The sequence below is a fragment of the Bos javanicus genome, chromosome 3, assembly GCF_032452875.1.
Source record: "Bos javanicus breed banteng chromosome 3, ARS-OSU_banteng_1.0, whole genome shotgun sequence".
In the NCBI taxonomy this organism is placed as follows: domain Eukaryota; kingdom Metazoa; phylum Chordata; class Mammalia; order Artiodactyla; family Bovidae; genus Bos; species Bos javanicus.
The window spans coordinates 22,725,462-22,869,092 of record NC_083870.1 but is presented as its reverse complement, the minus strand read 5'-3'; the positions used below and the strand labels follow the sequence as shown (position 1 = coordinate 22,869,092).

General features: G+C 42.9%; 3 protein-coding genes, 4 long non-coding RNA genes and 2 other non-coding genes across 13 annotated transcripts in view; 4 read left to right on the top strand and 5 right to left on the bottom strand.

Annotated features, from left to right (window-relative positions):
* LOC133242801 (neuroblastoma breakpoint family member 4-like) overlaps positions 1-23,168 on the top strand; it is a 27,517-nt gene extending 4,349 nt beyond the window's left edge. The window contains exons 4-14 of one of the 2 annotated variants that reach the window (XM_061409003.1): positions 875-926; positions 5,180-5,394; positions 6,605-6,656; positions 7,532-7,746; positions 8,695-8,746; positions 9,399-9,568; positions 10,607-10,658; positions 11,741-11,907; positions 15,540-15,767; positions 17,952-18,151; positions 22,046-23,168. In XM_061409003.1, coding sequence (XP_061264987.1) covers positions 875-926; positions 5,180-5,394; positions 6,605-6,656; positions 7,532-7,746; positions 8,695-8,746; positions 9,399-9,568; positions 10,607-10,658; positions 11,741-11,907; positions 15,540-15,767; positions 17,952-18,142 — 1,394 coding nt within the window. In that variant the 3' untranslated portion in view covers positions 18,143-18,151; positions 22,046-23,168. Of the gene's footprint in view, positions 1-874; positions 927-5,179; positions 5,395-6,604; positions 6,657-7,531; positions 7,747-8,694; positions 8,747-9,392; positions 9,569-10,606; positions 10,659-11,740; positions 11,908-15,539; positions 15,768-17,951; positions 18,152-22,045 lie in introns of both variants that reach the window. The other variant, XM_061408993.1, reaches the window with a different exon arrangement.
* A 2,133-nt stretch (positions 23,169-25,301) lies between these two features.
* LOC133242795 (uncharacterized) lies at positions 25,302-40,526 on the bottom strand. Of its 3 annotated transcripts, none has more exons than XR_009734896.1 (3): positions 40,105-40,526; positions 27,013-27,236; positions 25,302-25,854 (listed from the first exon to the last, which is right to left on the bottom strand). It is a non-coding gene; the product is annotated as an uncharacterized LOC133242795 (long non-coding RNA). The 3 variants fall into 3 exon arrangements; XR_009734898.1 differs by having other exon boundaries at positions 25,302-25,850; XR_009734897.1 differs by lacking the exon at positions 40,105-40,526 and adding an exon at positions 30,429-31,010.
* Positions 30,212-30,375, bottom strand: LOC133245480 (U1 spliceosomal RNA). Its single transcript, XR_009735736.1, has one exon. It is a non-coding gene; the product is annotated as a U1 spliceosomal RNA (small nuclear RNA).
* On the bottom strand, positions 30,946-31,017 carry TRNAS-GGA (transfer RNA serine (anticodon GGA)). The gene has a single exon. It is a non-coding gene; the product is annotated as a tRNA-Ser (tRNA).
* An 86-nt stretch (positions 40,527-40,612) lies between the features above and the next one.
* Positions 40,613-45,561, top strand: LOC133242791 (uncharacterized). The gene is made up of 3 exons (XR_009734895.1): positions 40,613-40,800; positions 42,620-43,039; positions 43,831-45,561. It is a non-coding gene; the product is annotated as an uncharacterized LOC133242791 (long non-coding RNA).
* A 10,292-nt stretch (positions 45,562-55,853) lies between these two features.
* Positions 55,854-78,199, top strand: LOC133245165 (neuroblastoma breakpoint family member 4-like). The gene is made up of 10 exons (XM_061413148.1): positions 55,854-55,905; positions 57,183-57,325; positions 59,234-59,391; positions 60,140-60,354; positions 61,417-61,468; positions 64,893-65,101; positions 66,051-66,102; positions 67,009-67,108; positions 75,590-75,920; positions 77,905-78,199. The coding sequence occupies exons 1-10, from the start codon at positions 55,854-55,856 to the stop codon at positions 77,973-77,975; spliced, it is 1,383 nt and encodes a 460-aa protein (XP_061269132.1). The 3' UTR covers positions 77,976-78,199.
* Positions 78,200-90,968: 12,769 nt separating this feature from the next.
* LOC133242782 (uncharacterized) lies at positions 90,969-91,665 on the bottom strand. The gene is made up of 2 exons (XR_009734892.1): positions 91,590-91,665; positions 90,969-91,400 (listed from the first exon to the last, which is right to left on the bottom strand). It is a non-coding gene; the product is annotated as an uncharacterized LOC133242782 (long non-coding RNA).
* A 414-nt stretch (positions 91,666-92,079) lies between these two features.
* On the top strand, positions 92,080-128,031 carry LOC133242785 (uncharacterized). 2 transcript variants are annotated; one of them, XR_009734894.1, is made up of 3 exons: positions 92,080-92,167; positions 96,232-96,613; positions 123,749-128,031. It is a non-coding gene; the product is annotated as an uncharacterized LOC133242785 (long non-coding RNA). The 2 variants fall into 2 exon arrangements; XR_009734893.1 differs by lacking the exon at positions 92,080-92,167 and having other exon boundaries at positions 95,468-96,613.
* On the bottom strand, positions 126,019-142,226 carry PRKAB2 (protein kinase AMP-activated non-catalytic subunit beta 2). The gene is made up of 8 exons (XM_061408933.1): positions 142,059-142,226; positions 141,613-141,795; positions 137,599-137,765; positions 136,674-136,767; positions 136,338-136,458; positions 133,195-133,328; positions 132,466-132,534; positions 126,019-130,571 (listed from the first exon to the last, which is right to left on the bottom strand). Exons 2-8 carry the CDS (start codon positions 141,766-141,768, stop codon positions 130,494-130,496), a joined length of 819 nt encoding a protein of 272 aa, XP_061264917.1. The 5' UTR covers positions 141,769-141,795; positions 142,059-142,226; the 3' UTR covers positions 126,019-130,493.
* Positions 142,227-143,631: the final 1,405 nt, after the last annotated feature.

Below are 143,631 nucleotides of genomic sequence, written 5' to 3'. Positions count from 1 at the left end.
CATGTCCCAACGGTCTGCTTCCTCCCTGATGGACCATGGCCACTGGGGCAGGAGGCAACATCCAGCCAGCATTAAGGCACAGAAAGGAGGAGGTGACAGGAGGCAGCTTGTTAGAGTCAATAGAGTCCTAGACAAAGCTTGAAGTTCCCAGGTTCCAAGCTGAGTGCTGTGTTCATAACTATGTGAGAATGATTACTTTTCCTTATGTTAGTAACTGTTCTCATCTGTAAAATGGATGAAATAATCTGTTGATGGTAGCTATAGTGATGAAATTTTGGAATATTTACAAATACACTGCAGAAAAAAGAAAGCCCTTCACTTTGTGGTGTTGGATAAGGTACTTGATAGAGTTGAACTTGGCATTGGGAAAATGGTTTAAAGTGGAGCACTCACTTTCCATAGAGAGACTTTCCCAGATAACACGCAAAAGCCACGTTGAGGAGCCAGGATGTTCCCAGATGGAGGAATGTGGACATGGTTGTTCTCCTTCGAGAAAGGAGGGCATCTTGTGGGACCTGGGAAGCTTTATAAAGGCTGTGTCTTTGGCAGAATTTGTGGCAGGATGGATGATACATTTGTAGAAGTGGAGATGGAAGATGGACAATGTGAGGTGATATAAGGAAGAAAAGACAATTTAAATGTTTGCCCAATTTCAAGCAGAGGGTGTCCTGAGGATGATCTACCAGTTTAGAAACAGACTGCCTGCTGGATCAGAAATCCATGCTTGGGCAGTTGTTTAAAGACAATGCATTAAAACTTCCATACAGTACTAACTCATACATAGATATTTATGACTCTGTGACCATATGAGTCCTGTGATTGTAGTGGGTGAGGTGACTAGAAGCTGACTGGACACTACTGATTTTGTTTGCAGAAATGTATGAAGATGAAGAGGATGAACAAGCACAAGAAAAACTAACCCCCAGGTAACAATTAACTATCAGTTCAGTTCAGTCACTCAGTCATGTCCGTACTCTTTGTGACCCCATGGACTACAGCACACCAGGCCTCCCTGTGCATCACCAACTCCCGGAGTTTACTCAAACTCATGTCCATCGAGTCGGTGATGCCATCCAGCCATCTCATCCTCTGTCGTCTCTTTCTCGTCCCTCCTTCAGTCTTTTGTAGCGTCAGGGTCTTTTCAAATGAGTCAGCTCTTTGCATCAGGTGGCCAAAGTATTGGAGTTTCAGCTTCAACATCAGTCCTTCCAATGACTATTCTGGACTGATTTCCTTTGGGATGGATTGATTGGATTTCCTTGCAGACCAAGGGACTCTCAAGAGTCTTCTCCAACACCACAGTTCAAAAGCATCAGTTCTTCGGTGCTCAGCTCTCTTTATAGTGCAACTCTCACATCCATACCTGACTACTGGAAAAACCATAGCCTTGATTACATGGAACTTTGTTGGCAAAGCAATGTCTCTACTTTTCAATATGTTGTCTAGTTTGGTCATAACTTTTCTTCCAAGGAGTGTCTTTTAATTTCATGGCTGCAGTCACCATCTGCAGTGATTTTGGAGCCCCCCATAATAAGTCTGGCACTGGTTCCACTGTCTCCCGATCTATTTGCCATGAAGTGATGGGACCAGATGCCATGGTCTTAGTTTTCTGAATGTTGACCTTTAGCCAACTTTTTCACTCTCCTCTTTGACTTTCATCAAGAGGCACTTCAGTTCTTCTTCACTTTCTGCCATAAGGGTGGTGTCATCTGCATATCTGAGGTTATTGATATTTCTCCTGGCAATCTTGATTCCAGCTTGTGCTTCGCCCAGCCCAGCGTTTCTCATGATGTACTCTGCATGTAAGTTAAAGAAGCAGGGTGACAATATACAGCCTTGACCTACTCCATTTCCTAAATGGAACTAGTCCATTCCATATCCAGTTCTCTAACTATTACTTCCTGACCTGCATACAGATTTTTCAAGAGGCAGGTCAGGTGGTCTGGTATTCCCATCTCTTTCAATATTTTCCACAGTTTGTGGTGATGCACACAAAGTCTTTGGCATAGTCAATAAAGCAGAAATAGATGTTTTTCTGGAACACTCTTCCTTTTTCCATGATCCAGCAGATGTTGGCAATTTGATCTCTGGCTCTGCTGCTTTTTCTAAATCCAGCTTGAACATCTGGAAGTTCACAGTTCATGTATAATTGCAGCCTGGCTTGGAGGATTTTGAGCATTTCTTTACTAGCGTGTGAGATGAGTGCAATTGTGGAATAGTTTGAGAATTCTTTGGCATTGCCTATCTTTGGGATTGGAATGAAAACTGACCTTTTCCAGTCCTGTGGCCACTGCTGAGTTTTCCAAAATGCTGGAATATTGAGTGCAGCACTTTCACAGAATTATCTTTTAGGATTTGAAAGAGCTCACCTGGAATTCCATCACCTCCACCAGCTTTGTTTATAGTGATGCTTCCTAAAACCCACTTGACTTCACATTCCTGGGTGTCTGGCTCTAGGTGGGTGATCACACCATCGTGGTTATCTGGATTGCAAAACTCTCTTTTGTACAGTTCTTCTGTGTATTCTTGCCACCTCTTCTTAATGTCTTCTGCTCTGTGAGGTCCATACCACTTCTGTCCTTTATTGAGCCCATCTTTGCATGAAATATTCCCTTCGTATCTCTCATTTTCTTGAAGAGATCTCTAGTCTTTCCCATTCTATTGTTTTCCTCTGTTTCTTTGCACTGATCACTGAGGAAGGCTTTCTTATCTCTCCTTGCTAGTCTTTGGAACTCTGCATTCAAATGGGAATATCTTTCCTTCTCTCCTTTGCTTTTCGCTTCTCATCTTTTCACAGTGATTTGTAATGCCTCCTCAGACAGCCATTTTGGTTTTTTGCATTTGTTTTTCTTGGGAATGGTGTTGATCCCTGTCTCCTGTACAATGTCACAAACCTCTGTCCACAGTTCATCAGGCACTCTATCAGATCTAGTCCCTTAAATCTGTTTCTCACTCCGCTGTATAATCATAAGTGATTTGATTTAGGTCATACCTGAATGATCAAGTGGTTTTCCCTACTTGCTTCAATTTCAGTCTGAATTTGGCAATAAGGAGTTCATGATCTGAGCCACAGTCAACTCCCGGTCTTCTTCTTGCTGACTGTATAGAACTTCTCCACCTTTGGCTGCAAAGAATATAATCAATCTGATTTTGGTGTTGACCATCTGGTGATGTCCATGTGTAGAGTCTTCTCTTGTGTTGTTGGAAGAGGGTGTTTGTTATGACCAGTGTGTTCTCTTGGCAAAACTCTATTAGCCTTTGCCCTGCTTCATTCTGTACTCCAAGGCCAAATTTGCCTATTACGCCAGGTGTTTCTTGACTTCCTACTTTTGCATTCCAGTCTCCTATAATGAAAAGGACATCTTTTATGGGTGTTAGTTCTAGAAGGTCTTGTAGGTCTTCCTAGAATTCTTCAACTCAGCTTCTTCAGTATTACTGGCTGGGGCATAGACTTGGATTCCAGGATATTGAATGGTTTGCCTTGGAAACGAACAGAGATCATTCCGTCATTTTTGAGACTGTATCCAAGTACTGCATTTCGGACTCTCTCGTTAACTCTGATGGCTACTTTGTTTCTTCTAAGGGATTCTTGCCCACAGTAGTAGATATAATAGTCATCTGAGTTAAATTCACCCATTGCAGTCCATTTTAGGTCGCTGACTCCTAAAATGTTGTTCACTCTTGCCACCTCCTGTTTGACCACTTCCAATTTGCCTTGAAACATGAAGCTAACAATGCAGCTTCCTATGCAATATTGCTCTTCACAGCATCAGACCTTGCTTCCCATCACCAGTCACATCCACAAGTGGGTGTTGTTTTTGCTTTGACTCCGTCTCTTCATTCTTTCTGGAGTTATTCCTCCACTGATCTCTAGGAGCATATTGGGCACCTACCCACCTGGGGAGTTCATCTTTCAGTGTCCTATCTTTTTGCCTTTCATACTGTTCATGGGGTTCTCAAGGCAAGAATGCTGAAGTGGTTTACCATTGCCTTCTGCAGTGGACCACATTTTTGTCAGAACTTCCACCATGACCCTACACGGCATGGCTCATAGTTTCATTGAGTTAGACAAGGCTGTGGACCATGTGATTAGATTGGGTAGTTTTCTGTGATTGTGGTTTTCCATCTGTCTTTCAGGAGCTGGTAATGTGTAGGGAAAATATGGACAGGGTCACACAAGAACAATAAGTACCTCAAGAGAGTCACATGCCGGAAGTGCTTATGGTGTAATTGACTTCACTCAACCCACATGGAAATGTCCCTGTAACTTGGTTGTCTGCTGTCTCTGTGCTACTTGTATGTGTGACCCAAGGCGAATGCAGCACCCTTAGGATTTCATATACACACAGAGAGCGTCTGTTCTCTTCTAAAGCAAGTCCAAGTGAGATAAATATTTGTACACAGTTGTCTTAGATCCTTGGAAGGAAGGTAACTAGCAACAGAATTAGTAAAGAAGCAACTAGAAAAATTAAACACCAGGACAACTGTCCCAAAAAAAAATTGGTAGTCTGTGACAATAGTAAGTGAAAGAGGCCTTGGAGGACTTTCAGTTCCTAAAGCGAAGGTAGTAACATCTCAGAGAGTCTATAAGCTTTAATATCTACATTCACTTCACTGTGCATACTCAGTTGCTCAGTTGTTTCTGAATCTTTGTGACGCCCACGGAGTGGAGCATGCCAGGCTCCTCTGTCCATTGCATTTTCCCATCGAGAATACTGGATGGAGATTGCCATTTCCTTCTCCAAGGGATCTTCCTGACCCACGGTTCGATGCCACATCTCTGCATTGGCACGCAGATTCTTCACCACTGAGCCACCGGGGAAGCCCTTATTCACTTGGCTACTTCATCTTAAATTCAACTAGGACCCGGGGGAAGCACTTGGTGTGGAAGTTCATTTGTGCTTCCTGTTCCTGAAAGGACCACCCTGGGATGGTTGAGTCTCCTTCCTCATCAGAGGTTTGTGGCCGGTATGTAGGGTACCTGCTTGTCCCCCTCTCCCATCCCCAGACAGACACACTCTGCTTCATATAAGAGAGGACAGTTCCTTCTCTCTTTAAGGGGCCTGCTCCTTTCCTCTCTGTGACCACTCCCCATGCCTCCTGTCAAAACCAACCAGAATGGCTTGGGGTCAGATCTTCTTCATTTAATTTTCTGTCATTCCTTTCCCATCTGACACAGCATGGAGCTGCAGGAGGTTGAAAAGAGGGAAGTGCCTGAAGAATCCAAGGATGAATGTGGTTTGATGCCTTCAAGTCTCCAAGGAAGTTCTGACAGCCACCAGCCTTACAGTGATGACAAATTTAAATTTAATGAACTGGAAGTAGACCTTGGTCAGGATGGAGCGTGTGGTTGCTCTCATGCTAAAGAAGATGAAATTCCAACCAAAATCTCAGGTAGCCCCCATATTATTTCTCCTCACAAGCTCTGTAGACCAAAGAAGGTCATCTCTGAGGACAGGTTGCATAGACACATCTCAGTTGAAACCAGGAAAAAGGGTCTATTCTGGAACACAGACATCAGGTGGGTCAGGGAGCTTGCATTCTTCTTTTTGCTCCGGGCTTGTCTCTGTCATCCTGACCCCAGTGTCAGGCATTTGACCCAGATCACTTGTGACAACTCTCAACCAACTCAGCTGGAAATCCACAAGAGGGGTCTGTCAGAACTAGTTTGGAGCCAGTGTGTTGTTCCCTGCAATGATCTAATTTTTGTAAATGTTCCTGGCCTCTCCACAAATGATGACAGACTTGCCTCTTTATAAGGAGAGGTGATTTCCAGGTTTTGTTTTACTGCTCTCAGCCCCAGTCTCCCTTTTCTCGATATTGGCAGGTCTTAGCTAAGATGTTATCTGACACCAAGACAGAGACAACTGTACCATTGCCTTGCTTGGATGTTTCCATGAAGCAAGGCTGGGCTCTGGCAGTTCCTCCAGCTTCAAATGCCATGGTTTCTGTGTAGCACCAAAGATTCCTTTTGATTGGAGGGTTCATACAATTCACTGGGCTTCCCTTCTGGCTCAGATGGGAAAGAGTCTGCTCGCAATGCAGGAGACCCAGGTTCAATCCCTGCATCATGAAGATCCTCTGGAGATGAGAATGGGACCCACTCTAGTATTCTTGTGTGGAAAATTCCATGGACAGAGGAGGCTGGTGGGCTGTAGTCCATGCGGTCACAAAGAGACAGACACTACTGAGTGGCTAACGCTTTCACAATTCCCCTGTCACTCTAGTCTCAAGTATAAATTCCTCTAAACCATCAACAACCACATAATCTGATGGGACTAAGCAGTACTATAGAAACAATCTAGAAAATAACTCAGCTCATTTTCTAGCATCTCTGTGGAAAATACATTTTTAAGTGCTTATACAGACTCAGAACAAAGGATGTTGGGAGAGATACCAGATCAAGCAGCAAATTTCCTCAATGGGTCTGGACGCAGTCCAGTCTAATTCTCATAAGACTTAAGTGTCCTAGAATATCTTTGCTAAAGAATTATGTTCTTACAATGAAAATATTAATGTCCTTGTTGTATATGTGTTTACTGAGTAGATACGTGTGAGGTCTGATTTGCTTATTATGACCTGCTGTCTCTGAATTTCCTACTAGACAATGAAAATGATCACAAGCAAGTGAGTGGACAAGAGCTCACATTTCCCAGGTAATTTGAAGATCTGTGGGCTGTGAATGTCAGTGGTGACAGCAGGAAACCTCAGATCAGAGAAAAATAGAAAGTACTCTGTGTAACTCTTTCATCTATTCATTTGACTGCAATTATCTCATTCACAGGGTTGTCATTTATGTTTCTCAAGTTTGTGCATTTCAGTTTTTTAATCCTTCAAGTTTAGCAGTGGACAGTGAGCTGACCCAGGTGGAATAACTAAACCTGGGATTCCCGTACTCATGAGTTTTCTCCTGAGTGGTTAAAGGAGGGGGAGATCCTATGGGTCTTACACTGGTTTGGCATCAGCCTGCTGCTAAATACTGTATTTCAAGGGAAGAAAATAGAACGATATTCATATTACAACAAAATATTGAAAAAATAGTTCTTGAAGGCAGAATGTCTAGTCTATAACTCCTTTTTCTCCAACTCTGAAAAACTGATTTTGAAGCTGTATTTGTGCAAATAAAAATTTTAATTGAATGGAAGAGTCCAAACTCAAACAAAACTTTAACTTCTTAAAAGCTGTGTTCACTTGGACACAGGATATCCAGATCAACACAATGTGTGCAGAAAAGTCTGAACCACTGTCCCGGTCCTCTGTGAGTGCTGGGGGTCAGGACGTCAGCGTGCAGGGAAAATCCGTCTCCTCCTTCAACCGCTGGTTGTGTGCCCAGTGCCCAGAGTACCTGCTGGCTCTCTCCCACCCCATGGCAGCCACCCTCCACTCCACATCAGGAGGAGTTACTTCCCTCCTTAAGGGGACTGCGCTTTTGCTTTCTGTGACCACTCCCAATGCCTGTCATCAAAATCAGCCAGATAGCGTGGGGTCGAATCCTCTCAACCTTCTGTCATCCCTTCTCCATCTGGTACAGCGTGAACCTGCAGGATGATGAAGAGAAGGTGGTGTTCCAGCAATCCCAGGATGAGTGTGTTTCAGTACCTTCAACTCTGCGGGAAGGTTCTGCCTGCAACCAGCCTTCCAGTGATGGGGAATTTGCATTTGATGAAGAGAATGTGGCGTCTGCCGTGGATGGAGCCTGTGGCTGCTCTCAAGCTGAAGAGGATGAAATTCCAACTGGTCTCCCAGGTAGTCTTCAATGTGTCTGCTAGTCTACTCTGGGAGAATTATCCCCTTTGATAGACCCTGGGCTTACATACTGAAGCCTGATTTGAACCAGACTCTATATCTGCATTTAAAATAAGACATTCTATGATCGAACTTTTCTAAGTTTCCTGTCATAGTGGTCCCTGTGGTAAACCACTCTGCCCAAGGCGGTCCTGCCAGACGCACGTGTACCTCGGCAGTCGTGGCACAGGAGGTGCCTCTCAGGCTTCCTAATTTTGAATGAACCTCTTATCTCACGTGAAATGCTTTAATTTTCATTTCTGGGTAATGTCCCTGAGTTCCTACACCTGTCCAAGGCTGTTGGCATTCTTGTTTATACCTTTGGAGATCTCACTACTTTGGTTCACTTCTATCAACCCATGGTCTCTCTCTTTTCCTTTGACTTACCTTGTTCGAAGTCTTCTGAAACCAGAAGGTAAGCCACACTGTCTTCTTTTGGTATGTTTCTCTGAGGTAAGGCAGGGCTGGAACTTCCAACCTGATGAATGGCCGCTGTTTGCAGCTTTGAGATTCATTTGACTTGATGGTGTGTGGGTTCCACTCCCATTATATCTCAGTGTGTAATCACTTATCCCATTAATAAACAACATTTCAGATGAAAAAAGCCTGAGTGTTATAGCAGGCTGTGGATGTAGCTAAGTTGTTCCCCAGGAACTGTGGGGAAAAGGATGTATTTAGCTGTTTGCACAGACTCAGGACCAGGATACTCTGCCAATGACATATCATATCAAGGACATTCATCCAATGGCTCAAGAAGGAAACCCAGTGCCTTCTTATGAGGCTCTTTCTAGGGCCTCCTGTATTATTTCTGTCTCAATAGCCTGTTACCACATTGTGAAGACAGACACAGGATTGGGCGTTTTTGAAAGGTATTTGCCTGATATAACTCTTCTTTTAATTTATTTGCAGAAAACCAGAATGATCACGATGACCTGAAAAGCCCAGAGGTGGTTGCCCCGAGGTAAGTTTGCATATCTGTGGGCTCCTATACAGTGATGACATCTGCAGACCTCTGATCCAGGGAAAAACAGAAAGTGCTGAATATATTGTGTCGTCACTTTTGCCCACCACTATTATCCTATTTCATAATGTCCTCTGCTTTCACTGTGGTACTTCTATTGTTTCCCATTTCTTATTTACTTGTCAAGTTTAAATCCCAAGTCCGTTGACCCAGGTGAACTAAGTCAGAGTGCTGTTTTTGCACTCAGTTTTTATATCAGGTGTGGTTTACAGAGTGAGATGCATATCTGCTTTCTGTTTGGTGTTAGCATGCTGGCATGCGTGCCATAGTGATGTCAATGCAATGTGAATGGAAGTGTGAGAGCCAGTGTTCTCTGTCCCTGTATGTGAGGCGTGACTGTACCATCAGAGGGAATTCAGTCTGTTCATCAGCCTGTTATTTGGCCAGAACACTGAGCACCTGCTGCTCTTTCTCTCTTCTGCCCTGTAAAACCTCGCTGTGTCTCACGCACAAAACAGAGTTTTCTCTCTCTAATGGATCAGACCCTTGACGTGCTTCACCACTCAAACATTCCATCGAAACCAGATAGGACTCTACAGTTTCTCCTCAGTCTTGGCTTAATCTTTTGCCCTCCCTCCCCGACCAGGTTCAGCAGACAGCTGCCACAGATGAGAGAGAATGGTGTCCCACGGGACTCTCTGGATGAATACTATCTGACTTACTCGGTTCTTCCTGACCTGTCAGACTCCTTCTGGCCTTATAGGAGCAATGCCATCTTCTCACCTGAGGACGTGGATGTCTCTTATGCCCGGGATGTAACCAGTGAGTATTTTCTTGTGATAGACCTCCACCTGGATGCCCAGGTAGACTCTGTATTCTTTGTACTCCTTGCCTCTGGGGTGCTGAGATTTGTCATCCCTGTTGGAAGCTCTGTAGACGTGATTTGAATCAGACTCTGTGGTAGAGTTTTAAGTACAGACATCAGGTGGGTCTGGGAGCTGTGCTGTCTTCTTCATTCAGGTGAAGCCTATGAGTCAGGCCCCAAGTTAGATCATGGACCCACGGCTGGTGCGACACACTGACTCACTTGTACGTGTGCAGGGGTCCGGAGATGACTGTATTTTTCCTGATTCCTATGCAATGTCTCCACTTGCCCACAATGCTCCCATTTCCATACCCAGTTGTCCCTTGAACTTCCGTGCCTTTCCAGAGATGCTCACAGCCATAATTATTTGTTGCTTCCCTGGTGTCAGTGCTGTCATCCCCAGGGTTTGTCTCCTCTAAATTGCTTGTCTTAGCAAGCCAATCATCTGGACCCCAGGATGCAAAGAGCCCTCCCATCACCTTGCTTGTATGTTTCCATGAAGCAAGCCAGAGCCCTGGCATTTTCCCACCCCATGAATGACTGAAGGTTCCATGTAACAACTAGGATTCATGTGATTTGAGGTTTTCTTCATTCCACTCATCATTCTGCTAAGGCAGTCAGTATATGATGAGAAAAGCCTGAGTATTACAGTATTCTGCCAGAATGCAGGTGGGCTATTCCCCAGACTCTGTGGGGAAGATAAATCTTTAACTTTTTACTCAGTCTTGGAAGAGAATACTGTGGTGAGGATATACCAGGGCAGGGAGATCTTGCCTGATGGGTCAGGAAAGCAAACCAAGGAGAGACTGAGATCCAATTTGAGGCATCTGGAATATCCTTCTTAAAAGCCTATCATCAAAAAAAAAAAAAAGCCTATCATCTCACTGCTGATATTGTTGTCCCTGTGGCAGAATACTGGACACTGGACACTGGATTATTAATTTACACAGTGAGATCTGCTAAGTGTTTCTCAACTTCTCTGAATTTATCCATAGAAAATCTTGCTGATCTTGAGGACGAGGAAGATCAAGACATCATCTCTTCTAGGTAACCATGGAGAAGCATGGGTCTAACATCAGTGGTGACACCTGGTCATCTCACATGCAGGGGAATCGGAAAGTGCTGAACATGCCTATTTCTTCCATTCAGACAACCACAAATTGTCCCTGTAACAAGGTTGTCTGTTTTCACCCTTTATGAATCCCTCTCAATTATAGTAAATTGCAGTCAGTTGCAGAGAAGGCAATGGCACCCCACTCCAGTACTCTTGCCTGGAAAATCCCATGGATGGAGAAGCCTGGTAGGCTGCAGTCCATGGAGTCGATAAAAGTCGCTCAGTCATGTACAACTTTTAGCGACTCCACCTTCACTTTTCATTTTCATACATTGGAGAAGGAAACAGCAACCCGCTCCAATGTTCTTGCCTGGAGAATCCCAGGAGGTGGAGCCTAATGGGCTGCCGTCTATGAGGTCGCACAAAGTTGGACGTGACTGAAGCGACTTGGCAGCAGCAGCAGCAGTCAGTTGAAGCAGGGCTACTGATCAGCCACAGGATTTCTTGTACTCCTCTGTTTTCTCCTTTTTATTAAAACCAGCATGTGATACTTATCTGCCTCTGCCACTCTGGGTTATGACCTTGGCAGGTATTTCACGGCACGGAAAGTAACTAGGAAAAACAGTCATGTCACATTGCATACTTGAAAAATTGGTCTTGCAAACGCAAGATATCTAGGAGTCTATTATGCTGCCAGTGCTGGTGTTCATTTGTATGCAGCATGTAAATTTCAACAAAACTTATGTTGTATTTGAAGTCACCTTGATGTTCTGAGGACGTGTGTGACATGACTATGTGTCCTGGGGTGGCTCATCTCCTTCCTTCTGAACTCATTTCGTCTCTGTGCTCAGAGCATCTCATGCTCACTGTCCCTCACTCTCTTTCCCTTTGCAAGCGCCTTCAGGCCCCAGATGGGAATTGTGGGTCAGGGGGATTGTTGTACCTCCCTCTAAGGGGACTCTCCATTTGTGTTTTGCAACCTGTCCCTTAACCCTCCCATCAAAACCAGCTATGGCTCCAGGTTGACTAATTCCTCTTGTTTAACCATGGGCTCTCCCAACCCCACAAATCTCAGTGTGGAGCAGCTGGTGGTAGAAGAGAATGAAGTCCAGCCGGACTCACTGGATGAATGTTATCTGGCTGCTTCTGTTGGCCATCATCTGGCAGGCTCCTGTCATCCTTATAGAAGTGCCTCCTTCCCAACAGAGAGAAGAGAAGTTTTCTTGGCTCTAGATGTAAACGGTGAGTACTCCCAGGCAGCTTCTTAGGCTCAGGTTGATTAGAACTATGTTCTCAGTTTTAATTTTTAGAAGGCATCACGAGCCTTTGCATTCTTCTTGCCCCAGACTGCCCTCTGTCACCTGAACTCATCTCATCAGCACAGCCTTGTGGTAGCAAATCAGACCAGAGAGGGCAAGTGGAGGGATAAGGGCAGAATCTCAGCTACCACTGTCTCACCTGCAGGAATTTGTGTAACAGAGCTCTTTTTATCAAGATAAGAATCCTTATAGTCATGAAATTTTGTTGCTAATTTTATTTCTTGAATAGTTTCTGGCAAGCTCTCTGACTTTGCATTCATGATTGCAGTCTGCTCCATATTTGTAATGCATGTTATACTGTCCCCAGCTCCCAATTCTTACCCCTGGGCTGCCTACCTCCCTCTGAAGCATTTAGATACGAGATCCTGAACATCAAATCTGCCTATGCCCTGTAATTTCCAGGAAGCCAAATATATGTCTCTGTTGTTCCATCCTCTAGAAATTCCCGTGTGTTTCATCCTTTATGCAGCAAAAAGGAGTCTTCCATGTGTGGGTTATAGTTTCAATGTTTTACACAATCTCAGTGGTATAATCTCATGGAAACTATCCATAAGCTGTGTATATGATAGGGGTATTGACCTAATTTATGAGCCAGGTCTCCTTGGGTAGCAGTTCATAGGGTGTGGAAATTAAAACCTAGTATGAATCCTTTGGGGCTATTTTTTTTACTTTTTCTTTAGGAGATGCATTTTTATTGTTAGGAATTTGACTCATAAGATCATCTTGATAAATGAGGAGAAACTCCATTATGTATCAGACTATATCTGACTTCTTTAAAAATGATATTGGGCATATAAATGCTGTCCGTCAGTCATTTGGTGCCTTTTCACATTGGAAGCAGTTTCTTTCTTATTTCCCATTCTTCCCTGAGGAGCAGAGAAGCAAAGGCTTTCTCAGGATCACAGTAGTTCACAAACCAGAAAGGGAACACACGGTTATTGTGTGCCTATTGTCTGCCAGGCTGCTTACTAAGCGAGCTCCAAGTGCACCACAACCCCTTCAGCCTCCCAGGCACCCTCTCAGGGAGCTGTGGTGCCTCATGGTGGAGCCCAGGGCACTGAGGCTCAGCGAGGTGCCTTCACTTGCCCCGGATTCCGGGCCACTGGCAGGTGGGACACTGACCTCTCCTGGGCCTGACTCCCTGGCTCTGGCTGTGTCCTCTCCTCTCAGCAGTTGGACCATCAGTGACTAAGAGAGGATGTTGCTCACCTTGTCCTTTTTGCCCTGAACCAAATCATTTGCAACTATCTTAATCTTCAACAGAAGTTGCCAGAGGGCTGCAGAGAACCCTGTGGTCCCTCACTCAGATCTGCCAGCTCCCAAACCCTCTGTGCACTCTGTCCCAGGACCAGAGCCCGTGGCTTCTGCAGCCCCTCCAGGTGGAGCCACAGCTCCTCAGGGCTCTCTGGGGAATCAGCCAGGATGAGAGTCCACGCCTCTCCCCACCTCCTGCCCCCAGGTCACCTGCTGTCATGACGGGTCCAGGTAGACTTTGAATTTGGCTGTGCTGAAGCCATTAAAAAACTGTGGTGCTCTATCTCAGAAGCACTGACAGCCGGGTGTGGGTTCCTGTGAAGAGGATGAGTGAGGCTCAGCCTTGTGTCTCAGATGTGTGTTTGTGATGTGTGTGATATGGCCCAGGCCTGGGAGTCCATTGTTCACAATGGGCCAGGGAAGGCCACATCCCCACAGATGGATTGAGATGAGTGAATAGAATATCTAATCTATGCAGGGATCCATCCTGTGTCTTGATTCTCATGATAACCCGAGGACAGTGTGGATAGCTATTATGCAGCCATGTGGGTGCAAGTCATCAGCTCTACCCCGTCCTCTCTGTACAAGGAGAAACCCTGCAGAAACAACACAAACACTTGATTCTTAAATTACAAGTTGATCTTCTATTGGAGGCTTTCCCCCACACTAACAATAATGGGCAGTATTGTTGATGTTTGATAAAATGTTTGGTTATTTTATATTCTGTCAATGCAGAGAATATTCAAAGCATAGCTTATAAAAACCCATTCTCAAGAAAGGACAAATAAAATTAGATGATGAAATTACACAATGATAATTAAAAACAATCCTAGACATTGATTCAAAATAATATTAGAGAATAAGAGGATACGTAGTTTTGACAGTTCTTTCAACCACCAAACGTTGTACAAGGATTTACCCTTCAGCCCAAATGAATTATCATAAAATCTGATTAAGTGTCCTAAAATATGATGATTAGTGATTAATGAACTTTGCCTAGTGAAATATGAAGGGCACACCAGACTGAGAGAAGTGCTTCTGGAGAAAGCCCTGGAAGCTCACAGAGGCTCCTGGTACAGGCCTGGGGTCAGAAGGGGGCCAGCCTGAGTCCTGGGAGGATTTGCAGTGGGAGTTGTGGGAAGTGATGTTGCAGAAGAAAGAGGGACTAGAAGACAGGAGCACTGGAAAGGCGGTGAGGAGGTTAGATTTGTGTAGCAGGGAAGGGAGGATGAATTTCCGTAAACTGAGGAGCATGTGATGAACCAGGATTGGGGGGTGATAAGACAGGTGAGCTTTGAGAGTGTGGAGAGGACTGAATCAGAGAAAGCAGTTAGAAGGAGGTTGGATGAATCTTTGATGAGAGTCAGACACAGATGCTCTCTGGAAGACTAAGAGATAACAGGTACATGAGAGACAGTTACAGAAACACACCTTGTGAGGGTGCGGATGCATAAGCAAGAGGTGAGAGGAGAGCCCCCCAGCAGTGTAGAGCAGCCCTGGGGGCCGTGACCTCACATGAGCCTGACCTGGACCAGATGAGGGTACTTCACGTCTTTGATTAGCCCATGTTCTGAGGATATGTACTCATTTCACAGTAGAAACATAAGCAGATTTCATTAGCAGCACTGTCCAGGCACCAGTGGAGGGACGTGTATTGAAGGAGTATACGTATATTATCTCTCTAAAGAGACACAAAGGTGTTCCCAATAGGGTCTCAGCCCTCTCCCCCACTAGTTCTAGTTGCTAATACCATCCATCCCCACTCTGCCCCATGTGGGAATAGAGTTTATTCTGTATATACATGTATGGGTGAGTGGAAGGGTAGACAAAATTTCAAGCAAGGAAGTTCAGAAGTGTCTGGAATGTACTGTATTTTCTCAGCTCAACTTCTAGTGGTACCTGAAGCCTTCAGGCCAAATGTCTCTCCCTGTTCTTTTATTCCTGTGGGTATATATTAACAACTCTTTCTCCCCCATGCCTAGAGGCCTGTCTAGAACCTTCTCTCTAGGCTACAAGACTAAGGCTAATAACAGAATAAGAGGCCTGACCCCCTGTGTCACCCAAACCCTCTAGACTCAAGTGGGTGATTTCTCATTTCAAGAAATTGCAGCCTAGCCCCTGCCTTCTCAGCACCCCAGTCACAGCCATAAATATGGCATCTTCTTCACACTGACGTCTGCCTTTGCTGTCTGGGGTATTGGGTGGTTTCACTCATGGGCTGGGACAGCAGAAATGGGAGTCTGGGAGGGCTTAGCAAGGAAAAGCTTCCACTGATCCTACTGAACCCTCTTTTACTTTCAGGGGACACCTGGGAGGACTGTCACCGGGGACCTGTGAGTTTCCCAGGGTCAGAGGTGCCAACTTCACAGGCACAGCTTCAGGAAAGCACCCATGTGACTGACTGTCTGCAGTGGCAGCTGGACCAGCATTTCGACTGTGGTGACAGCAAAGCCATGCTTGGTCTTTCTTCCACCAACGGGGGCTTTACCTCCAACCCTGATTCTGGAAACCAAGGACCACTCTTTCTAGGTAAGAAAGAAAAGGGGATTAGGAAGCTCTGGTCCATGTGCTGGTCATCACAAAGCTGTGGGTGGAGGAGGCAGTGGTCTTCTCCCACGCCCACTGTCAGCCCAGTTGAAACCTGTGAGACTCTAACAGTGTCAGGTGATCAAGAGCCTGGGACTTAGGACCAGCTCAGCCTCAGGCCCTGGTTCGGAAAATTCTTGCTTGTTTAACTGAGCCAAGTTATTTATCTTCCTAGGTATTTGCTCTGTCCCTCATCTGAACTCTTGAAAAATTCTATCTCCTTTGCATATTGTTGGGAATCTTAAACAATATAATGTCCAGGGCATCTGATTCGCTACAATTTGTTTGATAACCACTATGAATATATAATATCTAAGTATTGTGTCTTTCTGGTGCTTTAACACTTACAAAACGATTGCACAATGGTTGTTTATGGTAGCATAAGCTTTATAGTCTCCACTTTTTCTAGACCCCATCTTCCCTGGCTTTCGGAGAAAGGTAGCTTGTCCAATATTTTCCTCTCCTTTCAACATCCGTCATCAAGGCAATTTACTCTGTTGGGTGCTCTCAGTAACAGTGTATTGGTGGTGGTTTAGTCACTAAGTCGTGTCCGACTCTTGTGACCCCATGGACTGTAGTCTGCCAGGCTCCTCTGTCCATGGGATTCTCCAGGCAAGAATACTGGAGAGGGTTGACATTTCCTTCTCCAGGGGATCTTCCCGACCCCGGAATCAAACCTGGATGTCCTGCCTTGCAGGCAGATTCAGCAAGAATAATTCAGCAACACTGTATTAGCAACATTCAATAGGGGTGTAAACACTGGCCCTGCAACTCAGTCCCATGTTTGCTTTTCATATCCAGTTTCTTTTCCTTATTTTTCCCTCATTTTAAAATAAAGGGCGACCCTCATTCTTGAAGTGCACCCATCAGTCTCTTTTATGACACTCCATTTAATTCATTCTTTCCACTCATCTCCATGTCAGTCTCCTCTGGGTCCACCTCTGTTCAAATTTCCTTAAAAGAGCTTCCAGACCCTCACATCCATTTCATCTGGGACGTATTCATCCTTACCCTCCATCGCTCTCCACATCCTCCACTGGAGCCTGGCGCTACCTGGCGCTCATCCCCCAGGCTGTGGCCTCATCTGAGGAATGAGGAGAGACCCACGTCCTCAGGTGGAGCTGAGATGAGAAGGAGCCCCCTTGTGGCAGCATGGAGAGTCTCAAGGAAAGTGCTCAGGGAGGGCAGGGATGCAGAGCCTGACAAGAGCCACTAGGTCTCGTGGTGTTTGTTGTCTTCTCTTCCCTCTCGTCTCTCCTTGTGCTTGGCCTCCCACATTCCCAGCCAGGACTGAACCCCACTGGCTCAGTCACTGTTTCCTGCTCACCTTCCATGGAGACCTGAGCAGGAATCCAGGCTTCACAGCAGATTTTGCAGCCAAGGCTAGTTTTAATGCCCTTTACTTTCACACCCCTTCACACTGTAACTCCCACCCGCCCCCCGGCATATCTCCTAGTTCCTGTCACCAAACAGAGTTTCTTGCTCATTCTTCTTATTTTTCTATTTTCTTTTCCAAAGTCAACTCATCAGGAAGCCAACAGAATGATCCATTCAATAGCTCGAATCCTTCATTCATTTATTCCATCACAAACACACTCACTTGTGAGGTTTCTTCCATTTTATCATATTGTCTATGCCTTATTTTAATTATGTATAATATCATATGTAGTGTGTTTACATTATATGAAGTGTATATTGATGCACATTTAAAAGTTTTCCAATTTAGACTTCCCCACTTCTTTTCTCTCATGAGGTTTTCCTTCAGCTTTGACTTTGCTTCATCTCTTCCCTCCCAACAGTACAAACTGCATCCTGTAGGTGTTTCTTGCCTCTGTCTTTTCTACCTAGGAATTTTTTGTTGTCATCCATTTCATTTTTCTTGCTCATTTATGGCATTTGGAAAGATGTTTGCCCTGTGGCACACTTAACAATACTGGGTAGTATAAGGAAAGTCAGCAAAAAAGAAAACACAAAAATATCTCCATGTCTTCACCTACCCATGGGCTTTCAGATGACCTTTCATGTTCCTGCACACTTTCTGTACCTGATGTCCTTCTTGGGTGGAGGAGTGAGTCTTTGTAAATCATGAATAACAATGGATCCTGTTGGCTGTGGTTTTATCTTCAGAGCTGGGTGCTTCCATCAGCATGAAGAACCCTCCCAAGCTGCAAGGTGAGGGCTCCACAGCGAGCACACATGAGCATCCAGTCTGCAACAGGATTAAGGGCTTAAGTGTCCTGAAACAGAAGAGCATCAGAAGAAAACTGCTGTTTGGCAAGTGGAGACTAGCCTGCAGATTCCCTGGCCTTCAAGCGTAGGGTACAGAGGTAATCCCATGCACTTCTTCCTTATGCTCTTGATCTGTTATGGCTCAATCTCCCACTAATTTTTCTCTTCCTCGTTTGTTCACTCAACAGCTGACACTACCTCTGTGTGGTCTTTCCTCTCTTTTGGGGGCTGCCACCCTGCAGGGCCCTTGATCTCAGTGTCGTGTTTCCACTCTGACCTCTACTGTTTCTTCACTGCTACCGTCCTCACATTCCCTCTGACCTTTTGTATTAGCCACAAGGAAGCCCAGATCCATGGTCCTCCTCATCAGAATAGCAGCATTTAAGCCTCTGAAAACGCTGGCCTTAAACCACACACATTCTCCGTCTCTTCACCTTACTTTCCCCACCCCTGCCTCCACGTCCACTGCCTCTTTCTTCCAGGATCACGTCATAAGGAATCACTCGCATGTGAGTTGGCTTCTGGAGAAATGAACCTAGGACGGCCCTTAACCCTCAGCTTTTCCACCTGAATAAGAAATGCCAGAACTGAAGGGAAAAGCCTTGATTACTAAAATAAAATAAGAACCTGGGTCATAGGTGAGCATGCTGGACTGGCCCGAGTCATGATTCCCCTCAGCCTCCGATAGGCGGAACTTTGCTAACGTGCAGGGGGCTTCCAGGACCTCACTGGAGCTGGCATTCGGTGGAGGGCAGTAAATGGCCCACTAAAGGATATCGGGGAAAAGGAGATACAGAAGCCAGGTTTTCAAAATACACAGAGCATGAGATGGACAGGCATTCAGACCTCTCCAGTTTTACTCACATTATTCCTTCTCCATATTAGTAAAAGCCCAGAAAAATGAACTGAGTTGAAATCTGAGGCCAGGGAATGTAGGACAGCATTATACTGAATTAACTTTGGGCCACATTTATGAAGACCCAGGGAGCTACACAAGAATACGAGATAATCATTGCTTCAGACAATCCAATTGAGAAGGCCAATTATTTATATGCGAGTAACAGAGAAAGACCAAAAAATTTTTAGGCCAGTGGAGAGACGTCCATATTGGACTAGAAGGAGGAAATAAAAAGAGTGGTGTGAAATAGTGTAGGTCTAGTGAGTAGTTCTAAATCATGCTATTGTAAAATGAAAACGGATTGAGTTTTGAGCTAACATGAATGCCTTAACCCAATCCATTGAAATTCTGATTTTAAAGTTCTGGGGATGAGGTTTGGATATCAGTATCTTTCAAAGCTCTGCTAATATGCATCAAGGATTAGAAGCACTGTGGGTCTGATAGGATATAAGTAACCAATATGGCAGTGGCCTATGAGTGGCTGCTTCCTAAAAAAGCTGAATATCAACAATTAAGGGAATTTGCATTCTTCTCTCAACAGAACTATTTGTACAGCCTGAAGAAGATAAAAGAGAAAAAAGGAGACGTAGATAGTTAAGTTAGATATATAATCTCTCTGTTTGGATTCAAATTTCTCACAATTTTCATAGTGCAAGATTTAAAAAAAAATTACATAGAACCCAAAGTATAAAATTGACCCTCCCCTTGCCATAAGAATAAAATTTAGTATTTCCTCTTCTGCTGTTAAAATGCAACTTGCAGTTAGCTATTCACTAAACATGTTTCACAGACTACTAACTGGCTCAGAACAGCAGGTTCAACAAATTTTTTTTCATTGAATATATTCTTTATGCAAAAACCCCATAATGAATATTAGGCCTTATCCTGCTATAGTTATCCTTTTACATACCCTTCTATCAGTTCAGTTAAATTGCTCAGTTGTGTCCAAATCTTTGCGACCCCATGGACTACAGCACGCCAGGCTTCTCTGTTCATCACCAACTCCCAGAGCTTGCTCACACTCACGTCCATTGAGTAGATGATGCCATCGAACCATCTCATCCTCTGTCGTCCCCTTCTCCTCCTGCCTTCAATGTTTCCCATCAGGGTCTTTTCTAAGGAGTCAGTTCTTCACATCAGGTGGCCAAAGTATTGAAGTTTCAGCTTCAGCATCAGTCCTTCCAATGAATATTCAGGACTGATTTCCTTTAGGATGGACTGGTTGGATCTCCTTGCACCCCAAGGGACTCAAGAGTCTTCTCTAACACCACAGTTCAAAAGCACCAATTCTTTGACACTAAGCTTTCTTTATGGTCCAACTCTCCCATCCATACATGACTACTGGAAAAACCATAACTTTGACTAGATGGACCTTTGTTGGCAAGTCACGTCTCTGCTTTTTAATATGCTGTCTCAGTTTATCATAACTTTTCTTCCAAGGAGTAAGTGTCTTTTAATTTCATGGCTGCAGTCACCATCTGCAGTGATTTTGGAGCCCAAGAAGATTAAATATCTCTCTGTTTCCATTGTTTCCTCATCTATTTGCCATGAAGCGATGGGACCGGATGCCATGATCTTCGTTTTTTTGAATGCATAGTTTTAAGCCACCCTTTCACTCTTCTCTCACTTTCATCAAGAGGCTCTTTAGTTCCTCTTTGTTTTCTGCTATAAGGGTGGTGTCATCTGCATATCTCAGGTTATTGATATTTCCCCTGGCAATCTTGATTCCAACTGTGCTTCATCCAGCCCAGCACTTCGCATGATGTACTCTGGATAAAATTAAATAATCGAGGTGAAAATATAAAGCCTTGACATATTCCTTTCTCAATTTGGAACCCGTCTGTGTTCCATGTCCAGTTCTAATGATGCTTCTTGACCTGCATACAGGTTTCTCAGGAGGCAGGTAAGGTGGTCTGGTATTCCCATCTCTTTAAGAATTTTCCATAGTTTGTTGTGATCCACACAGTCAAAGGCTTTGGCCTAGTCAAGAAAGCAGACGTAGATGTTTTTCTATGTTTTTCTATACACTAGCATAAAATATTAGGAGAGACTCTTTCTTTGAGAAAAGTTTGAGGAAAAGGTGATGAAAATTCAGTATAACTAAACTGAATGCTCTTTCACTTCAGAGTTTTATTTGTGTAGATGTCAAGGATATTCCTAGAAATGCCTTAAGGTAGATCCAGCATGAAATGAAATCACCTTCATAGCATTTTGGTGTCCATGGGATGCGAATGGCTTGAGACACAGTTACACTCCCTGCTCTCTTTTTGCTAATTTTATTTTGAGTTTCCCCCCTTTCCATTCATTCCTCAGTCTCTTTGGAGCAGGATTTCCCTGGAAAGCCTTATTCCTGTCCATGAGGATGACCAAACAGCCTCTATTAACTGTTGACTCCTCCAGATTGGAGATTTCCTCTTCTCCTCTCCCTTCCTGCAAATGTATAGGAAGGACCTTGTGGCCTGGGTTGTCAGTAACAAGTCATGTGGTTTTGGATAGTCCTTAGATCCTTGAAAACATAGCTCCTCCTCTGTGAATTATGGAACTGGACTTGGATTCGTTCTGAGGTCCCTATGGGTGCTCACAATCCAGGACTCTCTGGTAGCCTGCTTCTCCTCCTCAGAAGGCAGGATGAAGAGGTAGAAGAGGGTGTCTTTCTCAGTTGAGGGTCCTCTGCTCCCATAGCAGTCTGTTTCTAACTGTGTATGAGGGATGCTCGGCATGTCCATCCCTGAACATGTGGGAAAGTGTACAGATGAAGGGGATTCAGGGGTGAAATGACTGTTGAGGATTGAGTGGTGGGGGTCCATTTAAGGCTCAGAAGCAGCTTTGAGCTGAGATATCACCAAGCAAGGTGGGGTGAGGACTGGGGTCCTTAGATGCTGCACCACAGGCTGGATGAAAGTTTAGGGAGCTATTCCTTCTAACTCATGGATCTCACTTTTCTCTCCAGCCAGCCTGTGGCTCTCCCTTCAGCTCGTCCTGTCAACAGGAGCTCTGTCTGCCCCTGGCCCCAGTCACCATGTGGCCATCCCTCCAGGCTCAGCAGGACCTAACAAACACTCACGTTTCTTCTCTCTCTCTCTGTCTTTCACAGATACCAATTATTTTAGGAACTAAGAAAAGATATTGTCAAGTTGAGAAACCACACTATAAAATTCCCTTTTCCATTTGATGAAAAACAAAATCTACAACAGCAACTCAATTTAAACCTCAGCAACACTGGAGGGATCCTTTCCTGAGAATGAACATCCCAACCAACAACCACTCTCCACACCCCAAGGGACAGAATTGATGGGAGTAATCCCAGCATCAGCCTCGGAATGTAATCCTCAGTAAGGTGATCAATGCTTTGATGGACACAGAGTTTGGAAAGACCTTAACTCTTGCTCCTCTAAATATCCATCCTCCACACACCAGCATGGGAACAACTGCAAGAAGACAACATATCAACCCGGTCACTCTTTGCCACCAGATGGACTGTGCTCAAAGCATTTACTATGCATTGTTCTCGCTGAAAGTGTTCATCCTGTGTTTAATGTTGAGGTAGATATCAGATAACTGCAGAATTTAGACCTTTGAACCAGACAACTGGCCTGTCTTTCTTCAAACAGTCGATGTTTGCACCAAAAAGACAACAGAAAGGAGAAGAGATGTTTTAGGTCCCAAAGAACTAAGAAGATTGTGTTACTTTATTTCTTTAGTCCTTCGGAACCTCAAACATCTCCTCTCCTTCCTGTAGTTGTCTTTGATGGTCGTGACATTGACTTCTTTGCAGAGGATAGGTCAGTTGTCTACTCAAAGGTCTACATTTCGCAGTTGTCTGATCACTTCCTCATGATTAATTCGGGTGAACCCTTTTTGCCAAGAACACCGTCTAGTGCCTGTTGTGAGCTTCCTAGTGCAGCCTGTGGAGGCTGAGCGTCCACTTCACCTGTCACCACTATTATTATTCCAGCATTGAACACTGTTATGCAGAGGCTTGTAAGATCCGTTCACTGAAAAGACAGGTTTTTGTGTCTGTAATGAGTAATTTGATTAGTGGTATTTTGAGAGTGTATGAATATTGTATTATAGGATGCTCTTTCTGTAAAAATTTTACCGTCCTTTATTGATCCCTGATGTGTGTCAGATATCATATCTGTGGTATTGCCAGCTTTGTGCTGTGGAAAAGACAATCCCTACCCCTAACATATTATTAAAAATGTTTTTGAGTTTCACTGTGGACTCATGCTTTTTTAAAATTCACTGTTATATTCCATTATTTTCTTACATTTATTTTTAATTGGAGGCTAACTGCTTTACAATGTAGTGTTGGTTTCTGCCATACAGCAGTGGGAATCAAACATAAGAATAAATATGTCCCCTCCTTCTTGAACCTCCTTCCCACCTCTCCCCCATCCACAATCCATTATTAACATGATTGATTTTATTAATATCAATACTCTTGTTCTCATGTGCCATGCTGTGATTAGTTGCTCAGTTGTGTCTGACTCTTTGCAACCCCATGGACTGTAGCCCGCCAGGCTCCTGTGTCCATGGGGATTCTCCAGGCAAGAGTACTGGAATGGGTTGCCATGGTCTACTTCAGGGGATTTTTCCAACCCAGGGATCGAACCCAGGTGTCCACCATTGCAGGCAGATTCCACCAGGGAAGCCCAAGAATACTAGAGTGGGTATCCTATCCCTTCTCCAGGGAATCCTAGAAAACCAGGAATTGATCCGGGCTCTCCTGAATCGCAGGCAGATTTTTTACCAGCTGAGCTACCAGGGAAGCCCCTTTGTTTCTCCTGTTCAGTTTTGTATCTTAAACTCCTCTCACATCTTTTCATCTATATTTACCATTTGTAATAGATTGTATCTTCTGTGTTTCTTTCTCTCTTATTTTATTTTCTTTATGTATGCATATTTGTGGGTGTGTGTCTTTTGCTTGGTATTTTGGAAGGCCTGCTGCTGCTAAGTCACTTTAGTCGTGTCCGACTCTGTGCGACCCCATAGACGCCAGCCCACCAATCCCCCGTCCCTAGGATTCTCCAGGCAAGAATACTGAAGTGGGTTGCCATTTCCTTCTCCAACGCATGAAACTGAAAGTGAAGTCACTCAGTCGTGTCTGACCTGGATAGGTAGTTACTGCACTAAAATTTTTGACACGTTAGTCCTTTAGTATTTTGTCATATTTCTAATATTTGAAGTATATGTTTTAAATGTTATCTGTCAACTTCAACTTTTTACTACTGTGATGCTTGAGGACATTATTCTACTGTTTTTTTCTGTGTTTACCTACCTTATAGTATTATTACCTTATGGTATTATTTCAACCCAATCAAATGTATACCCTTTATATACTATATTTTTCCTACCTTTTTTTGTTTATGTGCTAACTGGTAGGGTAGAGGTAGGAGCTGGAGGAGGGGCCCACTGGGTCCTTTCGACCCCCTAGTGGCAAAGGATGGCTGTCCCACTCTGGGAGTACCAGCAGCCTCCCTGAAGAAGTTTGAGGGTGTACCTAGGCTGCCCCCAGAGCAGGGCCCACGACACAGTGGCTTACATCTACAATCACATATATTCAGTGATGACCAGATGTACGAAACTCATAGTTTCCAGTCAATTCTTGATGAGCAGAGTTCATCTTTAAAGATTTCTCATGATGGACTGAGGACTCCTTAAGTTTGATATATTTAATACTTGTTTTCTGTTGCTTTGATACAGTACAGATACCTTGGCTAAATATAAAGAACTTGTCCACAATGAGTTCTATTGATTTTTTTTTAAATAATATCTTACTTTGTATGTCCTGCTGAGATGTAGAATGTAAATTGATTTTTCTTCACTGAGGGCAAAGGGTGGTCTGGAGCTTCAGGACATTTTTTCTTCTTCAAAAAAAGTCTTTCAGCTCTACTAGGATAGGTCTTAGTACTGACCATTCCAGGTCTACTTCCCCTAGGTCTCTATGACTTTCTCTCTGATCCTTTCTCACTATCTTTTGTTCATTTCTATTCTGTTTGATGCTTTCATTTGTAATGCAGTGCCCCTTATAAGTTGGGATAAATATGTTCTCTATTCAGCCTTTTTTTTTTTTCAAAGAGTTTTCTTTACCTTCAATTTTTTTAAGTCTCTGCCAGTTCCAATTTCTCATTTCTCCTTTCCTGTCTACTTCTATCTCGTGTTCCATATTTCTTACGTAAAATATTGAAGTTTTCTCCATGTGCATGTATCTACAAATGCTTTGTTCAGAACAATTCAAAATATGGATGCCATTTTACATTTCCCAATTTTTTTTTATTAATTTTGAGGCAATCTTTTCACTTGCTGAAATTTTTGACTCTCATTTTACACTTTTTTCTTCTGTCACCTTGGAAGAAATGTCTGCTATATAGTTTTCATCTTCACATGACTAGATTTACCTGAATGAGAAACAGTTGTTCCAGTTCAGAAGGGATTAGTGCTTTGAGTGGCCTAGTTGATTTCTTTGTTTTAGTTCTGTCTTGTCCAGTTATTCTAGCAGAGCTAAGGCTTGGGGGAAAGGCTTGGTGTGTCTCTTGATTTGGGGATTCTATTTCTTCCGGTAGGACCTTTAATTTCTGCCAGTGGCACCATTCTTTTTTCATCACCACAAGTGTCCAAAGGATGCTCCCTTCAGCTCGGTCTCACACCCGATCCCAGTAATTGTGCCTCCTCAAGATTGCCACCCTCGGTCCTCTGCACTGTCGAACCCCTTCCTATCAATTCCCTAGTCACCAGAGCTAGAGCCAATCATGTCTCAGACACCCTCTGAGTTTATCCACATGCTCTTTCTGTGAGTTACTTTACCTGAGTTCTGTCTGGAGTACTCTCTCCCTGATGCGCTCTCCTCTATATGCAGGGTCTTTGTTGATCCCTCTGCTGCTGTGTGGCTCCCAGACCTAGCTGAATACAAACCAAGTCACACCCACAGTGTTCTCTGGTCCCTGGTTGTTTGGGGCAGGGTTTTGAATGGTGTCCTTGACTCTCTCTGTTAGTCCCTAGCCCTCAGAATTGTATGTTGAGAGATTCAGCTGCTATTATTCTAGGTGGACCTGTGTTCTCCTATTATTCTTTTTCAAATCCAAAATTTCGGTAGTACACACAAGTAGACAACAGAACACTCCCACCTTTGTCAGGCATGGTCTACAATTACCAGCTTATGGTTGAACTTGTCTTACTATATCCATGCACTTACCTTTTCCTATTTTTTTAAAGGAAATCTCAGACATCATGTTTCATCTATAATTATGTCAGCATGTTTCCCCTCAATGAGAACTCTTTTTGAAAGTATTATCATCATGCCATTATAATCATAAATTAATTCAAAATTTTTAATATCATAAAAGACTATTCAAAAATTCCATGTTTAAAAATGCAGCATTTTTTTCAGCTTATTTGATCACATAGGCTTTTAAAATTAATTTATTTGTTTATGGCTGCCCCGGGTCTTTATGGCTTGGTGCAGGGCTTCTCCAGCTATGGAGAGGGGGAGCTCCTCTCTTGCCGTTTGCTGGTTTCTTGGGCTTCAGTAGTTGCTGCCCATGCGCTCAGTTGTTGCGGCTTGTGGGCTTAGGAGCCCCACACCATGTGGGATCTTCCTGGACCAGGGATCAAACCTGTGTCCTCTGCATTGCTAGGCAAATTCTTAACCAGGGAAGCCCCGCTCCCCCTCCTCCATTATTGTTTCTAAGTTAGTATTCTTTTTTGGATCCAAATGGAATCCACAAACTGGAATCACTAAGATAATGCATTTAAGTCTCTTACATATATGCTACTGCTGCTACGTCGCTTCAGTCGTGTCCGACTCTACACCACCCCAGAGACGGCAGCCCACCAGGCTCCCCCATCCCTGGGATTCTCCAGGCAAGAACACTGGAGTGGGTTGCCATTTCCTTCTCCAATGTATGAAAGTGAAAAGTCAAAGTGAAGTTGCTCAGTCGTGTCTGACTCTTAGCAACCCCATGGACTGCAGCCTACCAGGCTCCTCTGTCCATGGGATTTTCCAGGCGAGAGTACTGGAGTGGTTTGCCATCGCCTTCTCTGTCTTACACGTATGCTTACCTTCAATTTCTTCTTTCCTTTCTTCCTTGCTCTCTCTCTCACTCGCTCTCCATCTCTCTTGGTCTATTGCTGTCCTTTTTTTCCCTTTAAATCATTCATTTGTTGAAGAAACTGAGTTGGTTTTTCTGTAGCATTCCCACAGTCTAAACTGTATACTAGGGTGTACTTTAATAAGTGTTTCTGTCCTTCACACTTCCCTCTTGGTGGTAGAATAGACAGCAGTGCTGTAATGTAATGAAAATGCAAGTCACACACGTAGTTTAAAATTCTCCAGTAACCACATTGACAACTAAAAAGTATAAGAGCACAATAATGCAAATATAATCTTCTACATAGCTGATAATGCTATATATACCTTAAAGGAAATATGGGGCTTCCCAAGAACTCGCCTGCCAATTCAGGAGACACAAGAAATGCAAATTCGATCCCTGAGTCAAGAAGATCCTCTGGAATAGAAAATGGCAACCCACTCCAGTATTCTAGCCTGGGAAATCCCATGGACAGAGGAGCCCGGTGGGATATGATCCATGGACCCAAAAGAGTTGGATAAAACTGAGTAACTGAGCATACACACAAAAGAAATATAATTCTACCAATGTTTAAAAGTTGTGTTTAATAGAAAAATATTGTGCATGTCTCCAACTTTTAAGGTTACAGTCACATGAATTATAAATGAGAATCCAGGTCCTCAGTGCTACTGCTAAGTGCTAAGTTGCTTCAGTCGTGTCCGACTCTGTGCGACCCCATAGACGGCAGCCCACCAGGCTCCCCGTCCCTGGGATTCTCCAGGCAAGAACACTGGAGTGGGTTGCCATTTCCTTCTCCAATGCATGAAAGTGAAAAATGAAAGTGAAATCGCTCAGTCGTGTCCGACCCTCAGCGACCCCATGGACTGCAGCCCACGAGGCTCCTTCATCCATGGGATTTTCGAGGCGAGAGTACTGGAGTGGGGTGCCATTGCCTTCTCTGGTGGTGCCAGCTAGTATACTCTTATATATACTCTGCAATGTATATTTTATATTATATATATATGTATATATATAATATAAAATATATTATAAATATATTTATATAAATATTTATATACATATAGATTTATTTATATGTATATAAATATATAAATATATATTATATATAATATATATATAATAGCCCCCTACCCTATATTATATATAATATACATTATATATATATATAAATATAAATGTATATATATATAAATAATATAAAAATATATATACTCTGCAATGTACAGCTCAAAATAATATCCTTTTCAGTTTCCCAACTGAGAAATGAACATTGAACTACAGCACCCCCTGGCTTACATAGCAATTCAGATCCCTCACCCTAGGGTCAAGTTGGCCCACAGACATTTAAGACAAACCTTTACTAGGCATCAACTGCATGGCAAGCCCTGTGTCAGACCCTGTGGATACAAATGGACTACATATAGCTTGCACCCTCCAGGGATTCCTATCAAGTCAAGTGAGACACACCCAGAAGCTGTGTTGGTTTAAAGAGAACCAAGCTCTAATGGAGGGTGTGGACATGGAGACCAGTGGACGCTGTGGGGCAAGATGTTTTCACAAGATCAGGAAACAACTTACCTCACCTCCCTTCAGGGAACCCTACCCTGATGCCATCTTGAGCTCCCTTGCCTGGTCTCAGTGCCAAGATTTCCTTTGGTCCTTCCTCCCATTGAAATGTCTGTGTCTTCCTTCCTGGTCCCAGTGTATGCTCCCAGATGGCTGCCTAGCTAATCTCAGAGCCTCATTCAAAGTCAAGGGTTAATGACTCCTGAATTTTAACAAGAGTTTTCAGTGCTGTAAATCAGGGATCCCAAGCATGAACAGCAGAGGGTCAGGCAGATAATGTCAGTATACTAAGCAGGCCTGTATTTGCACGTTAAATATGCAGGAATATTCTTTATTCCCACAAAGAGATACTCTCACCTTTTTTTTTTTTCTTTTTCCTAAACCACATTGTTTTCTGGAGCTGCCTTTCCCTTTTCACTTTTAATAAAGATCAAATACAGATAAATATTTCTCTACCAGGAGAAGAATGACAGTGCAACATGGTGATAAATGCTAACAGTCACGTGGAAATCTAAGGGGACTGGTGATTTAGGCAGTCTCAGAAACAAACTCTGAGAGTAAGATCTGATGCAATTAATTTATTTGGAAGGTGATCCTTGGGAAACATTGGGGAGCTGGAAACCAGGACATGGAAAGGAACGCAGCCTCTCAATAAAGGTACATTATGGAGTGAATTATAATATATAAATAAATAATTTATATAATATAAATAAAGGTACATTATGGAGTGAGAGGGAGGCCTGGCGTGCTGCGATTCATGGGGTCACAAGGAGTTGGACATGACTGAGCGACTGATCTGATCTGATGGAGTGAATTACCACTGTGGGTAGCTGGGATTCACACTCTGGGAGCAAGTGTAAAAGGTACCTTTCAGCTATCACATCTGAGGACTAGGGACCTGGGGTCTTTATACCTCAGCTTTTATCATTGGTTGGTTAGGAGCTGTTGAGGGTAGTAGACTTTTAATTCTCTCACCATTCTGGCTGAGCAGGCTCCAGTGGGGCAGAGAAAGTCCTCAGGCAAAGGAACATGGGTTCTGGGGATTGGAGTCAGTCCTACTACTTTGTAACTATTCAACAGCCATATGTCTAGTGGTCCCTGTTTTGGACCTGTAGATACAGACACTGATGAGATTCACACTTGTAATCCTGGCAAGATTACTTCAGAGGATGAGATGGTTGGATGGCATCACTGACTCAACGGACTTGAGTTTCACTAAACGCTGGGAGTTGGTGATGGACAGAGAGGCCTGGCATGCTGCAGTCCTCGGGGTCTACAGAGTCAACACAATGAACTGAACTAGCTACTATAGTATATATATATAAAACAACGCATAGCCTCTATGTACAATACAAAAACATAAAAAGTTAATAGCTTGAGGGAGCAATGTATTCACTACTCAGCTGAACTTATTTTTTAATCGTGTTTACTTTTTGCAATCTCATGGACTGACCAGGCTCTTTCATCCATGGGGTTCGCCATTTTTTTCTCCAGGAAATCTTTCCGAGAGCTTCCTGCGTTGCAAGATATTTCAAACCGCCTGAGCAGCCAGGGAAATCCCACATTACAGTAGAAAGTAGTTTTATTGTTGAAACCATAGACACCAGGGGAAAGCGCGCATGCAGTCCTCCACTACCACAAATTATGCAGTCGAGTTTCCCGCATTTGGGGAAATCACAGAGGTCAACACACCCGCAGTGCAATGGGTGAGCCTCGCCCTGGGAGAACCACCTTCGTGATCACAGTATCTCCCCTGCCAGGTAAGTATGAAGTAATTCTGCCCGCCGCCCATACAGCCTTAGACACATTCACTGTACGCACAGGCTCACTTTGCTATTGCCACCATCTCTTCCACCACCGACCGCACCCCATCGTTTCCTGCGCCTCTCGGGCACTCCTAACAACTCTTCTGATAAAATCCAAACAGTATCTCGGGAAAAACTTCCACAACCGGCAAAATGGCAGGCCAGGAACTGGTGGCCGGGAACTGTACCACTTCCGCTGCAAAATTTACATAAGCCACGCCCTGTCCCATGCCCCTCATCTCCTCTCTGACCCCAGGCCGGCTGCTGGAAGAGAAGTGACGTCATGATTCCGGACAGCTTAGGGAGCCCAGGAATCAGTGGAAGCAAACCGTTTATTCTTTAGGTGAGATGTGGGGGAATTTAGCCAGCTTCCTTGCATTCTTAACCTTTATTCTAGGTTAAGAAACTGAAGTCGCTCAGTCGTGTCCGACTCTTTGCGACCCCATGGCCTGTAGCCTATCAGGCTCTTCCGTCCATGGGATTTTCCAGGCAAGAGTGCTGGAGTGGATTGCCATTTCCTTCTCCAGGGGATCTTCCCAACCCAGGAATCGAACCTGGGTCTCCTGCATTCCAGGCAGACGCTTTACCGTCTGAGCCACCAGGGCCACCCTTGTACTGGGTTACATGCTGAGAATAGTAATTCTGCGGTCCTCTGTTATGCTGATCCAATTTTGTTTTAAGAAGTAATAAGTTGTAAAACAATGAATGTAAATATATATTTGTAGGAACAAAATAAACCATAAGTATGTGTTCTGTATGTAGACATATAGATTCAGGGTGCTAACTTAAAAAAAAAAAAAAAGCACAGCGTCAGAGTTGTGAGTTCAAGTATTATTTGGGGCAAAATGAGGAGCTCAGGAGGCAACATTTCAGATAGCTCTGAGAACTTGCTCCGCAAAGGTAGGGGTGAAGGTCAGTGTATGTGAAGGGAGAGTATGTGCATTCAAGTGCAGATTCTTTGCAGGTTACTGCTAGTCATGAGGATTACATGTCACCATGAAGGATTTTAGTGCTTTTCTAGGTACTAGGAGATATTCAGGTCATAAAATCGGGTCCTGAAAATACATCATTATCTGAAGACTTGTTCTGCCAGTTTTTCCCAGAGTACAGAGTGGGCTCATTTCTGCTCTCCACCCTGAACTCCTTTCAGGGGGTGTTGAAAATCAGCGGCCACAGCCTTTAATCCTTGTAAAGATAGATGGCAAGTGCCAGTTTGTAGTTGACAAGAGTTATATCTCAAAGTTCTACATGGTGTATTTTCTGTGCACCTTCTTACTTCATCCTCATGGTCTCCCAGGTACCATGTTTAAAAGTGAAGTCGCTCAGTCGTGTCCGACTCTGTGACACCATGGACTGTAGCCTACCAGGCTTCTCCATCCATGGGATTCTCCAGGCAACAATACTGAAGTGAGTTACCATTTCCTTCTCCAGAGGATCTTCCCGACCCAGGGATCAAACCCGGGTCTCCTGCATTAAGGCAGACACCTTAACCTCTGAGCCACCAGGGAAGTCCTTTTTCTCACCATACAGAATACAAAAGTTGAAGATTCTGAAGAAGCTGATGACCAAAATAAGGGATAGAAAGATGATGTGTTTGCTTGAAGAATGAGGTTTGTATGTTTTTTCTTACTAGATAAGACTGGGTTAGACCTGAGGGCCGGGAATGGGGAGGCTAGAGAAGGCAACCAGCTTGCTTTTCAGACCAGAGACCAAGGAGTGGAGGAACTTGATCCTTGAAGTGCATTTGGCTTAAGAGGGAAGGTGACTAGCCTGGAGGGAAAATCTTGAACTCAGCACCCAGTTAACTTTCAGGAAAACCTGTCCTTTCTTGGAACAGCTGACACTACTCGTCCTGCACACTGACTTTAAATATTCTTTATCCACTGCTGTCCACTGTAGGAGTTTCCTATTGCTCCTATAACCTGTTACTACACACTTTGTGGCTTAAAACAACACACGTTTATTATTTTATGACTCTGGAGTTCAGAAGTCCAAGATGCATCTCCCTGGGCCAAAATCAAAGTGACAGTTGGGTTGTGGTGATTCTTCCTGGAGATGCTAAGAGAGAATCTCTTTCTTTGCCTTGTCCAGCCTCTAGAAGATGCCCACATTCTACTCACATAGGCCCCTGTCATCTTCAAAGATAATTACAGCTGATCAAGTTATTCTCACAACACATTATTCTGACACAAACTTTCCTTCTGTCTGTATGAACTTTGTGATTCCATGGGGTCTCCATCTCAGTTCAGTTCAGTCACTCAGTCCTGTCTGACTCTTTGTGACCCCATGTCACAGCACATGGAGGCAGCACACCAGGCCTCCCTGTCCATCACCAACTCCCAGAGTCCACCCAAATCCATGTCCATTGTGTCGGTGATGCCATCCAACCATCTCATTCTCTGCCGTCCCCTTCTCCTCTGGCCCTCAATCTTTCCCAGCATCAGAGTATTTTCAAATGAGTCAGCTCTCTGCATCAGGTGGCCAAAGTATTGGAGTTTCAGCTTCAACATCAGTCCCTCCAATGAACACCCAGGACTGATCTCCTTTAGGATGGACTGGTTGGATCTCCTTGCAGTCCAAGGGACTCTCAAGAGTCTTCTCCAACACCACAGTTCAAAAGCATCAATTCTTCGGCACTCAGCTTTATTTATAGTCCAACTCTCACATCTATACGTGACCACTGGAAAAACCATAGCCCTGACTAGATGGACCTTTGTTGACAAAGTAATGTCTCTGCTTTTTAATATGCTATCTAGGTTGGTCATAACTTTCCTTCCAAGGAGCAAGCGTCTTTTAATTTCATGGCTGCAATCACCATCTGCAGTGATTTTGGAGCCCAGAAAAATAAAATCAGCCACTGTTGCCCCATCTGTTTGCCATGAAGTGATGGGACTGGATGCCATTATCTTAGTTTTCTGAATGTCAAGCTTTAAGCCAACTTTTTCACTCTCCTCTTTCACTTTCATCAAGAGGCTCTTTAGTTCTTCTTCACTTTCTGCCATAAGGGTGGTGTCATTGCATATCTGAGGTTATTGATATATCTCCCCACAATCTTGATTCTAGCTTTGGCTTCCTCCAGCCCAGCATTTCTCATGATGTACTCTGCATATAAGTTAAATAAGCAGGGTGACAATATACAGCCTTGACATACTCCTTTTCCTATTTGGAACCAGTCTGTTGTTCCATGTCCAGTTCCAACTGTTGCTTCCTAACCTGTATACAGATTTCTCAAGAGGCAGATCAGGTGGTCTGGTATTCCCATCTCTTTCAGAATGTTCCACAGTTTATTGTGTGCCGCGATCCAGCCTCAGCAGAGTCCAGGGATACCCTCAGGATGAATGGCATCAGCGAAAGATGACACGGGGAGACCAAGCTTAGGTGAAACGGGGTCTGCAGCTTTATTTTCAAAAGGAGCTTTTATACGCTGAGTTACACATTTCCAGAAGTGAAAGATGCAGAGTCATGCAGAGTCAGCTCAACATTCCATCAGTTTTGACCTTTATCGAAACCAGGATGTTTTCTGCATACCTTTCCATTTACAAGGGTCTTATGTTATGTACGTTATCTTCTGACCCGGAGGCCTGTTGACATTTTATGACCCTTTTCTGATAAAGGTTGGTCAACCAGAGAACTTATTTTCCTTTAAAGTGTTTTTTCTTTATTTTTCCAATCTGTGTCACCCCCAGAAAGTACTAAATAAAGTTACATTCTTATGGAGCAAAGGTGCAGTGGGTTACAAAAAGAAAGAACTTATTAACTCAAAGGTCTTACGTTGCTAATGCCAAGGCTACTACTTGTTTTTCCTACATTCCAACTATATTAACTAATGCACTCCCAGGCACACAATAGATAAGGGATATGGAAGCTTGGCAGCGAGCATTGGCTCAACAGTGGGACCCTTCACCAGTACTGTTCTAATAATTTTGCACCCCTCGAAGGGCTCTATGCCCATTAGGACTTTTAGAATGCTTAAGCTTCCCATGCCTTTCATGGTTGGGATGTTGTGAACAATCATGTGCGTTAGTTGCAAGAGTGTGGATAAACCTGTCAAGCAAGCTAAAATGCCAATAGAGGGGTTTGAATTGAAATACTCCTTTCGTGCCCAGGAGACTTATTAACTAGAGCCCTAAGTTGATTTTCTTCAGAGAAAAGTGGTCGGGGACAGACGCCTGTTAATGTCAAAAGAGTTGGTGAAAGGCATAATATAGGTAACAATAGACAGACAGATTTTGGTTTCAGGGTAGATGCTCGAGCAGGTCCAGGGAGTCCCTCGAGTCCTGATCCGCCTTGCCTGTCAGGTCTCCTCCTCATGACCTTGTCATGGGTGGGGTCTCCTGTGCTGGCTCCTGGCAATTATGATCCACACAGTCAAAGGCTTTGGCATAATCAGTAAAGCAGAAATAGATGTTTTTCTGGAACTCTCTTGCTTTTTCAATGATCCAGGGATGTTGGCAATTTGATCTCTGTTCCTCTGCCTTTTCTAAAACCAGCTTGAACATCTGGAAGTTCACGGTTCACATATTGCTGAAGCCTGGCTTGGAGAATTTTAAGCATTGCTCTATTAGCGTGTGAGATGAGTGCAATTGTGCAGTAGTTCGAGCATTCTTTGGCATTACCTTTCTCTGGGATTGGAATGAAAATTGACCTTTTCCAGGCCTGTGGCCATTGCTGAGTTTTCCAAATGTGCTGGCATATTGAGTGCAGCACTTTCACAGCATCATCTGTTAGGATTTGAAATAGCTCAACCAGAATTCCATCACCTCCATGAACTTTGTTCGTAGTGATGCTTCCTAAGGCCCATCTGACTTCTCCTTAATTTAATCACACCCACAAATTCTCTTTTTCCATGTCAAGTAACATAATCACAAACTCCAGGGACCCAGATGTGGGCATCTTTGGGGAAGCATTAGTCTATCACAGCCAGTCTCCCCAGTGAACACATTTCTGCAAGCATATCAGTCAGTGGTGGCTGCTCCATTCTGAAAGTGATCCAGGTGAAAGCAAGTCAGTCCACTGCTTCTGACGGTCAGCCAGTCAACAGCTGGGCCCCGTATTGAGGCATCTGAGTCAGAGAGAGAAAAGGAAAATGCCTGTGGGGAGACGAATCTGAGGACCCAGGCTGGGCAGTTCCCAGGAATCAGAGTTGAGAGCTGCAAATGTCTTCATGGGGGGAGGAGGCTGGCGAGGGTGTTAGGAGCTGCGTATATCTGTTTCCCTCCCCCATCCCCCACAAATTCATATCTTGGACGCTATTCCCCAGTGAAGCTGTATTTGGGGAAGGAACTTTGAAGGATGTAATTAAATTTAAATGAGAGCATAGCCTTGGGGCACTGATCTGATAGGATGTTTCAGTTTCAGTTGTCGCTCAGTTGTGTCTGACTCTTTGTGACCCCATGGACTGCAGCACGTCAGGCCTCCCTGTCCTTCACCAACTCCCAGAGTCTACCCAAACTTATGTCCATTGAGTCGGTGATGCCATCCAACCATCTCATCCTCTGTCATCCCCTTCTACGCCTGTCCTCAGTCTTCCCCAGCATCCGGGTCTTTTCAAATGAATCAGCTGTTTGCATCAGGTGGCCAAAGTATTGGAGTTTCAGCTTCAGCATCAGTCCTTCCAATGAACACCCAGGACTGATCTCTTTAGGATGGACTGGTTGGATCTCCTCACAGTCCAAGGGACTCTAAAGAGTCTTATCCAACACCACAGTTCAAAAGCATCTATTCTTAAGCACTCAGTTCAGTTCAGTTCAGTCGCTCAGTCGTGTCCAATTCTTTGCAACCCCATGAATCACAGCATGCCAGGTCTCCCTGTCCATCACCAACCCCTGGAGTTCACTCAGACTCACATCCATCGAGTCAGTGATTCCATCCAGCCATCTCATCCTCTGTCGTCCCCTTCTCCTTTTGGCCCAGCTTTCTTTATAGTCCAACTCTCACATCCATACATGACTACTGGAAAAACCATAGCCTTGACTAGATGGACCTTTGTTGACAAGGTAATGTCTCTGCTTTTCAATATACTGTCTAGGTTGGTCATAGCTTTCCTTCCAAGGAGTAAGCATCTGTTAATTTCATGGCTGTAGTCAAGGTTTTAGAAAAGGCAGAGGAAACAGATCAAATTGCCAACATCCGCTGGATCATCGAGAGCAAGAGAATTCCAGAAAAACATCTATTTCTAATTTATTGACTATGCCAAAACCTTTCACTGTGGATCACAATAAACTTTGGAAAATTCTGAAAGAGATGGGAATACCAGACCACCTGACGTACCTCTTGAGAAATCTGTATGCAGGTCAGGAAGCCACAGTTAGAAATGGACATGGAACAACAGACTAGTTCCAAGTAGGAAAAGGGATACATGTCCTTAAATGAAGAGATACCACAGAGCTTGGGCTTCTGCCCTACCCCAGCTCAAGTAACCTGAAAAGACCTTGTGAGGACCCAGCCAGGCAAGGACTATCTCCAAGCCAGGAAGAGAGCTTGCAGCAGAAACTGAATTGCTGGGAAGTTCCAACCATGATCTAGGACTTCTCAAAACTGTGAGAAAACAGATTTCTGGTTAAGCCACCCAGTCCATTGCATTTTTTTTCTGGAAGCCCAAGCTAATACAGGAGGTCACTTAGTCATTGACCTAAGCAGCTTCTCCTACTTGGCCCTTTTGGGGATCTGCCCCAGTCTTGTTGATTTCCAGTACTTAGCACTGACCACCTGCTTTGCTTTTAAAGGCTTATCCATGACTTTCGAATGAGGAGTCATCACGTGCTTTAAGATTTCGTAGCATAGTTGGACATGACTGAGCAACTGAGCACAGCACACAGCACAGCATAATTTGCTACATGCAGCAATGGCCTCCAACAAGGATCTCAGAGTTTCTTTTGAATGAGTTTGACATCTTCAAAAATAACAACCCAGGATGGCCTGAGACAGCTGATCATTCTTCAGGATGACCCAATACACCATGTGGCCTGCATTTCCTCTTCTACTGGATGAGTTCTATGCTTTGGACTCTCCACAACCGTAGACAAGGGTTTGGGTGCTGGTGACGAATCTGTGCCTAATTCTGGGGAGGCTCAGGGAAAAAGGAAAGAACTCCCAGAATCTGGGCATGGGAGGGGGTGGGGGCTGAGAGGCTGCTCTTCTGTGAATAAAGGAGGTTGGAGGGTGTGAGAGGAGCTGAGGTGTGTGTGTGTGTGTGTGTGTGTGTGTGCCCATTGTGTGTGTCCAGGATAAATTCAAGGGAAGTTCAAGAGAGGGCAGCTGCCATTCTGGGACCAGAGACTAGAGCACCTTGGCACTCAAGCTCTGCTCATCCTCCTCCTTCTTCTGCCTCTGTTTCCCTTTCTCCTCTCTGTCCTCACTAGTGTCTCACCAGTGTTTTATTGTTCCCACTCCTCCTCCCTTTTCCTGCTCCTCTCGGATCACTTCCACTACCATACCCCCTCCTGGTATAGGCATACACAATGAGCATACCCCCCCCCACCCAGCTGCTCTCACATCCTCCAACCTCCTTTATTCACAGAAGAGCAGCCTCTCAGCCCCTGCCCCCTTACATGCCCAGATTCTGGGAGTTACTTCCTTTTCCCCTGAGTCTCCCCAGAATTAGGCACAGATTCTTCACCAGCACCCAAACCCTTGTCTATGGTTCTAGAGAGTCCAAAAAGCAGGCCAGCAAAGGAGAGGGCTGGGTAGTCTGAGAGGAAGATTAGGGAATATCTTCCACCAGCCTAAGAAGCACAAATACATTTCTTTCTAGTTACATCCTTGTTTGGAAGAGACAGAGTAAGATTGTTCCACTTCCACGGCCAACCGAGGCAGCACAGGCCTTAAGGCCAGCCTCAGGGATATGTGACCAAAAGTCAAGAACTCTGGACATAGATGGAGGACATCTGGTTCACAAGATCCAATTCAACTTAAAATCTTGGTGCCACCTTCTTTATAAGGCAAGTTCCAAGGGAAGGACCACGTTGTACCCTCCTGGCTTTGTTCATGTAAGAGTGCATAGGTGCATGCTTGTGTCTGACTCTTTTTGACCCTATGGACTGTAGCCCACCAGGCTCCTTTGCCCATGGGACTCTCCAGGCAAGAATATGGGATTGGGTTGCCATTTCTTCCTTCAGGGGGTCTTTCCAACCCAGGGATCGAACCTGTGCCTCCTGCCCTGCTTTGGCAGGTGGATTCTTTTCCACTGAGCCACCAGGGAAGCCTTGGTATTTTAGTAGTTCTGTCTTCTCCCTTCTCTATGGATTTTGTTATCTTCCCAATCAATGACCTTTCCTCATATCTATCACTCAGAGGAGGCTAATTTAGAAATATCTCTTTGATGTCTTTTTCCTTTTCCACAAACATTCTTTCATTCTGGGCTTAATCCTTTTGAACAATATTCTGAGTCTTTTAAGATTATTCAGTAAATATTTGTAAATAAAAATTGTGGATGTTGATATATTGATTCAATCAATCAACAGTTAGGTTGGCTCCCCAACGCCACTCCACCCACACAGGAAATGAGGCCCGGCTGTGGATGCCCATTGAACAGTGTCGAGAAAGCTCTGGAGGAAATTTTGCTGGCACCTCCAGACACAACTGTATGGTCAGGTCATTCAAAATGACTGTTCTCTTGCTATCTGTTCATTCTCCTTACCAACCAATCCTTCACCCACATGACTACCCAATCCCCTTAATTGTAGAGCGTAATCAATAACCACCTACACAGTTGACCCTGCCCCCAGTCTCTGGTTTTCCTGGTGACTGGTGAGCCAATCAGCCGTCAATGGTCCCTATAAATTGTAGTCTCCCCTCAATTCCGCACCCCATACCCCCAGCAGTGAAGATTGCTGCCTTGTTCTGCCTGCTGTTTGCTGAATACTGTGGCATGTCACTCCAGGACCCTTTGTTTAGGAATTCTATATCCACTGAACGGTTGTCTCTGCCACTGTCTATGGGCTGTTTTTCTTTTGTATTGCAGCTGGGGAATTACAAGTCTTGCAGGCCTGCATGGTAGGCCTCAGTGTACAAGTAGGAAGGAGTGAGTGAGGAGACATGGGGCCAGCATTTCAGCATGGGAGGGACACAGGGAGCTTCAGCAAGTTCTGGAGAAACCTGAGAAGGTGTGTAGGTCTCCTGTTCCTCCCTTTCCTGGATCGAAACTAGCTGTGACTTGTAGGCAGGTAGGACAGGCACTGGCTGGTGTCCAACTTGATAACTAATGACTGAATATCTGCAAGTGGGTTGCACAGAAGTGGTGTATTTCCTAAAGCTTCTCCTCCCTGAAGCTTTGGAGTCTGAGGGCCCTTGGTTGGGGATTGTCAGGAAATAGCCCTTTCTAGAGTGAGAAAAGCTATGGGAGTTTGGGTTGGTGGGTCTAAGTAGCTCTGTTCTCTCTGCCTTCTTTCTTTGTTTCTCTAATTGGTGATTGGTGTAGCCAGGGAGGAAAGGGATCCAGGAGTGCCTTCCTTCCCCTGGAAATATGACTGAACTGAGGCTGAAGCCTCTGGTTTTCTTCCCTAAGGACTCTGTTCTCATTGCAGAACTGAGTTGTGGGTTCCAGGCCTGGACTGTAGAAGTTAGAGGTGAAGCCTGACCCAGGATGTACAAGCAGGTAAGTTACATATTTGGGTAACAGAGGCTCCCTGTGTTGCTCATTCTCTGTCTCCAAAGACACTGTCCCAAACCTGCAGAAAAGCCTGAGGACTCACCTCCTGGGCATAAAGCTTGGTAGGCTGAATGCCTGGCTTTCCTCTGGCTCCTCCTCATGGGTTCTTTGCATGTTTCTTATGCCCTGGGTGAGCTGTTCAGGAGGCTTTATTCCTAAATAGCAGCAGTTGCTGCTGCGCTGTTGACAAGATAAGGGCACGTGAAAGGTCTGGCCTCCCAGTGTCAGCAGCCTGGGGGAGAGTGTGGGCAGGAAGGCCATCTCAGTGAGTGGTTGGGGGAGGCCCTGCAGACCTGGCTCCACCACGTGCCAATCACAGGACCAGGGCACAGAAGTCAGCAGGCAGCAAATGAGCAGATTTAGGATGGATGAGAAGCCAGGATTCTGGGGAGCAGACCTGTTAGATCTGCAGTGGGGACAGTTATTCTCTGAGCTCAGATACAACAACAAAGAGCGGGGAATGGGACTTGTACCACCACCCCAGCCCTGCCCCCCACCCAAGGACAAGTTGAGGAAAGCAGACCACAGTGTTTTGAAATCTGCAAAGTTCTTCCCAAGGGCAACCTTCAGATTCTCCCTAAAGAAACCAGAAATAGGAGGCCCTGGGCCCCTCCTACCACTTTTCAGCAGTGGAGCTGAGCCTGTGTTCCAGTTGCTCCCGCAGGCGGTTGTTAATGCAGATGGATTCCTCCAGGTGCTGGCGCAGGTTCCAGATTCTACCAAGATGCTCCTCTAGCAGGTCAGCCCCTGCAGCTACCCAGGAGGACAGGAGGAGATGGAGATGGAGCATCCTGATCACTAGTGGGGCCCACATGGGGAGGTTGGGGCTTGGACAGCAAGATCTTTAAGTATTACTGTCCTCTCTCACACATTCATGAGTTTACGTGAGCTTACTTAAAGGGTAGACTGGCTTCAAATACAGGCCAGGTGATGCTAACCAAGCCCCAATGGCCTCCTCTCATACTGAGGTGCATGTAAGGAAGTTGTAAGTATATATGTACAGTTACCAAGGTAACCAGTAAGTGTAAAAGATTTCACATGACTTAGGTAAATAACAAAAGGCTGTGGCCCTTGGCTTAATACGTAGACAGGTGTGGTCATTTCCTGAGTTGACTTTGAGTGTAACAGGGTAGATCTCACTCTGATCTAATACCTTTTCTCTTACTGAGGCTTGACTGAACTCCTTAGCAAGGAACAAAGCCCTTCCTCCACACTTAGCAAGAAGGCCAAGGTAAAAGTGAGTACATCAGGTCAACTCATCCTAAGTGGTTAATGACTGGTATTCAGTGCTTCCCTCACATCTCTTTTAATTTGAAAGGAAGAAAGCTCCCCTGTTTTCAGAGGGATCTGGGATGTGGTCTTCTTTCAGAGGAGCAGAAGTGATGGTATTACTGTTTGCTCGTTTATGTTTCAACTACCCATCCCATTGTCTCATCAAGGCCATTGCCTTTGGTTGCTGAAGTTCTGCATACTTGCCAGTTGTGGTCCTTACAGTTCGTAACCCAAGTGAATATCTGGTCTCAGAATGTGTCATGGCTTGTTCTGTGTCCTGTTTATTTGCTAACAGCACTTAAGCCTTTTCTTAGCTCTTCTTCCTCCAACATGGCAACTAACGCTGATTTGGAAATGCCACTTCAGTCTGGGCACTACCATTTGCTACATAAGTGGCTACATCTATGTTTGCCTAATAATGTCTCCTGTATGACTTGATCATTGTCAGTATGGCACTGAAGTAGGGATCTGACAAGTGATTACAGAGTTGGAAAAAAACACCCCTAAGAAAAGAAAAAAAGATGCAGAAAAGAGCAGTGGGGAGAGGGTGCTAATGACTGGCCACATCAACTGCCTTATTTTGCCTTGCATGCATGCTAAGTCGCTTCAGTTGTGTCCGACTGTTTGCGACCTAATGGACCATAGCCTGGCAGGCTCCTCTGTCCATGGGATTCTCCAGGTAAGAATACTGGAGTGGGTTGCCATTTCCTCCTCCAGGGGATCTTCCTGACCCAGGAACTGAACCCGAGTTTCCTGCTGCTCCTGCATTGCAGGTGGATTCTATACCACTGAGCCATCAGGGAAGCCCCACACATATATTTTTAATAATGACTGTGATTTTTTAATAGTCATACCTCCCTCAGTCCCACTATGACAGTCAAAATGGAAAACAGTGTATAAATATGGACTATTGAACAGATAAACATTTTTTTTTGAGAAATGTCCTTCAACTACTATTGTTTTAAGAGTGGGAATATGTATGTTTAATCAAATGTCCCCTGAAATTCAACCATGGGTTCCTGGTGTTTTAAGACAGAAAAGCTTGCAGCCAAGGTTTGCCTGGTGGCTCTATTGCAGCAAGAGGTGTGAGAATTTAGGGATAATCTCCATCTATTTGGGCCTCAGTTTCCTCATCAGTAAGATAAGGTTATTCAAATTTTCCAAATTCCCTTCCTGTTTTTTTTTTTTTTTTCTGAGTGCATGAGAAACTGAGATGCCTGTTAGATGTGTGTTGGAACCTGCAGCCATGACCTGACGTTGGTCCCTTCTCTGTGTGTCTCCTGCAGGAGCCTCAACTGAGCACACATACTGAAAACACAGAACTCAGAGAGGAGATGGAAGAAAGGAAATCAACGGTTTTGGAGGATGAGACAACCCAAAGCAAAGCAAGGTAATGATCGAGGAGCTGTTTGCCAAGGGAGGTGAGGATAAGGACAAGTTGAGCTCAGAAAATTCAAGAGGAAGTGAGGAATGCACAGTATCATCCAAGTCCTCAAGGAGCAGCCTGAGCTGAGCAGGAAGGACTGGGAGAGTAACTTAGTCCACTGTGAACTTGCGCACCTGCCGAGGAGATCCACACGCTGGGTCAGTGTTGGTTTATCCTGCTGGGAGCACCAGTTCCAGGAGGAGGACAATGGGACCTTGAGGCTCTGCCCTAGACCCCCAGCCTCAAACTTGGAAGTGGCCACACAGTGGATGTCCTCCAAGTAAGTGTGCAATAAGGTGGATAAATAGTGTTTGGAGAAGAATTAGAGATATGTATTCATAGCAGGGGCCAGATTAATGGGACCCTTGTTTCTGAAGTAGAGATGGTAATAATATTCTTCTGCATTTACACTTTGGGGGCTTTACACATAACATCTCTTAACTATATATTGCTTAATTTTCCTTATGCTATGATAACAACGTGGAGTTCAGATATCAGTAATATATCCATGAGGAACTTAAACAGCGAGAGGACGATTACAAGTGCATAGTGACAAGTAAATGTGGTGGCTCTCCTCAGGTGGGATATCATGGCCGCCAGAGGATGGGAGGATACACCAAGGACCTCTCTTTCTAATGACAGTGTGAACCTGCTGGAGGAATCCCTGAGGACAGTCATGTCTTCATCAGAGTCAGCTCAGGCGAGTGTCCTAGGGCAAGGGTAGTGTAGGCGGGGTCCTCTCTAAGGAAGGGGATTGCTGCTTCCTGGGAGAAAGAGCATCTCTGACCAGACAGTTGTACAGGCGCATAGTTGAGCTGAGTGGAGTCTTGTAACCATGTTTATGCAGTTAGTGAACAAATGTTGCTGAGAGTCTCCTCAGTGCTTGACTCAATGCTAGGAGTCATGCACACAGAGATGAATGAAATATTATCCCCAATTTCATGGAATTCTCCATCTAGTAACAACAAAATCATGAGAGGTGTAGTGGTGGTGGATTCATTGGAGGAGATGGTCAGTGCTGGCTACCATGATGTCATGGGTGATCTGTTCCCTTTCTCTTTTTTCCAACAGATATATGTCTCTTCTGGCCCCCAAATCCTGGTTCTCACCAAGGTTTGAGCCTCTCAGGATACAGCTAGCACTTGGGTTCCATGTTGGCTCAAAGCAGTCAGCATTACCACCGTCTCCAGAGAAAACTTCTTATATCAGTAGCTACTGACTGTTTCTTGGCCAGCTGGAGGAATAAGGAGGCAAGTTTGATTTGTCTTATAGGTTCATGGCTGTCATAGTGATTAATGGTTTCCTGTCTCATAAGTTACATACTTTCCAGATTTCAAGATTCTTCATGTCAAAAATAATTTATATATCAATCTTATTCTCAGAATTGTAGAACTTGGGGTTTTATCCCTAATTTTGGAGGAAATAACTAAAGTAAAAAAGGGGGAAAGCAAATTCCTAGTTTACACGGAGACAATAGGATGCTCTTTTTATACTTTTCATGGGGTTCTCCTTTGAACCATGGTGCTAGAAGAGACTCTTGAGAGTCCTTGGACAGCAAGGAGATCAAACCAGTCAATCCTAAAGGAAATCAACCCTGAATATTCATTGGAAGAACTGATGCTGAAGCTCCAATAATTTGACCACCTGATTCAAAGAGCTGACTCATTGGAAAAGTCCTTGATGCTGGGAAAGATTGAGGGTAGGAGGAGAAGAGGGTGACAAAGGATGAGATGGTTGGATAGCACCACCAACTCTATGGACATGAGTTCGAGCAACTCCAGAAGATAGTAAAGGATAGGGAAGGCTGGCACACTGCAGTCTAAGGGGTTACAAAGAGTCTGACACAATTTAGTGACTGAAGAACAACAGTTAAGATACTATACACTATTGTAAGTAGACAAAACACAGATATATGACTGTAAAGGTGTAGAGAGCAAAAAGTTTACATATATCCAACTATTTGTGTTTTCCAATAAAGTCACCAATATGTGTAGTGTGGTAATGAATAATTTTTCTGCAACATATGCTAGAACAAATGATTGTTCATTTAGAGATAATTTCACATTAAAAACCATGTCTCTCCACACAAAGTTAATTGGAGACATTATTTAAAAATTGCAATGCTTTAAAAAGGATAATGGAAATTCTTCTTGACTAAGGTAAAGACAAAAATTTCTTACACATAATGCCAAGTCACTTGCCATAGATTGAAACTGAATAAAGTGGGTTTCATGAAATGTTAAATCTTTAAGCTTAACATTATGACCAACCTAGATAGCATATTCAAAAATGCCAACAAAGGTCCATCTAGTCAAGGCTATGGTTTTTCCTCTGGTCATGTATGGATGTGAGATTTGGACTGTGAAGAAAACTGAGCACCAAAGAATTGATACTTTTGAACTGTGGTGTTGGAGAAGACTCTTGAGAGTCCCTTGGACTGCAAGGAGATCCAACCAGTCCATTCTGAAGGAGATCAGCCCTGGGATTTCTTTGGAAGGAATGATGCTAAAGCTGAAACTCTAGTACTTTGGCCACCTCATGAGAAGAGTTGACTCATTGGGAAAGACTCTGATGCTGGGAGGGATTGGGGGCAGGAGGAGAAGGAGACGACAGAGGATGAGATGGCTGGATGGCACCACTGACTTGATGGACGTGAGTCTGAGTGAACTCTGGGAGTTGGTGATGGACAGGGAGGCCTGGCTGCAATTCATGGGGTCGCAAAGAGTCTGACATGACTGAGCGACTGAACTGAACTGAACTGAACTGAAGCTTAACAGAATTTACTATATATATACATACATACATATATATATATATATATATATATATATATATATACATACACACACACACACACACACACACTACCATGTGTAAAATAGAGAGTTAGTGGGAACCTGCTGTATAGCACAGGTGGCTCAGCTCTGTGCTCTGTGAAGACTTTGATGGGTGGGATGGGGATGGGGGTAGAAGAGTGGTCCAAGAGGGAGAGGAGATATGTATAGCAGATTCACTTCACTGTATGGCAGAAACTAATGCAACATTGTAAAGCAATTATACTCCAAAAAAAGGGGAAAAGGCAAGTCATAGACCATATGTATTACTTGCAATATGTATATTTGACAAGAAACTTCTCAAAAATATATAAAGAACTTATGCAAATCACAAAGAAACTTATAAACAATATATTAATGAGCAGGAAATTTGAAGTGCACTTCACAGTAGAAGATATCCAAATGACCAAGCAACTTTTGGAAACCAAAACTGGAATCCACTACAGACATAAGAATGGCTAAAATTTAAAAGATTGAAAATACTAAGTATGTGGGAATGTACAGAAACTGGATCAAGCTTATATTTGGGGGTAAGTGTAAAATGACACAGCTACTTTGCAAAGTCTATGTCAGTTTCTACTCATTGACCAAGCAATTCTCAACTTTAGGTACATATACCTAAGTGGATATCTAGATAAAATAACTTGTGTACTTGTGTACAAATATTCATACTTACTTTGTGTATAATAAAACATCTGTTCATCATGAGAAAAATGGATAATCCAGTTGTGTTATACTCATAAAAAAGGGTATTTCTTAGCATAAAAATAAAGCCAAATTATTGACATGAGCAGTTAAGATTGAACCTCAAAACTGAATGAAAGAAGAGAGAAAAAAGACAACATACTGCATCATTCATTCATATGAAGTGTAAGAATAAGCGAGGTTAATCTATGAGAGGATTCAGAACATATTTATCTCTGGCAGATGGGGATTAACGGGCAAGTAACATGGCAGCACTTTAGGGAGTGGAGGAATATGTTCGATGCCCTGATTTGCATGATGATTGTACAGTGCACACGAACGTTGAATTCACTGATCTGTGTTCTTCAATTTTGTACATTTTGTTTTAGGCAAATTATATCTCATTATACAACTGACAGCATTAAAAAAAAGGAATGACAAAGGGTAAAACAAGTGGTAAGTGACATAAGATAATATTCAGCACATAAATAACAGTATCCCTTGAGAAGAAACTCAAAGTAATTGAGCAGCACAGACACAAAAAAGGATAGTCAATGAGAAATGCTAATGAAATTTGAAAGTCCAAATGACACACTGCCCCCTTTGAAGAAATCACCCTAGACAACAAAGATGTAGTCTAGTAAAAGTCCTGCCATTCAGTTTAATATAATGGTACAGCACTGACTTTGAAGGACAGATAGAAATGTTTCCTAATGCTCAATCTTCTCACCAAATTTAGATTTGGGGAAGTTTTATAACCTTTTGAATTTTGCTCTCATAAAGAAAAGAATAACACCTGACTATTAAGATAGTTCATGGGATTAACGGATCACTTGAACTATACTAGGTTCTGAGAGGAGATTGACTTTGTCCCTCCTTTCCCCACTTTAAATTGTTAGAATACGATTGACAGAGCGCACAGAAGACATTCTAAAGTAAATACTTTCTCACTATTTCTAGGAGTCATGTTAATAGTAGAAAGAATAGGAGAGGCTTCCCTCATAACTCAGTCAGTAAAGAATCTGCCTGCAATGCAGGAGACTCAGGTTTGATTCCTGGATTGGGAAGATCCCCTGGAGAAGGAAATGGCAACCCACTCCAGTATTCTTGCCTGGAGGATCCCATGGACAGAGGACCCACTCCAGTATTCTTGCCTGGAGGATCCCATGGACAGAGGACCCACTCCAGTATTCTTGCCTGGAGAATCCCATGGACAGAGGAGCTTCATGAGCTACAGTCCACGGGGTCACAAGTGTTGGACACAACTGAGTGACTTTCATTTCGTTTCATTTTCATAGGAGAGGAATAAGAGTCTTTTGAACAGTCATCCCCGAACCCTGGTGCATGGCAGCATGCTAAGTTGCTTCAGTTGTGTCCAGCTCTTTGCGACCCTATGGACTGTAGCCCACCAGGCTCCTCTGTCCATGGGATTCTCCAGGTGAGAATACCGGGGTGGGTTGCCATACCCTTCTCCAGAGGATCTTCCTGACCCAGGGATTGAACCCGCATCTCTTATGCATTGGCGTGTGAGTTCTTTTTGTGTGTGTGTGTGTGTTTATTCTAGTAGCTTTGTTGAGATACAATTTATATACCATATGATTCGTCTATTTAAAATGTACAGCTTATTGATTTTTAGTATACTCACAAATGCATGCAACTCAAAATTTTAGAATATTTTCATTATCTCAAAAAAAAAACACCCACAACTTTTAGCTGTCAATCATCATACTCTATGCTCTCCACTAGTCCTGTGGTGGTTTAGTCGCTCCGTCATGTCCGACTCTTTGCAACCCCATGGACTGTAGCCTGCCAAGCTCCTCTGTCCATGGGATTCTCCAGGAAAGAACACTGGAGTGGGTTGCCGTTTCCTTCTCCATCACTAGTCCTAAGCAGCCACTAATCTTTTTGTCTCTATAGATTTGCCTATTCTGGACATCTAATAAGAATGGAATCATGCAATATGCAGTCTTTTGTAATTGGCTTTTTTCACTTAGCATAATATTTTCAGGGTTCATCTTTGTTGTATCATGTATCATGTATTTCATACTTTTTATGACTAAATAATATTTGTTATATGGATATACTATATTTTTTATCATCCATTCATCCTTTGATGGATATTTGGGTTGTTCCTACCTTTTGGCTATTACGAGTAATTCAACTATAGGCATTTGTGTACAAGTTTCTTTGTGGACATAAGTTTTCATTTCTCTTGAGTATATACCCTAGTGTGGGATTGCTGGGTTATATGATAACCCACATTTAATGATTCAAGGGAGCCAGATTAGTTCCCAGAGTGATGTACCATTTTATAATCCTACCAGTGGTGTATGATTTCCCACACCCTTGTCAACACTTGCTATTATTGGTCTTTTTGATTCTAGCCATCCTACTGGTTATCAAAGAGTACCATTAAAGGTTTGTAAGTAGAGAAGAATTAAAATTTTGATTTTATGAGGATGACACCAATATAAAGATGTGAAAAGAACTAAAATAGAAGTGGGACTAGAGACAAAGGATTTAACAAAGAATGAATCTGTCTCTGTCATTGGCTGCTTAGAAAAGATAACAAGTGAAAATGTTACCATTGCTCCAACTACCTTCTCCATATTAGAGTCTTCCCTTCACATTGTTTCTTCTAAGCAATTTTCATTAGAATTTTAACAACTACTGCAGGAAAATGGGGGGCCACTTTCTGAGAATGCACCCTATGAGAGCCTCCACTTCTCAGTTACCATCAGTTCAGACTTTCCAGTCTGTTCTTCCAGTCTTTATCCACCCCCAGTGATGCTTCTGGACACAACTAGAGACATTCCAGTTTACAATGGATTAGCAAGTCCTGGCAACTGACTGGCTCTAGAAGGTGGGAAAGAGAGATCTTCCTCTAGAGACTCCTTGGTTTCTATCAGTGGTGTCTAAGGAAAGGAGCAGTTCTTATCACTCAGATACAAAAATAAGACCAGGAGAGAGTGGATTGAAGTACATTGACTTCATCTCTGGGGGATAGCAAAGGAAGACCTAGGCAGACAGCTGGATAGAAGTCCCTGAGGTAGGAGTTCAATTGCCTGTTTTAAATGTTTAAAGTATACAGACGCACAGAAGCTGGTATTTGCTATTTTAAATGCCTAAAATGTGCCATCCAGCTTGCCCTTTGCTTTAGGAAATGGATTTGAAATCGGGAAATTTGCCCAGGTACTCAGTCAAAAGAAATTTGGGGGAGGTGTTCAGTTAAAAAATAATACCTATGCATCTCTCCAGTTCTCTTCTGTTCTTTGCTTGTGATGTATACTATGTCTCAAAGTCTAAAACTAATTTCAGATTTCCCCCAGTACTTGAATTCATTCATCCACCCAAATCAATCATTCACCAGAAACTTACTGAATGCCAGGTTCTGTTCAGGTGCTCAAGATACAATTTGTTGAACAAAACATACCCCAGCCCCTCCATCGAGTTATTTCCATGGTTTTTGTCACTCAAAAGCTATTCATTTTTCTGGAAAAGGCAATCATCTAGCATCTGGGAATTGAGCTAGATAGGAATATTTTATTTCATGCATCAAATAATTTTTTAATAATTGCTTAAACCATCTTAGAAAAAGATTTAAATTGTTGGCAGTTCTCATAGGACATCAAACTTTATGAATAGCATTGAAAAAATGGTTATGAAATTGTTTGACTCTCCAAAGGATATGCTTTTAATTTTCTAAAGTAAGATAAGAATTGAAAATCTGGTTTAAAAATGGAAATGCAGAATAAATGTTAACTGAAGACTGTAGCACTGCTTGCTCCTGGCTCAAAAAAAAAAAAAAAAAAAGAGCTGTGGGTGGCAACATTGATGTTTGTGAGACTTTTATTTAATGGTACAGTTGCACTGATAAAAATAACTAAAACCCTAGACTAACACATTAACACCTTTTTATTCAAACAGTAATTTTTGTTGAAGTGTCATTTACATAAACAAAACTCACTAACTCTGAGTGTACGGTTTGATGCATTTTGACTAATGTATACAGTGATGTACCATTCAACACAATGAAGATATAGAGCAGCGCTATCAAACAGAATTTTTTGTGATGATGTAAATGTTCTGTACCTGTTCAATATGGTAGTCATTGACCACACTGGCTACTGGGCACTTGAAATGGCTTTGGGACTGAGGAACTGAATTAGTAACTTTCATTTTAATTAATTTAAATCTTAATTTAAACAGCTGCATGGGATGCTGGACAACCATATTAGCGCCCAGCATTTCCATCACCCCAAAAAGTTCATGTTGCTATCATCTTGCAATGTTACTTTAGTGCCCTCTACTGACAAAGCCTGGCATTACACTAAGTGGCAAAGAAATGTTTACAGGTTGCAGCTTCATTATTACAAAACCGGGACTGGAGGAGCAGGTTGGGAGCTGAGAGAAGAGATGACTTGCTCAATGGGCATGTGAGTTGTTTACCGCTAGCACCACCTGGGAAGCACTGGAGCATGGCTAGTTTCCATCTAAAATCGGAGATGAAAATCTTCACCATAGTCAACACCTGCAGTCTTCTCTGTCTGGAATGAAATGAGGAAACCCACTACAGCCTTAAAATAATCTTGACTCCCAAGTGTTCCCCAGCAAGACAATCATTTGTTCAACTCTAAGGAAATTGAACAATTTTGAAAGCAGGAAAGGTGCAGGCTAAATTGAACCACATCACCAGAATTCTCACCTGCATCATAGCCAAGATATTAATAGATATCTTTTCCCAGATCAGTCCTGTAGCACATGCAGACTCCATTGGAGTGAGTGGTAGACCTGTGGATATCAATCAGGTAGAAATATATGTTCATTTGTAGGAAACAAAATTCAAAATGTCCCTCTATCCTCAAAACCCAAGAAAGTTCTCATTCAAAGCAATGTGTTTGAGAAAACCATTGTGATCTTTGATTAAGCAATGATTTCTTAGATGACATCTAAAACAAAACAACAGCAAATAAATGGCTAAAAGGACTTTATCAAAATTAGAGTCTTTTGTTCTTCAACAGATACTAATAAGGAAATGAAAACGCAACTCACACGACCAAAGAAAATTGCTGCAAAACTTATATCTGACAAGTGTCTAGTATCCACAATATATAAAGAACTCTTACAATTCAAGAGGAAAAGGAGAAATAATCTAATATATCCATGGAAAAAATGATCTGAATAAACATTTCTCACTAGAAGACCCAACAATAGCCAATAAGCACATGAAAAGATACCCCAAACCATTAGATACAACTAAGAAAATGGAAATGAAACCCACAATGAGATACCACTTCCCCATACTAGCATGGCTAGTATGTTAAAAGCAAACATAGGGATAAGGAGTGTTGGGGAAGATGTGGAGAAACTGGAATCCTCCTACACTGCTAGTGTAAAATGATAGAATTGTTTGGAAAAATAGTTGTCAGTTCTTCCAAGTTCAATATGGAGTGGACATTGACACACTAGGAGCAATTCCAATCTGAGGTTTGTAGCCAAGAGAACTGAAAATATATGAGCCTAAAGACACTAGTACATGAATATTCAGAGCAACAATTCTGCTTAGAAGCCAAAGCAGAAACAACTTAAACATTCATTCATCAGTTGGTGGATAAACACAATGTAGTAGAGTCATAAAGAGAAATATTATTCGGGCGTAAAGAGAAATAATGGTGTAGGCAAAAAGGTGGATGAACCTTTATGGTGATGAAGATGCCAGATACTAAAGGTCCTATGTTGGATGATTCCATACTGAAGAAATGTTCAGAATAGGCAAATCCATACAGAGAGAAAGTAGATTAGTGGTTTCCAAGGACCGGGAGAAGGAAGGAATAGGGAGTGACTACTGAGATGTTTAGGGATTATTTGGGAGATAATGAAGTTATTCTGAAATTAGATGGTGATGGTGGTTTCACAACTTTGTAAACAGAAAATCACTGATTTGTACACCAAATGGATTTTATGGTGTATGAATTATGCCATCATCATCATTATCAACCTGCCTTAGCATCTTCCAAGCCCTATATTTTCACTAAGCAATGTATTTCAAATTAATAGCCAGTGACCAGCATATGATGCTGTTAGCCTATTGTGAAGGAAGATATCAAATGAAAAATTACATTCAGGAAGTTTTTGGTAGAAATGCAATGTAGGTGAAGGAAGCAGCTACTTGGAAGGATCTGACACAAAATGTGGGATGGGGTTTCAGGGTAGAGGGGACACTCCCTGGGTCTGGCTTCAGTGCTTACAGCAAAGGGGCCTTGGCCAGTTAGAGACCCTCTCTGTGCCTAAGTTTCTTCATCTACAAAGCGGCAGGGAGTAATGCTTTCTGCACCAGTCAACTTTGAACACTAGAAGTACTTATAGATAGGAAGTAATCATCCCCCCAATTCATGAAGAAGATTGATGAAATCAGTGGGGAAAACTAAGTGCACCTCTGAGTACCTTTAATAAATAGATTCTAGGTCCCACTTCAGCTCACTGAATCAGAATTGCTACAGAGGAGGACTGTGCACTTGTTTGGGTACTAACTCTCCCAGGTGATTCTTACAGCGATCAGCTTGGGGACAGAACACACTGAGCTGTATACCTTTTACCCCAAACACACAAGTAGGACAGAGCAGAAGAACAAGGGTGTTTCCAATCCAGTGACTAAAGCAGAGGAGAACTTTTGGAGGACTCTAAGAATTGAAACATCAGGCCCTTCTGGCTCCATTTTACCCTTGTCTGGTTTACAGCAGAGACACAAATCCTTGGGGACACATGACTGAAGCACCTGGCCATCCACTTTGAGGGTACTGAGAGCCCTAATTTCAAATTCAAGCTGGTTGTGAGTGAAAGTTAAATTTACCCTTGTTTGCTCATTGATGGGACCAGTCTTCTCCAAGCTGCCACTTTATTGAAATAAACCATATTACTATAAATGCAGACTTCAACAGATGTTTGTTATAAAATTCTATAAATACCCTAGCAACCTAACAAGAAACCAGAAAGTTAGCAAGAGCATTCAGTTTCAGGACAGTTCAGCCCAATAGAGTATAGTCACTGAGAGATAAGTTTCCCAAGTTAAAGGGAAATGTCCCTTTCTGTCCTGGGACATTGTATCAGTTTCAAGGAGGTGGGAAAGCAGATGGCCCACTCTAACAGACAGTAGCCCACTCTAACAGGCCACTGGCTATTAATTCAGGTACTGTCTTGCCTCCAGACAGTACCTGATGTCCTGACACACATAACCAATTCAAGGAGCCTTTGTAAGGTCCTGGCCATCACTTCTGCTATTGCAGAGTACATAGACACGGTTTAGTGAAACAAAGGAGGGCTCCAGGAACAAAGTCAGGTAACAGAAAATGAGGAGCATGAAATGGGACAAATGCAGAGTAAAGACAAAAGTGCACACATTGTAAAGTAGGTTTCTCTTACTTACAAAATGCAAAGAAATAGCTTACTTGCTTTGATAAGCAAGTTTTTTTCAATTTTTAATTTGATTGAATAGATTATTTACTGTCCTCTTCTATAAGTTTCTTATTTATTCAGCACAATAGTACTACCTTGAATGATTATGAGAAAAATAAAATATCACAATCATTGTTGTTCAGTCATGAAGTCATGTCTTACTGTTTGCAATCCCATGGGCTGCAGCATGCCAGGCTTCCTTGAACTTCACTATCTCCTGGAGTTTGCTGAAACTCATGTCCATTGAGTCGGTGATGCCATCCAACCATCTCATCCTCTGTCGCCCCCTTCTCCATCCCTCAATCATTCCCAGCTTCAGGGTCTTTTCCAATGACTTGGCTCTTTGCGTCAGATGGCCAATGTTTTGGAGCTTCAGCTTCAGCATCTGTCCTTTCAATGAATATTCAGGACTGGTTTCCTTTAGGATTTACTGATTTGATCTTGCAGTCCAAGGGACTCCCAGGAGTCTTCTCCAGCACCACAATTTGAAAGCATCAATTCTTCACTGTTTAACCTTCTTTATGATCCAAGGCCCACATCTGGACATGACTGCTGGAAAAACCATAGCTTTGACTATATGGACCTCTGTTGGCAAAGTGTTATCTCTGCTTTTTAATATGGTGTCTAGATTTGTCATAGATTTCCTTCCAAGGAGCAAGCATCTTTTAATTTCATGGCTGCAATCACCATCTGTGCTGTTCTTGGAGCCTGAGAAAATAGATTCTGTCACTGTTTCCACTTTTTCCTCATCTATTTGCCATGAAGTGATGGGAGCAGATGCAAAGATCTTAGTTTTTTGAATGCTGAGTTTTAAGCCAGTGTGTTCACTCTTCTTTCACCCTTATTTAGTTCCTCTTCACTTTGTGCCGTTAGAGTGGTTTCATCTGCATACCTGAGGTTGTTTTTCTCCTGGCAATCTTGATTGCAGCTTGTGATTCATCTCACCCAGAATTTCACATGATGTAGTCTGAATATAACTTAAATAAGCAGGGTAACAATATACAGCCTTGATGTACTCCTTTCCCAATTTTGAATCAGTTTGTTGTTCCATGTCCAGTTCTAACTCTTGCTTCTTGACCAGCGTACAGATTTCTCAGGAGACAGGTATGGTGGTCTGGTATTCCTATATCTTTAAGAATTTTCCAGTTTGTTCCACAGAGTCAAAGGCTTTAGCATAGTCAATATAGCAGAAATAGACGCTTTTCTGGAATTCCCTTGCTTTCTTTTTGATCCATCGAATGTTGGCAATTTGATCTCTGCATTTTCTAAATCCATCTTGTACCTCTGAAAGTTCTCATTTCATGTACTACTAAAGCCTAGTTTGAAGGATTTGAGCATTACCTGGCTAGCATGTGAAATGAGCACAACTGTATGGTAGTTTGAACATCCTTTGGCATCGTCCTTCTTTGGTATTGGAATGAAAACTGACCCCTTCCAGTCCTATGGCCACTACTGAGTTTTCTAAATTTGCTGACATATTGAGTGTAACACTTTAGCAGCAGCATCTTTTAGGATTTTAAATAGCTCAGCTGGGATTCTGTCACATATACTAGCTTTGTTCATAGTACTGCTTCCTAAGGCCCACTTGACTTCACACTCAAGGATGTCTGACTCTAGGAGAGTGACCACACCATTATGGTTAGCTGGTCATTAAGACCTTATTTGTATAGTTTTTCTGTGCATTCTTGCACCTCTTCTTAATCTCTTCTGCTTCTGTTAGGTCCTTGCTCTTTCTGTCCTTTATCATGCCCATCCTTGCATGAAATTTTCTCTTGATATCTCCAGTTTTATTGAAGAGATGTCTAGTATTTCCCATTCTATTGTTTTCCTCTACTTCTTTGCAGTGTTCACTTAATTATAATATTGTACAATTTCTTGACCCAATATCAGTCAATGAACTATATATAACTGTTATTATGATTTTTAAATGAAGGAATGTGATGCACTTTTCTTACCCCCACAGAATGTCAGGGTCCACAGACATCAAAAAATAAATTTCTTCAAAGTCTTTGCTGGATCTCATATACCAATATCATTAAGAAGGGAATCTGAAGGATGGTGTGAGGTGAGGGGGAGATAAACTTTTATAACTGGTTGATCCAGCTCTCTTACCTTTACCTTGACATGGACAAGTGCTCAGTGGTTCATGGTCACACCCATTTCACCCACCATCCAGGTAAGTCCTGCAGCTAAACTGAAGAAACCAATGCTACAGAGGGTCTCCCAAATCTCAGGTTCACAAGACCCAGGTAGGAAGAGATGCTGAGGAAATGTGAAGTTGGTTAAGACCATCCGTCCCTGAGGGCATGCCTGTCCCTTTCTCCTCAATTTCATCTTCTATGTCCCTGAACACAATTTCCCATGTTCACTGTATCTCATCAACCATCCCTGACCCATGACCTTACTAAATAGATCATCATGCCAATATTCAAGGATATACACATAAACTTTTAATCATTTTGACAGCTTGAAAAGAGCTCTTATCGGGGGTACAATGAAATCCATGAGTAAAAGTTTGAAATGTAGTGTTTAGTGACATTAAAAACATCTAGAGCGACCCGGAAATAGAGGAGGGGTTTAGAAGGCAGGGCTGTCAAACTTAAGTTTACTCTAAAGCAAACAAGCTGCCCAAGGAAGACAAGAATCTGACATAACACTGGGATGCAGCAAAATAATATTGAGTCTGGACAGAAACCATTTTAAAAAATTAATTACTCATTCACTTAGTATTATACTTTGATTTTTTCCTACAGGTTTAAGGATGGACAAAAGTGGAGAAGACCCCAAGTTCATGAGAGTCTAAAAGTTTGACATCTCTCACTTGTGGAAAAGCCTTAAGATCTGTTTAAAGAGAAGGTGAGGTGACTTATAACAGCCCAACAGAAATTAAGACCTGCTGACAAAGTATTTCTCCCTCGAATATTTGTATACACAAAAGAATGAACAATGGGAACTCAGCTGAGGTAGTTTTTGGAAGGAGATAGGTCAGTGGCATCAGGATGTGTGCAGACAACCTAAGAGTGGCTGCTGAGGGCTTGGGTGCTATCAGTGGTGATGTTCACAAATGGTCATGGCCTAGACACCTGGAAGGCAGGGGCCCCCAAGATCCCATGAACCCCTCCCCCTACCAGTTCTGTTATGGCAACTCCAGATGGTTACCTAGCATGCTGGGTCCCCCTCCTTCACTGCTGTCTGAGTCTGAGCCCCACACAGCACCTTTGGCTCTGAGCTCTGGCATCTTCAACTTCTCTTTGTGGTTGAGAACCCTCTAGTTGTTCCCAACAGTAAGTCAGGAATTCCAGTTTTTGTCATCCCTCAGTGCTGATTAAACCTATGTGATTTTGCTTGGCTCTAATCCCCTGTATGCTGAGTGTCTTCTCCTCGCCCCTGGCTCTGCCCTCATCTGCCACACATCACCATGGCAATACCTTTTCTCTCTTTATCTGATCTAAGGGCAGAACTCACCCTCACTTGAAATCAACCAGGAACTTTGGTTGCATCTGGTAAATAACAACCAGGACTTTCAAGACCTCACAGAGAAATTCCTCATATCCCAAGCAACTGCTAACCCCCTGGCCAACCAGCTACAGAAATACGTTAAGTCCTCAGGGTCGTGATCACCAAAACAATGAATGACCACTGTCTTCCCTCTAAGAAACTAAGTCTCCATGCTTTGTCTCCTTTTCCCTTTGTCGTTTTGAATTCCATTCTGACCACAATCCAGGAAAGGTGGTAGTGGCTCTTTTCCCCTTAGTTCCCTGAGGATGGAAAACTGAGCACAAGGAGTGGAGGCACTTTCCCAAATTTGTGGTGAGTTGTAGGGTGAGATACAGATTGTGTGTCTGTGTCTCAATCACCCAGTGTCCTAATCATCTAGACTGTGATTCCTGGCACAAGCACAGAACTGTCTGTGTCTCTCAGGAGAAAGCTAAAGAGTGTTAACTGGAATTTTTTCTGTTCATATCTGATCCTGCATCCCTGTTGGTGAAACCTCTGGGACTAATGAACTCCATCAGTTCAAGCTTCCCTGAGGTTCCATGGGCAAATCCCTATGCTAGTTACACTGGGGAAATATGGTGGTTATATATTGCGAGAAGCAAGGGATCATAAGATTTAAAGAACTTAAAGATGAAGCTGCTGCTCATTGAAACCGTGGTCTCTATGAGTGACGCCATCAAGACAGGGCCTCCCTGGTGAGAAGGAAGCCGTGCTTCCTGGGTGTAGGGTGTCTTTCCTGTCCAAGAAAGTCATGTGACACTCTGTGATGAGGTTGAGGGTGTTTCTGGGGAAATCAGACCATCTATACATCCCCTTCTATTTCTACCTGAGCTGGTGAAACTTTGGTGATTCAGGTTGACCAGGAGTCCAGGTGACATCTGTGCTATAAGATGTGTGACCAACATGAGCATGATGGTAAGTGGGAGAGATCACCAGCCGCCATAAAATCCCAGGCAGAGTGTGGGGAGGCCCTTTGTATCTGCAGTCAGCCTGGCAGTTGGAAGCATTGTTGCCTATTCGGGGAGAAGGGCCTGTAGTGAGGAAAGAAGTCATGAGCAAGCACAGCAAGGGGGTGAGAGAAATCTTGACAACTTGAGACTGTGTAGTCGTTTTCCATTAATCTATGAGGGAGTTAATGAAAAATGACTGACACCGAGAAAAAGAAAAAGTAAAGCCTGTTATTTAAGAAAGTAAAGAGAGAAACTTTGGGGAAAGGGCAAACTTAGTTTTATTTACATCTTTCCTTATAAGCATAACATTATTCTAAGAAATAAGCTGTGGGGCTGGTGAAGAAGAAATGTCTCATCAGGACCCTGTGGGAGGTCACACAGCACAGTGTGAAGGGCACGGACTCTGGGCCAGGCTTCCTAGGCTCACATTCACGTTGGGAGCCTGTGTCTGTTTCCTCCTCTGTCCACGTGGTGCTGTAATAATAACTATTGTTTGAGTTATAATGAATACTGAGTAAATCTGATAAAGCCCTGACAGTAGTGCCTGGCTCAGTGTAAACACAGTTCACGCTTCTATTATTTCTAGTAACACAAAGATTATCAGTGTTTGGGCACATTTCTTTCAGGTCCTTATGGTTTCATGTATTCTATTTCACACAAGTGTGTCCAGGTGAGTTTTTTACCTCGAGATACTTGTTCATTACTGAAATACTGGGATGGCACAAGGTAACCACCAGTTTAGTCCTATAGACCTTCCTGACCACACAGGAATCGCCACCACAGGCCCTGCTCAGTGTCTCACCGAAGAGGCTGCAGATCTTGGTTCAGTGGCCCAGGATTCAGGGTCAGTCTCAAGGGATGTGAATTCTGACTTTGCCAAATGGCAGTTCATCCTGTCTACTTGCTTTCTGTGCCTTGGAGCTCCTCTTTCCTCAGTTCTAAAATGGGGAGTAACCTCAGTTGGGAGGCTGGGGAATCAGATATGGAAATGGCTGTGTAGACCTTGGTACTGAGGTTACATCTGCCTCTGGGGTGGCCCGTCCTCCTCCTCTGAAGGCAGTGACCACAGCGGCAAGGCCAGCTTCCCCTGAGGCAGTGTCTCTTTCCTCAGAGTGTGAACCATGTAAGGACAATGTTGAATCTGTGCTGGGGGAGAAGCTGCCTTTTGAGGCACTGAGGCCAGCAGAAAAGCCAACGCTCGATGAGAGGCTGAGGTAAGCAGGACAGGGGTGTTCATGGCAGGCACAGGACACTGTCATAAAACAGGTGCATGCATGCTAAATCACTTCAGTTGTGTCTGACTCTTTGTGAACCCATGGCCCAGGGACCGCCCGGCTCCAACAATTCGTGGATTATGGATTCCAACTGTTATTCAGGGCTTCAGTTACTCTCTTTTTAAAAAACTATTGACCTAAAACCACATATCATGAAATTCACCAAATTCAAGTGGACAATTCAACTCAGTGGCATTTGGTACATTCTCAGTGTTGTGCAATTAAAGCCTCATTTGCCTTTAAATCACAACTCCCTCCTGACTGACTACAGCTTGTCATCCTTTCTTGACCCTGACATTCGCTTGTTCTTTCCAATCCACACCAGCTGTACCTCTCCACACTCTATATCTGACTGTGTGTCACTCAATGTGTGATGCTGTTTGTGTATTTTTAAATGGAAATGGCCTTCTCTGAGCAAGGAACTGAAGAGACAACTTCATAACACAGGTTTAGAAATACATTAGGTTTTGAATACAGAAGAACAAGATGAATGGGATGTCAGGGAATCTTCAGGAGCACTTTTGGATACAGAGGACACATTTGTTGTTCCTTCTTTCTCTATGACATAGTTTGATCATCAAATATGTGCCAGAATTCTGTTTCAAGGGCTTCTTGGGGATGTTCTCACAGAAATCCCTAACAGTCTCTCATCCACCTCTTTAACAACTGTCTGTTCTGTCTCATCTAGGACCTGTGACACCCTAAATCGAAGTCAGGCAAGAGAGCTGACCCAGTTACGGCAGACACTACGGGATGGGAAAGATGACTCTGTCCTGCTCAAGCAGCACCTCGAGGACCTCCTCACCCGCAATGACCCGGACAGCCACCAGGGGCAGGGCTTCCGAGAGAGCCTGTCTGAGGGGTACCGACTGGCCAAGCGCCTTGCCTGCAAGCTCAGCCCAGGTGAGGGGGCCACAGACCCTGATAGCACTGATCCTCTCCTAGGTCCCCATTTCATAAGATGAACTCCACTAGGAATTTTTTTTAAATGAGCTTTCCTGTTTCATGTCCCATTTGGGGATATGATAAGAGCATGACTGGCTGAGTGGGAGGACAGAGGAGAAATGCACAGGGTGGAGGTCATAGTATTTGAACTGTCTGCTTCCTCCCTGATGGACAATGGCCACTGGAGCAAGAGGCAGCATCCAGATAGGGTTAAAGCAGAGGTAAGACGAGGTGACAGGAGGATGCTTGTTAGAGTGAAAAAAGCCCTGGACTAAACATGGAAGTTCCCAGGTTCCAGGCTGAGTGCTGTGCTTATAACTGTGTGTGAGTGATTGATTTTTCTTAGATCAATAACTGTTTTTTCATCTGTAAAATGGATCAAATAATCTGTTGATGATAGCTGTAGTGATGAAATTTGGGAATATGTACAAATGCACTGCAGAAAAAAAATGCCTTTCATTTTGTGGTGTTGGGTAAGGTACTTGATAGAGTTGAACTTAGTGTTGGGAAAGTGGATTAGACTGAAGCACTTTCCATAGAGAGACTTATCCTGATAACACACAAAAGCCACCTTGAAGAGCCAGGATGTTCCCAGATGGAGGGACATGGGACTTGGTTGTTCTCCTTAGAGAAACGAGGGCATCTTGTGAGACCTGAGGAAGTTTTTAGAGCCTGTGTCTTTGGCAGAATTTGTGGCAGGATGGATGACACATTTGTAGAAGTGGAGATGGAAGGTGGACAACGTGAGGTGATATAAGGAAGAAAAGACAATTTAAATGTTTGCCCAATTTCAAGCAGAAGGTGCCCTGAAGATGATCTACCAGTTTAGAAACAGACTGCCTGATGGACCAGAAATCCCTGCCAGATCAGTTGTTTAAAAACAAAGTTCAAAAAATTAGAACTTCCATACAGTACTAACTTGTACATAGATATTCATGACTCTGTGACCATATGAGTCCCTTTGTTTGTAATAGGTGACGTGGCAAGAAGCTCAATGGATATTTCTGAATTTATCTGCAGAAATTCATGAAAATGAGGAGGATGAACAAGGACAAGAAACACTCATGCCCAGGTAACAGTGAACTATCAGGAGCTGGGTAGGAAAATGGGTAGGAAAAGTATGGACAGGGTCACAGAGAGAACAGTAAGTGAGGTCAAAAGAATCAGAGATGCCAGATGGAAGCCTAAGCACAACTGCAGATGGTACTGATTTACTTCAACCCACATATGATTGGACCTGTAACTTGGTTGTCTGTTGTCTCTGTGCTACTTGTATGTAAGAGCCAGGGTGAATGCACCACCCTTTAGGATTTCCTGTACACATAGAGAATATCTGTTCTCTCCTAAAGGAGGTCCAAAGTGAGATATATATCTATTCCTACACAGTTGTTTAAGATCCTTGGGAGGAAGATAACTAGCAAAGGAATTAGTACAGAAGTAACTAGAAAAATTAAACATCAGGACAACTGTCTAGAAAAAAAAAATTGGTTGTCATGTGACAATAGTAATAGAAAGAGGCCTTGGAAACCTTTCAATTCCTAAAAAGGAGGCATAATATTTCTGGGAATCTATAATGCCTTAATAGACGTGCCCACTTGACTGTGCGTGCTCAGTTCCTCGGGTGTGACCTACTGTTTGCAAAGCAATGGGCTGTAGCCCACCAGGCTCCTCTGTCCATGAGATTTGCCCGTCAATATTATGGAATTGGGTTGTCATTTCCTCTTCCAGGGGATCTTCCCGACCCAGGGATTGAATCTATGTCTCCTGCATTGGCAGGTGGATTCTTTACCACTGAGCCAACAGGGAAGCCCTTATTCACTTGGCTGCTTCATCTTAAACTCAACATGGATTAGGACCAGGGGGGATGCACTTGGTGTGGAAATTCATCTGTGCTTCCTGTTCCTGAAAGTACCATCCTGGGATGGTTGAGTCTCATTCCTCATCAGAGGTTTGTGGCCAGTACATGGAGCACCTGCTGTACTCTCCCTCCCACTCCCAGACAGCCACAGTCAGTTTCCTATACGGGAGGATAGCTTCTTTCTGTGACCACTCTCATGCCTCCCATCAAAACCAGCCAGAATGGCTTAGAGTCAGATCCTCTTCATTTAATTTTCTGTTATCCCTTTCCCACCTGTCACAGCATGGAAATGTAGGATGTTGAAAAGAAGGAATTGCCTGAGGAATCTAAGGATGAATGTGTTTTGATGCCTTCAATTCACCAAGGAAGTTCTGACTGTCACCAGCCTTACAGTGATGACAAATTTGCATTTGATGAACCAGAAGTGGGCCTTGGTCTGGATGGAGCTTGTGGTTTCTCCCATGCTAAAGAGGATGAAATCCCAACCAATCTCCCAGGTAGCTTCTGTGTTCTTTGTCCCCACAATGTGTATAGACTGAGGAAGGTCATCTCTGAGGACAGGTTGTATAGACACATCTTAGTTGAAACCAGGAGAAAGGATCTATTATGGAACACAGACATCAGGTCAGTCAGGGAGCCTTCATCATCTTCTCGGCCCTGGTCTTGCCTCTGTCACCCTGGCCCCAGTGTCAAACATTTGACCCAAATCTATTGTGACAACTCTCACCTACCTCAGCTGGAAATCCACAGGAGGTGTCTGTCACACCTGGTTTGGATCCAATGTGTTTGTTATCTTCAATGATCTAATTTTTTTTTGTAAATGTGCCTGGCCTCTCCAGACATGATTGCAGATTTGCCTCTTTATTAGGTGAGGTGATTTCCCTGTTTGGTTTCACTCCTCTCAGCCCCAGTCTCCCTTTTCTCTAGGTTGGCTAGTCTTCTCTAAGCAGTCCCTCAACAACCAAGACAGACCCAACTGTACCATTGCCTTGCTTGGATGTTTCCATGAAGCAAGGCTGGGCTCTGGCACTTCCTCCAGCCTCAAATGGCCATGGTTTCTGTGTAGCACTGAAGATTCTTTTTGATTTGAGGGTTAATACAATTCACTGGGCTTCCCTGCTGGCTCAAACAGTAAAGAATCTGCCTGCAGTGCAGAAGACAGTGGGTTTGAACACTGAGTGTAGAAGATCCCCTGGAGAAGGAAATGGCACTCACTCAGATATTCTTTTGTGGAGAATTCCATGGTCAGAGGAGCCTGATGGGCTATAGTCAATGGGGCTGCAAAGAGTTGGGCACGATTGAGTGATTAACACTTTCACACTTTCACTTTTCACAATTCATGCATCACTCTAGTCTCAAGTATAAATTCCTCTAAACCATCAACAACCACATAATCTGATGGGATAAACCAATATTGCAGAAATAATTCTAGAAAATAACTCAGTGCATTTTCTAGGATCTCTGGGGAAAATACACCATTAACTATTTATACAGATGCAGAACAAAGGATATTGGGAGAGAGCTCTATGAGATTAAGGAGAGAATTTCCCCTATGGGTCTAGAAGTAGACCAGTCTAATTCTTATAAGACTTAAGAGTCCTAGAATATCTTTGCTAAAGTATTATGTTCTTGCACTGAGAATATTAACGTCCCTGTGGTAAATGTGTTTACTGAGTAGGTATGTGTGACATGTGATTTGCTTATTATGACCTGTTTTCTCTGAATTTCTTACTAGACAATCAAAATGATCATGAGCAAGTAAATGGACACAATTTAACATTTCCCAGGTAATTCTGAAGATCAGTGGGCCGTAAATGTCAGTGGTGACTGCAGGAGACCTCAAATTCAGGGAAAAACAGGAAGTGCCAAAAGCAAATCTTTTATCTATTTAGTCAACAGCCAAATATCTCTTTAACAGTATTGTCTATTTTCATTTCACAGGCTCAGTGCATTCAGTTTCTTAACGTACAGGGAGTGGATCCAGGTGGAATAGCCAAACTCAGGAGTTTCTGTAATCAAGTATTTTCTCCTGAGTAGTTAAAAGTAGCGTGAGATTCATATCAGCCTTGTGCCTGTTTGGCTTCAACATGTTGGTAGATATTTGTTTCCAAGTAAGGAAACTAGAAAACATTTGTATTATATCAAAATCCTGAGAAAATAGTTCCTGAAGGCAGAATATCTAGTCTGTAATTCCTCAAAAGCTGTTTTCACTTGGATCCTGCATATCCAGATCAACACAATGTGTGCAGAGAAGTGGGAACCACTATCCTAGTCCTCTTGTGTGCTGGGGGCCATGAGGTTAGCATGCAGGGAAAATCCCATCTCCTCCCTCAACCGCTGGTTGTGTGCCCAGTGCCAGAGAACCTACTGTCTCTCCCACCCCGTGTCACCCCATTTCACATACAGGAGGAGTTACTTCCCTCTTTAGGGGACTGTGCTTTTGCTTTTGTTACCACTCCTCATGCCTGTCATCAACAGCAACCAGGATGATTTCACATACAGGAGGAGCTACTTCCCTCTTTAAGGGACTGTGCTTTTGCTTTTGTAACCACTCCTCATGCCTGTCATCAAAAGCAACCAGGATGGCTTGGAGTCAAATCCTCTTAATCTTCTGTCATCTCTTTTCCACCTGACACAGCGTGAACCTGCATGATGTTGAAAAGAAGGAGGCACTTCAGCAATCCCAAGATGAGTGTGTTTCAGTACCTTCAACTGTCCAGGAAGATTCTGCCTGCAACCAGCCTTACAGGGATGCGAAATCTGCATATGAGGAAGAGAAAGTGGGCTTTGCTCTGGATGGAGCCTGTGGTTGCTCCCAAGCTAAAAAGGATGAAATTGATCTCTCAGGTAGTCTGCATTATCTTTGTTAGCCTACTCTAAGAGAATTAATCCCCTTAGATAGATAGACAGTATGCTTACAAACTGAAGCCTGCTTTGAACCAGACTCTCTAATTGCATTTTAAATAAGACATTCTATGAGTGAACTTTTCTCAATTCCTAGTCATGTTTGTCCTTATGGTTAACCACTCTACCAAAGGTGGTCCTGCCAGATTCATGTGTACCTCAACAGTTGAGGTAACTTTCAGGCTGCCTCATTTTGAATGAGTCTCCTATCTCACATGAAGTACTCTAATTTTCATTCCTGAGCAATGTCCTTGAGTTCTACACCTGTCCAAGACTGTTGGCAGTCTTGTTTATATCTCTTTGGAGATGTCACTACTTTGGTTCACTTCTATCAAACCATGAACTCTCTCCCTTCATTTGACTTATCTTGTTTGAAGTCTTCTGAAACCCAAATGTAAGCCACGTGGTCGCCTTTGGTGTGTTTCTCTGAGGTAAGGCAGGGCCCTGGGACTTCCCAGTCTGATGAATGGCCACCGTTTGTAGCTTTGAAGATTCATTTGACTTGATGGTATGTAGATTCCACTCCCATCTAATCTCAATGTGTAATCACTTATGTCATTAACAAACAGCATTTCAGATGGAAAAAGCCTGAGTATTATAGCAACCCTCTAGGATATAGCTAGGTTGTTCCCCAGCATCTGTGTGGAAAAGGATATATTTAGCTGTTTGTGCAGACTCAGGACCAGGATACTCTGCCAATGACATATCATATCAAAGAAATTTGTCCAATGGCTCAAGAAGGAAATCCAACACCTCCTTATGAGGCTCTATCTATGGCCTCCTGGACTGTTTCTCTCACAGTACCCTGTTACCACACTCTGAAGATAGGCAAAGGATTGGCATTTGTGAAGAGAATTTGCCTGATATAAGTCTCCTGCTAATTTATTTGCAGAAAACCAGAATGATCACGATGACCTAAAAGGACCAGAGGCTATTTCCCTGAGGTAATTTTGAATATCTGTGGGCTGTTGTACAGTGATGAAATCTGCAGACCTCTGATCCAGGGAGAAACAGAAAGTGCTGAATACGTTGTCTCATCAGTCTTGCCAGCCACCAATTATCCTTTTTTGTAATGTTTTTCTGCTTTCACTGTGGTACTTACATTGTTTCCCATTAACTTTGTTTCCCATTAAGTTATTAACTTTTCAAGTTTATAACCCAAGTCAGTTGACCCAGATGAACTAAGGCAGAGTGATTTTTTTGCACTCACTCGTTATCTCCGATGTGGTTTATAGAGTGAGATGCCTATCTGCTTTCTCCCTGTTTGGTGTCAGAATGCTGGCATGTATGTCATAACAAGAAATGTAAATAGACAATAACATTGTATCATGCCACAATATTAAGAGAGGTCTTGACAGCATGAACTATCTGGGAAACCAGACTGCCCCAAACTGTATGCACCGGATACTCCAGGTGACAATGCAATTTAAACAAAAGGGTGAAAATCACTATTGTATATCTCTGTGAGTCATGACTGTACCATCTAGAGATAACTCAGTCTCTTTCTTCATCAGTTTGCTATTTGGCCAGAGCACAGAGTTCCCACTGTTCTTTATCTCTTCTGCCCCTGTAAAACCATACACTGTCCCACACACAAAAAATGAGCTTTTCTCTCTTTACTGGGTCAAACCCCGGCTTGCTTCACCACTTCTTTAAACATTCCATCAAACCCAGATAGGACTCTAAGATTTCTGACCCCTCTTGACTAATCTTTAGTCCTCCCTCCCCAACCAGGTTCAGCAGAGAGATGCCACAGATGATAGAGAACGGTGCCCCATGGGATTCACTGAATGATACGATTTGACTTACTTGGTTCTTCCTGGCCTGCCAGACTCTTTCTGGCCTTATAGGAGCACTGCCGTCTCACCACTTGAGGAAGAGGATGTCTCTTATGCTCGGGATGTAACCAGTGAGTATTACCATGTGATAGAACTCCACCTGGATGCCCAGGTAGACTGTATTCTTTGTACTCCTTGCCTCTGGTGGTGCTGAGATTTGTCATCCCTGTGTGGAAGCTCTGTAGACAGTGATTTGAATCAGACTGTGGTAGAGTTTTAAGCCAAGACATCAGGTGGGTCTGAAAGCCTAGCTCTCCTCTTCATCCAGGTGAAGCCTATGGGTCAGGCCCCAAGTTAGATCATGGACCCAAGGCAAGTGTGACACACTCACTCACTTGTATGTGTGCAGGTGCACAGAGATGACTAGCTTTTTCCCTGATTCCAATGAAATGTCTCTTCTTGCCCACAGTATTCCCATTTCCATACCCCAAAATGTCCCTTGAACTTCTGTGACTTTCCAGAGATGCTGAGAGCTTTAAGCATCTGTTGCTTCCCTGGTGTCATTGCCGTCACTCTCGGTGTCTGTCTCCTCTAAGATGGCTCTCTTAGTGAAGCAGTCATCTGGACCACAGGACACAAAGACCTCTCCCATCACCTTGCTTGTAATGGTTTCATGAAGCAAGGCAGAGCCCTGGCATTTCCCACCCCATGAATGGCTGGAGATTCAGTGGAGCAACCAAAGTTCATTGTGGTTTGAGGTTTTGTAGATTCCATTCATCATTCTGCTAAAGCAGCCAGCATATGATGAGAAAAGCCTGAGTATTACAGTATTCTACTAGAATGCAGGTGAGCTATTCCCCAGGGTCTGTGGGGAAGATGAATGTTTAACTTCTTAGGCAGACTTGGAAGAGGATACTGTGGTGAGAATCTTCAAGGTCAGGGAGATCTTGCCTGATGTCTTGGAAAAGCAAACCAAGTAGAGTCTGAGAGACACAACCCTGAGACACCTGGAATATCCTTCTAAAACATGCTATCGTCTCACTGGTGAGATTGGTGTCCTGGTGGTGGTACTGGACACTGCATTATTAATTTACATAGGGGGGTCTGCTTAATGTTTCTGGCCCTGTCTGAATTTTTCAGTAGAAAATTATGCTTTTCTTGAGGAAGAGGAAGACCAAGACCTCATCTGTTCTAGGTAACCATGGAGAAACATGGGTCTGAGTTCAGTGGTGACATCTGGTCATCTCAGATGCAGGGAATTGGAAAGTGCTAAATATGCCTACTTCTTCTGTTAAGACAACCACAAATTGTCCCTGTAACAAGGTTGTCTGTCACCATGTACTTGTATAGGCCCCTTTATGAATCCCTCTCAATTATAGTAACCTTCAGTCAGTTGATGCAGGGCTACTAATCAGTCACAGGATTTTTTGCACTTTCCTGCACTCTCCTTTTTATTAAACCCAGCATGAGATGTGTATCTGCCTCTGCCTGTTTGGCCTTACCACACTGACAGGTATTTCATGGCAAGGAAAGTAACTGGAAACAAAAACATTTATGTCACATCTCAGTATTTGAAAAATTGACCTTGGGATTTCCCCTGTGATCTGGTTGTTAGAATCTGCCTCCCAATGTAGAGGACACAGGTTTGATCCCTGGTCAGGGAACTAAGATCCTATATGCCATGGGACATCCAATCCTGTGGGCCACAACTACCGAGCCATTGTTCTACAGCCTTCATACCACAACTACTGATGCCTGAGCACCCTAGAATCCTTGCTCTGCAGTAAGGGAAATCAGTGAATGGAGAAGCCTGGCACCACAACTAGAGAGTAGCCCCCATTCATAGCAACTAGAGAAAGCCCATGCACAGCAATGAAGAGCCCATGCACTGCATGAAGACCCAGGGAAGCCACAAATAATAAATAAATATCTTTTAAAAATTGGTCTTGAAAACACAGAATTTCTAGGAGTCCATTCTGCTGCCAGAGCCTGTGTTTGCTTGGCTGCTACATGTGAATTTGAACAAAACTTCTGCTGTAGTTGAAGCTGCCTTTATGATTTCTGCGGGTGTGTGTAACATGACTGTGTCCTGGGGTGGTTCAGTCTCCTTCCTCCCGAGTTCATTTCTGCTCAGTGCTCAGAGCACCTCATGCTCACTCTACCTCACTCTCTCTCCCTTTCCCTTTGCAAAAACCTTCTGCTCTGGTCTCAGATTGATGGAGGGATTGTTTTATCTCTCTTGGTGGGACTTCTCATTTGTTTTTTGCAGCCAGTCCCTGAACCCTCACATGTATGGATGTGAGAGTTGGACTATAAAGAAAGCTGAGCACTGAAGAATTGATGCTTTTGAACTGTGGTGTTGGAGAAGACTCTTGAGAGTCCCTTGGACTGAAAGGAGATCCAACCAGTCCATCCTAAAGGAGATCAGTCCTGGGTGTTCATTGATAGGACTGATGCTGAAACTGAAACACCAATACTTTGGCCACCTAATGTGAAGAGCTGACTCATTGGAAAAGATCCTGATGCTGGGAGGGGTTGGGGGCAGGAGGATAAGGGGACGACAGAGGATGAGACGATTGGATGGCATCACCGACTCAATGGACATGGGTTTGGGTGGACTCCGGGAGTTGGCGATGGACAGGGAGGCCTGGTGTGCTGTGGTTCATGTGGTCGCAAAGAGTCGGACATGACTGAGCGACTGAACTGAACCTGAACCCTCCCATCAAAACAGCTAGGACTCCAGGTTTACTAATCCCTTTTGTTTAACCATCAGCCCTCCCCACCACACAAGTATCAGTATGGAGCCGCTGGTGGTAGAATAGAATGAAATCCAGCAGGATTCAGTGGAAGAATGTTATCTGGCTGTTTCTATTGGGCATCATCTGTCAGGTTCCTGTAGGCCTCTGAGAAGTGCCTCACAATGTTAGGCAGGGAGCTAGAGATGAGATGAGAGCAAGGGATGGTGGAGGCAGAGACTCATGGCTGGGAAATGGCCTCAGTTCAGTTCAGTTCAGTCACTCAGTCGTGTCCAACTCTTTGAGACCCCAGGTACTGCAGCACACCAGGCTTCCCTGTCCATCATCAACTCCCAGAGCTTGCTCAAACTCATGTCCATTGAGTCGGTAATGCCATCCAACTGTCTCATCCTCTGTCGTCCCCTTCTCCTCCTGCCTTCAATCTTTCCCAGCATCAGGGGCTTTTCCAATGAGTCAGTTCTTTGCATAGATGGCCAAAGTATTAGAGCTTCAGCATCAGTCCTTCCAAGGAATATTCAGGACTGATTTCCTTTAGGACTGACTGGTTTGATCTCTGCAGTCCAAGGGACTCTCAAGAGTCTTCTCCAACACCACAGTTCAAAAGCATCAATTCTTCAGCGCTCCACTTTCTTTGTAGTCCAACTCTCACATCTGTACATGATTACTGGAAAACCATAGAGGAACTTTTGACTAGACGGACCTTTGTTGGCCAAGTAATGTCTCTGCTTTTTAATATGCTGCCTAGATTGGACATAGCTTTTCTTTCAAGGGGCATGCATTTTTTATTTCATGGCTGCAGTCACCCTCTGCAGTGATTTTGAAGCCCAAGAAAATAAAGTCTGTCACTGTTTCCATTGTTTCCCCATCTATTTGCCATGAAGTAATGGGACTGGATGCCATGATCTGTTTTTTGAATGTTGAGTTTTAAGCCAGCTTTAAATGGCCTCAGCCCTTCCTATCAGGAAGGGGCTGATGTACAGATTGTGGTCAGCACATCCTAAAGGGACAGTATGAGCTCTACCAAAGGGGAATTCCACCAAATGGCACAGGTGCAATTAAAATTAAGCCATCACCTCTAGCAGAAGATATTAAGAAGAGGTGGCAAGAATACACAGAAGAACTGTACAAAAAGATCTTCACAACCCAGATAATCATGATGGTGTGATCACTCACCTAGAGCCAGACACCCTGGAATGTGAAGTCAAGTGGGCCTTAGGAAGCGTCACTATGAACAAAGTTAGTGGAGGTGATGGAATTCCAGTTGAGCTATTTCAAATCCTAAAAGATGATGCTGTGATAGTGCTGCACTCATATATCAGCAAATTTGGAAAACTCAGCAGTGGCTACAGGACTGGAAAAGGTCAGTTTTCATTCCAATCCCAAAGAAAGACAATGCCAAAGAATGCTCCAACTGATGCACAGTTGAACTCATCTCAGACACTAGTAAAGTAATGCTCAAAATTCTCCAAATCAAGCTTCAGCAATACGTGAACCATGAACTTCCAGATGTTCAAGCTGGTTTTAGAAAAGGCAGAGGAACCAGAGATCAAATTGCCAACATCCGCTGGATCATCAAAAAAACAAGAGAGTTCCAGAAAAAACATCTACTTCCGCTTTGTTGACTATGCCAAAGCCTTTGACTGTGTGGATCACAAGAAACTGTGGAAAATTCTGAAAGAGATGGGAATACCAGACCACCTGACCTGCCTCTTGAGAAATCTGTATGCAGGTCAGGAAGCAACAGTTAGAACTGGACATGGAACAACAGACTGGTTCCAAATAGGAAAAGGAGTACGTCAAGGCTGTATATTGTCACCCTGCTTATTTAACTTATATGCAGAGTACATCATGAGAAACGTTGGGCTGGAAGAAGTACAAGCTGGAATCAAGATAGCTGGGAGAAATATCAATAACCTCAGATATGCAGATAGCACCACCCTTATGGCAGAAAGTGAAGAGTAACTCAAAAGCCTCTTGATGAAAGTGAAAGAGGAGAGTGAAAAAGTTGGCTTAAAGCTCAACATTCAGAAAACAAAGATCATGGCATGTGGTCCCATCACCTCATGGCAAATAGATGGGGAAACAGTGGAAACAGTGGCTGACTTTATTATTTTGGACTCCAAAATCACTGCAGATGGTGATAGCAGCCATGAAATTAAAAGATACTTACTCCTTAAAGGAAAGTTATGACCAACCTGGACAGCATATTAAAAAGTGGAAACATTTCTTTGTCAACAAAGTTTCGTCTAGTCAAGGCTGTGGTTTTTCCATTAGTCATGTACAGATGTGAAAGCTGGACTGTGAAGAAAGCTGAGCGCTGAAGAATTGATGCTTTTGAACTGTGGTGTTGGAGAAGACTCTTGAGAGTCCCTTGGACTGCAAGGAGATCCAACCAGTCAATCCTAAAGCAGATCAGTCCTGGGTGTTCATTGGAAGGACTAATGTTGAAGCTGAAACTCCAATACTTTGGCCACCTGATGCAAAGAGCTGACTCATTTGAAAAGACCCTGATGCTGGGAAAGATTGAGGGCAGGAGGACAAGGGGATGACAGAGGATGAGACGGTTGAATGGCATCACCGACTCAATGGACATGGGTTTGGGTGGACTCCGGGAGTTGGTGATAGACAGGAAGGCCTGGCATGCTGCGGTTCATGTGGTCACAAACAGTTGGACACGACTGAGTGACTGAACTTAACTGAACTGAACATCACCTCTAGTAACCTTGGCCTTATTATACATTCGTTTTAATAAATTTGCTTTGTGATTTGGCTCCCCTGGTGGGCTTTTCAAGTGAATTATGGGCAAGAAACAGGGACGTTTGGACCCTGAGCATGCACAATAAAATCTGTCACTCAACTGATGCAACCAAGCCACCTGGCCTTAACCCAACCCCTGCCCTCAGGGTCAAAACCCTTATAAACACCCCAAGCCAGTACAGCAGTGCTGGTTTCATATCTCAGGGACCAGTCCAGTCTCCCTCGGAGAATGTATCTATGCTTGAGAATTGAGCTTAAACCTGAAGTGTCTGCAGTTACCTTACTGTTGCAAAGACCAAGATTTCTGGTCCGGATTTATCCGTTGACCTCCTCAGTTGGATCTCTAACACAATGCTTGCCCACCTAGTAACAATTCGTGTCAGATAAAAGGGAAGTCTTCCCAGTTCTAGATGTAGACTGTGAGTACTCCCGTTGTAAGAACATAAGGCTTCTAGTGGGTCCCCAGGTAGAATTTCTGTTGTTTGTATCCAACAACCTGGACAGGCTGTTAGTGGCACAACCATAACAGCCCTCAGACCCCTGTGGGTTTGAATTGGGTTCTGGAATTTAATTTTTAAAAAGCACCAAGCACATCAGACCGCTTTCCTTTTTTCTTGCCCCAGGCTACCCTCAGTCACCTAAGCCCATCTCGCCAGTGCAGGCATTTGGTATCAAGTCAGGCCGTAGAGAGGAAGTGGAGGGATAAGGGCAAAATCTCAGCTACCACTGTCTCACTTGCGGGAATTTTTGTAACAGACCTCTTTTGTTTTTTCAAGATAAGATTCCTTATGGGAACTTCCCAGGTGGCTCAGTAGGTAAAGAATCTGCCTGCAATGCAGGAGATGCAGGAGTCGTGGGTTGGCTCCCTGGGTCGGGGACATGCCCTGGAGGAGGGCATGGCAATCCACTTCAGTATTATTGCCTGGAGAATCCCATGGACAGAGGAGCCTGGCGAGCTCCAGTCCATGGCGTCACGAAGAGTTGGACGTTTAAAACTTTTTTTAAAGTTAATATTTACTTTTGGCTGTGCTAGGTCTTCTTTACTGCTTTCAGGCCTTCTCTAGCTGTGGTGAGCAGGACTAGTCTCTAGTTGTGCTGCATGGGCTTCTCAGGTGGATTCTTTGAGAGGGATGAGTGAGGCTCAGACACATGTCTCAGAAGTAAGATGTGTGTGATATTGCCCAGCCCTGCCAGGCCATCATTCAGAATGGGCCAGGAAAGGCCAAAGCCCACCCCTCCACCCCCCCTCAACTACTCACACACACAGATGGGCTGAAAGGAATGGACGGAACATCTAAATTATACATGGCTCCATCCTGTGTTGGGTTCTGATGATAACCTGAGACAGTGTGGACAGCTGTGCTGCAGCGGTGTGGGCACAGGTTGGGTCCGCCCCACCCCACCTTCTCTGCAAGGAGAAACCCTGTAGACATAATAAACACTTGATTTTTAAATTACAACTTGATCTCCAGTTGGAGGCTTTTCCCTACGCTCATAATATTGGGTACTATTGTCAATGTTGGATAAAGTGTTATGTCTTTTTCCCATGCAAATGGAAAGAATATTCAAAACATAGGTTTAATAAAACCCATTAGTCTGGAAAAAACAAATAAAATTAGATGATGAAATTATGCAGTGATAATTAAAAATAGTCCTACACATTGATTCAAATAACATTGGGGAATGAGGGGATATGTGGTTTTAACAATTATTTCACCCATCAGATTTGTTAATGTACAAAGTTTTATCCATGAGCCCAATATGAATTATAAAATCTGACTGTGTCCTAAAATATGATGATTAATGATGAATGAACTTTGCCTGGTGGAAATACGAAGGGCACACCAGGCTGAGAGAAGTGCTTGTGGAAAAACACTCAGAGGCTCCAGAGGCTCCTGGTGCAGGGCAGGAGGATTTGCAGAGGGAGCTGTGGGCAGTGACGTTGCAGAAGAAAGAAGGGCCAGAATAGGAGGACTTGAAAGGCGAGTAAGGAGGTTAGATTTGTGTAGTAGGGAAGGGAGGATGAATTTCCATAAGCCGAGGAGCATGTGATGAAACAGGATTTAGGGGTGATAAGACAAGTGAGCTTTGAGAGTGTGGAGAGGACTGAATCACAGAAAACAGTTGGAAGGAGGTTGGATGAATCTTTGATGAGAGTCAGACACAGATGCTTCCTGGAAGACTAAGTGGTAACAGATATGTGAAAGACAGTTAAAGAAGCAAACCTCATTGAGGGTGTCGAGGTATAAAGAGGGGGTGGGAGGAGAGCCCCACATCAAGGTGGAGCAGGTTCTGGGGGCCGTGACCCCACCTGAGCCTGACCCAGACTGGATGAGGGTACTTCATGTCTTAAGTAAGCCCAGGTTCTGAGAATATGTACTCATTTCACAGTAGACATAGAAACAGATTTGATTAGGAGCACTGTCTAGTCCCCACTGGAGGGGCTTGTAATATAAGGACTGCACCTTATGTTATCTCTCTGAAGAGAGACGAAGAGGGTTCCAATAAGGGACTCAGGCCTCTAATCCCCTAATCCTAGCTGCTAATTGGAGAAGGCAATGGCACCCCACTCCAGTACTCTTGCCTGGAGAATCCCATGGATGGAGGAGCCTGGGGGGCTGCAGTCCATGGGGTCACACAGAGTCAGACATGACTGAAGCGACTTAGCAGCAGCAGCAGCTGCTAATACTTTCCATCTGTCCATCCTCACTCTACCCCATTTGGGAACAGAATATACACATGTATGAGTGAGTGGAAGGGCAGACAAACATTTCAAGCAAGGAAATTCAAAAGGCTCCATAATATACGGTAGTTTCTCAACTCCCTTTTCTAGTAGTAACTGAAGCCTTTATGCTGTATGTCTCCCATAGCTCTTTTTTTTCTGGTGGGTAGATATCAACAGCTCTTTCTCTCCCATGCCTAGAGGCCTGTCTAGAACTTTCTTTCTCTCTAGGCTACAAGACTAAGGCTAATAACAGAATAAGAGGCTTGACCCCCTGTGTCACCCAAACCCTCTAGACTCAAGTGGGTGATTTCTCATTTCAAGAAATTGCAGCCTAGCCCCTGCCTTCTCAGCACCCCAGTCACAGCCAAAAATATGACATCTTCTTCACACTGATGTCTGCCTTTGCTGTCTGGGTTATTGGGTTTTACTCATGGGGAGGGATATCAGAAATGCATGTCTGGTAGGGCTTATCAAGAGCAAGCTTCCATTGGTCCTACTGAACCCTCTTTTACTTTCAGGGGACACCTGGGAGGACTGTCACCGGGGATCTGTGAGTTTCCCAGGGTCAGAGGTGCCAACTTCACAGACACAGCTTCAGAAAAGCACCCACGTGACTGACTGTCTGCAGTGGCAGCTGGACCAGCATTTCGACTGTGGTGACAGCAAAGCCATGCTTGGTCTTTCTTCCACCAACGGGGGCTTTACCTCCAACCCTGATTCTGGAAACCAAGGACCACTCTTTCTAGGTAAGAAAGAAAGGGGGATTAGGAAGCTCTGGTCCGTGTGCTGGTCATCACAAAGCTGTGGGTGGAGGAGGCAAAGGGCCTCTCCCACTCCCGCTGTCGGCCCAGTTGAAACCTGTGACACTCTAACAGCGTCAGGTGATCAAGAGCCTGGGACTTAGGACCAGCTCAGCCTCAGGCCCTGGTTCTGCAAATTCCTGCTTGTTTAACTTGGCCAAGTTATTTATCTTATGTACTTATCTCTCTCGTCCCTCATCTGAACCCTTGAAAAATTCTATCTCCTTTCCATAATTATTGGGAGTCTTAAGCAACATAATGTCTAGAGTGTCTGATTCACTAAAAATTGATGATAACCATTATGAATACGTAATATCTAAGCATTGTCTTTCTTGTGCTTTAACACTTATAAAATGATTGCACAATGGTTGTTTCTTCTGAGATGGCATAATTTTTATGATCCACTTTCTCTGGACTCCATCTTCCCTTGCTTTCTCAGAAAGGCAAGTTGGCCAGTATTTTTTTCTCCCTTCAACATCCGTCATCAAATCAATTTACCCCTATTAGGTGCTCTCAGTAACAGTGTATTAGTAACATTCAATAGCAATGTAAATACTGGCCCTGCAACACAGGGTCATGTTTGCTTTTCACATCCAGTTTATTTTCCCTTGTTTTCCCCTCTTTCCACCCTCATCCATGAAGTGCCCTGATCAGTCTCTTTTACAGCACTCCATTTAATTCATTCTCTCCACTCATCTCCATGTCCGTCTCCTAGTTTTCATCTCCTCCGAGTCCACCTATGTTCAAATTTCCTTAAAAGAGTTTTCAGACCCTCACATCCATTTCATCTGGGACGTATTCATCCTTACCCTGCATCGCTCTCCACATCCTCCACTGGAGCCCAGGGCCGCCCGGTGCTCATCCCTCAGGCTGTGGCCTCATCTGAGGAATGAGGAGAGACCCACGTCCTCAGGTGGAGCTGAGATGAGAAGGAGCCCCCTTGTGGCAGCATGGAGAGTCTCAAGGAAAGTGCTCAGGGAGGGCAGGGATGCAGAGCGTGACAAGAGCCAGTAGGTCTTGTAGTGTTTATTGTCTTCTCTTCCCTCTCGTCTCTCCTTTTCTTGTCCTTGGCTTCCCACATTCCCAGCCCAGACCGACCCCCACTTCCTCAGTAACTGTTTCCTGGTCATCTTCCATGGAAACATGAGCAGGAATCCAGGCTTCACAGCAGATTTTGCAGCAAAGGGTAATTTTAATACCCTTTATTTTCATACCCCTCCACCCTGTGACTCCCACCCGCCATAACTCCTAGTTCCTGTCACCCACCAGAGCTTTTCTCTCCTGATTTTTCTTTTTTCTTTTCCAAATTCAGCTCATCAAGAAGCCATTAGAATGATCCATTCCGTATCTTCATTCATTTGTTGCATTACACAAACACAGACACACTTGAGAGTATTGTTGCATTTTTATTATATTGTCCATGCCTCACTTAGATTATGTATAAATATTATATATACTGTGTATATATATGTGAAGTCTATATTGATGCACATGTAAAATTTTTCCAATTTAGACTTCCTTACTTCTTTTCTCTTATGAGGTTTTCCTTCAACTTTGACTTTGCTTCATCTCTACGATCTCTTCCCTCCCAACAGTACAATCTGTGTCCTGCAGGAATTTCTTGCCTTTGTCTTTTCTACCTAGGAAAGAAGTTGTTGTCATCAATTTTATTTCTTTACTCTGTTTTGGCATTTGGGAACATGTTTGCCCCGTGGCAGTCTTACCAATATTGACTAGTGTAAGGAAGGAAGATCAACAAAAAAGAAAATATATAAAGTTTCTCCACTGGATTCACTTCACCATGGACTTTCAGATAGCCTATCCTGTTCTTGAACAGTTTCTGTACTTGATGTCCTTCCTGAGTGGAGGACTAAGTCATAGAAACATCCTAAATAACAATGGATCCTATTGGCTGTGGTTTTATCTTCAGAGCTGAGTTTGGATGCTTCCATTGGAATGAAGAACCCTCCCAAGCTGGAGGATAAGGGCTCCACAGCTTAAGTGTTCAGTTTGTAGCAAGATTAAGGGCTTAAGTGTCCTGAAACAGAAGATTATCAGAAGAAAACTGCTCTTCAGCAAATGGAGACTAGCGTGAGGATTCCCTGGCCTTCAAGCTTAGGGTACAGAGGTAATCCCATGCACTTCTTCCTTATGCTCCTTATCTAAGGTTATGGCTCAATCTCCCACTGAGTTTTCTCTTCCTCACTTGTTCACTTAACAGCTGACACTACCTCTGTGTGGTCTTTCCTCTGCTTTCCACGGGGTCTGCCACCATGCAGGGCCCTTCCACCTCAATCTCCTGTTTGCACTCTGAGCTCTGCTGTGTTCCTGCTGCTACTGTCCTCTATTGCCTCTGACCTTTCCTATTAGCCAAAGGGAAGCCCAGATCCGTGGTCCTCTCTATCATGAGTGTCATTTAGCATGTACCATGCTGAACACATGGTACAAAAATCACACACTTTCTTGGTTTCCTCACCTTCCTTTACTTGCACCCCACCCACCCCTGCTCCCTAACAAACTCTTTCTTCCAGTATCATGTTTTAATGAATTACTTGCATGTGGGTTGACTTTTGGAGAATCTAACCTAGGAAAATCCTTAACCCTCAACTTCTCCACCTGAATAAGAAGTGCTGAAACTGAGGAAAAAGAGGCCTGATTACAAAAACTAAATAAGAACCTGGGTCATATGTAGAAGTGCTGGACTGACCTGAGTCTTGTTTCCCCTCAGGCCTTGGTGGGCAGAACTTTGCTAATGTGCAGGGGGCTTCCAGGAACTCACTGGAACTGGCATTAGATAGAGGACAGTGGATGGATCCTTAAAGGGACATTGGCCAAACGGAGATACAGAGGCCAGGTTTTCGATATTCATAGAGCATGAGATGCACAGGCATTCAGACCTCTTCCCTTCTTTTTTTGAAATTACTCCTTCTACACGTTCAGTAAAAATCCCCAAAAATGAACTGAGTTGGAATCGGAGGGCAGGGAATGTAGGACAGCATTGTAGTGAATTAACTTTGGGCCACATTTATGAAGACCCAGGGAGATACACAAGATAATCATTGCTTCAGCCAAATCTAGTTGAGAAGACAAGTTATTTATATGAGAGGGTCTGAGAAAGACCAAAAAATCTTTAGGGCCAGGGGGAAATAAGTGCATGGTAGACTCAATGTAGAGAGAAAAAAAGAGTGGTATGAAATATATAGGTCTAGTGAGTAGTTCTAAATCATGCTATTATAAAATAAAAACTGGGTGAGCTTTGATCTAATATGAATACCTTAACCCAAGCCATTGAAATTATGATTTTAATGTTCTGGGGTGAGGTCTGGGTATCAATATCTTTCAAAACTCTGCTAATATGCATCAGGGATTAGAAGGTCTGTGGATTTGGTAGGGTATCATTAACTTATGGCAGTGGCCAGTATGTGGCTGCTTCATAAAAAAGCTGAATATCAGCCATTAAGGAATTAGCATTTTTCTCTCAACTGTACAACCTAGAGAAGAGAAATGAGAGAAAAAAATATAGATGAGTTAGATATATAATCTCTCTGTTTGAATCCAAGTTTCTCACAATTTCTGTAGTATAAGATAAATTTTAAAATAAACATTACATACAAACATTACCCAGAGTATAAAATATTACCTTCCACTTCCAAAAAAAAAAAAATACTACCTCCTCTTACTGTAAGAATGAAATTCAGTGTTTTCATTTCTACTGTTAATGCAACTGCAACTTGTAGTTCACCATTCACTAAATGGGTTTCATAGCCTACTAATTGGCTCAGAACTATAGAGTCAACAAACTGTTTTTTCTTTAAATATTTTATGTATGCAAAACTCCATAATGAATCTTAGGCCTCATTCTTCTACGTTTATTCTTTTTCATGCTCTTCTATGTGCTAGCATAAAATACTAGGATAAATTCTGGGAAAAGTGTGATTAAAAAAGTCATGGGAATCTAGTATATCTAAAATGAATGCTTTTTCACTTCAGAGTTTTCTTTGTCTAGATGTTGAGAATAGACCTAGAAATGACTCAGGTGGATCCAGCATGCAATCACCTTCATAGTATTCTGGTGTCCATGGGATGCAAATAGGTTGAGCCACAGTTACTCCCTGATCTCTTTTTGCTGATTTCATTTCAAGTTTCCTGTTTTTTCATTGGTTCCTCAGCCCCTTTGGAACAGGATTTTTCTGTAAAGTCTTTTTCCTGTCCAGGAGGGTGACCAAACACCCTCTATTAACTATGGACTTCTCCAGATTGGAGCCTTCCCTCTCCCTTCCCCCAAATGTATAGAAAGGGGCTGTGGCCTGGGTTGTCGGTAACAAGCCATGTGGTTTTGGATAGTCAGAGACATTACTTTGCCAACAAAGATCCGGCTAGTCAAGGTTATGGTTTTTCCTGTGGTCATGTATGGATGTGAGAGTTGGACTGTGAAGAAGGCTGAGCGCAGAAGAATTGATACTTTTGAACTGTGGTGTTGGAGAAGACTCTTGAGAGTCCCTTGGACTGCAAGGAGATCCAACCAGTCCATTCTGAAGGAGATCAGCCCTGGGATTTCTTTGGAAGGAATGATGCTAAAGCTGAAACTCCAGTACTTTGGCCACCTCATGTGAAGAGTTGACTCATTGGAAAAGACTCTGATGCTGGGAGGGATTGGGGGCAGAAGGAGAAGGGGACGACAGAGGATGAGATGGCTGGATGGCATCACTGACTCAATGGACGTGAGTCTGAGTGAACTCCGGGAGTTGGTGATGGACAGGGAGGCCTGGTGTGCTGTGATTCATGGGATCGCAAAGAGTCAGACACAACTGAGCGACTGAACTGAACTGAACTGACTAGCCCCAGGAAAGCATAGCTCCTCATCTGTAAATTTTGGAATTGGATTTAGATACATTCTGAGGTCCCTGTTGGTGCTCACATTCCAGGATTCTCCCCGTAGCCCACTTCTCCTCCTCAGAAGGCAGGGATGTAGAGGTCAAAGAGGGTGTCTTTTTCTACTGAGGATCCTCTGCTCCCATAGCAGTATGTTTCTGTATGAGGAGTGTGTAGCACATTCATCCCTCGTATGTGTGGAAAGCTATCATTTGGTCCAGATGAAGGGGATTCGAGAGTGAAATGACTGTTGAGGACTAAGTGATGGGGATCCAGTTAAGGCTTGGAAGCAGCACTGAGCTGGGCTATCACCAAGTACAAGTGGGGTGAGGCCAGGGGTCCCTAGGTGCTGCACCACAGGCTGGGTGAACGTTTAGGGAGGTATTTCTTATGACTCATGGATCTCACTTTTTCAATTCAGCTCTTACTGTCAACAGGAGCTCTGTCTGCCCCTGGCCTCAGTTACCATGTGGCCATCCCTCCAAGCTCAGCTATCACCAGAACCTAACAGGCACTCACGTTTCCTCTCTCTCCCTTCCTCTCCTCTCTCTCTCTCTCTCTCTGTCTTTTGCAGATACCAGTTACTTAAGAACTAAGAAAAGATATTGCCAATTTCTAAGAAACCACACCATAAAATTTACCTTTTCCATTTGATGAAAAAGACCTACACAGCAAGTCAAATTAAAGCCCAAACAGCACACTGGAGGGATCCTTACCTGAAAATCAGCATCCCAATCAACAACCACTCTCCGTGAGACAGAATTGATGGGAGAAATCTCACTCATCAGCCTCCAAGTGTCATGCATCGAGAAGGAGACCAGTGCTTTGATGGACACACAGTTTAGAGAGACCTTAACTCTTGTTCCCCTCAATATTCATCCTCCAGACACCAGCATGGGAGCAATTGGAAGAATGCACCATATTACCCTGTCATTCTTTGCCACTAGACGGACTGTGCTAGGAGCAGACAGCATTTACTATACAGTGTTCTTGCTGAAAGTGTCTATCCTGAATTTAATCATGAGGTAGTTATCAGATAACTGCAGAATTTAGATCATTGAACAAGACAACTGGCCTGTCTTTCTTCAAACAGTTAATTTAAAAAAATTAAAACAAAAAAGTCAATATCTCCCCAAGTAAGACAAAAAGAAAAGGAGAAGAGATGTCTCAGTTTCCAAAGGACTAAAGAAGTACATGTTACTATAGTGTGTTACTACCATATTTCTTTAGTCCTTTGGAACAACAAACATCTCCTCTCCTTTTCAAAGATGTCTTTGATGGCAGACGTTGACCTGTTTGCAGAGGACAGGCCAGTTGTCTGCTCAGTGGTCTACATTTTGCAGTTGTCTGATTATTTCCTCACAATTAAATTCAGGTGTACCCTTTTTGCCAAGAACACCAGCTAGTGTACACTCTGTGCTTCCCAGTGCAGCCCCTTGGAGTCTGAGGGCATCCACTTTTCCTGTCACCACTGTTGTCATCTTAGCATCGGACACTTTGTTATGCAGGGGCTCATAAGGTCCATTCATCGGAATGACATATTTTTCTATCTATAATCAATAATTTGATTAGTGGTAATTTGAGAGTGTATGAACTTCATATTGTATGATGCTCTTTCTCTGAAAATTTTACCATCCCTGATATGTGTCAATTATTATATTTGTGTTTGTGCACTGGAAATTTTCTAATTCTATCATTCTCTAAACTTGTATTGTAGGCCTTGTGCTGTGGGAAGGACAATTGCTGCCCCTCCTATATCATTAAAGGTTTTATTTTGAATTTCACTCTGGACTAATGCATTTTTAAAATTCAGTGTTATAATCCATTATTATCATGATTGATTTTAGTAGGTATGGATATAAATTAATATAAATATTCTTGGGAAGGACAATTTCTACCCCTCCTATATCATTAAAGGTTTTATTTTGAATTTCACTCTGGACTAATGAAATTTTAAAATTCAGTGTTATAATGTATTATTATCATGATTGATTTTAGTAGGTATGGATATAAATTAATATAAATATTCTTGCTTTTCCTATTCATCTTTATATCTTAAACTCTCCCACATCTTTTAAGCTATATTTACCATTTGTAGTAGATTGTATTTATTGTGCTTATCCTCTGTGTTATTTTATTTTACTTGTGTATGCCATATTTGTGTGTGTGTGTTTGGTATTTAGGAAGGACTGGATAGCTAATGCACTAAAATTTTTTTACCTCTTAATCCCTTAGTATGTTGTACATTTCTAATATTTGAAGTATAATTTTTAAATGATATCTGTCAACTTCAACTTTTTATCACTGTGATGATCAAGGACATTATTATACTTTTTTCTTCTGCCTTTACCTACCACTTCTTATAGTATTATTTCAACCCAATCAAATGTATACCCTTTATATACTACATTTTCCCCATCTATTTTTAGTGCAATAACTGGTAGGGTAGATGTAGGAGCTGGAGGAGGGGCCCACTGGGTCCTTTGGACCCTCCACTGGCACAGGATGGTTGTCCCACCCCAGGAGGGCCAACACATTCCCTGTAGAAGGTCAAGAGCATGCCCAGGCTGCCTGCATAGCAGAGCCCAATACCCACTGTCTTAAATCTTCATTTACATATAGGCAATGATGACCAGATGTACAGAATTCAAAGTTTCCTCAGTCAGTTCTGGAGGAACTCTAAATATTAGAGTTCATCCTTAAAGATTCCTCATAATGGAATGACGACTACCTAAGTTTGGCATATTTATTATTGCTTTGAGGCATGGAGAGCTTCAGTCAGTTCACTTCAGCCACTCAGTCGTGTCCAACTCTTTGCAACCCCATGGACTGCAGCATGCCAGGCTTCCCTGTCCATCACCAACTCCCGGAGCTTGCTCAAACTCATGTCCATCGAGTTGCTGATGCCATCCAACCATATCATCTTCTGTTGTCCCCTTCTCCTCCTGCCTTCAATCTTTCCCAGAATCAGGGTCTTTTCTAAGGAGTCAGTTCTTCACATCAGGTGGCCAAAGTATTGGAGCTTCAACATCAGTCCTTCCAGTGAATATTCAGGACTGATTTCCTGTAGGATGGACTGGTTTGATCTCCTTGCAGCCCAAGGGACTCTCAAGAGTCTTCTCCAACACCACAATTCAAAAGCATCAATTCTTCAGTGCTCAGCTTTCTTTATGATCCAACTCTCACACCATACACGACTATGGGAAAAACCATAGCTTTGACTAAGTGAAGTGAAGTGAAGTTGCTCAGTCATGTCTGACTCCTTGCGACCCCATGGACTGTAGCCTACAAGGGTCCTCTGTCCATGGAATTTTCCAGGCAAGAGTACTAGAGTGGGTTGCCATTTCCTTCTCCAGGGGATCTTCCCCACCCAGGGATCGAACCTGGGTCTCCAGCATTGCAGGCAGACACTTTACCATCTGAGCCACCAAGGAAGCTTTGACTAGATGGACCATTATTGGCAGAGTAATGCCTCTGCTTTTCAATATGCTGTCTACGTTTGTCATAGCTTTTCTTCCAAGGAGCAAGCGTTTTTTAATTTCATGGCTGCAGTCACCATCTGTAGTGATTTTGGAGCCCAAGAAAATAAAGTTTTTGACTGTTTCCACTGTTTCCCCATATGTTTGTCATGAAGTGATGGGACTGAATGCCATGATCTTAGTTTTATGAATGCTTTTTTAAGGCAGCTTTTTCACTCTCCTCTTTCAACAAGAGGCTCTTTAGTTCCTCTTTGCTTTCTGCCATAAGGGTGGTGTTATCTACATCTATGAGGTTATTGATATTTCTCCCAGCAATCTTGATTCCAGCTCGTGCTTCATCCAGCATGGCATTTCATCTGATGTACTCTGCATATAAGTTAAATAAGCAGAGTGACAATATACAGCCTTGAAGTACTCCTTTCCCAATTTGGAACCAGTCAGTTTTTCCATGTCCGGTTCTAACTGTTGCTTCTTGACCTGTATACAGATTGCTCAGGAGGCAGGCCAGGTGGTCTGGTATTCCCGTCTCTTTCAAAATTTTCCAGTTTGTGTGATCCACATAGTCAAAGGCTTTGACATAGTCAATAAAGCAGAATAGATGTTTTTCTGACACTCTTTTGATTTTTCTATGATCCAACGGATGTTGGCTAATTGATCTCTGGTTCCTCTGCCTTTTCTAAAACCAGCTTCAACATCTGAAAGTTCTCAGTTTACATACTGTTGAAGGCTGGCTTGGAGAATTTTGAGCATTACTGTGCTAGTGTGTGAGATGAGTACAATTTTGCAGTAGTTTGAACATTCTTTGGCATTGCCTGTCTTTGGGATTGGAATGAAAACTGACCTTTTCCAGTCCTGTGGCCACTGCTGGGTTTTCCAAATTTGCTGGCATTTTGAGTGCAGCACTTTCACAGCATCTTCTTTTAGGATTTGAAATAGCTCAGCTGGAATTCCATCACCTCCACTGGCTTTCTTTGTTTTGATGCTTTCTAAGGCCCATGGCACCCCACTCCAGTACTCTCGCCCGGAAAATCCCATGGACGGAGGAGCCTGGTAGGCTGTGGTCCATGGGGTTGTGAAGAGTCGGACACGACTGAGCAACTTCACTTTCACTTTTCACTTTCCTGCATTGGAGAAGGAAATGGCAACCCACTCCAGTGTTCTTGCCTGAAGAATCCCAGGGACGGGGGAGCCTGGTGGGCTGCCGTCTATGGGGTCGCACAGAGTCGGACACGACTGAAGCGACTTAGCAGCAGCAGTAACAGTAGCAGCAAGGCCCACTTGACTTTGTGCTCCAGGATGTCTGGCTCTAGGGATCACACCATGTTGTTATCTGGATCATGAAGATGTTTTTTGTATAGTTCTTCTGTGTATCCTTCCCACCTCTTCTTAACATCTTCTACTTCTGTTAGGTCCGTACCGTTTTTGTCCTTTTTTGTGTCCATCTTTGCATGAAATGTTCCCTTGGTATCTCTAATTTTCTTGAAGAGATCTCTAGTCTTTCCTATTCTATTGTTTTCCTCTATTTCTTTGCACTGATCATTTAGGAAGGCTTTCTTATCTCTCTGCATTCAGATGGGTATATTTTTCCTTTTCTCCTTTGCCTTCAGATTCTCTTTTCAGCTATTTATAAGTCATCCTCAGACAACCATTTTGCCTTTTTGCATTTCTTTTCTTAGATGATTTTTATCACTGCCTCCTGTACAATGTCACAAACCTCTGCCTGTAGTTTTTCAGGCACTCTATCAGATTTAATCCCTTGAATCCATTTGTCAGTTCCACTGTATAATCATAGGGGTTTGATTTAGGTCATACCTGAATGGTCTAGTGGTTTTCCCTACTGTCTTCAATTTAAGTCTGAATGAACAGCTTAGGAGAACATAAATGACTTGTCCACAATGAATTTATTGATTTTTTAAAAAATCATCTTGCTTTGTATGTTGTGTTGAGATGTAGAATGTAAATTGAGTTTCTTTCCACTGAGGGCAAAGGGAGACCTGGGGTTTCACAGGAAAAAAAATTTTTTTAATCTATTAGCCTTTACTGGGATACATCTTAAAGCTGATTGTTCCAGTTCTGTTTCTCCCAGGTCTTTATGACTTTCTCTCTGATCCTTTCTCATTATCTTTTATTCATTTCTATTCTGTTTGATCTTTCACTTTTTTTAGTTCATTGTCCCTTATAATTTCAGACAAATATGATCCCTTAGGTACCTTGTCATTTAGCCTCTTTTTCAGAGAATTTTATTTTCTTCCATTTTTTTCTGATTTCTGGCACTTCTCATTTCTTCATTCTTTTCTACTTCTATCTTGTGTATTTATTTGCAGTTCTGGGGCTTTTCCCCATGTGCATGTTTGTGTGCTTCTACAGATGTTTGTTCAGAAACAATTCAGATACAGATGCTATTTTACATTTATCCTATGTTTTGTGGGTGATTTTGAAGGGAATCTTTTCAAGAACTAAAATTTTGACTCTTTGTATATGTTTTTGTGTTTTGTTTTTGTTTTTTGTCACCTTGGAATAAGTGTCTGCTACATGATTAGTTCTAGGTAGGAACAAACTAGTGCTTTGATTGGCATAGTTGATTCCTTAGTTCTTGGTCTGTCTTGTGCAATTGCTCTAGCAGAGGTAAGGTTTTGGGAAAGATATCATATGTCTCCTAATTCTGGGATTCTGTTTCTTTCAGTGGGAACTTTAATTTCTGCCAGTTGCACCATTCTTTTTCTTCACTACAAGCATCCAAAGGATGCTCCCTTCTGCTAGATCTCACACTTGATCCCAGTAATTGGGCTTCTTCAAGATTGCCACCTTCTGGTCCTCTGCACTGTCAAACCTGTTCCTGTCAATTCCCTAATTACCAGAGCTATAGCCAACCAGGTCTCAGACATCTTATGAGTTTATCCACATGCTCTTTCTGTGAGTAATTTTACCTGAGTTCCCTCCCAAGTACTCGCTCCCTGCTGTCCTCTCCTCTATGTGCAGAGTTTTTGCTGGTCCTGCTACTGCTGTGTGGCTCCCACACCTAGCTGAATACGAACCAATTGGAATCTATAGTGTTCTCTGGCCCCTGGTTGTTTGGGGCAGGGTTTTGAGCGGTGTCCATGACTCTCTATGTTAGTCCCTAGCCCTCTGAATTTCATGTTGAGAGATTCAGCTGCCATTATTCCAGGTAGACCTGTGCTCTCCTATCATTCTTTTTCAAATGCAGAATTTCAATAGTACATAAAAGTAGACATAACAGAACAATTATCAACTTATGGCTGAACTTGTTTTACTATAGTCCACCCACTTACCTATTCCTATATCTTTTAAAGCAAATCTCAGACATCATATTTCATCTGTGATTATGCCAGTGTGTGCTCAGTCATATCCAATTGCTTGCAACGCCATGGACTATAGCCCACCAGGCTTCTCTGTCCATGGAAATTTCCAGGCAAGAATACTGGAGTGGGTTGCCATTTCCTTCTCCAGGGGATCTTCCCGTCCCAGAGATCAAACTGCAACTCTTGTGTCTCCTACATTGACAGGCAGATTCTTTACCGCTGCACCACCTAGGAAGCCCCAATTACATCAGTGAAAGAAAGTGAAGTCGCTCAGTCGTGCCTGACTCTTTGCGACCCCATGGATGTGTTTCTCTAAATGAGAACTATTTTTGAAAGTATTATCCTCATAGCATTACATTTATTCATAAATTAATTAAACATCTTTCATATCATAAAATGTTGTTCAAAGTTGTTTCAATTATTGTTTTTAAGTTAGTATCCTTTCTTGGTATCCAAATAAAATCCACAAACTGTAATCAGTAGGATATGTGTTTAAGTCTTTACATATATGTTTACCCTTGGTTTCTTCCTTCCTTCCTTCCTTTCTCTTTCTTGCTCTTACTCTCTCGCTCTAGCTCTCTCTTGGTCTCTTACACGCCTTTTTTTTTTTAATCATTTGTTGAAGAAACTGAGTTGTGTGTTCTGTAGCATTACGGCAATCTAAATTGTATACCTGAGTGTAATTTAAGAAATTCTTCTGTCCTCTATGTTTCCTTTTTGGTGGTAAAATCTAGAGCCATGCTATTTTAAAAAAGAAAGAAAATGCAAGCCACATACGTAATGTAGATTTTTCTAGTAGCCCCACTGAAAACTAAAAAAGTATAAGCAGCATAAGCAAGTGCCTGCGTGCCAAGTCACTTTAGCCATGTCGGACTCTTTGCCACACTATGGACTGTAGGCTCCTCTGTCCATGGGGTTCTCCAGGCAAGAATACTGGAGCAGGTTGCCATGCCCTCCTCCAGGGGATCTTCCCAACCCTGGGATCAAACCCGCAGCTCCTGCACTCCAGGAGGATGCTTTACTGCTGAGCCACTGGGGAAGCCCCTTTATAAGGACACAGTAATACAAATATCATCTTCTACATGCTAATTAATACTACACAGTAAAGGAAATTAAAAGACGCTTACTCCTTGGAAGGAAAGTTATGACCAACCTAGATAGCATATTGAAATCAGAGACAGTACTTTGCCAACAAAGGCCCGTCTAGTCAAGGCTATGGTTTTTCCTCTGGTCATGTATGGATGTGAGAGTTGGACTGTGAAGAAAGCTGAGCGCCGAAGAATTGATGCTTTTGAACTGTGGTGTTGGAGAAGACTCTTGAGAGTCCCTTGGACTGCAAGGAGATCCAACCAGTCCATTCTGAAGGAGATCAGCCCTGGGATTTCTTTGGAAGGAATGATGCTAAAGCTGAAACTCCAGTACTTTGGCCACCTCATGCGAAGAGTTGACTCATTGGAAAAGACTCTGATGCTGGGAGGGATTGGGGGCAGGAGGAGAAGGGGACGACAGAGGATGGGATGGCTGGATGGCATCACCGACTCAATGGACGTGAGTCTGGGTGAACTCTGGGAGTTGGCGATGGACAGGGAAGCCTGGCGTGCTGAAATTCATGGGGTCGCAAAGAGTCAGACACAACTGAGCGACTGAACTGAACTGAAAGGAAATGTAATTCTACCAGAGTTTTAAAGCTATGTTAATAGAAAAATATTGTGCATGTCTTCAGTTTTTAACTTTACTTTCACATGAATTATAAATTAAATACAATTAAAATCCAGTTCCTCAGTCCTGCTTGTTGTTCAGTCACTAAGTCTAGTCCACCTCTTTGTGACCCCCATGGACTGCAGCACGCCAGGCTTCCCTGTCCTTTAACATCAGTTTCATTTGCTGAAACTCATATCCATTGAATCAGTGAAGCCATCCAACCCCCTCATCCTCTGTTGTCCCCTTCTCCTCCTGCCTTCAATCTTTCCCAGCATCAGGGTCTTTTCCAACGAGTTGGTTCTTTGCATCAGGTGGCCAAAGTATTGGTGCTTCAGCTTCAGCATGAGTCCTTCCAATGAATATTCAGGGTTGATTTCCTTTAGGATTGACTGATCTGATCTCCTTGCTGTCCAAGGGACTCTCAAGAGTCTTCTCCAGCACCCCAGTTAGAAAGCATCAGCCTTCTTTATGACTAACTATCATATCCATACATGACTACTGGAAAAACCATAGCTTTGACTTTATGGACCTTTGTTGGCAAAGTAATATCTCTGCTTTTTAATACACTGTCTAGTTTATCATAGCTTTCCTTCCAAGGAGCAAGCGTCTTTTAATTTCATGGCTGCGGTCACCTTACACAGTGATTTTGGAGCCCTCGAAAATCAAATCTGTTATTGCTTCCATGTTTCTCCCTATTTGTCATAGAGACTGAGGAGATTCATGTTTAATATCTTGGCAAGACTGCCTCAGAAGTGGTATGTGCTCTCTGATTAGGAGACACATCAAGTCATGTGTGTTTCTTCAAATAATATTAGCAATTTTTCAAGTTCAAGCTCTATGCTCATTAATTGATTATGTGGAGTAAAATGGTGATAGTCCATCATTATATGTTATTTACTGGAACAATTGTATAAAAAGAAACTTCCCCTAAATACTGTTTACTTACTTAGTGGTACCTTCTGTAAAGAAAACTTCAACTTAATGAACAATTTCCCAAGCATCCTCTGTGGTCACCAATAAGCTTATTTCTCCCCCACCCCGTGCTAATATGAATTTGAAGTTTAAAGCACATTAAAATAATTCAATTCATTGCAATATAGCCCTTACTGATACTCCAATTAACTTCTCTTTCAGTAGTGAAAGTGACTTTAAGTTGGCTCCTTCATCCTTTTGATAAGATTCTAATTCTCTTTGAGACCTTTCTTGATATCAGTATGACAAGGTGCTTCTGTCTCATCTTGACTATTTTCTGACTTGGAGTCAGTCATTTCTCTAAGAATCTCTGGTTTCTCTTGGTGCAAAACATTATTTCCAAATCAAATTGTTTAACCTAAAGATATCCATTAGAACTGTTTTATTTCTACATCTTTGCAGTGGACAGAGGTAGCAAATATATATTCATACTTGTACCTATTCATATATATTCATAATTCAAATTCAGAACTACAGGTTTTTTAAATTGAATGTCTATCTTTCAGCTGAATCTCTTTCCACTAATATCAGTAGTTTCGTTTTTAATGAAACTGGAATAGAAATGTGGTATCTCATACAGTCTCCTTTAATTTTCTGTGCATTATAGACAAAAGAATAAAAAAATACCAACAATGCCAATAACAATATAATTGAGGAAAGCAGTTTTATTTTGTCACTGTCCTGGGGGTACATATAAATTATTGTTTTATAGTCTCTTGGGATAGTTCTTATCCATATGCTTGTTCCACAAAAGGCTTTAACAGATTAATTTTTACACTGTGTTCTCAGTGTCCAGAGGTGACACCTTAGAAATTCATTTTATAATGATAACAAAACCAATGTGGTTTCCAACTCACGTGTAACCAAACAAGGTATATTCCTTATAGTCTAGCCTTGACTATAAGTTCAGCGGGTGGCTCAAAGGCCTGGGTGGAGGTGGGTCAGGGACCCCTGGTTTCCTCAGATGCTGGATCCTTGAACTTTCTCCTCTTCCTGGCTGAACTTGAGAAGAAAGGACGAATTTTCCTGGAGTTAAGCTTCTAATCTTAGCCTAACAGTGGCTTTCCACATCCAATGGAGACCTAGGAACGAGAATTTCTAAATAAAATTGAACTGAACTGGAATAGCATCAATTAAAATTCGGAATAATAGGGCACCTGAATAAAATACAGTTCTTCCCATTCAGGTCTGGAACCCTCTACCCGAAAGCTGCCATCCTGGCTGATCAGCGACATCGCAGCCCCCTCCACCCCCCGCCACCATTTACTCACAAGGACAGCCGTGCAGTTACAAGACGTGCGGTGCGAAGCCCCCTGGGGAGGCAGGACTCTGGAGTCTCTGTCTCTGCTTTTTACCCGCGAGACCCAGGGGACCCGACAGGGCTATGGCAATGGCTAGGTCGCCTCGCCCCCTGGCGGCAGGGCCGGGCCTCGGACGGCCAGTAACGGGCTGAGTCGCCCGGGTCCAGCGGGGACACCCGGGATGATCTCATACCTGCCTGCCAAATCCGTGCGCACCGCGCTGGTCGCGGATACGGGAGCCGGAAAACAGGTTTTATTAGGGGAGTAAAAAGCCTTCTGGTTAAACAGAAATATTCCACCGAGACTTGAGCCTGGATCGCTGGATTCAGAGCCCAGAGCGCTCACCACTACACCACGGAACAACGACTAATGGGTACTGTCCCACAGATGATCCAGACCGTACTCAGCTGGGAGGGCCCAGGACTCGCCTCCCGCCCCACCTCTCGTCACCCGGACCCGAGCCGCTTCCTCCGTGACGCCAGGGGGCGCCAGCCCGCGGCCGTCTCTTCAGGTTTGGACGTCGTGGAAAGAGTTGAAATCCATTCGGGGTGAGCGACAGGGAGGGACTTTTAGGCCTCCCCTAAATGCACCCGCTCTCCCTGCATTTCTAAGAGTTCTCTGCCCTGAGGTAAAATTCCCGCCAGGGAAAAAAAAAAAGTCCCTTTCCTCTTTGCAATCGTCCTCTTCCCGCTGCCCTGGGAACTCTGAACGTCCCCAGAAGAGCCCTTGGGACTTCGTGGGATGTCCCCTCCCTGGGACCCCAGGGTAGAATGGGGGAAGGCGCTGCCGGTTTCGTTGGGGGGTGGAAATCGAAGCGACCACCGTGCTCCACTTCACACTATGTGCACCCATGCCCTTCAGGCTCTGCTGGATTGTGTAACAGGAGTTTGTGTGCTGGAGGCACAGTAAGGCCAAACAAAAGCAAATGCAGGAGTCTGAAGCAGAGAAAGGCTTATTGCAGGGCTGGGCAAGGAGAAAGGGGACTCCTGCCTGTTCAAAAGGCTCAGACGGCCTGATAAGTTTTGGGGGAGAGTTTTTATAGGCAGTCTTTAGGGGGAGAGCTGCAGGGTATATGATCTTCCTGGACTGGTTGGTGGTGAGGTAACAGGGTCCTGTTCCAGGAATCTCAGTCAGTCTTCCGGTTCTAACTAATCTGGGGTTCCGGTGCCTGTGCTCTGCCTGAATGTACCATCCTCCCACCATCCTTCCCACGTGGGTGAGGCCCTAGTTCCTGAAGAAATTAAGAGATATGTATCAGATAGTTATGTACGTTCCTTGAGTTGGAACCTAGACCGTGCCCCATGGCTGCATTATTGTTTCTTTCTTTCCAATTGTGAAAAGAATTGGGGAAGTGAAAGCTCAGGAGGGAAGTTGTTGAGTAGCTCAGTCGTGTCCACTCAGGAGAGAAGTTGAAGAGTCAACAAACCTGTCAATCCAACAGTCCGAGTGCTTCCAGCTACCAAAGTGAAGCTTAGGGAGGTCTGTGGAAAGGTGTGTTACAGTGTAGCTGTCACCTCTTGGCACCTGCTGCTAAGTGTCTGTAGGGCTTGGGACTGTGGTGATCTGGTATCTGCTGGATACTGTGAACGACCTTCAGAGAACAACAGCTGCTTCACCTCCATGTCTAAACGTTGGCCATATTCCCCTTTTGGCTAACGTTAGCTCAGAACATGTATTATTATTTCTTGACCGTCTTTGTCTCTGCATTCCCTCACTTAATTAGTTTGAATCTGCCCTTTGAAACCCAGTGAAGGTCCAGGAAGCTGAAACTTTTCCCCAACAAATATGAAATGAGGGACATGGAAAGGCTTTTGTAAATAGGAGAGCCCCATAGGGTCCTGTTCCATGTCAGTGGCCCACTTTTCTTTGATACTCAGTCTTGAGAGGATCAGGTGTTGGACAAGAAAAGGAATAATATTTTTTTATAGATAATTTAAAAATAAACTCCCAGAGGAACTTGGCTTTCAGGATACTTGGTTTCAAGGTGTGGTTGGGTGTAATCCTATTATAAGATTTGGGCTTGGTTGGGTGATTTGTGATTTGGGGAAAGATTGGAAAACACAGGGTTTGCTCCATATTGAATACTGTTAGTGTGCACAATTCTATGATTGGAGTAAGGATGTAGCAGTTATTTCCTTATGAAAACAGGAAGATGTTTGAGATTTTGTAGGTTGCCCAGTGACCTTATTTTTCTCTGGGCAAAATTATGAAGGTGCCTTCTTTTATTGATTTTATAAAGGTTTCAGAAAAACCTTGTCTTAAGTTGATATTCTGTATCTGAGATTGTTTATTTCCAACAAGAGACGAAATCAGTCAGACTGTAAGTGTCAGGCCATCTCAGGGCATCAGAGACTGGTATTTTTCTCTCTCATTGGAAATCTCTATAACGAGAAATCAGAGCATTCTGGTATCTTAAGCTGTAGGTTCAAACTTGACTGAGTTACAGTGTGACTTTGACTAAGTTTCTGGAATATTATGTGGCTCAATTTTGTTGGCAAAGTAATGTCTCTGCTTTTGAATATGCTATCTAGGTTGGTCATAACTTTCCTTCCAAGGAGTAAGCATCTTTTAATTTCATGACTGCAGTCACCATCTGCTATTGACCTGAATTCTGTCGGTCACGATTTCTTTCAATTCATCTGAAGAAAGGTCACTTAAGAGAAAGCATAGAACTGTGGAGCCCAGAACTGACCTCTGCCATCTCTTTCTCCAAGAGGAGAATAAAATAACTGAGGTCTTTTTTTCCTTGTGTTTCTTTATTTTATTTACATATTTTAAGATTTTATTTACTTTTGGCTGCACTGCCTCTTTGTTCTGTGCTGGTCTCTCTCTAGTTGTAGCAATTGGGGGCTACTCTCTACTTGCAGTGCATGGGTTTCTCATTGCGGTGACTTCTCTTGATGTGGAGCATGGGCTCTAGGCAGGGAGCTTCAGTAGTTGTGGTACATGGGCTTAGTTGCTCAGAGGCACGTGGAATCTTCTCGGACCAGGGATCAAACTGTGTCCCCTGCATTGGCAGGTGGATTCTTAACCACTAGACCACCAGGGAAGTCCTCTTATGTCTCTTCAGAGCAGTGGCCTTCCTGTTCTTCCTCTCCACAGTTTGCAGCCATAGGTACTGCAGACCACTTAACCCACCTGTTCCCATTTGCTTTCCTGCTGGTCTTGGAGGGTCTCCTGGAGCAGTAGAGGTGCTGCAGCTTGCCCTAGGGACACAGCCAGTAGCAGCAGCCATATTTGGGAGCTACAGAGATCTTGATAAAGAAATGACCCATACGAGGGCTGAGATAGCCCACCAATTAGAGCAGAGTCTTTTAAGACAATGGAGGCACTAAAAGCTCAGACTGGGGAAGCAGGGTCCTCTTTGTGTCCCACCTCAGGTAGGTACCCTTCCTGGAAAAGGAGACGTTTTCCCTTGAGAGGCCACCTTGACAAAGGTCTTGCTTTGCTTAATCTGAGTCATTCTTGTTGCCACTAGGGCTTTGGGGATTTCCATTCTAGACTGTTTAGTGGTCAGACCTTTTTCTTACGTGATGGTCTCCTTGGAAATTTTGTCTGAAATGCAGTTTCTTGAACCTTATCTCCAGAGAATTTTAGGAAGCACCACAGTGACTATGACATAGATATTCTTTACCTGTATAGCTAATGCTCAGTAATTGAAGCCTGTCTGCTGCACGATTACATTTACTCATGCAAAGTTAATGCTGTCTTCTCTATTACATTATGTGTTCTTCTCTGTTGTATATAAGATCAATCTGCTCAAAGAGGGTAATGAAATCACCATGTAAAGCAGACTTGGTATATGGTGTGTTGGTATTTGCATCTTGTACTGCTTTACTTATGGCTGTGCTTTTATTGCTTCTGCACAGACCTGGGACAGGATCTGACTGGGAATATGATAGGGACTAGAACACTAGTAAAAGTTAGTTATTCCTGGTAACTGTTACTTATCCACTTGGTATTTACTGAATATTCCATCTGGCAGGATTTTTTTTTTTTTTTCACGGCAGGCTCTTGAGGGGGGTTGGGTGAATAAGGCAGGCAGAGCGCCTGCTCTCAGGAAGATGATCTTTTAACACAGAAGCCAGACGTTTTACAGAGAGTCACATAAATATTATTTAATTACGGCTTTGATAAATTTTATTTGTATTCATGCATTCCTTTGTCCCATTGTTGGCCAGGATTGAAAACTGACTGAGTATAAATAATAGGACTAAGGGACTGTAGTAAAAGAATTGTCTCAGAAAAGGTCTTTCAGATATTTTTGTTTTAACAGTGGGAATACTGACGTTTGATCCAATGTCCATTGAAATTCAGCTGTGCATTCCTAAAGGGTGTATCATGTGCTTTGGACAGAGAAGCTTGTATCCACAGCTTTGTTGTGGCTTTCTTGCCACCAAGGGGTTGGAGATTTGCATGGTTGGAGCTTGGGAAAATCCCCTAATCTACTTGGGCCTCAGTTTCATCAGTAAAATAAACTTGTTATTCAAATTCTCTGAATTCCATCCTGTTCAGTTTTCTTAGAGTTGCATAAGGGGCTGAGATGCATGCTAAATGTGCCCTGGGAACTGCAGCCAAGATCTGGCCTTGGTCCTTTCTGTGTTTCCTGCAGGAGCCTCAACTGAGCCCACACACTAAAATTAAAGAAAATCAGCAAGTTTGGAAGATGAGACTAACCCAAATAAGGCCAAGGAAATGGTGCTAACCAAAGGAAGTGACAAGTTGAGTTCAGGAAAATCAAGGAAAACAGAGGACTACATACAGCATCATCCAACTCTTCATGGAGCAGTCTGAGCTGAGCAAGAAGAACTGGGAGAGTAACTTAGTCCACAGGGAACTTGTGCACCTGCCGAGGTGATCCACATGCTGGATCAGGATTGGTTTATACTGCTGGGAGCACCAATTTCAGAAGGAGGAGGATGGGACCTTGAGGCTCTGCCCTAGACCTGCCCCGTCTAGACCTTGGAGCTGCCCTTGCAGTGGAAGCCTTCCAAGTAAGTATGGGCCAAGATGGATAAATGATATTTAGAGAAGAATTGGAGATGTCCATTTTTACTTTAAATAGTTCTGCCCTGTTGCCAGAAGGGGCCAAGGAAAGGAGGGGACATTTATATCTGAAGCAGAGATATTAATAATATTCTTTTGCATTTAGAGTTTGAAAGGCTTTACACACAGTATCTCTTAAATATTTGTTGAGTGCTTTTTTTTTTAATGCTGTATTTCCCTGAGAAAATCAAAGCCATGAGAGAAAGAGTGCAAGTGGATATTTTCAACAAAATGTGCTTGCTCTCCTCAGGTGGGGTGTTGCAGCAGCCAAGAGGCTGGGAGGGTAGATCAAGGACATCTCTTCCTAATGGCAGTGTGAACCATTGAGGAATCCTAAGAACAGTTGTATCTTCCTCAGAGTCACACTGGTGAGTGTTATATGGCAAGGATAATGTAGAGCGGACTCCTCTCTAAGTAAAGGGCTTTGTTACATAGTGGGAGAAAGCAAAGCATCCCTGACAGTACAACTGGAACGTAGTTGACATGGTTGGAGATTTGCAACTTTTATTCAAACTGTGACTGATAATTGCTGAGAACCTCCTCAGTACTTGACTCAGCACCAGGAATCATGAACACAGGGATGAATAAAGTATTGTCTCAACTTCTTCCCTGATAGCTCAGTTGGTAAAGAATCTGCCCACAGTGCAGGAGACCTGGGTTGGAAAGATCCCTTTGAGAAGGGAAAGGCTACGCACTCCAGTATTCTGGCCTGTTGCAAAGTGTTGGACTCAGCTGAGCAAATTTCACTTCACTTCAGTCCAGTAACCAGGAAGTCACAAAAAATGTAGTGGTGATGGGTTCATCGGAAGACGTGACAAATGATGCCTAGAGATTACTACAGAAGGGTCCTGGTTTTCCTCCCCGCCACCCCTAAGCTGTATGGTCTTTCCTGGCTCAGTAACCCTGGTTCTCAGCCAGATTTCAACCTCTGGTGGTGTATTATGAAAAATAAAGAGGGAAAGCCAGGGACATATCAGAAACATTTGTTCTTCCTCAGCTGGGAGAGGTAGTCACTTGGCCATACAGGTCTTCCTGAGTTCAAAATCTCTGGCATTTCTGCAGTGAAGGAGTAACCTGATCCATTCTAGTCCCAGTGGAATGAGATCCAAAAGGAAGTATACCCAGTTGGTTGATTAGGCCTTAATCCTCATTAAATCTTGCTGGTCCTCAATTCACAGCCTGGCATTTGAAAGGAATGCAGCAACAGTCTTTTTTCCCAAAGGATTTAGAAGGGGAGCCAGAAGGTTTATCTTCCAGGGAAACACAACCCAGAAATGCCCTCCAAGAATTTACCAAAACTCCTGAATATACTGAATTGTCCTGTTATTAACCATTAATTGTCAGGGGAGAGTGAGAATGCAGTTCCCTACTACCACAAATTATGCAGTCATGTTTCCCACATTGTGGAAATCAGGTCAGCACTACAGAGTGCAATGGCTAAGCCTCAATACCACCTGCCTGCTCATGGTATTTCCACTGTCCTGTATTTACTAATACAAAATACTAATAATAGGGGAAATTGTGTGAGGGAGAATAGACCATAAGTGAGAGAACTCTGTACTAGCTGCTCAGTTTATCTGTAAGCCTAAAGCTGTTCTAAGAAGTAATGTGTATTAATGTTTTTAAAGGACGTAACACCTTCAAATCATAGTTTTGGTGGCATTCTGTAACTGTTAATTATTACTGAGTGTTGAGGGGCACCAATCTGGAGTCTGACCAGTTGGTGATTTCCATGCCTGGGCCTTCAACCTTTGCCAGCCTAGCAGTTCCTCTGGAATCTGGATGGGAAATCATGTAGATCAGGGTGGCCTCAGTGCTCCAGATGGTCCAGAGAGAAGACTAGCATGTAGTGAAGGCTGGGAGAAACCATCGCAGGACAGAACTATGTGAAGATCCAGGAGGAATGAGATTCTGCAGCTGCCCCACCTGTGCACACAGAACAAAAGAGAGTCTGGACACAATATGAGAGCTACAGGATAATATAGCTGCCTCCTGTGCTGAAAACACAGAGTGCTGAGTCTTTACATGCGGACGTCTGGGCACTGACACCAGCGAGTGGCCTTCCACACCCCAACGTAGGGCGCACTGCCCTGGCCGCCTGCTCCTCGCCGCCTTGGGAGCCCCCGCCCAGGTGACAGGTGACGACACAGCCTCTTGGGCTGGAGTTGGACACATGCCCTTCTTTCTTGCGCATTCCCTTCTGCGGAGTGGGAGGGTGTGAAAGGCTTTCCAAAGTGGCCGATTTTCAAATCTTTAAAACTGGCCCTTGAACCATATAAAAGCTCGGAGAGTGAAAAAGTCTAGAGAGAAGCCCACGGGCCACGCTGAGCTTCCCTCAGGACCGAGCGACCGCCGCCGTCTTGGGGACGCGGATGGGTGGGGAGTGGATGAACCTGGAAGGAAGAAGAGAGAAGGAAGATGAGGGAGGAAACAGCCCAGAAGAAACACCGTCAGCTGCTCACACCCAACCACACCCCGCGGGGCGCCAGCAGCGTGGGGGCCGCGGTCGCTTTGGTTCCGATCGCATTCCCAACACAGAGAACGCTCTGCTCACCCACTCCAATGAAGCCGGCAGAGCCCCACGATTAAACCTTTGGACCTGAGGTCCCAGGGAGGGGACATTCCACGAAGTCCTAAGGCCTCTTCTGAGGATGTTCAGAGCTCCCAGGGCAGCGGGAAGAGGACAACTGCAAATAGGAAAGGGACTTTTTTCCCTGGGGGGAATTTTACCTCAGGGCAGAAAACTCTAGAAATGCCGGTAGAACAGGGGGATTTGGGGGAAGTCTAGTAACCTTTTCCTAAAAACTTTACTAGTACCAGGAAAAAGTTACTAATCCACCCCAAATGGATTTCAATTCTTTCCGCAACGTCCAAACCTGAAGAGACGGCCGCGGACCGGCGAGTCAGGCGCCCCCTGGCGTCGCGGAGGAAGCCACTCGAGGCAGGGTGACTAGAGCGACCGGCGGGAGGCGAGTCCTGGGCCCGCGGCGCTGCGCGCCACCTGGCTCAGCAGTGGAAGAGTGAGCCAACAAATTGGTCATGGTTCCATGGTGTAATGGTGAGCACTCTGGACTTTGAATCCAGCGATCTGAGTCTGAGTCTCGGTGGGACCTTTCTCTTTAGAAAGCCTCTTTTACTTGTGGCCCCTACCCTGGTAGGGAAGAGTCCTAACCACTGGAAGGCCAGAGAATTCCCTGAGCTAGGGCAGTTCGCTGGGATACAGAAAGAAAGGATATCTTCTCCATGAGGCAGAGGAAAAAAATCCAGGCACGAGGTAAGGAAACCACCAGGAGACCCTCACAGAGACTGAACCAGCCTGCCTTTGAGTGTTTGAGTGTCTCCTGCGGAGGTCCGGTCAGCAGTGGCCTGCCGCAGGGGCAGGGACTCAGTGCAGCAGGCCTAGGTGTGACATAAGCCCTCTTCAAGGAAGTCACCATTAACTCCACCATAGAGCCGCTAGAACTTACACAGGACTAGGGAAACACACTCGGAGGGCACAGACAAAACCTTGGGACCCAGAAGAAAGGAGCACTGACCCCACAAGAGAATGACCCAGACTTGCCTGTGAGTGTCCAGGAGTCTCCAGCGGAGGCGTGGGTTGGCGATGGCCTGCTGCAGGGTCAGGGGTGCCGGGGTCCAGCCCCGGTGGATCCAGGGAATTCGAAGCGGGGACGGCGTTGGCAAGGATCAGGAAACAATTACTTAATTAAACGTTAATTAAGGATATAAAGAGTGGTTAAATAAGGATAGCTCAGTGAGGAAATTCAGTGGAGAAAAGAGGCTGAATAATTCAGCCAGAAGGTGAGAGAAAGGACGACATGGGGAGACCAAGTTTCTGTGAACAAGGCCCGCACTTTATTTTCCAAAGTAGTTTTTATACCTTAAGTTATGCATAGAGGATAATGGGGGAAGGGGTCGAGTCATGCAGTAAGCCAGGCTTTCTTCCTGCAAACTTATCATATGCAAAAGTTTAGGTGATTTGCATCATCTTCTGGCCCGGAGGCCTGTTAACATTTTGAGAAACTTATTTTTCTCTAAAGGTGATTATTCTAAGTCAGGCGCCACCCTCCAAAAGCATTAGATAAAGTTGCATTCCTATAGGGCAAAGGTGTGGTGGGCTATAACAAGAAAAATAATTAACTCAAGGGTCTAAGATTACAAACGTTAAAGCTACTACTTACACCAATTATATTAATCAATACACTGCCAGGGACACGGCAGGTAAGGGATATGGAAACTTAGCAGCAAACATTGGCCCAACAAGTGAAAAACCCTTCACCAATACAATTTCTAATCAATCTTTTAACTGCTCAAAGGAATCTGTATTCAGACAGTTTAGAACATCTCATGCCTCTCACAGTTGGGAGGCTCTGAACAATCACATGTGGCCGGAAAAACCTATTCAGGCAGGCTAGAGGACTTCCAAAGGAGTTTGTAGGTTGAAACACTGTCACACCCAGGAATTATTAACTGGAGCTGTAAGTTAATTCTTTTTTCAGAGAGAGGTAGTGGGGGACAGCCCCCCGTAAAGTCAGAGGTGTAGGTGAGAGCACAAAGCAGAAAGTAGGCAGACACTGGTTTTGGGGGTAGATGCTCGAGAATTTCCAGGGGGACTCCTGAGGCTCCATCCTGCCTTTGCGTATGCCGAGCCTCCTTCCCCATGACCTTTACCAGGGGCGGAGCTCCTGCTCCTGGCACAGGGGCACTGAGTGTGGCAGTGTGTGCATGGGACCTTTTGAAGGAGTTCTCCATTATCTTCATTACCTCCACGATAGGGTCAAACAACAGAGAGGAAACAGCCCCACCAATCAACAGAAAATTGGATTAAAGACTTACTGAGCATGGACCCGCCCATCGGAACAAGACCCAGTTTCCCCCACAGTCAGTCTCTCTCATCAGGAAACTTCCATAAGCCTTTTATCCTTATCCCTCAGAGAGCAGACAGAATGAAAACCACAATCACAGAAAACTAATCAAACATCACATGGACCACAGCCTTGTATAACTCAATGAAACTATAAGCCATGCTGTGTAGGGCCACCCAAGACAGACGGGTCATGGTGGAGAGTGCTGACAAAATGTCATCCACTGGAGAAGGGAATGACAAGCCATTTCAGCACTCTTGCCTTGAGAACACCATGAACAGTATGAAAAGGCAAAAGGATATGACACTGAAAGATGAACTCCCCAGGTCGGTAGGTGCCCATTATGCTACTGGAGAAGAGTGGAGAATAAATTCCAGAAAGAATGAAGAGATGGAGCCAAAGGAAAAACAATGCCTAGTTGTGGATGTGACTGGTGATGGAAGTAAAATCCGATGCTGTAAAGAACAATATTGCATAGGAACCTGGAATGTTAGGTCCATGAATCAAGGTAAATTGGAAGTGGTCAAACAGGAGATGGCAAAAGTGAACATCAACATTTTAGGAATCAGTGAACTAAAATGGACAGGAATGAGTGAATTTAACTCAGATGACCATTATATCTACTACTGTGGGCAAGAATCCCTTAGAAGAAATGGAGTAGCCTTCATAGTCAAGAAAAGAGTCTGAAATGCAGTACTTGGGTGCAGTCTCAAAAATGACAGAATGATCTCTGTTCGTTTCCAAGGCAAACCATTCAATATCACAGTAATCCAAGTCTATGACCCAACCAGTAATGCTGAAGAAGCCAAAGGTGAACAGTTTTATGAAGACCTACAAGACCTTCTAGAATACCCAAAAAACAATGTCCTTTTCATTATAGGAGACTGGAATGCAAAAGTAGGAAGCCAAGAAATACCTGAAATAACAGGCAATTTTGGCCTTGGAATACAAAATGAAGCAGGGCAAAGGCTAACAGAGTTTTGCCAAGAGAACGCACTGGTCATAGCAAACACCCTCCTCCAACAACTCATGATAAGACTTTACACATGGACATCACCAGATGGTCAATACCAAAATCATATTGATTATATTCTTTGTGGCCAAAGATGGAGAAGCTCTATACAGTCAGCAAAAACAAGACCAGGAGCTGATTGTGGCTCAGATCATGAACTTCTTATTGCCAAATTAAGACTTAAATTGTAGAAAGTAGGAAAAACCACTAAACCATTCAAGTATGACCTAATCAAACCCCTTATGATTATACAGTGGAAGTGACAAATAGATTCAAGGGATTAGATCTGATAGAGTGCCAGAGAATGATGGATGGAGGTTTATGACATTGTACAGGAGGCAGTGATCAAGCCCATCCCAAGAAAAATAAATGCAAAAAGGCAAAATGATTGTATGAGGAGGGCTTACAAATAGCTGAGAAAAGAAGAGAAGCTAAAGAAAGGCAAAGGAGAAAAGGAAAGACATACCCATAACTTGCAGAATTCCAAAGAATAGCAAGGAGAGAGAAGAAAGCCTTCCTCAGTGATCAGTGCAAAGAAATAGAGGAAAACAATAGAATGAGAAAGACTAGAGATCTCTTCAAGAAAATTAGATACAGCAAGGGAACATTTCATGCAAGTTCAATTCAGTTCAGCCACTCAGTTGTATCTGACTCTTCACAACCCCATGGACTGTAGCACGCCAGGCCTTCCTGTCCATCACCAATTCCTGGAGTTTATTCAACTCAAGTCCATTGATTCGGTGATGCCATCCAACCATCTCATTGCCTGTCGTCCCCCTCTCCTTCTGCCTTCAATCTTTCCCAGCATCAGGGTCTTTTCCAACAAGTCAGTTCTTCGCATCAGGTGGCCAAAGTATTGGAGTTTCAGCTTCAACATCAGTTCTTTCAATGAATATTCAGGACTGATTTCCTTTAGGATGGACTGGTTTGATCTCCTTTCAGTCCAAGGGACTCTCAAGAGTCTTCTCCAACACCACAGTTCAAGCATCAATTCTTCGGTACTCAGCTTTCTTTATCGTCCATCTCTCACATCCATACATGACTACTGGAAAAATCATAGCCTTGACGAGACAGACCTTTGTTGGAAAAGTAGTGTCTCTGCTTTTTAATGTGCTTTCTAGGTTGGTCATAACTTTTCTCCCAAGGAGTAAGTGTCTTTTAATTTCATGGCTGCAGTCACCATCTGCAGTGATTTTGGAGCCCCAAAAATAAAGTCTGTCACTGTTTCCACTGTTTCCCTATCTATTTGCCATGAAGTGATGGGACCGGATGCCATGATCTCAGTTTTTTGAATATTGAGCTTCAAGCCAACTTTTTCACTCTCCTCTTTCAATTTCATCAAAAGGCTCTTTAGTTTTTCTTCGCTTTCTGCCATAAGGGTGATGTTATCTGCATAACTAAGGTTATTGATATTTCTCCTAGCAATCTTGATTCCAGCTTGTGCTTCATCCAGCCCAGCATTTCTCATGACGTACTCTGCATATAAGTTAAATAAGCAGGGTGACAATATACAGCCTTGATGCATTCCATTCTCTATTTGGAACCAGTATGTTGTTCCATGGCCAGTTCTAACTGTTGCTTCCTGACCTGCATACAGATTTCTCAAAAGGCAGGTCAGGTGGTCTGGCTTTTTCCACAGTTTGTGGTGATCCACACAGTCAAAGGCTTTGACATAGTTAATAAAGCAGAAACAGATGTTTTTCTGGAACTCTCTTGCTTTTTCAATGATCCAACAGATGTTGGCAATTTGATCTCTGGTTCCTCTGCCTTTTCTAAAACCAGCTTGAACATCTGGAATTTCATGATTTACATACTTCATGCAAAGATGGGCACAATAAAGGACAGAAATGGTATGGACCTAACAGAAGCAGATGATATTAAGAGGTGGCAAGAATACACAGAAGAATTATACAAAAAGATCTTCATGACCCAGATAACCACAATGGTGTGATCATTCACCAGAGCCAGACATCCTGGAGCGCAAAGTCAAGTGGGCCTTAGGAAGTATCACTACGAACAAAGCTAGTGGAGGTGATGGAATTCCAGTTGAGCTATTTCAAATCCTAAAAGATGATGCTGTGAAAGTGCTGCACTCAATATGCCAGCACATTTGGAAAACTCAGTAATGGCCACAGGACTGGAAAAGGTCAGTTCTCATTCCAATCCCAAAGAAAGGCAATGCCAAAGAATGCTCAAACTACTGCACAATTGCACTATCTCACACGCTAGCAAAGTAATGCTCAAAATTATCCAAGCCAGGCTTCAGCAGTATGTGAATTGAGAACTTCCAGATGTTCAAGCTGGATTTAGAAAAGGCAGAGGAACTAGAGATCAAATTGCCAATATCTTCTGGATCGTTGAGAAAGCAAGAGAGTTCCAGAGAAACATCTATTTCTCCTTTATTGACTATGCCAAAGCCTTTGACTGTGTGGATCACAAGAGATTGTGGAAAATTCTTAAAGAGATGCGAATACCAGACCACCTTACCTGCCTCCTGAGAAATCCATATGCAGGTCAAGAAGCAACAGTTAGAACTGGACATGGAACAACAGACTGGTTCCTAATTGGGAAAAGAGTATGTCAAGGCTGTATATTGTCATCCTACTTATTTAACTTATATGCAGAAATATAAACATCATGTGAAATGCCAGGCTGGATGAACACAAGCTGGAATCAAGAATGCCAGGAGAAATATCAATAACCTCAGATACGCAGATGACACCACCCTTACGGCAAAAAGTGACGAAGAACTAAAGAGCCTCTTGATGAAGTGAAAGAGAATGAAAATGCTGGCTTAAAACTCAACATGCAAAAAACTAAAATCATGGTATCTGGTCCCACCACTTCATGTCAAATACATGGGGAAACAATGGAAACAGTGGCAGACTTTATTTGCTTGGGCTCGAAAATCACTGCAGATGGTGACTGCAGCCATGAAATTAAAAAACGCTTACTTCTTGGAAGAAAAGCTATGTCCAACCTAGACAGCATATTACAAAGCAGAGACATTACTTTACCAACAAAGATCCATATAGTCAAAGCTATGGTTTTTCCAGTAATCACGTATGGATGTTCAAGCTGGACTTAGAAAAGGCAGAGATCAAACCAGAGATCAAATTGCCAACATCCATTGGATCATTGAAAAAGCAAGAGAGTTCCAGAGAAACATCTACTTCTCCTTTATTGACTATGCCAACGCCTTTGACTGTATGGATCACAACAGACTGTGGAAAATTCTTAAAGAGATGGGACTACCAGACGACCTTACCTGCCCTCCTGAGAAATCTATATGCAGGTCAAGAAGCAACAGTTAGAACTGGACACAGAACGACAGACTGGTTCCAAATCAGGAAAGGAATATGTCAAAGTTCAGTGCCGAAGAATTGATGCTTTTGAACTGTGGTGTTGGAGAAGACTCTTGAGAGTCCTTTGGACTGCAAGGAGATCAAACCAGTCAATCCTAAAGGAGATCAGTCCTGGGTGTTCATTGGAAAGACTGATGCTGAAGCTGAAACTCCAATACTTGGCCACCTAATGGGAAGAACTGACTCCTTGGAAAAGACCTTGATGTTGGGAAAGATTGAAGGCAGGAGAAGAAGGGGACAAGAGAGGATGAGATAGTTGTGTGGCATCACTGACTCAATGGACATGAGTTTGAGAAAGCTCTGAGAGTTGGTGATAGACAGGGAATACTGTTGTGCTGCAGTCCATGGGGTCACAAAGGCTCAGATAGGACTAAGCGACTGAACTGGACTGATCAGGTACAGAGAGATGCAGGATGCCTACTGTATTGACAGCTGGAAATGGTTGACAGATATAGATGGGAGAACAGGGCCTATTTAGAACTTGACATTTCATGTACAAAATAAAGATTAAATAAAGATTAAATGTTCCTCAAGTAGAGGAGGGAGGGCCTGAATGAAGAGTTAGGTAGAAATGTGTATATTGCTGAGGAGAAACTTGCTGATCACCTCCATGAAATTTTCCTTTACACAGTCTACTGAATAGACCTCGAATCCCTGGATGTGCACATCACTGGCCATGGAATCTCCAGCCTGTAGTCCTTTACTTGTGGTCTCAGGTGTCCTGAACCTCCTGAGGTCCTGCAAGATAAGAGAAGGGAAAGTGGGGAGGAGAGGGTACCTGCCAGTCAGCTTTAAGGAAGACAATAGGATGCCTAAATTAGCAGCCACATACATTACAAAGGATTTACCTAATCTACAGTATCCCCACAAAAAGCAAAAGGAAATATAGCAAAAATAAACATGGAGCAACTTTCAGGCTTTCTGGGCAGAAACCATTCTTGAGTAGATCAATGTTCTTGGTGGTAAAAGACAGTTTAACTCGGTGAGAGGGTCCTTCGAAAGTCTCAAAGTAAAATCTTCTATGAATAGAAGGAAAGGGTCATGGCCTTCTTTGTCAATGGTGTCTTATTGGAGCAGAGTCCAGCAGGTTGAAGTGGGAGCCTAACGGGGTCCAGGACTCGGCCCTCAAAGCTTCGGGCTGCACGAGTAAAAGACACTGGGCGCAGCCTAAAGGTAAAAGGCCCACTGAAACTCGAACTCGGATCACTGGATTCAGAGTCCAGAGTGCTCACCATTACCCATGGCCGCCTCGTTCTCCCGAGGCTGAGCCAGGCCACAGGCAACCGTGCGGGCCCAAGACCCGCCTTCCTGCCGGGGCTCTCGTCATTCCATCACCAGCCGCTTCCTCCGCGACGCCCGGGGGCGCCCGCGGCCGTCTCTTCAGGTTGGGACGTCGTCGAATGGAGACGAAATCCATTCTGGGTGAGTGACAGGGAAGGGCTTCTAGGCCTCCTCCAAATGCACCTGCTTTACCGGCATTTCTAGAGTTTTCTGCCCCGAGGTAAAATTCCCGTAAGGGGAAAAAAAAGTCCCTTTCCCCTTTGAAGTTGTCCTGTTCCCGCTGCCCGGGGAGCTCTGAACTCCCCCAGAACAGTTCTTGGGACTCTGTGGGATTGCCCCATCCTCCGCCTCCACCTACCATTCTGTTCTCTACACCCCTTCTCTCTCCTCTCCGCGTTCCTTTCAGTCTTCCCCCTCATGCCGCCCGCTTCCTTCGTCTGCTTCGTTGCCTACCACTCGTCCTCAGTTTTCTTGCTCCCGGCCCAGTACGAAGCACAGGCTGTCAGAACATGGGGAAGAGCGGCTACAGTCTGACAGGAAGGTGAGGAACAGTTTCCTCATGGGAGAAGCCCTATTGCCTCTCGGTCAGGATCCTTTGGGGGTCTTTGCTTGAGAGAGTGGCTGAGTGTCCTTAGCCAGTGCTCGAGGCCTGGGCAGCGCTGGCCTTTAGCCCGCCTGGGACCATCCTGGAACTAGAGTGGCTTCAAAATTAAGAACCTTGGGTTCGGCGCAGCTCCTGACTGATTTGTCAAATTCCACGAAAGTGAACCTCCAGCACTCTCGTCATTCATTTACGGCTTACATTGAGAAAAATCAGGGGCTCCTCGTTTCTCCCCCTCGTGGCTATGTCAGGTACAGCGCACAGTGATGGAGTGCTGTAGATGCCGGAAAATGCAAAGAACTGGGTGATTTTTCAGGACCTTGAAATTGAAAATCCAACAAACTACCGACTAAAATAGATGCATGGAGGCGGAAAAAGTATGCTCCTCCCTTTTGACTACAAGCGGGGGTTGAAAAAGCAACTTTCTAGCTTTAGAATTCAGGCAGAAGAAGGATGAATAGATCATAGAACTTCCAACCTTCCTCAGCCAACCTTCTCATTTTAAAATTTCCAGTGGCCCAGAGATTCTGTCAAAGATCTCCTGCCACCATCTTTGCACAACCCAACATCTGAGCATCTAGACACTCATAAGTCTTGACTAGAAGCTGGGATCTTACACTTTGTGTGGGAAGGGAGGGAAGAGAAAAGAGGTTTTGCCCCTTCAGTTCAGTTGCTCAGTCCTGTCCCACTCTTTGCGACTCCATGGAGTGCAGCCCGCCAGGCTTCACTGTCCATCACACCGACTCCCAGGGCTTGCTCAAACTTATGTCCATGGAGTCGGTGATGCCATCCAACCATCTCATCCTCTGTTGTCCCCTTCTCCTCCGGCCTTCAATCTTTCCCAGCATCAGGGTCATTTCCAATAAGTCAGTTCTTCGCATCAGGTAGCCAAACTATTGGAGCCCCTTAGACCAAAGTATATTAGTCAGATTCAACAGGCAGTTATAAATAAGCCAGAGCTGTGGTTTATGTCCTGTTGACAGTGGTTATTCTTAGGAAAGTTAGTGTTGAGAAGAAGAACTGACTTTTTTCCTTATACATTCTATTATGTAACTTACAAAGAGAATATATACACGTGTTGCTTTTGTCTAAAAAAGAAAGGAAAATTTAAAAATGAAAGAAAGATGCTTCAGATGCCAGTGCAGAAGCAATTTAATTGGGGAGGAAAGGAGAGCCTCTTTGGGGAGAGAACTTGGAGAAGGTGCCAGAATTCTGGGAGGATCCCTGGGGATGAAGCTGGAGCTTCACTAGGACCAAGTGGGGCAGAGGAAGGTTTGGTTAGTGAGCTGAGCAGCAATCTCCTACAGGTGGGTTCTTCTGGAATCTGTCGTCATCCTCATACTATCCTCTAAACGGCTCTCAAAACTACCTTCCCCCTACTAACACTATCTGTGCTTGTGAAATGAATGTGATCATAAAGGTTGATAATTTCATAATGATTGGTCCCCACTCCCCATATTTAAGAATGACCAATTAATGCATACACACATGGAGTACTTTGAAGCCATAAATGTGAAGAATATCTCTATGAATCAGTACAGAGTTATTTCCAGAATGTGTTTTTATGAGGGGGAAAAAGGCAAGGTACAAAAGAGCAGGTACACAGTGTTACCGATCCCAGTCCTTGGACTCTTAAGTCAATAGAAATTGATAAGAGGTCAGATGAGAATTTCAGATAAAGTTTTATGGGTGCTGGTGCTATAGTACAAGGGAGTGAAAGCGAGAAACAGGTGCCCTGGCTTGCTCCCAGAGAGAAACTGCTTGGGTTGTTAAAAGGATTAACAATGTGGGTGGCCATGAGTTGGTCTGGGGATCTAGCTTAGAGGTGGTCTTTCCACCCCTTTGGTGGTGTTGTGTGCAGGGGACAGGTACAGTACCCTGCTTTTGTTCCAGGCACCTCAGAAATGGCAGTTGGTTTGTGGCCTTTTTGTATGTTATTGTTCATAATTGCCCCAACTGTGAAGGTGTGCAGTTATGTTTAGTACGTTATAGTTTCTTTGTATTCTATTGCTCTAGGAGATATTTGTCCAGGTGAAAGCACTCCAGTAAAGTATCCCAGGTCCCAACCTATCGAAACAGGATGCTATTTTTTGTGTAAGGAGAAGGGGAAACGGATGGCTCGGCTGATAAAGAATCCACCTGCAATGCAGGAGACTCCAATTCAATTTCTGGGTCAGGAAGTTCCCCTGGAGAAGGGATAGGCTACCCACTCCAGTATTCTTGGGCTTTCTTGGTGGCTCAGATGGTAAAGAATCCGCCTACAATGTGGAAGACCTCGATTTGATCCCAGGTTGGGAAGATCCTCTGGAGGAGGGCATGGCAACCCACTCCAGTATTCTTTGTGCTCACTTCAGCAGCACATATATAGGTCAGAAAATAGGGGAAATGTTTTTATCTAGGGTTACATGGAAATGGAGTCTGAGATATGGAGATGGGTGAGGCTTTTTTCTAAGTGTAATCTTAATACAGTTTTCATTTTTTAACCGTGTCACTGTTTTACATATTCTGAAAGAGGATAAAAAAGCTAATCTTAAAACTAAAAAATAAAAGCAGAATAAATGAATTTAATTATGCATTAAATGATAATATAACCACATAGAATATAATTAATTCAAGTAAAATTTGAACGCATGCTTGTCTATAAACTCATAGTGGGGTATATCCTAAGGACATCGTGAACTTTACTTGATACATTTAAGGTTGGTCATCGTTGTGGTTGTTCAGTTGCTAAGTTATCTCCAGTTCTTTGCGACCCCATGAAGTGAAGCTCAACACACTTCCCTGTCCTTCACTATCTCCCGGAGATTGCTGCAGCTCATGTCCATTGAGTCAGTAATGCCATCCAACCATCTCATCCTCTGTCACCCACTTCTCCTGCCCTAAATCTTTCCCAGCATCAGGGTCTTTTCCAATGAGTCAGCTCTTTACATCATGTGTCCAAAGCATTGGAGCTTCAGCATCAGTCCTTCCAATGACTATTCAGAGTTGACTTCCTTCAGGATTGACTGCTTTGATCTCCTTACTGTCCAAGGGACTCTTAAGAGGTTGGTTGCAGAACTGGTATAATAATTCTGAAGGTGTCTTGTGTTGTGAGATAGAGAAATTAGTAAAAATGTTGATATTGTCAGGAATCAAGGTTATCAACTTGGAAGAAGGAGGACAAAAATATGAAATGGGAAGAGTTGAGGAAGAACCTTATGGTTTTGGATTGAAATTGGAGATAGTCATATCAAGTAATAGCTAACCAATCCAAGCTCTGCTACTGCATGCTACACCAGTCAGTTCAGATCAGTTGCTCAGTCATGTTCGACTCTTTGTGACCCCATGGATTGCAGCACGCCAAGCTTCCCTGTCCACCACCAACTCCTGGAACTTGCTCAGACTCATGTCCATTGAGTCAGTGATGCCATCCAACATCTCATCCTCTGTTGTCCCCTTCTTCTTCTGCCTTCAATCTTTCCCAGCACCAGGATCTTTTCTAATGAGTCAGTACTTCACATCAGGTGGCCAAAGTATTGGAGTTTCAGCTTCAGCATCAGTTCTTCCAATGAACACCCAGGACTGATCTCCTTTAGGATGGACTGGTTGGATCTCCTTGCAGTCCAAGGGACTCTCAAGAGTCTTCTCCAACACCACAGTTCAAAAGCATCAATTCTTCAGTGCTCAGCTTTTTTTATGATCCAACTCTCACATCCATACATGACTATGGGAAAAACCATAGCTTTGATTAGATGGACCTTTGTTGGCAAAGTAATGTCTCTGCTTTGTAATATGCTGTCTAGGTTTGTCATAGCTTTTCTTCCAAGCAGTAAGCATTTTTTAATTTCATGGCTGCAGTCACCATCTGCAGTGATTTTGGAGCCCCCCAAAAATAAAGTCTCTCACTGTTTCCATTGTTTCCTCATCTATTTGCCATGAAGTGATGGGACCGGATACCATGATCTTAGTTTTCTGAATGTTGAGTTTTAAGCCAACTTTTTCACTTTCCTCTTTCACTTTCATCAAGAGGCTCTTTAGTTCTTCTTCACTTGCTGCCATAAGGGTGGTGTCATCTGTGTATCTGAGGTTATTGATATTTCTCCCGGCAATATTGATTCCAGCTTGTGCTTCATCCAGTCTGGCATTTCGAATAATGTTTATATTTCTGCATATAAGTTAAACAAGCAAGATGACAATATACAGCCTTGACATACTCCTTTCCCAATTTGGAACCAGTCTGTTCCATGTCCAGTTTTAACTGTTGCTTCTTGACCTGCATATAGATTTCTCAGGAGGCAGGTAAGGTGGTCTGGTATTCCCATCTCTTTAAGAATTTCCCACAGTCTGTTGTGATCCACACAGTTAAAGGCTTTGGTGTAGTCAATGAAGCAGAAGTCGATGTTTTTTTGGAATTCTCTTGCTTTTTCTATGATCCAACGGATATTGGCAATTTGATCTCTGGTTCCTCTGCCTTTTCTAAATCCACTTGTACACCTGGAAGTTCTCAATTCATGCACTGTTGAAGCCTAGCTTGAAGGATTTTGAGCACCTTGTTAGCATGTGAAATGAATGCAATTGTGTGGCAGTTTGAACATTCTTTAGTATCGCCCTTCTTTGGGATTGGAATGAAAACTGAAATGTCCAGTCCTGTGGCCACTGATGAGTTTTCCAAATTTGCTGGCATATTGAGTGCAGCACTTTCACAGCATCATCTTTTAGGATTTGAAATAGCTCAGCTGGGATTCTATCACCTCCACTAACTTTGTTCTTAATAGTGCTTCCTAAGGCCCACTTGACTTCACACTCTGGGGTGTCTGGCTCTAGGAGAATGACCACACCATCATGGTTATCTGAGTCATTAAGACCTTTTTTGTACAGTTCTTCTGTGTATTCTTGCCACCTCTTCTTAATATCTTCTGCTTCTGTTAGGTCCATACCATTTCTGTCCTTTATTGTGCCCATCTTTGCATGAAATGTTCCTTTGATATCTCTAATTTTCTTGAAGAGATCGCTAGTTTTCCCATTCTATTGTTTTCCTCTATTTCTTGACTTAAGGCTTTCTTATCTTTCCTTGCTATTCTTTGGAATTCTGCATACAGGTGGGTATATCTTTCCTGTTTTTCTTTGCCTTTTGCTTCTCTTTTCTCAGGTATTTATAAGTCCTCCTCAGACAACCGTTTTGCCTTTTTGCATCTACTTTGCCCAAAACTCTGTCTCCAAGATTTGATTCGGTACTGATGTACAGAGAAGCTGAGCTTTCAGTGTCAGAGCCAATTATGACTCCATGTTGGATGTGTTTCTTTAACTTTTGCTTCCCACCGCTTTTTTTCACTTAAAGGATACTGTTTATCCATAATGGACTGCCTCGCGGAATGCCACCTCAGCTGCATGAATATTAAGCCAATGTACCTTTGATCAGGACCCTTCCCACTTTTGGGTGGCTACAGGATGGAAGAAGTTAGCACATCCCCTCCCTGAGTCTTGCCATTCTAGAAGATATTTGCAAGATTAGTACCGTTTTTACTTTATTTCCTCACCTCTCCCAACTCTGTGCTCTATAAAAGAACCTGGCATCCAGACCCCAATAAGATGGTTGTTTTGAGACAATCTGCTATCTTCTCAGTCTGCCAGCTTTCCAAATGAAGTTATATTTCTTGCCTGAACACCATGTCTCTTGGATTTATTGCTCTGTCATGCGATGAACAGAGTGAGCTTGGACTCAGTAACACACACATCCATACACACACACACACACACATATATCGAAAAATCATCTAAAAGATCTATATGTAATGTTATATTCTCTATTTTGTAAAATGGGATAATGAGGCTCAAAAAATTGCACATTTAAAGTGGTGGATCTGGTATTCAAATCCAATAAAATCTTTTTCAAATCCATGGTTTTATTTCTTCAATCTAGGCCCAGTAAAGGATTTTGTGAGGAATACACTTGGGCTTCCTAGGTTGTGCTAGTCATAAAGAACCAGCCTGCCAATGCAGGAGACATAAGAGACCCGGGTTTGATCCCTGGGTCGGTAAGATCTCCTGCAGGAGGAAATGGCAATCCACTCCAGCACTTTTGCCTGGAGAATCCTGTGGACAGAGGAGCCTGGCGGGCTACAGTCCATAGGGTTGCAACAAGTTGAACACAACTGAAGCAACTTAGCATACACACTTGGAACTAAGGAATACTGGTTGTTTGTAATATAATGTAAAAATTATCTGTTTATAATGATTTTTATTCATCCATTCAGCAAGTATTTATTGACTGTTCTATGTGGCAAGGACCTGTATAGTAAGGAGGCAAAAACAAGGCAGGTCTTACTCTCACAAAGATTATCTTCTAATAGTCAAACATTATATAGATAATTACTAAATATATTGCAATTGTGATGAATGTTAATTATTATTTATGTGTTCCTTTGTCTAATTTTGTCAGCTAGGGATTGAAAGGTGACTGAGCATGAAAAATACACCGTGAAATCCATGAGGATATATTTTTCCTGGACAGGAATCTTCTAATTTTTTCATCTTAAACGTGAGAAGTTCAGTTTGGTTCAGTTCAGTCTCTCAGTGGTGTCCGACTCTTTGCAACCCCATGGACTGCAGCACGCCAGGCCTCCCTGTCCATCACCAACTCCCGGAGTTTACCCAAACTCATGTCCATTGAGTCAGTGATGCCATCCAACCATCTCATCCTCTGTCATGAAGATCATGGTTTATTCCACTCTGGTATTCTAATATGTGGCTGTGTGGCTAGAGTGCAAAGAGCACTGGCCTGGAAGTCTTAAGGCTCCCAGATTTATAAAGATAGCAATGCCACCAACAAGCTGTGGGAGCTCTAGCACGTTTCTTAATCTTTGTAAGCCTCAGTTTCTTCATCTATAAAATTAGGTTGTTATCTTTAATTTTTCCAGTTTTCCAAGTTTCCTGCAGAGGAACACCCCTGCCCTGGAGATTGTCTTTGTATTCACATAGGTCACGCAGGCTTAAATTGCAGCTAATCTGAGCTTTGGCAGAATCCCTTTTTATCCTCTAGAACACGAGAGGACAGGGGGCTTGAAGATCCCACTTGGCTTGAAGATCCTGCAGTTACTTGAACATCCCACTTGCCCTGATAGTCTCTCATGAGATAGGTTATCAATGCCTACCAAGTTTTGATGAGAAATGATGCTTTCTGCCTGCTTTTCTCAGGGCATAGCTGAGATGGTAAAACCATTTAGTTCCAGTCTAGAATTGGCTCCTCAGCAGTGGGTATCCTACAACTCACATGGCAGTCATAGTCCCCTTTTGTTTTGGTGGTGACTTTTTGTGTGCAGGACAATGGCCCAGGGAGCTGGTCCATTTGACTACTCTTTTTCACTGCTTATGTAAGTAATAAACTGCATGTAAAAGTGGTTCATTGTATTTTTGCCAGCTGAGTCAGTCAGGCCTTGGTCTTATCTTGTGTGCTTGACAGTTTCTTTCTGCTCTAGTGTTCTCTTTGAACTGTGATGAACTTTGTGTGTGTTAAACAGCCACTAGGCACTTCAGCCAAAGCCAGGGCATAGTCCTCAGTGTATGTATTTGTTGAATAAACATTATACTTAGCCTATGCCCTGACGACATATAACTGAGGAACTAATTGGAAGAAAGTATTTGCAGGGCTAGAGAGTTATCAAAGCATGTGTTATAGAAGGATAAGCTGATGGCAGTCTTTTGGTAGCCTTAGAGGATAAGAATAAGGACAGTCTTCAGGCTAGGTTAGGAAAGCTTGAGGGGAAAACAAAAATTGCCTACAACAATATCCAACTCCTTAAGTGGCAGCCCGTGCTGAGCAGTGAGGTCTAAGAGAGTACTTATCCCATCGTGAATTGTGCACCTGGCCAAGGAGGTCCACAGGATGGACCCAAGGCTTATCTATACTGCTAGGAAGCATCACCTCCAAGGGGAGGAGTATATCATCATGAGACTCTGCTGCACATTCCAGAATTCAACCTTGGGGCTGTCCTCATAGTAGATGCCTACCAAATAACTTTTCGATTAGTAGGAATGAAAGATGCTTGAATAAGTGTAACAAATTTTACCTTAATGGTTCTTCTTCCTAGGATCAGGAGGGGCTAAGGAAAAAAGGATCATTGTGTGTAAAGAAATTTTAATAATTATTGTCTTCTGTACTTTCAGTTTACAAAGGATTTTATACACATTATTTCATGAATATTCATTGAGTAATTCATTTTCCTGACACCATGCTAGGCACTGGAGTCACAGAGTCAGTCAAGTTCTCCTTGAGAACCTCAAATTTGTAAGACATAAATGCTCAAAACAGGTACTTTTATCAGAATGTGGCAACTGTACTAACCTTTGGGTAGTCTAACAGCATAGAGGAGGGGCATAGAGTACAGGACAAAAACATGTCTTGCCACTGGGAAGGTGAAACAGTGAGAATTTTTGAGAATAATCCCATACTCATTAGAGCTCACCACAGGAAAATGTTGCTGGGAATGGATGGTATAAGCTGAGTCTTCCTAAGAAGGGTCTTTCCTACATCTTTGGAGAGTGTAGAGAATCTCTCAGAAGATTCTTGGGATAAGAAGGTAGGGAGCTAAAAGCCATCTAATTTGGAAAAGAAGTAAATTATCTCTGTTCACATATGACATGATGTCAGAAAGAAACTGTAAAGATTCTACACACACAAGTTAGAAATAATAGATGAATTCAGCAAAATAGCAGGATACAAAATCAACACACAAAAATCAGTTGTGATTCTGTATCCTAACAATGAACAACTAGAAAAGGAAATTAATAAAACAATTCTATTTGTCTCAAAAAGAATAGCATATTTGGGAATCAATGAAGGGGATGAAAGACTTACACAATGAAACTACAAAACACTGCTGAAAGAAATTAAAGAAGACAAAAATAAGTGGGAAAATGGCCAATGTTCATGAATTAGAAGACAATATTGCTAAGATATCCATATTGCCCCAAATGATCTACAGATCCAATGCATTCCATATCAAAATTCTAACTTTTTTTTTTGCAAAAATAGAAAAATCCACCTTAAAATTCTTAAATGGAATTTCAAGGACTCCTGAATATCCAAAACAATTTTGAAAATTAAGAACAAAGTTGGAAAACACATTTCCTGATTTTAAAACCTACTGCAAAGAGACAGCGGAGAAGGCAATGGCACCCCACTCCAGTACTCCTGCCTGGAAAATCCCATGGATGGAGGAGCCTGGTAGGCTGCAGTCCATGGGATCACTGAGGGTCGGACACGACCAAGCAATTTCACTTTCACTTTTCACTTTCATGCATTGGAGAAGGAAATGGCAACCCACTCCAGTGTTCTTGCCTGGAGAATCCCAGGGACGGGGGAGCCTGGTGGGCTGCCGTCTATGGGGTTGCACAGAGTCGGACACGACTGAAGTGACTTAGCAGCAGCAGCAGCAGCAGCAAAGAGACAGTAATCAAAACAATGTGGTACTGGCATAATGACAGACGTAGACCAGTGGAATAGTATAGAGTCCAGAAATGAACTCTTACTTATATGGTCAAATGATTTTCAACAAGAGGTGCCAAGACCATTCAGTAAATGAAAGGACAGCCTTTTCAACAAAAAGTTCTGAGGGAAATGGATATCTACCTGCACTAGAATAAAGTTGAACTCTTATTTAACACCATACACATTTGTTGTTGTTGTTGTTCAGTCGTTCAGTCATATCTGACTCTTTGCAACCCTATGGACTGTAGCATGCCAGGCTTCCCTGTCCTTCACTATCTCCCGGAGCATGCTCAAACTCATGTCCATTGAGTCAGTGATACCATCCAACCATCTCATCCTCTGTCATCTCCTTCTCCACCTGCCTTCAATCTTTCCCAGGATCAGGGTCTTTTCTAATGAGTTGGCTTTTCCCATCAGGTGGCCAAAGTATTGGGGCTTCTGCTTCAGCATCAGTCCTTCCAGTGAATATTCAATGTTGATTTCCTTTAGGATTGACTGGTTTGATCTCCTTGCAGTCCAAGGGCCTCTCAAGAGTCTTCTCCAACACCACAGTTCAAAAGCATCAATTCTTTGGCACTCAGCCTTCTTTATGGTTCCACTGTCACATCCATATGTGACTACTAGAAAATTGATCAAAGACCTAAACGTAAGAGCTAAAACTATAAAACTCTTAGAACAAAACATAGGGGGAAAGCTTTATGATACTGAATTTGGCAATGATTTCTTGTATAACATCAAAGGCACAGGCAACAAAAGAAACAAATAGATAAGTTGGGCTTTATCAAAATGAAAAAATTTTGTACATCAAAGGGCTTCTATCATCAGAGTAAAAAAGAGCCCACAGAAAAGGAGAAAATATTTGCAAATCAAGTATCTGGATTGATATCCAATACTTGGATTGGATAATCCAATATTTGGATTGATATCCAAAAAACATAAAAAACTCTTTCAACAACAAAAAGGAAACAATTTAGAAATGGGCAAAGCACTTAAATGAACATTTCTTCAAAGAAGATACACAAATGGCCAATAAGCATATGAAAAGATGTCAATGTGAATGATTATTCAGATCAGATGAGATCAGTCGCTCAGTCATGTCCACTCTTTGCGACCCCATGAATCACAGCACGCCAGGCCTCCCTGTCCATCACCAACTCCCGGAGTTCACTCAGACTCACGTCCATCGAGTCAGTGATGCCATCCAGCTATCTCATCTTCTGTCGTCCCCTTCTCCTCCTGCCCCCAATCCCTCCCAGCATCAGAGTCTTTTCCAATGAGTCAACTCTTCGCATGAGGTGGCCAAAGTACTGGAGTTTCAGCTTTAGCATCATTCCTTCCAAAGAAATCCCAGGGCTGATCTCCTTCAGAATGGACTGGTTGGATCTCCTTTGCAGTCCATGGGACTCTCAAGAGTCTTCTCCAACACCACAGTTCAAAAGCATCAATTCTTCTGCGCTCAGCCTTCTTCACAGTCCAACTCTCACATCCATACATGACCACAGGAAAAACCATAGCCTTGACTAGATGGACCTTTGGTGGCAAAGTAATGTCTCGCTTTTGAACATGCTATCTAGGTTGGTCATAACTTTCCTTCCAAGGAGTAAGCGTCTTTTAATTTTGTGACTGCAGTCACCATCTGCAGTGATTTTGGAGTCAGAAAAATAAAGTCTGACACTGTTTCCACTGTTTCCCCATCTATTTCCCATGAAGTGATGGGACCAGATGCCATGATCTTCGTTTTCTGAATGTTGAGCTTTAAGCCAACTTTTTCACTCTCCACTTTCACCTTCATCAAGAGGCTTTTTAGTTCCTCTTCACTTTCTGCCATAAGGGTGGTGTTAGTGCAGTGTAAATTAAAAGCTCAGGTTTCACTTCACACTCATTAGGATGGCTGTTATTAATATAACAATTAGAAAATCTCCAAACAAGAAAACAAAACAATTTCTAATACCAAGGTTGAGAGTGTTTCCAGGAAGATCATGTACTCTATAATATCCCCTCTGTCTTCCTGAGCATGTATATGAAGTTACTTTCTTACCTTCAAATTTAAAAAATCTTTACATTCTCAAGGACAAGACTTTCTTCTTACCAAGTCTGGCAATCTTTTAGTTCTTTGAATCTTTTAGTTCTTGAAATTTAATATAATTACTATTATAGCTGGGTATATGTCTACCACTTTATTACTTGGTTTTTACATTTACCATAATTTTTTAATGGCCTGAAGCCATGATTTGCACACAAGTTGCTGTAACTCAATCAAGGTTTAAAAAGGAACCACCAACCATATGTTTTATGTTCCACTTTACCCTTCTTCTTTGCTTTCTTTTTGATTAGACAAATATTTTATGTTATTACATTTTCTCCTATTAACTTGCTGTACCATTCTTTGAGATTTTACCTTAGAAATTTCAACATGCAACATTTATGATTTAGTGTATTTTTATACAAATTGCCGGGGACCAGCCCCGGCTGATCCAGGGTATTTGAAGGAGAGACGGCGTAGGCGAAGATCAGGATACAATAGCTTCAATTAGATATTAATTAAAGATATAAAGAGTAATAGAATAAGAATAGCTCAGTAGGAAAATTCAGTGGAGAAAAGAGGCTGAGTAGCTTGGTTTACGCGGGGGACCAATAAAACTTCAAGACAAGAAGTTTGCACCACTTACGTAGGCCGCAGGCGTCCTTCCGTTCTCCCGAAGGAGAGGAGACACTGAGGCCTCCCCGGTCGGATCTTAGAAGCCCAGGCATAATTAGTAAGCATGGTGGGTTCCGTGTTCCAGATGGAGACTCAGCCAGAGTGGGAGAGAGAGCGACATGGGGAGACCAGTATTTCGAGAAACTGATCCCAATTCTTTATTTTCCATGGTCTACTTTTATACGCTGAGATGTTATGCAAAAGTCACGCGGGGTCAGCAGTCCTGACTTTTATCAAAGTCAGGTGCTTCATACAAAGGTATACAGAGGTCTTAGGGGTGTTACATCATCTTCTGGCCAGGGGGGCCTGCTGACAATTTACGACCCTCTCCTTGTGACAGCGGTCAATCAACCAGGACACTTATTTCTCCAGGGCTGATTATTCTCAAAACAGACGCCACCCAAATAAAGTTACATTCCTACAGGGTGAGGGTGTAGTGGGTTTTAGTTAAGGAAAGAATTTACTTAGCCTAAGGTCTAACGTGATTAATATCAAAGGTTAATACTTATTTCTTCTATATATTCATTAATGTGTGTAAGGGCAGGGGATGTGGAGACTTAGCAACAAACGTTGGCTCAACAAATGAAAAACCCTTCACCAACACAATTTCTAATTAGCCCACTATACTTATAGTTTTCTAACTTCTCTAAAGAACCTGTTTTTAGAGGGTTTAAAGCATCTCGTGCCTCTCACGGTTGGGAGGCTGTGAGCAATCACATGTGGCCCGACGAGCCTGTCAGGCAGGCTAGAGAACCTTCAGAGGAGTTTGTAGGTTAAAACACTCTTATCACACCCAAGAGTTTTTATTGACTGGAGCTCTAGGTTAACTCCTTCTCCGAAAGAGGTGGTGGGGGACAGCCCCCTGTAAAGTCAGAGATGTAGGTAAGAGCACAAAGTAGTAAAGTAGGCAGGCTCTGGTTATGGGGGTAGATGCTCGAGGAGTTCCAGGGGGACTCCTGAGGCTCAATCCCGCCTTTGCGTATGTCGAGCCTCCTTCCTCATGACCTTTGTCACGGGCGGAGTACCTCACTCTGGCCCCCAACAAATAATTACTTTCACAATACTTCTAGGATTCTTGGAAAACTATAACTCCCTTTAGCAAATTTTACTTTTGCTTTACTCTTGACAAACTATTGTAAATTCCTGAAGTCATCAAATATTTTTTGCCCACACATCTACCATTTTCATTATTCTTTATTCCATTCTAAATAGCCATGTTTCTAACTAGGATTACTTTCATTCTTTCATAAAAAGTACTTTTAGTATATTTGTAATATCCTTTGCTGATGTTGAGTTTCCTCCGCTTTTGTTTTCTAAAAACATATGTATTTCACCATTTTTTTACTTAACATTTTTTTTTTTTTACTGGGGTATAATTAACATATAATAACTAAACATATTTAAAGTGCACACTTGATCTTTCCATATATATACACACATATGTTTGTGTGTATATGTATGGTGGCCTGTCGTTCAATCTCTTTTGACTATTTGCGACTCTATGGACTGTACCTCACCAGACTTCTCTGTCCATGGGGTTCTTCCGACAAGAGTACTGGAGTGGGTTCCCATTTCCTCCTCTAGTGGATCTTCCTGACCCGGGGATATATACCTGTGAAGCCTCACTAATGAACATAACCAGCATCCCCCATGGTTTCCTCCTGCTCTTTCGTAATCTCTTCCTCTCTCCTATCCCTACCATTGAAAACTCCATCCTTAGATAATCACTGATCTGATTTCTGGATAATACGGTGTATACTCTTTTCTGTTGGGTTCTCTTGCTAAGCTTAGTGTTTTTGAGATTTAACCACAGTATTCTGTTGTGAAGGTTTATGTGTCAACTTGACTTGCCCAAATAGGATTCTCAAATAAATAGCAAAACATTATTTCTATGTGTCTATGAGAGTGTTTCTGGAAGCGATTAGCCTGTGATCTATTAAACTCTATCTCTGTGCTGCTTTCTCCCCTGTGGTATTCTACCCCGTGCATTCTGCGTTGTTGGTCTTTGCAGTTACCAAACTGGAAATTCTCAAAGTATCCAACCTGGGAAATTCTTAAAGTATTCAGCCTAAATTAATTTCCTGTTCTTCAGGGATTAAAGTCCTTTATTGCTTGGTTTTTAATATCTAAAAGTCATTATTTAATATATTTTGTCTGAGTCTTTGGTTGTTTTCAATGGGAGGATAAATCTAGTCCCTATTATTCTATTTTGACCAGAAATAAAAGTCTGGTAATTTTTGATTGGGTGTCAAAGTTGTGACTATTTATGTGCTGGATATTTTTGTATTGATAGTTTTTTTTTTTTTTAAAGATGTATTTGTGTATCTCTGACTGGGTCTTCATTGCTGCACACAGGCTTTCTCTAGTTGCGATGAGAGGGGCTACTCTTTGTTGTGGCGCACAGGCTTCTGATTGCAGTGACTTCTCTTGTTGCAGAGCACAGGCTCTAGGTGTGTGGGCTTCAGTAGTTGTGGCACATGGGCTGAGTAGTTGTGGCTCAGAGGCTTAGTTGTTCCATGGCATGTGGAATCTTCCTGGACACCTGTGTCCCCTAAATTGGAAGGTAGATGCTTAACCTCCAGAACACCAGGGAAGCCCTCCTATAGGTATTCTTGAGTTTTGTTTTGGAATGCAATTATTTGGAAACCACTTGGCCTTTTAAGAATTTTTAGGATAGTTCTTTTGTATCCTATCCCACATTAGTCCAATACTTGACAAATGTCTTGGGACCATGTGCTTCAAACAAGTTCCTTTTCTCTAGCTGGTTTTATTACCACAGAACCAGGGGTTTTGGGAGATTTTGCTCTACTTTTTATGAGCTCTTATGGTAGCTCTTAAGCCTCCTATGCAGTCCAGACTTCAATAAGTGTCCTTTAGAGAAAAATAGCTGTGCATTGATGCCCTTCAAGTTTTCAACTCCTCCCTCCATCACCACATACCACTAATGGCTTTGTTGGTTTCACTTTACCCCCATCATATACCTTCTGCCTGGGCAAAGCTCAGTCTTCAGCCCATGCTCAGAATCAGCAAACAGCTACAGGGAGTAAGATGGCTAGTGATCTCAGTTTGCCTTGGACGGTTCTACGTTCCCTCTTGGATGTTAGTTCATTCGGTCCTGGTTGCAGCCACAGTTCCCTGTTAATCTAAAAACAAGATGCCCCTCTCAGAATCCATTCTGTGCTCGGACTGGCTGTTGATCAGGTAGATCCCTGGATTCCTTTACTCTCCCCAGATTTCCTAACTCTAGGTCACTCTCCCAGACTACCTCCAGGAGCCAGCTCTGCCAACTGGTGGAGAAAGAGAAACACCATCTTCATGTTTCCATTTGTGGATACAACAAAAGACCAAACCTTCAAAATATCCCCAGTCTGTTCCCTGACCCCCAAGAAATAGTTTCTGAGATCCTGTTGAATGCAACAGCCATTCCACTACCTAATCCCAACACCTAACATGTAATCATGACCCAGAACTTGTAATCAATGACAAATATCCCTGAAAACAAGAACTAAGTTAGGTCTGTAGTCAGAGTTTTGAGGATCAGTCAGCTGGGAATTAAGATTTTTACCCCCAAGATCCAGGTATACCGGTCTGCAGTAATCTTGGTGGCTCTTTCAGGTGTTCAGAATTGTCATCTGATGTTCTCATCACAAGCTAGCACTAGCAGGAGCGCTTTGGAAGTTGTAGTCAAGGGAAATTAATTTAGAGTAGCTGAGAATTTGGAGAAAACCCATTTTTGTTTTAAAATATCTTATTGCATGTGGACCTTCTGACAGAGAACCTTGCCCTCCTTCCTAGAAAGTCAATGAAGAGAATACTCTCAAGACAGGAGTCTTCTTCAGAGTACGACTGAGTGCCTGAAGAATTCTAACAGAGAAGTTCATCTCCAATGTAAGTGCCCTGGAGCCAGGGGATGGATTAGAGAAAGGGAGGTAGTACTCGAGATCTCCATATGTGCTGCTGAATGGTGACCAAATAGGGCCACAGAGAGACTCACAAGGTCTCCAAGCCACCTGTGTCATGGGTGATTGTTGATGTGGGAGAGGAGAGGAGTTTGGAAGGGATACAAGACTCCAGATCAACTGGGCCAGAAGGAAGTACTTTAGAAAACACGTCAATGAAAGTTTGAGCCTTGATAGAATTCTGGTGCCATTTTGTTGTTTCAGTGACCAAGGTACATGTTTAGGAGACTATTCTGCTAGAGGCTGAGTCCCCATTACACCCACCACTCTCTACCTCTAGTCTGCATGCAGTCTCCTGACTTATTGTTGAGGTTTGGGGGTAACTGTTTTGGTCCATTTCTACTATCGCGGTTCTTCATTACCTGTCCTTGTACATCTACACTTCTCCAACCCTCTCTGTTCTCACCCTCTAGTCACTCCCACCAAGTCATTCCCCTCTTTCCTTTGAGGAAATTTAACTCAGATGACTTCAGAGCAGCAAATACAGAGTAGCCTGATTGTGTTCTTTGAAGAAAAGTCCAGATGCTAGCTACATAAAAATGCCATGAAATAAAGGGATGGAAAATAATAAGGATATTATAATCATGGCCCTGGGCAAAGCCATCTGAGGGAAGTGATCGCTGTCAGAATGAAGTATATAACCTGCTTTCACATACAAGTACATATCTGACAGAGAAAGAATAAGTAGGGAAGTTCCAGGATAATGGTCCTCATTTCTGAATATATGTTAGAATCATCTGGAGAGCTTAAAAAATATAGATACTTGGACCCCATGGAAGAGATTTTCATTTAATTGGCGTTTAGGGGCTTCCCTCATGGCTCAGACAGTAAAGAATCTGCCTGCAATGTAGGGGACCTGGGTTTGATCCCTGGGCTGGGAAGATCCCCTGGAGAAGGGACTGGCTACCCACTCCAGTATTCTTGGCTGGAGAATTCCATGAATAGATGAACCTGGTGGTCTATGTCCATGGGGTCACAAAGAGTCGGACACGACTGAGCAACTAACATTTTCACTTTTTTCCAGTGCCTCAGTGGTAAAGAACCTGCCTGCCAATGCAGGAGACACAAGTTTGGTCCCTGAGTCGGGAAGATCCCCCTGGAGAAGGAAATGGCAACCCACTCCATTTTTCTTGCCTAGGAAATCCCATGAACAGAGGAGCCTAGTGGGCTGCAGTCCATGGGGCCACAAAAGGGTCAGACCCAACATAGCAACTAAACAACAAAGTAGTAGGCTCGGCATCAGTATTTTTATAGCATCTGAACAGGTAATATTAATGTGTGGCCAGGGGTGAAAACCATTAGGCTAATCCAGAACAGGATGATAGCTAAGTGTGCAGTTTACAGAAAGTGCTAAAACTCAAATCAGAGTTTGCATTCCTCTAGTTAATGTTGGCTGGAGAAGGCAATGGCAACCCACTCCAGTACTCTTGCCTGGAAAATCCCATGGACGGAGGAGCCTGGTAGGCTGCAGTCCATGGGGTTGCGAAGAGTCGGACACGACTGAGCAACTTCCCTTTCACTTTTCACTTTCATGCATTGGAGGAGGAAATGGCAACCCACTCCAGTGTTCTTGCCTGGAGAATCCCAGGGATGGCCGGGGCCTGGTGGGCTGCCGTCTATGGAGTCACACAGAGTCGGACACAACTGAAGCGACTTAGCAGCAGCAGCAGCAGTTAATGTTGGCAGATCAGATCAGTCGCTCAGTCGTGTCCGACTCTTTGCAACCCCATGAATCGCAGCACGCCAGGCCTCCCTGTCCATCACCAACTCCCGGAGTTCACTCAGACTCACGTCCATCGAGTCAGTGATGCCATCCAGCCATCTCATCCTCTGTCGTCCCCTTCTCCTCCCGCCCCCAATCCCTCCCAGCATCAGGGTCTTTTCCAATGAGTCAGCTCTTCACATGAGGTGGCCAAAGTACTGGAGTTTCAGCTTTAGCATCATTCCTTCCATCAAAAAGAAGAGGAATGATATCATGTGTCCCATATACCTATTACATTTCTATTTAAAAATATCCATGTGGCAATTTACATTCTTTAGGTCCTGAGGCTACCTGGACGGATACATCTTGATGGTATAATCAGTAACTGATGAAGAACTCAAATATTATTGCTGTATAATACTTTTATTCCACAGTTTTATGGGGAAAAAACTCACATTTCAGTATGTGTTACATCACAGAATTTTCAGACGCATGTCAGAATCCAGTGACAAATTACATTTGGAGAAAAGCTTTAAAATCCATTCTTATAAGCCACTCCTTTGTGAAATATTGAAAAGCAGCTTTGTCCCTCAGCACTAAAGATTACAAAAAGCACCATTTAAAGGAGGACTGACATATTTAATTCCCTTCAAATTATAGTCTTATTCCCCCTTTATAACAGAGCTGTATTCATTCAAAATGCTTTGGTGAAGTAACAACCAACATTCTAAAATTTACCAAAATTTAAGCAAGTTTCACATATGAGGCCAGTGTGGAGATTAGAACTAATCAACATTAGTGAGCTTTGGCTGCTCTAAAACCACAACCTGGGTAGGTGTTCTGTAGATGGGAACAGAAAAGAAGTTAGATGACCAGTACATAATACTTAGGGTAGGTACTCCTCAGTCATTTAACCTGACTACAAAATCCACAAGATATTCAGTATTTCACACCAATCATACTGCAAAAGCACTGTGCTACATAAAATTCAACTCCACTCACGTTAGAACTAATACAAAATTTAACTTTTAAATAATTTATTCAATTCAAAACACAACTGAGTAAAGCAAATCAAGACAAAGCCCAAATTTGAATCCTGGAGGGATTCCATTGCCAAGAACTGGATTTCTTAAGTAACAGACTCTTAGAGCCTTTTCCTCTGCTTTTCTTATAATTTTTAAAGATTTGGCCTTTTTATTCTGAAAGTTCCAGTTCATTGCAGAAATGACAGCCCTTCAACCTCCAATTGTGATTGGTGCTTAAGGAGAGACAAATGCTAAATCCAGAGTTTTAAAAGACCCTAACTCCTATCCCTCCCAGGTCCTCCATCCCATGGGTAACTAGAGTCATCAGTTCCTAGTAAAATACAGCAAGCACTCAGCTTTAACAATGAGTCAGAATAATGCAGGAACCAATGGTGTATCTGCTCTTAAGTCTATGCCCCAAATCACTAGAGCGTGAAGATTTAGAGGTCTCTGAGAACAGAACATATTGCAAACATACTCAAACAAAGACTATTGCATATAATTTTTAGTTGAGGTCAAAAATTTAAAAGCCCTATTTCCCCAATTAAAAGCAGGGGAGTCTATCGTTAATATGTCTCCTTCATTTATACCCAGATTAATATAAGCCCAGTCTAGAAGTAAAACTTCTTTCTTAACTTCATTTTAGCAGCATACATAGAGTACCAACACTTTTCAAAAAATTTTTTTATCTCAGATCCATTAGGTAAGAGAGACTAGAAATAATCAGAGTGAAGTGACTGGGCCTGGGTTTATAGGATCCTGTCAGAAACTTCTCTTGAATTCTTTTATAGGGTTTCTCTACCATATATAAGCATTTTTTTTTTTTTAAGCCAACACTCTTGAGGCCAGATACCCTTCAGGGGTTTTGCCTAGTGATTAAATCCCATTCAACTCTAATCTTAAAGCAAGCTAATAATCCTGACACAGATGCTCTTCCTTCCATGACACATCTTCCTTAACAGCAAGATGACTAATATTTGCTTTAGGTAACCTTTGACTTTAGACCCTTGTAAAGTTTGCCTGACACATGAAGTTAAAGCACAATATAGAACAAAGTGTAGAAAACAGAAACAAGAGACAAAGGGAAGATTTTTTTATATGACAAATTCTATACAATGGGATCTAAAGACACCAGGATGTGTCTGAATTAATTTTAAAAAGGGTATTTCTAGTTCTGGGTTACTTAAGCCTTAATTTTCCTAGTATCAGTCCTCGGCTCAGTTACTCTGCTTCCCACAACTCCTATACCATGATACAGTTCTTTAATAGTCAGCCGCCTCAAAGAGTTACATTCTTACTTATTGACTCTGTGAAACTCTTATAGGCAAAAGCTAATCAACCAACCAAACAAAAAAAAAAACAACCCAATTTTTTACTCTATTCATTTTCAAACTCTGTCAAATTCTTCTGCAGAAAATAAACTATACCTTTAACCAATATAAAAGAATGAGTGAGCTGTACTTTGGGGTACTTTCCTCCTTCCCTTTCAGCCTAGAACAGTTTCTTGGAGGCAGACTGAGGAGAGTATGATAGGAATTATCAAGGCCATGGGATGTTATCAGCAGCACAGAGAAGGGACAGGGCTGCATAAGTCATCATCCAATTCCTCTTATTTGTCCCTTTCCAAAACTGCTGGTAGGCTCCAATTTCATATCTGACTGAAAGATTGATTACCTCAGAATTTGGAAAACTGACACCTTCTGCACGTTTCCAGATTAGAAAGATTGGAAGGTCACCAACACCAAAGCCTGCTGTTGCTGAAGACAGACCCATTCATTTCATAGAAGCCTCTGGCCTGAGAAAAATGGGAGGAATCTTTTTTCCTACCCCACGCTAATGATATATCTGTGCAGAATAGAAATTTTAATACATGAACACAAGGATGATTACATGATAATACCGCTGACAAGACATATAAGTACAACAAAACCTTCCATGTAGCAAGCAAGACTTTAAATCCTAAGTGACTCACTTGTTTACTGGGTATTAGAAAAATACAAAATTTTAGTATAACTGGAGACAGTGTAGATTCTGACAGTTGGTTCTAACAGAATTTTAGAATGGTACACCATTCTAAATGTGACTAAAACTATAAAACATTCTCCACAAAAGCATTTTGCTGTAGATAGTGGCCTCGAATGGCTAGAGTAGTATTTACTCTCAGCAAATAACCACCAAAGCACTTAGCAATTTGCATTCTCAGCAAGACAGCAATCCCATACCATACTGCTCACACAGATGATCTAAGAGTTCTACATACCCAAAGACAACTATGTCATCAGCTTTACATGGGAAAGAGAGGAGGTAGCTAATTGACATGTGGGTGCCCTTTCAGTGGGACTGGGCTCATCTCAAGGAGCCTCTCAAGCATCAAATCTGGCCTCCTTCGGTACTGAATGTTTGGCTTGCATTTATTTGTAATGCAAGAGCCACAGAAACTTAGGGGAAAATATCTTATCTCTGAATGTCAAGAGTGGATTGAATAGAAACTTTTTACTCCACAAATGGAAATCACTGACCCCTCTTCATCATCAAACACTTTTTGGGAAAAGATACAGAAGAGCAAGATGACTGTTAGCATTTAGCACATGAAAGCAATATTTTTCATCGCTGAGACTACCAAGGGTAATGTCTTGCTTCTTGGCGTAATGAATCTTTAAGTTGAAGGAAACTTTTAGGTGCACAAGATGAGCCTGAACGGGCCTGTATCTAGAACAGTGTTTACTGTAATGATGTACACAGAGTCAGCCTCATTAATGTACGATTGTAGAGGGCTAAAGAAAATAGTGAGCTATTTATCGAAAGCTTAAGTTCTCCAAAAGCAGTCTCTTTAGAGCAATGAAAAGGCATTTTTTGGAGAAAAGAAAAATGTAGGCACATAAAAATCTTTCAAGGACAAAAGACATGAAGGTTTTTACTAGTTTTACTCTTACCTTCAAAGCTGTCTGTGAAAGAAAACATGGAAGCAGGGCCAAACCAGGTGGGAAAAAGTATGGGAATGTGCCAATACAGCCTTAACTGTGGCACCAAACCAAAACAAGAAAACAGACCTTCTGCATTCTGCCTTTCATATCATAGGAAGCCAGTTTCTTCAGTAGAAGTTAAGGTAAGTGGTAACAAAGTGTCATGGGCCTGTGCTGGCTTAAAAAGGAGACATTCTGGCAGCCCTAGTCTGTGAGGTGGGTCAGGTCTCACAAAGCCTTTGAAATGGGTCACTTACCTACTAAGTTCTGTGCTAGGAAGGGTCAGGTATAGGATTTGAAGGAGGCTAACAAAGCAAGAATGTGAAATGAAAGGGAAAAGGGTTCTTATGGGGCATCTGGTATCATTTAAAAAAGCACAGATTGTGCCACATTCTCTGGGAATACAGAGAACCCATGCAAGAAAAGCTGCTCCTGCAAGGAGGCAGCTGTAAGTAGGGCAGCAGTCTGGCACAAGTCCATTCCTTGGAGAGCCAAGGTAGTAGCAGTGATAGAATCTCCACCCAACAAGGATCCTGAGAGTTTGTTCTTCATTCACTTTAGGAAAAAAGATTCCTGTAATGGCTCTTCCTGAAGCTCTCCCAAACAGGTCTTGGTGAGTTCCCATAGGCAGGGAGAATACATCTAGCTAGGAGGCTTCCATTAACTTTCCCTTCATATGTATATATATATATATAGTGTTAAAATAAATTCCATAAACTCATAAAGCTCTCATCTGCAATCAAATGCAAAAGCAGAGCATCCTACTCAGGCACTGAAACACACATATTAGCCTCAAAGCAAATCAGCCTTCCAGTCCCAGCTAAGACTGGTCCAGTCCAGAAAGGCAAGGGAGATGCTTCTCCTGAATCCTGGGAGGCAGGAAGGGATCCCTCAGATGGGCTTGTACAGAAGAGTAGTGACATACTTCTTCTTGTAGCGATGGGTTGCACTAAGGACCATCACACTGTCCTGCAAGGGAAATAAACACATGCAGTTAATTCACTAGTTCAGGATGAAAACAGCTGTTCCCAGCCATTAATCCCTCATAGTTGCTCACTTTAAACAGAGTTACTTTGATATTATTTAAAAAAAGGTGGTTTGGGAGTCAAATCAATTTGTTTTGATCCTGACACCTACTGTTACACTCTGTGACCCTGAGTGTCGTTCAGTTGCTAAGCTGCGTCCGACTCCTATCTCCAAGTCTTTTCTCCTCATCATTACAAAGGTTAATACCCACCATTAAGATGGCTCTAATGATTACCTGAAAATATCTGACACAGAAACTGACAGAAAATAGGTGCTAAAGAAATATTAGTGTTCTACCTCACTTCCTTTTCCACCTCAAATTCAAATATTGGGCTTAAAACTATCACGGAAAAAAAAGAAATATTGTGACATCTGTTTCTAGAAGGAAGTCTTAAAAGCAATGAGAAGGATCACAGCAGTGATCCTTTTGAAAAACCATTTCCAAGCCCTAAAACAGGTCTAATTTCCATTGAGTATCTGGGGCTGGACTTAAAAAACATCCTCTCTGATCAAGAGGGGACTCAGGAATCATCTTCTATCCTTGAACAAAGTAGACCCTAAAATTCTCCTTGGAAAGACACTCCATCCAATGAAGCAATTCCAAACAGCTTAAACTATCTTGAGAGAACCAGGGATAGGTATCATCCACAATGAATACTTACCAGACTGACATTCTGTGACCATAGTATACAAATCACAGCCTAAACATGACAGCAGCAAGGCAGGTAAAAAATTTAACTCCAGAAAGAGTTTGGTAGAAATGAGGAGCAGGTGACAAAAAGACCTACTTGGAAAAACCAGCACCATAATCTCAAGGAAAGAACATGGAATGAGGATAGGACAGGACCTCAGTCCTCTGTCTGGTCCTTACTGGCAATATGACCTTCTCTTAGCCTTAGTTTTTTTATCTCTAAAACAGGAGTTAAAAATAATACTTATCTCACAAGCTTATTAGGAAAATTAAATTCAGTAGTATATAAGTACCTTGTAATCTGTTACAGACAGCTGTATCAGTGATTTCCCTAATCTGGCTACATATCTAAGAAACATAAGCAACTCAATAAAATTACTGAGGCCCATCCTAGATGCACTTATTCAGAATCCATGGGGATAGAGCTTCTGAATCTGTATTTTCACAAACTTCCCCCAAATAATTCTGCTGATGCTCAGCTTAGTTTGGTAACTATAGAACTATATAAAATATCCCAACAGCCAGACCACAAAGACATTACAGGACTGAACAGATATTTTCAATCCAGAATCTAAAGCAGCAGAGAAATTAAGAAGCATTCTAAGAAACCAAGAAGCATTCTAAAAGCGGGGGAGCGGCGGGGTGGGGGTGGGGTTGGCGGTGCACAGGGCAAGTCTGGTCACATTTCTCCTTTGAGTAGTGTATAGGAAAGATGCAAGCACTGGCGTATATACGACTCAGGCACCTTAAAGCAGTTCATGTCCACCTTTAAACACTGGAGGCCTTAATATCAGATTTAAGCATTCTTTGAACTGGAAAGTAAACTTGTTTTTTCTGCAAATGAAATCCTAGTACTTACTATGAACTCACACTTAATTAAGTAGGTGGTGCAAAGGTTATAGCTACCCAAAAAGAAACCAAGAAACAAAAAAGTCCATTTAATCACAGGGCAATTCAGCTAGCCAGAACTCAGATATCAAGACTAAGATTTAGAATAAACAACTCACCCTTTGGTTAAAAAAAAGAAAGTTCTTCTCCTATAACTGGACCATTACTGCCAGCTTCAGCAAACCACTAGAGAACATGTGTTCAACTCTTGCCCTCCTGTTTTTGGGAGCTATGTGAAGAAGCAGGCCCACCATTTACCTTAATGGACAATGCATAGAGATGGTTCAGCATAACATGATTGGGCTCGGGGAGCAAGGCTGGGTCACACTGTTTAAAAAAAAAAAAAGACTACATGGGGTTAAATGTACAATCTTAAACCAAACAGTTTATTCTTCCTCAAAGATCTTTGGAACTGTTGAGAAACTCAAAACTAGAAGGTATTATTTTTTTTTAAATAATTCACTTATTCTAGTATACATCAATAATACATTCTCATCACAGAAAATCACAAAAATTCTGAGTCCAGGGCAGAAACTCTAAGCTTCAGAATCTATTCATCCTCTTTTTAATAGACCTTACCCACAACACATATGGAAGGTTTGTGTTAAGAGGCAAAAATAATCTTAGTGGGAATCAAGTGAATTGACTAGAAATATAAATTATATGAAAAATACGCTTCTTTTGGATATCGCCAAATGATAAATACTTCTTATTTTATGTTGGAATAAAAGTCTTAGAAACTGTTTCTAGCAATCCACAGCTCTGAGCTGATACATTAGGACCAGAAGAAAACTATGAATTTTGATATCAGTACTTGGAAAAGTCACAACACAGCCCTGGAAAAAGGAACCTGTAATGCTACTGATACATACATGATTCATATTCAACAGACCTTTGTAATAATCCCAACCTCTAAGATTACTACATTTTGGCTCAAATGATCCTAGTAACCCTCAGATGCCCCAGCAATATTTTTAGAATACTCACAGATATGTTAGTGTCCTTGTTAAGAATAACTTGGAGAAGGTGAGGAGGCAGGATGGGTGGAGATTTAAATCTCTCCTCTGATCGAAACACATACATTTCTTGACCATAAGGCCCTGGGGGTGAGCTGGAAAGGTCTGGAAGATATTTATTCAAATATAAAGGAAAGTTGGACAGCTAGTACAGATGCATGAAAAAACTGTCAATACGTGGCAGGTAATATTAAATATGGTAGAAGTCAAGAATCATTAACTTGTGACTTGTTGGGTCTATAACTATAAGGCAAAGAAAAAGTCTGGGTCATCCTGAACATAAACCATGAGGTTCTTCATGGCAACATGATGTGGAGGACAGGGGAAGAGATAAGGATGTAGGTTCAGGGGAGAGCTACTCCATTTATCAACTGTATGACTTGGGACAAATCTCTCTACTATAGTCAGTTTCTTCATTCATAAAATGAAAACAACAATTTCTGCCCTATTTCACAGTGTTTTGATAGGAATCAAATGAGACAACAGATGTGACAATGCCTTTAAAACTATTAAACAACATGAAAATATTAGATTTTTCTTTTTCCCACCCAAGCAACAATAAAGGTTATAAACTCTAGGACTATTGATACTACAATGACTGTAACAACGAGGAAAAACGGCTAACAATGTAGTAGTCATTAGGGAAATACAAGTTAAAACCATAAGATACCACATCACACTCATTAATTTGGCTATAATAAAAAAAGACAGACAATAATAATTATTGGCGATGATGTGGAGAAACGAGAACCTTTGTACTATTCCCATTGCTGGCTGGAATGCAAAATGGTGCAGCCACTCTGGAAAACAGTCCAGCAGTTCCTCCAGAAGTTAAGCACAAAGTTACCGTAGGACCCGCAATTATACTCCTGGGCACATACATACCCAAGAGAAATGAAAACAGATGTCCACAAAAGAACTTGAACATAAATGTTTATAACATCATCATTTGTAACATACAAAAAGTGGAAACAGTCCAAGTGTCATCAGCTAAATGAATGGATCAACAAAATGGTATACCCATACAATGGAATTTAATTCAGTTGTAAGGAATGAAGTACTTAACATATTAAAACATGGATGAGCCCTCAAAACATTATGCCAAGTTAAAGAAGCCACACGAAAAAGACCACAAAGTTTATAATCCCATTTATATGAAATGTCCAAAACAGGAAAATCCATAGAGACACAAAATAATTTAGGGATGCCAGAGGTGGAGAGAAGCAAGGAATGGGAAGTAACTGCTAATGGGAATGGAGTTTCTTTTGGGGGTGATTAAAATGGTCTGGAATTAGATAGTGATAATGGTCGCACAACTCAGTGAATACACTAAAAATTATCTAATTATACTCCTTAAAAGAGTGAATTTTATGGCATGTGAAATTAAATCTTTAAAAAATGGGAAAAGTATATACAGATAAGAACAGAAACACAAAAATGAGGAGAACTATAAGTTTTTGCTTAATATTTTTTACAGTTCCTAGTAAGAAGGATTTTTAAACCAATTCAACATAAGGACTCAGAATTCAATTATATGTGGGGCAAAAGAGTAGCAAAAATACTGTTATATTAAACAATATCTTAAAAACATATAGAACTTGACACTTTTCAAAGTACTCTGTTATTTTGTCATGTGAACTACAAAATTACTCTTGGCAAGTACACAGAACAGTATTTTTTCCCTTTTCATTAAAAAAAAAAAAAAAGGTAAAGTTATTTAGCTAAAGTCACATACATAGCAAGATGGTCACTGAGTGCAGATTAAAACTCAAGATTCCTAATAAAATGTATTCTAAACCTTACCTCAGAGGATCAGGAAATTGGGTGAAAGAAGGAAAGGAAGAATATCAAAAGTATGCTAGTCTTCTCTCTATATAATTATGATTATATGTCTATTATTCACTGGTTGCTTTGTTAGAATCATATAATGCAAAAATTTAGCCATAGTGGCCTTGACATTTAATTTGGTATTTTTTAATCTCTCTTTAATCTCTATCCCACCAGTTAAGAACAATGTCCAGCCTTACTTTCTGACCTTACATAATGAAAACAATATCTGTAATTTTTCTAAGCAGACAATATTATACTATTGATTATTCTCTTAGAAATTATTCTGCATAAGCTACCCTTGTGTCCTGAGATTCTAATATGTCTCACTTAGGCACTGTGTCTCCTCAGCTGAGAATCACTGAGAGCTTAAACCTTTGATTTTACTGATAAGAAACTTTGAAAACTAAAAATGCTGAAGGACTTACGCATAATGGGAAAGCTAGTTAGTAGCAGAGGCAGGTTTTGAACTCAAAAGGGAGAAGTCTGTTTACTGGGAACACAGTTCTTTAGACACTCACAGTCTTTACTGTAAAGTAACAAAACTGGTAACTGTGAATGTGGACGGCAAATCACTTTTCTGGTGTTATAGCCAATGTAAGTAGAGATGAAGGCCTTGGAAAAAGTACTGGGAGAAACAAAAGGATATAGGTCTATTCCTCTATTGAGGATTTTTTAACCCAAAACTTAAAAATTTCAGTTAACATACACACAAAAGAAATTTGAGGTTTTTATGACTCTTTTTTCCCCAAAGACTGCCATATGTGTAGGGCCTATTAAATATACAACTGCCAACTAAGCTATCAATCTGGCAGGATTAAGTTGAGGCAGCTGAACAAGACAAAGGAGACATAAGTAGCTCCTGCTAGTTGATACTATCAAAGGTCAATGAAAAAACTGAAAAATTATTAGAAATAGCTTTTTAAACCATAGATCACAGCACATTCGTTGTTTATAAAAAGAAGAATAAAGCAGAAAATAAAGTGCTTTACATGTAATAAAGGCAAACATTATACTGCAAGACATGTTACTGGTTTGTGTGATGTGTGTTGGGTTACAATGTAAATTTAATGTAGATCAAATATATTTACTTTCACTTACTGTGAAATCAAATACATTACACAGATTTCATTCTCAGAGAATATGACCTAAATGTTTATAGGAGAAACATACATACAATTAGGAAGATACCTAAATCGAAAATGAAAAAAACAAAAACCACTCTTGGGAAGAAACATGCATTATAAGAAAGGAAAGATCAAGAAAGAGCAAATACTACAAAATTACCTCGACAAGATGTCTCTGAGCTTTCCATTGAATCTAGCTTTAAAGCATCAAACACCTCAAAATCAGATTTCTTGACATGGATCAAATTGTTAATTGTGCCAAGCTGACTGGTAACCACAGGCTGAAACAGTGAATGGAAAAAAAAAAAATTCATGAATCCCCATTTCAAATACATCTCATCCATTCAACTCTCCTCTTTTTAGAAGGGATTATACTTGGCACCACCATCTTTTATCAACAGGGAAATCCAAAAGCAATGATATTTGACACCCAGTGGAATAATAGCTAAAAGGAGACTATTAAGCCAGTGGTTACCCTCAGAGGTCAAGGTCTTACCTCTGATGGATCATGAACCCACTGTCCATCCACAAAAAACTTGTACTGGTGCTCTCCCTCAGGGAGGTCCAGGATGGCAACAAAGTCATTATGGCTACAGAAGAAAACAGAAAGTTAAACAGGCTAAATTCTTATTAGAAGACAGAAGATAAATGTAAAAGCCATGAGGCAATCACAGTATCATACCAGTGATCTCCCATATTCCTAAGTGATTGCACCCCCTGGAGTAAAAATTAATAATTTATAAACCCATTCTCCTTTTCTATATCCCCTTGAGCACGTATTTGCTATCCCTCCTAATAACTTTAATTTTTAACTAATATCTGGAAAAGAACAATAAAGATATTAATCCCCCAGAATGTTTCACCTTAGTACAACTATTTTGCTTCAGCAGAACAGATCCCTCAGGAGTGTAAAAAAGATAGTGAGTAGGTTCAGGATAAGAAGTGCCTCAAGGTACTCTTTCCACATTTTGGTGAGCATTTTCTAGAAAATTACCTACATACAAAGGGCCATAGTCAGTTACATAACTCATTGTTGCTCTGCAAGCAACAAATAACATTACTACCTAGAACTTTACAACGTGTTTTGTTTTAGTGCAGAAGTCAGGGCAGCTGGACTCAGGCAGTTACGGGAGACTTCCCACAAGCATAGAAAGGACTTCTATTAACACAATGCTAAAGAACATACCTACAAAACTGTTGTAAGTCCCTCTAAGGCAATGACATTGTAAGTGGTAAAACATCTCTGACTCACTATAAGGTTAAAAAAAAAGTCACAGATATAGTTACTGGTCACAAAAAATGTTCTAGAGAAAGTCCCTAGCAGGTGGAGAGGAGTAGTCCAGCCAAGTCTCTCTCCTGAGAAAGGAAATTGGGTCTCTACTCCTGGACCCAGCAGACTCAACCAAGACACTTGTCTTCACCTCTTAATCAGTGGAATCTTGGTGCTCCAATTGTTGAAGGACCCAGAGATGAAGACCTCCTTGCCTCCTTCAGACCAGCGGATAACAGTGGGCCGGGCCTGCTGTGTGGGCTTTACGGAGTCCTCCAAATCCTGCTGCCATGATACAAACTCTTTGTCCCCAGGGAGCTGTAAGAAGGATTAGGTCATCCCTAAATTGTGACCCTGGAATTCTGAAAAGGTCACTCTCCTCCTTAGGGCAGAGAGGGGTGCTACATTTCTGATAAGGATTAATAAGTCTTGAAATTAGCAACTACATCAAACTTTGAACAAAACTATAGAAAAGAAACTCATCTAGGACCCAAATGGTCAAATGGCTTATGCTCAAAGTCTGCCCAAATCATAGCTTAATTTCTGAGTCTGCATGAATCACTCATCCTTTCAGAGCCTTAGGATTTCCCTTAAAATACAAACAAACAAAAAATCTTACTTCCTGTTACCAGATTAACTCATAGGCAGACAATCATGATATGCTTATCTCTTAAGAGAAAAAATATGATAATAAAGCACGGTTCTACAAAAAATAATTAAGTTAGTCATCTATTTTTTTTCTTTTGCTGTGCCATGCAGCATGCAGGATCTTGGTTCCCCAACCAAGGATTCAAACCCTCACCCCTGCAGCAGAAGCACAGAGTTTTAATCACTGGACCACCAAGGAAGTCCTAAGCCATGTATTTTTCATATGTAAATATAAGCATCTCAATTATCAATTATCAGTTGTAATAGAAATTAGAGATACTAAAATTCTTAAATAATTCATAATTTCCTCTTTAGTTAACAGGTTATAAAAGGACATTAAATATATAAAAATCAGATCACTGGTTTCCTAAATTTTGAGAAATAGTTATGAAATCTTACTTATTCATCTATGCCAGGCTTATACTAGTAATTTTCAGGAGTAGGGATGAAAATTGTGGAGCTACAAGAAGCATCAGATCAAAAACACAGTTTCCTTTAAAAAAGTGGTTCCAATATCAAATGAGGTATGTAGCGTTGCAGAAAAAAACTGACTCCTTAAGTCAAGTTTCTTTTCATTACTATCTTTTAGAACAGAAACTGGCAAACTATGGCCAGTGAGCCAGATGCTTTTACAAATAACGTTTTACTGGAAAATAGCCACACTCATTCACTTACTCATTTTCTATAGCTGCTTTCATGCTGCAATGGCAGAACTGAATATCAGTGACAGAGACTGTATGGTCTGCCACAAAGTCTAAAATATTTACTATATGGCCCTTTACAGAAAAAGTTTGTTGATCCACACTTTAGAGTGGCTTAAATGACTTTGGTAATAAGTCTTTATGGTAACAAGCCAAAATATTATTAATACCAAATAAAATAATGTGGGATTAAAAAAAAGACTAGTTTATTCACTTGCGCTTTACTTTCAAAATGGCTGAGGCAGTCTACCTTCCATACTGTCTCTGAATATTCCTCAAAACTACAGTATGAGACGTTAGTGGCAACATAATCCTTAGTAAACAAAGAGAACTGAAGGAACTTTCACATTATATAAGAAAATGACTTAAGAGAAAAACTTGATCTCCATTTTCTCAAAGCAATGAACTCATTTGACAGTCTGGATTAGAATTACAGAAATTTTTACATTCCTAACAATTACATATGCCTCAGATTCTGATTCAGATATAGGACCTGGGAATCTATTTTTAAGCTTCCCAGACAATAATACTAAAATTTAATGTTGAAAATAAATAAAGAAATCTCATCATTAGAGATACATCCTAAAATACTTATAGATAAAGTAATATTTGATATGATGGGCTGGGATTTGCTTAAAAATAATTGGTGGGGGTAGAGTGGATTGGGGTATAGACAATATGAATTCATTCATGATTTGATCATTGTTTAAACTGGATGACAGTTATATAGGATTCATTACACTGCTCTCCTGACTTTGAAACATGGAAAATGTTTCAGATTTTCCATGAAATGTTTAAATAAATCCCAGGTAAGTCTAATGTGCAAATAGGACTGAAAACCATTGAACTAGTTCACTGAAGAACGGTGGCATTTGAAGCAATATAGGCCCTTCTGCCACTGTTTCTATCATTTACTTGTATGCTTTATTATTTTAGAATTTGAAAGCTATAAACTATTAATATGCCTAGCTTTGGAAGAAAGCCCTTCCACATATGATATGATATTTCTGTGGTAGGCATCAGTGCAGCTGACAAGCAGGAAGATTGTTTACTCCAAGTTAAATAGTCAGCAAAATCATCAGGAAAAGAGGCAAAACAACTAGAATTACAATTGAAAACTGTTTAAGTGAAACACTGAGGAAAGAAACAGAATAGACTGAGCAACTGTAAAATCTTAGATTTGGAAATGACCTTGGGAATTATTTGAACCAATCTTATTTCACAAATGGCAAGACTGAGGTAAGGGAAAAAATGATCCAAAATAGGCTCCATTTCAGACAGAGCAACCTGGCTTTTATTCAGGACACCGATTACTGCAGTCACAGTTTGAAAAGTACACAGTACTTAAATCCTGAGTCATCAGTGTAGGAAATGGATAAAAATACAATCACCTTGAGAAAGCTTTGAAGAAGTAAATTCAGATGGCTGGGGAGACAGCCCAAGTGTTGAGGAAGAAGTCCTGAAGTGGAAGAAGCAAGAAAGGAACAGAGAAGAAACCCCAAGAAATCACCTTCACTTCTCTTTGTGATTATGTTTTCAATTGGGATCCAAGAAAATAAACAGAATCCACATTTCATGTATTACCAACCCAGCAAAATTACTCTCTATTTACCCTGATGGCTCAGACGGTAAAGCATCTGCCTGCAATTCAGGAGACCCAGGTTCAATCCCTCAATAGGGAAGATCCCCTGGAAAGGGAATGGCAACCCACTTCAGTATTCTTGCCTGGAGAATCCCATGGACATGGGGTTGCAAAGAGTCGGAGACGACTGAATGACTAACACACACACACATTTACAAGAGTAAATAAAATAAAACCTCAGATGTGTGGCAAGGGATGAGTGATAACATCAAACACACCCCAGTCTCCTCAATCCCTCCATTTTTCTACTTCATCCCAGTCAGACTACCAGGTGGAATTACTGTATTTAATGCAGACAGTTCTAAAAGTGATTCGAAACATTCGGATGTAATTTTATTGCTGTCAGCTCCATCTATCCTTTCTGTAGAGTGAACACAAGTTGCCACTTTCCTGAAAGTCCTAGACTGACAGCCAGGTCTTCAGGGAAACTGCGGGTTGTCCCTTTTCAGCTTGGTAATATCAAGTACTACCGGGAAGTGAAGAAATCCTAAACTTATTTGCTCTCCCACTTAAGAAGTAGCTGGATATGAAAAAAAGCACCTCAGCTACAACTATGAAGTTTGAGATGAAAACTAAGCAGTCAACCAAATAATGTCCTTTACTGATCCCCAAGACTAGGAAAAAGTATTCATATAAGCAAGGGGTTGTTGCTCACAGTCATGCCAAAGGGAAAGAGGATCTGAAGTGCTGATCTCTTAGAAGGGCAAAAATGAGACTAATACAAAGAAGTAGAAGTGTTCAGGGAAAAGTAAGTCACTTATCTACCTTAGGGCAAATGTGAGAAACTGCCGCCTATGGTCAGCAACTCAGGTAACCTACAGTCTGAAGTTTTTCACAACCTACAAATTCATCAATACTCTAGAAGAGGCACCCTTGCCGGTCAGGAGAATCAAGGGTGGAGGTTGGGGGCGGGGGGGGGGGGGGGCGGTTGGCCTCATCCTAAAAATGTGGCAAACAGAGGAGTCCAGTAACAAGAACTCCGCCTCTATCCTATTTTGAGGCAGCACCGCAAAAAGAATTACCACTCAGTATCTCCGTCCCCAGAAAAAAACCTTTAATTCTAAAAGCCTTAATTCGGGTCAGCGTGGTAAGAAAAAAACAAAAGAGGAAGGAGGAGGCCTGACACCCAGCCTGCTGCAGGACCACCACCAACTGGGGGCGTGGGGACGCTCACCTTGGAGTCCGGCAGGCTGAAGACGCTGGGGTCGTCGGTGCTCCCCACCATGATCTTATGTTCCTTACCCGGAGCATGGCCGCCGGCGCCCTCGGCGCGCGCAGCCTTGGCGCCGTGGCGCTCCCCGGCCACTCGATCGCTGGTGGTGTTTCCCATGGCTGTGCAGCTCGAGTCGGGGGCCACCTGCCGTAAGGAACAGCATGGGGCAAGGGACACCCCGGCAGTCTTGTCAGGGGAGCCCCCGGCCCCGCCCCTGCGTCTGGGGACCCGGGCTAGGGAATCCCCGCCCCAGGGAAGCCGTGCCTGGGGGACCTCTTCCTCTCTGGCCTCCAAGAACACCCGGAACCCCCAAACCCTCCAGAGGCCGGCTGCTCAAGAAACCCCCTTTCGGGAACTCCCCCGCATCCCCCGCGCTCACGGTCCAGGGGCACCCCCAACCCAATCACCTCCCGCGATGCTCTCCCTCCTCCCGGGACCAATGGTGCGATGGCTGTTCTGCGGATAAAGCCACCAATAAAGTTATCGAAATTGAAACCTCGCCCGGGGCTAGCGAGCCTGGTTTCCTCCTAAAATGGCTACAAGATCAGTGGCGTGGGGCCCGCCCCGCGCGCGTTCCCTGCGGCCGTGCCGCTACGGCGCCCGGGGCCAGCCGGCCTCTCTAGCCGCCGCCGGCTCGGTGGTGGGCCGCCACGCGCTGCCTCCAGCGCCAGGCGGGGGCGCCCGTGCCACAGTCAGCGAAGTGCGGGGCCAGGACCGCTTCCCTGGCAAGCCAGCGCCCGAATCTTAGGTTTAGTTCAGTTCAGTTCAGTCGCTCGGTCGTGTCCGACTCTTTGCGACCCCATGGACTTCAGCACGCCAGGCCTCCCTGTCCATCACCAACTCCCGGAGTTTACTCAAACTCATGTCCATTGAGCCGGTGATGCCATCCAACCGTCTCATCCTCTGTCGTCCCCTTCTCCTCTCGCCTTCAATCTTTCCCAGCATCAGGGTCTTTTCAAATGAGTCAGCTCTTCCCTTCCCATCAGGTGGCCAAAGTATTGAAGTTTCAGCTTCAACATCAGTCCTTCCAATGAACATCCAGGACTGATCTCCTTTAGAATGAACTGGTTGGATCTCCTTGCAGTCCAAGGGACTCTCAAAAGTCTTCTCCAACGCCACAGTTCAAAAGCATCAATTCTTCTTCTCTTTATAGTCCAACTCTCACATCCGTATATGACTACTGGAAAAACCATAGCCTTGACTAGACGGACCTTTGTTGGCAAAGTAATGTCTCTGCTTTGTAATGTGCTGTCTAGGTTGGTCATAACTTTTCTTCCAAGGAGTAAGCGTCTTTTAATTTCATGGCTGTAGTCAACATGCAGTGATTTTGGCACCCCCCCAAAATAAAGTCTGCCACTGTTTCCACTGTTTCTCCATCTATTTGCCATGAACTGATAGGACCAGATGCCATGATCTTTGTTTTCTGAATGTTGAGCTTTAAGCCAACTTTTTCACTCTCCTCTTTCACTTTCATCAAGAGGTTGGTTGAGCCCAAAGACCTGCCATGCGGAAGGGATGGTTCCCAAAATATACCTGGGGTCCCTTCCTGGGCTCTGGTGCACCGTACCGGGAGGAGCTGCGTTGATTTCTTCTCGGCCTCCTCACCTGGCCTCAGGTTTGCCAAATGTTTTCATTTTGTAGCATCTTTTCGTCAAGCTTGCCAGAGAGGTGAGTTCCTGTAAGGAATAAGAACACGGACTTGCAATTGAAAGCTAAGGAAATAATGGTAATTGCTGGGGGTTAAAACTAGATGTTATGGGGAGTACTTAGCAGTCAGAGTGGGGCCCCAGGGAAGAGGGAATATTTAGACAAATCTTGACAGATTGTAAAAATTAGAAGGAGAAAGCTATTCTAGGCTAAGAAAGAGTATTTGCCGTGAGCAACCTCAAAAGAAAGAAAATACAAGTAAGAAAGCAACAGAAACATCAGAAGGAACACTTAAGGCAGAAAAGGGCAATGACAGCCCTTAGGTTGGGATAA

Coding starts and splice junctions, on each gene's coding strand:
- LOC133245165 (XM_061413148.1), top strand. CDS start 55,854: ATGGACAAGTGCTCAGTGGTTCATGGTCACACCCATTTCACCCACCAT. Junction 67,109..75,589: donor AACTCCACCTGGATGCCCAG/GTAGACTGTATT, acceptor TGCTGTCTGGGT/TATTGGGTTTTACTCATGGG. Junction 75,921..77,904: donor CCAAGGACCACTCTTTCTAG/GTAAGAAAGAAA, acceptor TTTTATCTTCAG/AGCTGAGTTTGGATGCTTCC.
- PRKAB2 (XM_061408933.1), bottom strand. CDS start 141,768: ATGGGAAACACCACCAGCGATCGAGTGGCCGGGGAGCGCCACGGCGCC. Junction 137,766..141,612: donor TCAGCCTGCCGGACTCCAAG/GTGAGCGTCCCC, acceptor TCCTTCTTACAG/CTCCCTGGGGACAAAGAGTT. Junction 132,535..133,194: donor ACAAGGACACTAACATATCT/GTGAGTATTCTA, acceptor TTTTTTAAACAG/TGTGACCCAGCCTTGCTCCC.